Source organism: Mixophyes fleayi, chromosome 1 (assembly GCF_038048845.1).
Source record: "Mixophyes fleayi isolate aMixFle1 chromosome 1, aMixFle1.hap1, whole genome shotgun sequence".
NCBI lineage: Eukaryota > Metazoa > Chordata > Amphibia > Anura > Limnodynastidae > Mixophyes > Mixophyes fleayi.
The window spans coordinates 4,799,481-4,943,659 of record NC_134402.1 but is presented as its reverse complement, the minus strand read 5'-3'; the positions used below and the strand labels follow the sequence as shown (position 1 = coordinate 4,943,659).

The window sequence follows — 144,179 nt, the reverse complement described above, 5'->3', positions numbered from 1 at the left end:
CCCTTATAACCTCCTCCCACGCGCGTATCCAAGACTTCGCCCGCGCTGCCCCCCTCCACTGGAACAAGCTCCCTCCCTCCATCAGAACTTCCCCTAATCTGTCCAGCTTCAAACGGGCCCTAAAAACCCACCTTTTTCTTTAATCCTTTCTGTCTCCCACTTAACTTCCTACCTTATCTTCTGCCTCTGTCCCCCTACTCTCCCTCTCTCCCCTGCGTCTCTCTGTCTGTCCACCCCTCCCCTTAGATTGTACGCTCCTCTGAGCAGGGCCATCTCTCCTCCTCTTTCCACCACTTCTAACTCTGCTCTCCAGCTACTTAGCCCTCCTCCTCGAGGGTCCTCCACCCCACGTCCACTCTCGCTCCCTCCTCCCCCCTGGGGGTCTCCCTGTCTTCCGCGCCCTCCTTCTTGGGCCCCGTCATTTGCGGATCCTCCCTCCCCCTTCCCCGCCCTCTCTAGCTGTGCATTGAGCGTACTGAGTTGCTGTGTTTACTGTACTGTGCTGTCTCCCATTGTATTGTGATTTTGTTTGTCTCTGTACGGCGCTGCGGATGCCTTGTGGCGCCTTATAAATAAATATTAATAATAATAATAATAATAATAATAATAATAATAATACTATAATATACATATATATGTTTGCAAATATAAAAATATATTATATAATATACAGTATGTCTTTAATATCAATTGGAATGTATATAAAAATATTTTTGAATAGCTTGTGAGAGATGTGATTTTGCTGAGCTGACGCCATCTTGTTTCTTGTCAGCCATTTTGCCCTTGTACAGCTTACAGACAGCTTAAATGCAACTAGTTTGTAGAAGTTATTCATTATTATTTTGTTGTTTGCAAGAAGCTGTGCCCATGTCCCTGGACAGGAGATAAACCACCAGCCCCCTTGGGAGGATTCCTGTGAGAATGTAGCAAGGTCGGTGTAACGGAATCATGCACAATGAGTGGTTAAGACGAAGATAAGACAGATAGGGGCGCAGATTGCTGAAGTACGTGATTTGTGTAACCAGAGTGCTATAAGTATGTGAATTTGTAAACAATAAAGTACGAGGAGTTAATATCCAAGGTCTTTATTTCAGCAGGTAGGATGAAGCTGAATTCACACAAAGGGTTAACGATTACAGTCTGTATTACAGCAAACAGGATGAAGTCAAAAGGGTAAATAATTGAAGTCCGTATCACAGCAAGCAGAATGAAGCTGAATGAACACAAAGGTAAATGGTTGGAGTTTGTTGTTGCTTCATCCTGTTTGCTGTTACAAGCAGCAACAGAGATGAACTAGGAAGTGCTGCACTGGCAATTAGCTGAGCGTAGGGGGAAACTTATATAGTCTGCAGAGGGAGCTAATTGGTGGATGAAGTCAGGTGCTCAGAATAAGCAGGATGTAGCAAAATCTCTCACCCAAGATGGCAGCCTCTAGTACTGCAGACACTTGTCTCAGGATAGAATTCTGTATTGAAGCAGGTGGGAGAATACGGTGATATGGTTCCGCTGAGTGGTGTAAATAGGATTAAGAACTCGTGACATGTATAACTCGCATTGATGCAGATTTGGTTGCTTAAACATTTGTCTTGACAAGACAAAACAATTGAATTTGATACACCATGTTGGTACAAGGGTCAGCACTGCAGCAATACAATGGTGAGGGGACAGCAGTGGCATTATCAGAGCTCATTAGACGGACAGCGTCTGCATCAATAGACAATATTTACCGATCATGAGACAATAAGGGCAAAATGTTAAATGGTGCAAGATGGCATTGTACTTTGGGCATACTTACCAACTTTCTGTTGGTGAAATCCGGGAGCCTGCAGAGGAGGTGGGCGTGACAGGGGGGCGGGGCTCCAAGTGACGTCATTTTGGACCTGCCCCCATGACGTGATGACGCAAAATGCGTCATTTGACAGCGGGGGGCGGGGCCAAACGCCGCGATTCACCGGGAATCGCGGCGTTTGGGACTTAATTCTGCCCACTTCACTAGGAAGTGGGCAGAATTATCCAGATGCGGGGGATTGCCACACTCGCCCGGGAGCCCGGGAGACTCTCGCAAAATGCGGGAGTCTCCCGGATATTTCGGGAGAGTTGGCAAGTCTGACTTTGGGCCACCCACCCTGGTGCATACATTTGTTTGACAGCTACAGGATTGACATAATATGGTTGGTGGGCAGCAGAATAGACAGTATAAAGTCGACAATATAATGACATCAACATTATTATTAGGACAACAGTTGAGATGTAGACAGTATTTATTAGGTTGACAATTCACAAGTAGACAGTATAATCCCTGTCCCTAGACCTATCCATAACCATATCCCTAGCACTATCACTATAATACTGTCAACATTTGAAAACTCTACATAATCATACTGTCAAACCAGGTTTATTGGTGACCTAATAATACAGTTGACATCTGAATTGTCTACTGTTAGACCAGCTGATAGACCAAGGCCAAAATGTAAAATAGTGCCAGATGGAATTGTCCTTGGATCCACCCACCAATATGTTCAAAAAGCCATGCACATAGTTTAACAAACCAAGCACTTCAGCGACAGGGGCTGCCAATTTTGTGGCTGAAGTGTTTGACAGTAGCATTTGGAGAAACTAAAGCAGGGAATATGTCACGTGCGACTTGAGCCGATAAATAACCCTGATGAAAGATATTTAACAACATCTCCCTATATGAACTCGCTGAAACTGTAGTATAGGAGTAAAACAGAGTTTAAAGAAAACAATTCATAGAAAGATCTGGGAATAACATAAGCAATCGAGATAATCCAGAGGGCGCTCCCATATGATCAAATGATCCACAAAGAAGTCGATAATGCAAAGAAACTGGCCCATGAACAGTCAAAGGCTTAAACAATACATCATCAAGTTCGTTAGACCAATCGCGTAATGTTAATTGCGCCACAATTGAAGAAACATAATGTTGAGCTTGATAAATAGCAAACCAATGCGTCATAGGTATCCCAAATTTAAATCTGCACTGAGTAACCATCATGGGTTGGGTTTATCCCAATAATGATTGGGAACTATTTAAATTAAGGAAGATTAAGGAAGAGGAAACCATTTCACGTCTGATCTTAGCAGTTTTGTCCTTGAAGTAGGAGGCAAGATCACGGGCACTGATAGCAGTCCAGGGTTTTGGTGAGGGAGTTGAAAAGAGATTTAAAAGTGTTAAGAAGGCGTTTGGGGTTAGACGCCTGAACAGAGATGAGAGATTGGTAATATGTATGTTTGGCAGTGTCTTGAGCATTTTGTCGGCATGGTAGATAGCAGTATTAGTGAGGAAATCAATAGAAGTACAATATTTACACCAATGGCATTTGTATTTGCAATAAAGTTTTTAAAGTTGTGTTACTTTAGTGTGCCACAGCTGAGGTCTAAGTCGACAAGTATTATGAACAGTGGCTGGAGCCACTTTATCAAGGGCTGCTGCTAGGGTGTGCTTGTGGTACTGCCACACCAGGAGAGATATTGTAGAGATTGGGGAGAGAAGGTGTTGCAGAGATGTGGAAAATGGTTGAAAATTAATAGAGTGAAGATTTCTGCAGGTGTGAGGAAGTTTGATTGACTTTGACAGCAGAGGTTAAACTACTAGTGAAGAGCTTGTAGCTGATAAGGTAGTGATCTGAGAGGAGTTTAAGGAACTCAGAAACTAAGCACAGTCTACCGAAAACAAGATCAAGTCAATGGCCATCCCGATGAATAGAGCAGTCTACTGGGAGAGGCCAAGGAAGGAAGTTAGAGAGAGTAATTTGGAGGCACAAGTGGAATATGGATGATCAATGGGGATATTGAAATCATCATCATCAGCAGCAGCAGCATTTATTCATATAGCACCAGTGAGCCTAACACAGTCCAAAGGAACTCCTAGTTAAATAATGGTGCGCTTTACTAAAAGTGTCCACAAGATGGTGCTAAAACATCAGACATTAGTTACATGAACTGCGGCTTGTCAAGAATAGAAAAATGTCTCAACAGTGGGGGGCACTGAGCAATTAAAATATTTAATTCTTTAGTTCAATAAATGTAAAGTTCTTCCAAACTATATATGGCTTCAATGTCTAGCAAATTATGTTAAAAATTATAGCTAAAGATAGTGGAAAAAAAAAAGTAATTGTAAAGTGTATTAAAAATAGAGATGCTCACTGACCCCCGTGTTTTGGTTTTGTTTTTGGATCTGGATTACCTTCGTGTTTTGGTTTTGCAAAACCGCCCTTGCGTGTTTTGGTTTTGGTTTTGTTTGGTTTTGTTTTGCAATTTTGTTTAAAAATCAATGTTTTTGGGCATAAAATAACCTAATTTAGTGCTCCCCCTGTTTCTTTGATAAGTAAGGTAATTCTAAAGATAATAAATTAGAAAGAAAACAGTTTAATCCCTGGTAGGCCGTCCTTAATTCTCCACACAAACCTGGTTGTCTTCCTCTTCATCTTTGCCTATTGGCAATGCAGCCATCATCTTTGGGTGTATATTACACCCTACATTTCTAGTTGAATAGAAAAAAGCAGCCTGCATAGACTGTGGAATTAGAAAGCAAAAATAAATGGACCAAGGTAGTTTGGTATCTGTCTGCATCAGACCCCCTCACCACTAGGAGTAAAATAGAAAACGATTCAGCCGTTATAGAGTCTAGAATATAAATAGAAATTGAGAAAGGCAATTTGGTATCTGTCTGCATCATAATCATCAACATCATCATTAGTGCCCTCGTCGCCTACACAAATCTCTCCCTCATCCTCTTCTAATTCCAAAGTGTCATCCTCACTTGGTGTATCACCGACTACACTCGGGCTGTTCAGGCACACATCAGCAGAACTGCTGAAAGGGCCCTTCTTTATGGGTACACTAACAGAATGCTCACGATTACACATACTACTGGTGGATGGACTCTCCACAGGGATTGGTGTCATTTCTGATTCAGAGCATACATTATCCTCTAATGCCTTACTGTTTTCTTGCACCTCGGCTTTCACGGGTAACAGTAGTTGTGCACCACTTTTAGACTCCAAATTACTTGGTTTTGCTTGGTCACGAGTGACCGTACAAGAAGAAGGCTCAGTAACATTTTTTGATCTGCCACTAATAGAGAAAGGCGAAGGCCTCATTCTTTCTTTGCCACTGCGTGTGTAGAATGGCATGTTGCCAATTTTATTTTTATCGGCAGTTAACTTTTCCTCAGTTACACTTCTTTTGCGCTTCAACATGGTAAAAAAAAAATTGGGGTGTTTTTTTTGACTGATTTCAAAAGACTGTGTAGTTTGACATCGCCTTTCCCAGATGACGTACTGGGAACACTACCATCAGGACTGGTGACAGAACCTGGTTGCTGATTCTGCTCATATGTGGACTGCTTAGAATCCATTATGAGCCCAACGCACTTGTAGTGCTACAAATTGTTTTAGATACTGCTGACAAATATGACTTTTGACAGACAGAAAAATAATGCAAAAGAATGGGGGACACCCCAAAAGCACTTGGGAATGCTAAATATTATTTTTAAGATTGCTGACAAACAGGACTTTTGACAGCCAGAAATATTAATGCAAAAGAATGGGGGACACCCCAAAAGCACTTCTAGTGCCAAATAATGAAAAAAAAAAGACTCCTCTCTTCTCTATTGATTGTTATCAGAATTGGAATCAGAATTGTATTCTCTGTCCCTGCTCTAATCAGCCTGTGACTACACCCTGCTCTCTCCCTCTGTCAAATGGCGATGGATTGCTGTGGAGGCGTGTATTTATCATTTTCAAGAATCGCGAGAACCGAGATCCGACGACGTCACAAAGACGTTCGGCCTCGTTTTGGAATCCGAGCTGGTGGGAGAGTACCGAGCCTGCTCGGCTCGGTACTCGGATAGCCTAAATTCGGGTGGGTTCGGTTCGAGGGGAACCGAGCCCGTCCATCTCTAATTAAAAAGATTGTCAAATCAACAATCTATAGGATTCTGTTAATGGCCTATATCAATCTACTGTGTCTTATATCCATTATGTCACTCGTAACACTTTAAAGTTTTCATCTCATCTTTATCTTTCTTAGTTTATCTGTTTCATGTTACATTAATGTGATTGTATCATGATGACTGTTGCTAGAAATGTGATTTATTCAGTTATTAGTCGTTTCCCCGTCTATTACAAGTTATCCTTTCCCCTTGACACCAGTATGACCGTCCATTAGGGGAATTATTAGCAGCATGTAACAGAGGAGGATCCTGTTATGGTTCACTGATCATCCATAGCAGAGTCTGCAGTTATCTCATTTCAATAATAAATTAATTTGTGCATTTATAGATCAGCCTTCCCAATCTATAATTCACACGCTCTGTGTTATTGTAGAACTGGTTATTACCATTTATATCACATTAATGTATTAATGGTGTCTGCAAATCACACCACTAATATATGATCCGATAACCTTGTCAATCTGCATCTGTCTATCTAGATAATAACTAACATACACAGGCTTCAATTTCATACTAGACTGACAATCCGTTATAGGAGGGATTTGTGTAAGGAGTCAATGTTATTGTGGTTTACTAACCATTTACAATATTAGGATTGTGATTGTTACTTCAGTCCGATAAAATAGTGGTTCCTCTGCATTTATAGATTTCACACTAACATCTGCTGACGTCTGCTTCGCCAATTCAAGTCCTGGGTTCCTTGTAAGCTCACCTGGCTTCAGCTGTATCATTTGCACCAAGTACAACTCAGGTGTAAGTGCTGACTGGCACAATCATCGTCATCACCATCTATTTATATAGAGCCACTGATTCCGCAGCGCTGTACACAGGGCCGGTGCTAGGGTCCACGGCGCCCTAGGCATTTTTAAAAAAGCGGAAAGCAAAAAACCCCCCCACAAAAATCGCCGCCCCCCCCCCAAAAAATCGCCGCCCTCCTCCCTTCTCTCCTTACCTTGTCTCACCACCGCCGCCTCTCTGCTCCGTCTCCTCCCCTCCACTCACTGACACTAGTAAGTGGAGGGGAGGAGACGGAGCAGAGAGGCGGCGGTGGTGACAAAATAGCCTCTTCCCCCCCCCCCCCCCCGTGCATCTGATGCTGTGCGGCGGCCATGACAGGTATGGTCAGCGGTCGCCGCACAGTTTTAAAGTCTTTTAGTATTCTGTGGCGCCCTCCAGAGCCCGGCGCCCTAGGCAAGTGCCTAACCTTGCCTAATGGAAGCGCCGGGCCTGGCTGTACAGAGAACTCACTCACATCACTCCCTGCCCCATTGGAGCTTACAGTCTAAATTCCCCAACATACAGACACCCACACACACACACACACACACACACACACACACACAGACGGACAGACAGAGAGAGACTAGGGTCAATTTTGATAGCAGTCAATCAACCTACCAGTATGTTTTTGGAGTGTGGGAGGAAACCGGAGCACCCGGAGGAAAACCACGCAAACACAAGGAGAACATACAAACTCCACACAGATAAGGCCATGGTTGGGAATTAAACTCATGACCCCAGTGCTGTGAGGCAGAAGTGCTAACCACTTGGCCACCGTGCTGCCCATTAGTCTGTGTTTAAAAACTACATGTATGTGTGCTACTACCCAACACAGAACATCTGTATTCAAGAAAAATATATACTATAAAAACACATTGCATGTAGAGTACACACTGAAACTATGTTTATTTCACGGTTGCCACCTCTCCCAGAATGTCCGGGAGGCTCCCGAAGTTCTAGAGCAGGGCAACCTCCCAGATCCTGGCCTCTATGTTGGTGAAGTGGGGGCTGGGCTAATCACGTAATCCTGGCAACACACCCTCCCCTCCCGGACGGGACATCTCCAAAGTAGACAGTGTGGTTTATGTATGTATTTAATGTATAAGAAAAATATTTTTTTAAAACATACATATTTTTATTAATGATTTTACTGTTAAGAGTTGTTCTTTTATTTTATAATATACGTTTTTTGTTATAATGGGGTTAGCCTGGAATGGAGTAGGACGTGTGGATCCTACTCTCCCACACTATCCTGATCACACTTTATCCCATAGTTTGCAGACTGGATTTCACCGGCAGAGTCATCCAATATTCTCTACGGCTTACCGTTACCTATTTGATTGACTTTGAGAGCCCTGGACTAATATTTCCAACTTGTGAGCCCGCTGGCTGTGAGATCTTAGGACATCGCTGTGACCGGAGGAGAAGCGCAGCAGGGAGCGACTAACTGCTTCTTTCATCACTGTCTGACTTAGTCTCCCAAGGTTCACAGCCTTTCTAAGCTCCATTGGGTCCTGTGGCAGTTGGTTCGGGGGACCCTACCCCTCCGTCAGATCACAGGCGCCATCTGGATACATGGAGCCAGAGGGGACTGACACCCGGCCTGAATATGGAAAATACAGTTTTTCACCTATTTACAGTATAAATAATACTGTAGTCAGTTATTGCTTACAGTAAGTATGACCTCAGTGAAGGGATCGAGCATCTGTAATTCAACCCCTCTAACTTCACAGCAACACGTCAGGCACAGTTGAGGGACGAGCCAGAACAATAGGTGCCCCCTTTGGAAGTAGAGGTGATTCCACCTGCCACTCTAACAGTACTATATACCTGTGAATAAATAACCTGTTCTGGACTGTGGAGATACATTACTGATTATAAAGCATATTTGCCAACTCTCCCGGAATGTCCGGGAGACTCCCGAAATTCGGTTCAGTCTCCCGGGCTCGTTGGCATTTCTCCCGCATCCTGGATTTCACAGAGAATCGCGTCAAATGATGTGATTCTCGGTGATTGACGCCATTTTGGAGGGCGGAAGGGGGCGGGACGAGGCCAATCGCGCCATTTTGGCCCCGCCCCCCGCGACGTAAATTACGTTTTCGCGGGGGGGGGGGGGACCAAAATGACACGTTTGGAATCATCCCGCCCCCTCCCGCCCTCCAGTCACGCCCCCTCTCCCGGAAACTTGTTTCCGAGAGTTGGCAAGTATGATATAAAGGTGCTCGTTTGGTCCATAACATATATCTGACTGGCTGGAAGAAACATTCTCAGTTGCTAAATTAGCACAGGAGTCAGCTAATTGAGAAACACTATATCCTGGAAAATACTTTGTGTTATATTCTCTAATCTGTATGTACAGCACTGGGGGCTGTAACTTGGGGATAGTTCTATATGTACACCACTAGAGGGAGCCTAAAACACAATATTGTGAAAGTGGTGGAGATCACTTCAGAAATATGAGGATATTCTACTTTCCGTATTGAGTGGCCTTGATATCTGGGTGGAGAAGAATGGACAAGTCAAGCCATGCCGTTGCGGCAGCGCCAAGCTGGAAAAATATACCAGGCAACCCACACTGGTGCAACGTTCCCAGACAACCTCTTCTTCATCTGTGATGCCTCAACACCCCCCTCCCTTATCGGGTGTGGATCTGCCAACACAAGAAGATCCCCCCTATCTACAGCAAGTCCTATTGGCCATTACATACTTTGAGAAGAGGGTTATGGACAAGATTGGAGAGGTGCAGGCCGACCTCTCACTAATACGTCATAACAGAAGATGTGTGAGAGAGTAGGAGAGGTGGAACATAGACGTTCCAGTCTTGAAGACTCCACAGCCCCCCTTCCAGGTGAAATTGCAGGTCTGGCTGCTCAGATTGGTCAGTGACGAGCCAAGATGACAGGTATGGAGGACAGGCTCCGACGCAATAACTTGTGTTTTGTGAGACTGCCAGAAAAAGCAGAGGGATCTAATCCCGAATCATTCCTAGAAGATTGACAGGCAAAAGAAGTCGGCAGGGAGGCATTCTCCCCACAACTTGCTGTGGAAAGGGCTCATCAACTGCCACCTAGACCACCACCGCCAGGTGCCTCACCCCGCACCTTTATGGCAAAGCTACTTCACTTTAAAGACAGAGATACGGTTCTTCAAATGACCAGGAAAAAAATGCCCTCTGCGGTTTGGGAACCAAATGATTATGGTATTTCCGGACTTCGCTGTGGAAGTTCAAAGGACCCGCTCACAGTTTGCTATGACAAAGAAGAAGCTGAGGGAACTTCAGCTTCCTTATACTATGCTATTCCCTTCCAGGCTGAGGGTTACAGTCAATAGCCACTTCTTTGCTACCCCACAGGAGGCGGAGAACTGGCTGGAGAGGTGTCCTCCCGCTGGGTGCACAGATCCTTGACATGCATAAGAGCACAGCGGTTGAAGGGTTCATCTCTCTCTACCATCCCGATGTAAGCAGTGAACTGGCTGATCCAACCGAAGTACTTATACCCCCTCCAGCACTCCCCGGTCTATGTACTGTTAAAGGTTTTCCAAAATATTAATAAACGTCTCATTTCCCTGATCTGGAGTGGCAAGAGAGCTAGAGTGTGTGACACATTATGTAGAACCAATAATTCAGGAGGTCTAGTCCTGCCCAATCTTAGAATTTATTATTTTGCTTTCCAGATTACACATTTGGTCTCCTGGTTGAGAGATAATCAGAACATCTCTCTAGGACACTTTTTGGGCGAGCAGACGGACCCCTGCCTTGGAGCTTTGCAGCTTTTATTATCTAAGCACAGACCTAAAGAGGTAGCCCCTATAATACGGCAGGCATCAATAATTTGGGCAATATCACATGCTCTTATAAGAGGTGAAGGGATGGACTCAGACACTCCATTGTGGTTCAATACTGATTTCAAGAAGCTGATGGGATTGGAAGGTTCAGTGCTGTGGAAGGGAGCAGGAATTTACACCATTGGTCAAATATATATATATATGTATATAGACAGTCAATTAACTACATTGAGAGCAGCCTTCCCGCTCCCCAACAACCAATTCTTCCGGTATCTACAGCTGAGACCTGCCCTAAATGTACAGTTTCCTGGGGGTTCACTTCAGATATCAGATTCTCCGGTTAATAATGTATAACGGTCTGTGGGCTCATATAAGATTATTTATGTACCGAATGCCTTATTGTTGCCTCAGGTGTCCCCAGGAGGACTAGATCCGCTCAGAATAAATTGGGAGGCCGATCTGGGGGTTCTCTCTGATGAAGAGTGGAATGTGGTGGTGGCAAGTACTAGACATGACACTTCTTGTCTTAGGTTTCAGCAGATCCATTTTTACATGGTACACAGAGTATACTTAACACCAGCCAGGATGCTTGTGATGGGACTGTGCTCCTCTGCGGAGTGCCCTAAGTGTGGTGACTGCTCATGCCCAGTTGTCCAATCCTTCTGGGGCCAAATATGGACCTGTATCTCTTACCTGTGATCCCTTCTTTATGTCCTAAGATCTGTCTGTTTGGCATCACACTTGAGAATAATTTGAATATTCCACTCTTTAAATATATATTTACGTTAACCTCCCTGGCTAAGGTTATTGTAGCTAGGGGGTGCATGGCGGCTGAGCCACCTAGTGTGTCTCACTGGATCAATCTAGTCACTAAAGTATGGAGGATGAGAGGTTCATGTATGAAAGTAGGAAGGCCGCTCATAAATACCATAAGATATGGCACCACTGGTATGAATCATGTTATCCACCCCCTTACCAGGAAGATTTGGTGGGTTTGGGGAGTCACCAGGTGGGTAGTTCAGTCCTGTGCAGCTTCAATAGGTCTGACATGAAGTGTAATTTATAAAAGTTTGTACTGTTTTATATTATAAAAAATAATGTATAGTAATATAAGATAATATATAATATTGTATAGTGAAAATAAAATATGATGCATAATAATATAAGATGGTATATAATAGGGATGTGCACCGGCCACTTTTGGTGTCTCGTGTTTTGTGTTTTGGATTCGGATTTGCTTGAGGTTTTGGGTTCGGATTTATTTCGCAAAACACCTGACGAAAGGTTTTGGTTCGGATTTAAGGTTTTGGATTCGGATTTATTTTGAAAAAAACATAAAAAGTGTTAAAATCAAGTTTTTTGGTTTATTTTCACTCCTACGCTATTATTAACCTCAATAACATTCAATAACAATCATTTCCACTAATTCCCAGTCTATTCTGAACACCTCACACCTCACAATATTGTTTTTAGTCCAAAACGTTTCACCGAGGTAGCTTTCTGGACTGCATAGTGCAGTGGTCCCGGGGCCACAATACCTCTGCCTTCAAATAGTCTGAATTCCAATGCACAGCTGCCTGCTCCTACATCCTCTGCAGCATATACAGGGTGTAGTTCGAGCGTGTCAATACCTCTTGTTTTTGACGATGACAGGTCATTTTCATTAATTTATGATTTGGCAGCAACAGTCAACGTTGTTTAATATCTGATACGCCTCTATCTGGACTGCATAGTGGAGTGGCCCCGGTACCCAATTTGGTACCGGGGCCACAATACCTCCGCCAACTTTCAAGTGTAGTGTTTATAATTTATAAAAACTACAGTAGTTATAGCACGTCAATAACTCTTGTTTTAGACGACCATGGTACAGAGCATTCATCATTGAGATCCCATCAAGTATGTGAAAGACAGACAGCGTCGAAGTGTTATTTGTTGACTTTGTTAACCAAAAAATTGTCCCTGTTGCAAATATTCGTGCAATGAAGGGTGACTTTTTCATTTAAAGGCTCAAGCTTTCAAGTGTAGTGTTTATAACATAGGCGTACCGCTGCAGGATTCCTCGGATGAATCCCATATAGAAGAGGACTCAGTCTGGCTGGTGACATGGCCTGCAGTACTAAATCTGATGGAGATCGTGGAGGAAGTTGACGAGGAGGGTGTTGGTGGTGTGTATCCAACAGGACCAAGGGATTTAGGTGTCCCTGTACTGATGACGGTCCTAGGCCCAGTTCCTGAACTAACCACTGAACTATGAAGGTTATTCAGGTGACGTATAAGGGAGGATGTCCCTAGGTGGGCAAGATCCTTACCCCTGCTTATTTGAGCTTTACATAAGCTACATATGGCCATATATTGGTTGTCCGGATTTGGATAAAAATAACTCCAGACCGAAGAGGTGCATTTTTTGGTCTTCTGACCAGGCATGATGATGGGCTTTTTCATCCCATGGACATCAGCTGTTTCCCCCCCTGGTGCCTTATTTACAATAACCACATCACCATCCTCATCATCAAGTTCCTCCACAGCGCCAGCTACATCAATAGCCTCCTCCCGGAGTACAACATTGACACCTTGATTATCCAAATCTGGATCTACACTGTGGGTGATCCTTCCAACATATGCAGAGGGTGTGCTGCAAATGCTGGATGGAGTCACCTCTTCCCGTACAGTGATGGGAAGGTCAGGCTTCACAACCACCAACACCCTTGGACTCGCCTTGGGGATTTGTGATGTCATCTGTTTAGAAGGCAGAGTTCTTTGCTGTTTTGTTGTTGTTGCTGACAGCATAACTCTCTTAAATTTTTTGTAGGGGGGGGAGGAGGAGGGCTTAGATCCTTGGGTGAAGCTGGACCACTAGTCATGAACACGGGCCAGGGCCTAAGCCGTTCCTTGCCACAACGTGTCGTAAATGGCATATTGCCAACTTTACGTTTTTCCTCAGATGATTTTAAGTTTCTCTTTTTGCTACTTTTTGAGAACTTGGGCTTTTTGGATTTTACATGCCCTGTACTAGGAGATTGGGCATCGGGCTTGCCAGACGACGTTGATGGCATTTCATCGTCTATGTCATGACTAGTGGCAGCAGCTTCAGCATTAGGAGGAAGTGGGTCTTGATCTTTCCCTACTTTATCCTCCAAATTTTTGTTTTCCATTATATGTAGCACAAGAGAGCGTACCCCTAAGCCACACACACTCGGCAAAGCCTTTAAAAATTATATGCGGCACAGGAGAGTACCACTGGACTTATACTGCTGAATCAGTGAACTTTGTAATATAGCAGTACCACTGGACTTATACTGCTGAATCAGTGAACTTTGTAATATAGCAGTACCACTGGAATTATACTGCTGAATCAGTGAACTTTGTAATATAGCAGTACCAATGGACTTATACTGCAGAATCAGTGAACTTTGTAATATTGCAGTACCACTGGACTTCTACTACAGAATCAGTGAACTTTATAATATTGCAGTACCACTGGACTTATACTGCTGAATCAATGAACTTTGTAATATTGCAGTACCACTGGACTTATACTGCTGAATCAGTGAACTTTGTAATATTGCAGTACCACTGGACTTATACTGCAGAATCAGTGAACTTTGTAATATAGCAGTACCACTGGACTTATACTGCTGAATCAGTGAACTTTGTAATATAGCAGTACCAATGGACTTATACTGCAGAATCAGTGAACTTTGTAATATTGCAGTACCACTGGACTTATACTACAGAATCAGTGAACTTTGTAATATTGCAGTACCACTGGACTTATACTGCTGAATCAATGAACTTTGTAATATTGCAGTACCACTGGACTTATACTGCTGAATCAGTGAACTTTGTAATATTGCAGTACCACTGGACTTATACTGCAGAATCAGTGAACTTTGTAATATAGCAGTACCACTGGACTTATACTGCTGAATCAGTGAACTTTGTAATATAGCAGTACCAATGGACTTATACTGCAGAATCAGTGAACTTTGTAATATAGCAGTACCAATGGACTTATACTGCAGAATCAGTGAACTTTGTAATATTGCAGTACCAACGGACTTATACTGCAGGATTGTTTTTGGATATTTTTTTTTTAATTTCTTTTTTTTATAATTATTTTTTTTAAAAAATTTTTATAACTTTTTTTCAAAAATTTTATAAATTGGGGAAATAACAATGCCCTTAGAAGGACAGAGCACAGGACACAGCACCACTGGACTGAACAGGACACAGCACAGGACCCAGCAGCACCACTGAACTCAGAAGGACAGAGCACAGGACACAGCACCACTGGACTGAGCAGAACACAACACAGCACAGCACAGCACAGTACAGCACGAGATATAGCAGGACAGAGGACCACCTAACACAACCTCCCTCTACCCTGATCAATGCCCGAGTGAAGATGGCGGCGGCTAGCGGGAAATTTATAGGATCCGAGTATCGCGAGATCCGACAGCGGGATTATGACTCAGAGCCTCGGTTTCAGTTTTGCAATTGGCGCCAATACCCGGATCTGTCTCGGATCCGGCTCGGATCGGCAACGTTCGGGTGGGCTCGGATTTCAGATATCCGAGCCCGCTCATCTCTAGTATATAATAGTATAAAAATATCACTGTATAATATTTATAGCGACATAGGTAGAGATAGGTGTTAATTAGATGTTAGATATGTTATTTATATGATGTAACCACAAAAAAAATCTCAATAAAAAATACTTTATATACATTTATTTTATGTGTTTCGATATGTCCTCTAAGTGTACATACAGTTGTGCGTATTCTGCAGTTTTCTGTGTGTCTCCATACGGCAAGTAACATGTAGGAGAGCGAACTTACACCCAGACTCAAATCGAAATATATCTTGAGATCTGTTTGGATTTGAATACAGTCAAGTTACGCGCTCTTTTTTAAAATGCAATTTACATTTGGACTTAGGTACAGTGACTCTATGGGGGGAATTCATTTGGCCACAATATTCCTGAGAGCATTGCGGCTGTGCTCTTTTACAGTTTATACGGTAAAAATATCAGCTCATTTTTGTTCACACTGTTATAAGGGGCGAGAAAAAATTAGGGATATATCTGTTCCCAAAAATCTGCATTATGTGTCTCGCGCCCGTTCCGGAGACACCGCAAATGGATTTTTGTAGAATTGAATTCTCTCTATGGGCTCTCATCCCCCCTCCTTTTAGAGTGTAAACTCTCAGGGCCTGGGCCCTCTGATCTATGTCTCCTCTCTGTCCACTCTCCTTCCCCCTCCCTTTAGAGTGTAAGCTCTCATGACCAGGGCCCTCTGATCAATGCCTCCTCTCGGTCCACTCTCTTTCTTCCCCCTCCCTTTAGAGTGTAAGCTCTCATGACCAGGACCCTCTGATCTATGTTTCCTCTCGGTCCACTCTCCTTCCCCCTCCCTTTAGAGTGTAAGCTCTCATGACCAGGGCCCTCTGATCTATGTCTCCTCTCTGTCCACTCTCCTTCCCCCTCCTTTTAGAGTGTAAGCTCTCATGACCAGGGCCCTCTGATCAATGCCTCCTCTCGGTCCACTCTCTTTCTTCCCCCTCCCTTTAGAGTTTAAGCTCTCAGGACCAGGGCCCTCTGATCTATGTTTCCTCTCTGTCCACTCTCCTTCCCCCACCCTTTAGAGTGTAAGCTCTCATGACCAGGGCCCTCTGATCAATGCCTCCTCTCGGTCCACTCTCTTTCTGCCTCGTTCATCCCTGCCATCCAATAAGCCACATTGTTTCTGTAGCCATGTAATTGTTGTCTTATTTGCATCTATAAATGACTTATTCTCCATATCTGTGCCCATGTATGTGTAACGGGTTGTAAATGCTCCTGAGTGGTGGTGGGTACCCTGCAGAGGGCACACGGGTGGTAAGGGGGTAGGGGTATTAGTACCTGGAGGTTGCTGGACAATCTTGATCCAGAACATAGAAAAGACACACCCGATGGAGACCACAGAATACACACACAAGGAAGAACACACCAAGAGTAAAATGAGTCCCAATGATTAGCTGTTTTATTCACAGCTCCTGAAGGTAAGAATGACGGCTGTTGTTGGTTATCACAATGTAAAACCGGACTTAGTATAAATCAAACATATCATCAGACATATAAATAAACTATTGAATAATAGGTGCAGGTGCGTTTATAGATAGAGGAATATATGATTAAATAATAAGAGTCAGTAAATAAATAGCTAATTCCTTATCATGTACCTGGAGATCGATCGCCCTTCCTGGACCCAACTACTCGGATATCACGGTTACCTCTAACCTGAGATGAACCTGTGTCTGTGCCGCAGTATTGGGACAGATATGAATACTTTGGGGAAATAAATGATTACAACTGTGGATGGCTTATCACATTATAACTATCCATCCACAAACCAGCATTATAACTTCAGTCCCTACAAGTGAAGATAGGAATAAAGAGCTGCCGATTAGAAGTCTAGAGGAGATCCCTAATCCTCTTAGGGAATAAGCAATAACATAGCACTTGAATAACCATCGGGTGCGTGTGGGTGTGAGTGTAGTAAGGGTATATAAATATGGCACAGTGTGGTGGGAAATCTCAAACCTAATGGTAAGCGATGGATAGGGGTGTGAACAGGGGATAATCCCAGTCTTTGCAAATAAGTGAATAAAGGAACCTCTAATTCTATCTGCACAGACATCAGACAGACTACAATGTGAAATGTACACCGAATGTGGAAAGCTGAGTAAACGAGAATCAGAGATGCAAATAGTATAAAATTAGGATAATTTAATTATCATACAATATGCTTGAAAGGTATAGACATGTGCATAAGTGTAAAAGTTATACAATTATGTTCTGGCCAGAGCTCAAAATACAAAACATATACAGAAATGGTTGGGAAAGAAATATAATTCCCTGGTATGCACCATAAAATTATCTGTGATAGGGGCGTGGCCTGACAGCCATAACGCGCGGCTGGATTACTGGAGAGCTCCTCAGCTCCAGAGCAAAAACCCGGGTGTGGTGACGGTGATTCTAGCCCCCAACTGTCTCAGAGGTGCGTGGAAGCACCCAGGAATACATACAGCCTTACCTATATATATCGGCGGGTCCCGCATCTCACTGCGGGCGCATCGTCCTGTCCCTGCCTGGTTTGTGCTGCCGAGACGAGTGCCGGAGGAAGGCTGACTGCTTTTTCACCTGGTGCGCTCCAGGAGAGTGGGCGGCGGTTCGGGGGTGGACCCGATCCAGAGGACGGGGACATTGCGGAGGCGACCTCTGCAAGAGGTCTTCAGCTTTATTGGATCCGGAAAACCGGAAGTGCGGTCCTCCATTGCCCTGCTTCTCTTCCGGTGGTTCCTGTTGATTGGGACGCTGGGAGAGATCTGTGTGTTACACTCCGTTGACAGGGAGTCCCAGAAGTCTCCATATGCTTGAGACAACTGAACTACTGTGAGTTGCAGCTTGTCTGCATTTGATATTAAGCATTCTACAGCCGGGTGATGCCATCTAGCGGCCGTTTGATATTACTACAGGACACCAATATACTAACTCTTTCAACTTGGCCCAACCACTCCCAAGAACTGAGTTAACATCACACAAAAAACAGAAATTAAAGAAATTGTCGCAGATATATCCCACCTGTCCAGATATACCAGCACCCCAGCCTCACAGTAATATTTGTTGGTAGGCCCTCCTGGAGCCATATTAGGGTCACCAGACCATCCAGAGAGAAAACTAACAGCGGGACACTAGAGCATATACTACCCCTCTACTTAACTGTCCCACAACTTACTATGTCCACTTAACCCACACGGGTTTGTCCCCCGCCCGTCTGCCTCACACTCAACATTAGCAAACGGTTTCCCAGAGATTCTGCACTCAACATGAATAAATCTTCGGGTAAAGGCCGCAAAGGCGCACCAGTTGAGATAACTCAGCACTTCTCCCGCCAGGACAAAGCACATACTTCATCTTCTCCTAACTCACCCTCGGAGTCCCAGAGCGACCGAGACCCTCCTACCACTGCTTCTCCCTCAACCAAGGCGGACTTTGCTGAATTACGAAATCTAATAGTGGAGCGCACTAACGCCTTTTCCGTTGATCTTCAGAAGGCTATAGGCGATCTCAAAACAGAAATGGTCGCAATCTCCAAAAGAACCTCGGTTCTGGAAAACAAGATGGAGTCGTCACTTACATTCCAAAATGAAGCCTCAAAAGATATAGACTTCCTGCTAAAGGACAACGATTTCATGAGGGACAAGCTGGAAGATGTTGAGAACAGGGAACGTCGCAATAACCTCAGATTACGCAACATCCCCGAATCAGTGGAACCTACGGATCTGGAGGACTATGTGAGTAGGTTCTTCTCTTCTCTGGACTCTGCCTTATCCAATCACCCAATGCAGATCGAACGGATTCATAGGGCCTTGAGACCACGCCCGAAAGACTCCGAACCCCCTCGTGATGTGATATTGAGACTACTATCCTTTAAGACCAAGGAACTTATTACCAAAGCGGTTCGGAATTCTTCATATACTCTCTTCGAAGGGTCCCGTATCCAAGTTTTTCAAGATCTTGCCCCTTCAACGATAGCCAAGAGACGCGACCTCAGGGAGGTTACCAGCATCCTTAGAGAAAATGGTTACAAATACCGCTGGGGTTTCCCTTTTCGTTTGATTATTGAAGTCGAGGGCCGTCAAGTGTCAATTCGAACACCGAACGAAGGAAAAGACTTACTCCGCAAGCTCCATCTCTTCCGTCTTGACAGGACCGTGGGTGGCGATGCCCAGAGCTCCTCGCAACAACCTCCTTGATTTGTAAATCTGTGTCTCTGTTAGAGGAGACGTGAAGTAATATTGTGCCTTAACTTGCTCTGCCTGTATCTTCTTTTATTCTTCTAACAAATGTCAATATTTTCATGTTGCTCTCATAATTTCCGTAGATATTGTTGTCTCTGGTTACAAGTTTAGCTTCGGTTTAACCTTATTATGTTATTTATGTACGGGCGGGGGACGTGTCCTGTCCTCCTAGCCACGCACCCACATACCTTGGGATTTTCTTAGCAGTCTATCTGATAGTTTATATTTTACACGCACTCCCGTACTCTGTGCCTTGGTTCTGATAATTGAATAGGCAAATTCTGCCTCGTTTTTAAGTTAACATAGCTCTTTTAGGCACTATCCTAGTAGGTCTCTCCTCTGCTATTGAGGCCTGAACCTACACCCTTGCCTTTCTTCTTTCATAACTCCTCCTTCCTTTACTCTTCTTTCCCTTCCCTTCCCACTCCCTGCTCCCCCCCTCCCCCTAAGAATACCGATCATGACTCTCACAACACTCTTCCTCAATGTTAAAGGCTTAAACACACCTCAAAAGCGTTCTATGCTATTCCATACGTTACGAAAACTTAATGGTGATATAATTTTTTTGCAGGAGACTCACTTCAAAGCGGGTGGCCATCCCTCCCTGTCCTCAAGAGGATTTCCTGATGCCTACTATTCCTCTCACTCAACAAAGAGGAATGGTGTTGCCATTCTTCTCCGCAGTTAAGTTCCGTTTGTCGTGTCAGCAGTTAAGGACGACCCTGAAGGCCGGTTTCTCTTCCTATCGGGAAAAATTGGCCATCTAGATATAACCTTTGCCAACGTTTACGCGCCTAATACAGGTCAGACAGCTTTTTTCACACACTTATTCTCGGAACTACACCATTTCCGTAAGGGTCAGCTTTTACTCGGGGGTGACTTTAACACTGTTATGTCCCCCCTCTTAGACAGATCAGCATCTAGGCACACTTCCCCCCCATCTTCACATACAAAACACCTGCAGAAACAAGTGACTGAGGCCGGCCTATTTGATATTTGGCGAGCGTTATATCCCTCTTCAAGGGACTACACATTCTACTCCTTTCCCCACCAAACCTACTCCCGGATCGACATGTTTATGGGCTGCTCAAACATCTTCCAACATATAACTAGGGCTGATATAGTTCCCAATACGTGGTCCGACCACTCTATATTATCGTTAACGGTTGACCTTTTTCAGAACCCTCGGGGCAGAACCTCCTGGAAATTGAACGAGACTCTTCTTAAACTCCCCGGGTTTAAAGATCTCATATCTGATTCTATCACGAAATACTTTGAGATCAATTCAGACCCAGAGATTCAGACCTCCACTATTTGGGAAGCCCACAAGGCAGTCATTCGGGGGGACATCATTCAGTTTGCCTCCCGCAGGAAAAAAGAACGTAACGCAACGCTCGATAAACTTACTCTTCAACTTAAAAATCTAGAAACAACACATAAGGAGTCTAACTCCCATTTAGTTTTGAAAGAAATCCAAAAGACTAGAGGCGAAATTCAGTCAATTCTCGCAGAGAGAACAGAACGCCAGCTTAGATGGCTTAATCAAACATTTTTTGAAAAAAGCAACAAGGCCGATTCTCTTTTGGCTAGGAGACTGAGAGCCAAACGTGGCTCCCAAATAATCAATTCTATTAGAAACAAAAAAGGGGACTTATCTTACGATCCTAGGACCATAAATGAAACATTCCACAAATATTATGAAAATCTGTATAACCTTCAAAAAGACCAAACCTCATTTAAAGCCCCTCCTCAAGCCATCAATACCTACTTAGATAATTGTTCTCTTCCTTCCCTATCCTCCCGCCAGGCTTCTACTCTTAACGAGGTTATCTCCAGTGAAGAAGTAATCCTTGCACTAAAGTCACAAAAGAACTCTAAAGCCCCCGGCCCTGATGGCTTTATGATGCTTTATTATAAAACATTCTCCAAAGAACTAGTCCCCCATTTGACACATTTGTTTAATTCCATTATGTCGGGGGGTAAATTCCATATGGAATCCACGCGCTCCACTATAGTGGTGATTCCTAAACCTAATAAGGACCCGACCTGTTGCCCCAGCTACCGCCCCATCTCACTAATCAACTCTGACGTTAAACTTTTTGCCAAAATTCTGGCAAATCGTTTAAATGCCTATTTACCAACACTGGTCTTCCCAGACCAGGTAGGTTTTATCCCCACCAGGCAGGCTTTAGACAATACTAGGCGTACTATAGACATCATCGCCCACATAAACCAGAATAAGATCCCGTCAGTGGTTGTGGCATTAGACGCCGAAAAGGCCTTTGACAGACTCTCGTGGCCTTTCATGTTTAGCACGTTAAGTCATTTCGGTTTAAATGGGGCCTTTCTTTCAGCCATCCAGGCCCTATATCACCGCCCCACCTCATCGGTATTGACCAATGGGCTCCTATCCCAGGCTTTTTCACTAGGTAATGGCACTAGACAGGGGTGTCCCTTGTCCCCCCTCTTATATGCTCTATGCATAGAACCTTTAGCTGCCGCCATTAGAAGAAACCCGGACATATCAGGGATCCAAATTGGCCCTCGTCATTTCAAAATCTCCCTATTCGCTGATGACGTACTATTAACACTCGCAAACCCCCTCATTTCACTCCCAAATCTTCTTAAAGAACTTAAAGAATATGGATCCTTATCAAACTATAAAATAAATAATTCTAAATCGGAAGCCCTCTCACTCCAAGTCCCTATTGTCACCAAAAATATTCTCGAATCTTCGTTCAATTTTCAATGGCGCCCAAAGGCGCTACGATATTTAGGGGTTCAGATCACGAAAGAATACAAACAGCTATTCCACGCCAACTACACCCCCCTATTTGACTCAATAAAAAGAGACCTGGCCAGATGGGACTCGCTTTTTGTCTCCTGGTTTGGTAGGATTAGTGTGATAAAGATGAACGTTTTGCCTAGAGTCTTGTATCTTTTTCAGACCTTACCCATTCCAATCCCAGGTACCTTTCTAACAAATCTGCAATCTTCATGCGGTACATTTATCTGGCAAGGGAAAAAATCGAGACTCAAAAGGTCCTGCCTAGCCAAGCCCACCCAGTCAGGGGGATATGGACTTCCGCTCTTTGAGCGCTACTATCATGCAGTTAACCTCAGTCATATCATTTCCTGGCAGTCTGCTCCGGGGGTCAAGAGATGGGTCGATCTAGAGAACGCACATACAACAGATCACAATCTGAATTCGCTCCCCTGGCTCCTTAGAGCTCAAAGGCCGGCCCCAGTGTACTCGCACCCCTACATACAGTTCACACTCAACCTATGGGACAAGCTCCATAGAAAGTGGGAGCTCACCTCATTTCCTTCCCCTCTTACCCCACTGTGGCATCACCCGGATTTTCCAGCAGGAAATATGCGGTCGTTCTCGCGCCCCTGGCAAAAGGCTGGTATCACTCAGTTTACTCACATTATGGGAGATTTTGCTCCCCGCACTTTCCCGGATCTAAGAGAAAAAAAGGGCCTTCCTTCGTCCTTACATTTTGCTTACACTCAAATCCGAAGCTTTATTCAATCACTCTGTAGATCATCCAAGCTACGTACCCTTACTCCTTTTGAGAGGAGCTGTGTGTATAGGCCAGGAGATTCAGGATTGATATCCCTGATATATCATAATTTCCTGGAACCAAAATCTGACACTGCGGAATCGTTTGAGATGGCATGGCTTCGGGATACTGGCAGAGATCTGGATCAGAAGGGATGGTCCCGGCTACGGGTGAGAATCTCCATTAATACTTCAATACGAGAAAACACATTTAAAGTATACACAAGATGGTATCTAGTGCATTCAAAGCTCCACATAATATATCCGGGTACTTCTGACTCATGCTGGAGAGGGTGTGGGGAGGTGGGCTCATTCTACCACATCTGGTGGACATGCCCTAGAGTTTCAAATTTGTGGTCCCAGGTGGCCGACCTAATGACAAGAATCCTAGAGGTTGAGGTTTCACCTGACCCAATGGTTATGCTGTTATGCTCCCGGGTCGAAGGCTTAACCAAACAGGCAGATAGACTTGTTCAACACATTTGTGCAGCTACTCGCCTACAGATAGCGAAGGAATGGAAGTCCCTTCATCCACCCAGCCTCCAAAGTATAATCTCTCGTGTGTGGTACATGGCTTCCATGGAATACATCACCAGCCTTCTCCACGACAAAATTATAAATTTCAAAAAGGTATGGAATTTCTGGTATTCTTTTCATCAAGCAAACATGCCCGCTACTTAAAAGGTTGTTTCTTCAGAAGCTCTTACTAGGTCCTTACCCCCCCCACACCACCATCCCTCCCCCCCTTTCCCCTCTTTTTCCCCCTTACTTCTCTCCCTAAAAAATAAAAAAAATAAAAAAAATAAAGCATCGATTCATAGTTCCAAGGCAGCTGATCTTCCATAATCTTTGACTGGGTCAGCCTATTTCCTCTCTATAGGTTAATTTACTGCTTCCCTTTATGTTTAGGAATTTGTTTAATAATATGTCATTTGCCTGACTTTCTTCCCGTTTCTCAATTGTCATGTTCTGGCCCTTATGTTCAAATGCTTTTCTTCCCTGTTATTATCTGCTATATGGAACCTCTGTTTTTTTTTTATGCATAAATAAAGAGTTTAAAAAAAAAAATAAATTATCTGTGATATACGTCCACGAGTGTGCCAAGACGTGGGCACAGTATGGTGCTCAGCATAATGCCACTATGTGACCGTCCAGGAACACTATGTGGTTCCAATTATCACAGAAGGGTGATTAATAGAGTATTATTACATTTATATGCCAGTTTATAATACAATTGGTGCACGTGGTTGGGACCATTATATTCTTATCCTTTAGATTATATCCTGTTTCTTGGATAAAACATTTATCACAATACCTTGGAAATTGCACAGAGTGATCCGGTAGTTGTGTTTATCATTAGTACTGATCGGCCCCTGGACCTCTGTCTCCCCGCTGAGGTTAGAGGACACGTTCTGGCTGATACTGGGATTGTTACAGCACCTTCCTATTAGCTGCAATCAGAATATATCGGAAAAATTACAGAGTGAGCAACAGGCTTAACAGAGATGCTATTACATGGCTGTGTCCATGGAGAATACTCCTTATTCAATATGCAAGTAACTGCTGAGGGAGGGTAGATGGATGTAACTGGAAAGGCCAGACTGGGAAATATTTGAGATGAAGAGATCACATAGGGCACTGTCATACTGTCATACCCCTATTTCCTGTTTTACCGCCACACCCCTATTTCTTGTGTTACCGTCATACCCCTATTTCCTGTTTTATCATCATACCCCTATTTCCTGTTTTATCGTCATACCCCTATTTCCTGTTTTACCGTCATACCCCTATTTCCTGCTTTACCGTCATACCCCTATTTCCTGCTTTACCGTCATACCCCTATTTCCTGTTTTACCGTCATACCCCTATTTCCTGCTTTACGTCATACCCCTATTTCCTGCTTTACCGTCATACCCCTATTTCCTGTTTTACCGTCATACCCCTATTTCCTGCTTTACCGTCATACCCCTATTTCCTGCTTTACCGTCATACCCCTATTTCCTGCTTTACCGTCATACCCCTATTTCCTGTTTTACCGTCATACCCCTATTTCCTGCTTTACCGTCATACCCCTATTTCCTGCTTTACCGTCATACCCCTATTTCCTGCTTTACCGTCATACCCCTATTTCCTGCTTTACCGTCATACCCCTATTTCCTGTTTTACCGTCATACCCCTATTTCCTGTTTTACCGTCATACCCCTATTTCCTGTTTTACCGTCATACCCCTATTTTACCGTCATACCCCTATTTCCTGTTTTACCGTCATACCCCTATTTCCTGTTTTACCGTCATACCCCTATTTCCTGTTTTATCGTCATACCCCTATTTCCTGTTTTACCGTCATACCCCTATTTTACCGTCATACCCCTATTTCCTGTTTTACCGTCATACCCCTATTTCCTGCTTTACCGTCATACCCCTATTTCCTGCTTTACCGTCATACCCCTATTTCCTGTTTTACCGTCATACCCCTATTTCCTGTTTTATCGTCACACCCCTATTTCCTGTTTTACCGTCACACCCCTATTTTACCGTCATACCCCTATTTCCTGTTTTACCGTCATACCCCTATTTCCTGTTTTACCGTCATACCCCTATTTTACCGTCATACCCCTATTTCCTGTTTTACCGTCATATCCCTATTCCTGTTTTACCGTCATACCCCTATTTCCTGTTTTATCGTCATACCCCTATTTCCTGCTTTACCGTCATACCCCTATTTCCTGCTTTACCGTCATACCCCTATTTCCTGTTTTATCGTCATACCCCTATTTCCTGCTTTACCGTCATACCCCTATTTCCTGTTTTACCGTCATACCCCTATTTCCTGTTTTACCGTCATACCCCTATTTCCTGTTTTATCGTCATACCCCTATTTCCTGCTTTACCGTCATACCCCTATTTCCTGTTTTACCGTCATACCCCTATTTCCTGTTTTACCGTCATACCCCTATTTTACCGTCATACCCCTATTTCCTGTTTTACCGTCATACCCCTATTTCCTGTTTTACCGTCATACCCCTATTTCCTGTTTTACCGTCATACCCCTATTTTACCGTCATACCCCTATTTCCTGTTTTACCGTCATACCCCTATTTCCTGTTTTACCGTCATACCCCTATTTCCTGTTTTACCGTCATACCCCTATTTTACCGTCATACCCCTATTTCCTGTTTTACCGTCATACCCCTATTTCCTGTTTTATCGTCATACCCCTATTTCCTGTTTTACCGTCATACCCCTATTTCCTGTTTTACCTTCATATCCCTATTCCTGTGTTACCGTCATACCCCTATTTCCTGTTTTACCGTCATACCCCTATTTCCTGTTTTACCGTCATACCCCTATTTTACCGTCATACCCCTATTTCCTGTTTTACCGTCATACCCCTATTTCCTGTTTTACCGTCATACCCCTATTTCCTGTTTTATCGTCACACCCCTATTTCCTGTTTTATCGTCACACCCCTATTTCCTGTTTTACCGTCACACCCCTATTTCCTGGTACTCGCAGTATAAATAAATTGTCCCAATCCAGTATCTACTTTCTCTCCCTCCTTTCTCCACATTACATTCGCTGCCCAGTGTTTTGTTTCACACTCAGTGTATTCACTACTTACAGAAGGTCACAATCTTTATATATATTTATACTATATTTACACTTTGCTCGGTCTCTTTCCTCTAATAACAATATGTTTCTGTTTCTCCAATAAACAGTTTACATAAATATTATTTGTTACTCATAACATAAAACCATTCTAATGCTATTATTTTAATTTTTTAATGTTAATATTCTAAGAGCTCTAACTGATCTTCATTTACCCAATGTTGAGTTATCAATTAAGTCAACCATTAAAATTAGACATTACCACCTCTGTTGGGAAGCAGAACCATGTATTCACTATACCTTTATGTTTTATCCACTACAGGAGTTTATATTACAATATTATTAAACTACCACTTTTTAAAGTGCTTTTATTACAATTAGTTATCTATCATCTAAAGTACTGGACAAAATATTACTTCCTTCACAGTTAAACTCCATAACCATAAAACAATATCACAAATATTCATTGATCTTCCTATTATAATTCTTTTCTTGTAATTCCTAATAATTAGCAGGGAGTATTCTACACACAGGATTTTCTCTAACCAGGTCGGACGTGTTCATTAGAGTTAAAAGAACATCATATTAATTGTTGAAGATTTCAATTGTTTGTAGTTTTCAAATAATCCTGGCATATATAAATGATGTTTCTTACTCAGGCCATTGTTAATAATCCACGGAGCATTGTTATCCTGCCATAGTACATTGTAATTACACTTACTGCTGTCTACAACTATTAACCCTTTCCTATTATGAACACACCCTGCACTGCAAGTTATCCGCGACATGTGAGTAGTATTGTTAATAAGTGTATTACTGCAGTTGTTTAACCCTTGCCTTTTATACAACTTAAATGCTAATTCTTATTTTGTATCTTATCTATGTCAGCGCCATATGGAGAAGCTATCACAGAAATCCTCCCTCTGTATACATAGATACACATACACACACCCATCATTCTGCTGCTTATCCCTCATAGATCAAATATTGTCACAGCCATATAACCACAATCATCCTCACACCAAACATGGACTCCACCTCCCCCTCTTGTATATTGTATTGTCTGCAGACTCAGGTACACCTTGGCTGATCGGGTCCTCTTCTAGTGACATAGAATGGATGACGGATGGATACAGTACTTTGGATGTATTTCTTGTGGAATTTATTAATAGTGTATATAATGTATCATCTCATGGAACATCCAACCCCAAGGCTGTAAACACCATTATCCATTCTTATCAGTCAGGATTTACACTGATGAATGTCTATAGTTTTATGAAGATTATCTCCTCTGTATCCTATTCACATAGAACAGTCTAATATCATGTTCATAAAGTGAAATATGACTTAATATTTATGACATCTGGAAGTGTTCTTGCCATAACCATAGCACAAAATCCTGTTAATTCCCTACCTACCTCTGTGTACAAACTATTAATCATATCTGCTATCAAAGAGCTCTCGCCTGTAATGTACCACACAAGTCACTTTACAACTTTCAAATGTAGAAAAACTATTTTAACCAAAGACTGGCTGTACTGTGCTGAACACAACACTGCTATCCTGCAGTCCTCATCCTAAACAAGCATTAAGGATTAACCAGCCACAGTCATCGGCAAAGAGGTGCTGCAGCAGCTATACACAACAGGCAGAAGGAAGAGGTTCAAGGTGCCGGAGGAAGGAGCCTGGTGGTGGCAGCCAGTACTGCAACCAATGAGGAGATAGCACTTACGGCTGGTGAGTGTATGGTGGGCCGATAACAGCTGCAGGAATGGTCAGTAATGGAAGGTGACTGATGGAAAGATAATACTGTAAACCACCGCCCCAAACAGGGCGACAGAGTAAGCCCATCCTGTCACAGATATAACCGGTGGCGCAGCAATCCCATCCTGCCACAGATATAACTGGTGGCGCAGTAAGCCCATCCTGTCACAGATATAACTGGTGGTGCAGTAATCCCATCCTGCCACAGATATAACTGGTGGTGCAGTAATCCCATCCTGCCACAGATATAACCGGTGGCGCAGTAAATCCATCCTGCCACAGATATAACTGGTGGTGCAGTAATCCCATCCTGCCACAGATATAACCGGTGGCGCAGAAAGTCCATCCTGCCACAGATATAACTGGTGGCGCAGTAATCCCATCCTGCCACAGATATAACTGGTGGTGCAGTAATCCCATCCTGCCACAGATATAACCGGTGGCGCAGTAAATCCATCCTGCCACAGATATAACTGGTGGTGCAGTAATCCCATCCTGCCACAGATATAACCGGTGGCGCAGAAAGTCCATCCTGCCACAGATATAACTGGTGGCGCAGTAATCCCATCCTGCCACAGATATAACTGTTGGTGCAGTAATCCCATCCTGCCACAGATATAACTGGTGGTGCAGTAATCCCATCCTGCCACAGATATAACTGGTGGTGCAGTAATCCCATCCTGCCACAGATATAACTGGTGGTGCAGTAATCCCATCCTGCCACAGATATAACCGGTGGCGCAGAAAGTCCATCCTGCCACAGATATAACTGGTGGCGCAGTAATCCCATCCTGCCACAGATATAACTGGTGGCGCAGTAATCCCATCCTGCCACAGATATAACTGGTGGTGCAGTAATCCCATCCTGCCACAGATATAACTGGTGGCGCAGTAATCCCATCCTGCCACAGATATAACCGGTGGCGCAGTAAATCCATCCTGCCACAGATATAACTGGTGGTGCAGTAATCCCATCCTGCCACAGATATAACTGGTGGTGCAGTAATCCCATCCTGCCACAGATATAACCGGTGGCGCAGAAAGTCCATCCTGCCACAGATATAACTGGTGGCGCAGTAATCCCATCCTGCCACAGATATAACTGTTGGTGCAGTAATCCCATCCTGCCACAGATATAACTGGTGGCGCAGTAATCCCATTCTGCCACAGATATAACTGGTGGCGCAGTAATCCCATTCTGCCACAGATATAACTGGTGGCGCAGCAATCCCATCCTGCCACAGATATAACCGATGGCGCAGTAAGCCCATCCTGTCACAGATATAACTGGTGGTGCAGTAAGCCCATCCTGCCACAGATATAACTGGTGGCACAGTAATCCCATCCTGCCACAGATATAACTGGTGGCGCAGTAATCCCATCCTGCCACAGATATAACTGGTGGCGCAGTAATCCCATCCTGCCACAGATATAACTGGTGGAGCAGTAATCCCATCCTGTCACAGATATAACCGGTGGTGCAGTAAGCCCATCCTGCCACATATATAACTGGTGGTGCAGTAATCCCATCCTGCCACAGATATAACCGGTGGCGCAGAAAGTCCATCCTGCCACAGATATAACTGGTGGTGCAGTAATCCCATCCTGCCACAGATATAACTGGTGGTGCAGTAATCCCATCCTGCCACAGATATAACTGTTGGTGCAGTAATCCCATCCTGCCACAGATATAACTGGTGGTGCAGTAATCCCATCCTGCCACAGATATAACTGGTGGCGCAGTAATCCCATCCTGCCACAGATATAACTGGTGGCGCAGTAATCCCATCCTGCCACAGATATAACTGTTGGTGCAGTAATCCCATCCTGCCACAGATATAACTGGTGGTGCAGTAATCCCATCCTGCCACAGATATAACTGGTGGCGCAGTAATCCCATCCTGCCATAGATATAACTGGTGGTGCAGTAATCCCATCCTGCCACAGATATAACTGGTGGAGCAGTAATCCCATCCTGCCATAGATATAACTGGTGGTGCAGTAATCCGATCCTGCCACATATATAACCGATGGCGCAGTAAACCTATCCTGCCACAGATATAACCGGTGGCGCAGTAATCCCATCCTGCCACAGATATAACTGGTGGCACAGTAATCCGATCCTGCCACATATATAACCGGTGGTGCAGTAATCCCATCCTGCCACGGATGTAACAGGTGGCGCAGTAATCCCATCCTGCCACAGATATAACTGGTGGCTCAGTAATCCCATCCTGCCACAGATATAACTGGTGGCGCAGTAATCCCATCCTGCCACAGATATAACTGGTGGCGCAGTAATCCCATCCTGCCACAGATGTAGCCGGTGGCGCAGTAATCCCATCCTGCCAGATATAACTGGTGGCACAATAATCCCATCCTGCCAGATATAACTGGTGGTGCAATAAACCCATCCTGCCACAGATATAACTGGTGGCGCAGTATTCCCATCCTGTCACAGATATAACTGGTGGCGCAGTAATCCCATCCTGCCACAGATATAACTGGTGGCGCAGTAATCCCATCCTGCCAGATATAACTGGTGGCGCAGTAATCCCATCCTGCCACAGATATAACCGGTGGCGCAGTAATCCGATCCTGCCACAGATATAACCGGTGGCGCAGTAATCCCATCCTGCCACAGATATAACTGGTGGCGCAGTAATCCGATCCTGCCACATATATAACCGGTGGTGCAGTAATCCCATCCTGCCACGGATGTAACAGGTGGCGCAGTAATCCCATCCTGCCACAGATATAACTGGTGGCTCAGTAATCCCATCCTGCCACAGATATAACTTGTGGCGCAGTAATCCCATCCTGCCACAGATATAACTGGTGGCGCAGTAATCCCATCCTGCCACAGATATAACTGGTGGCGCAGTAATCCCATCCTGCCACAGATGTAGCCGGTGGCGCAGTAATCCCATCCTGCCAGATATAACTGGTGGCACAATAATCCCATCCTGCCAGATATAACTGGTGGTGCAATAAGCCCATCCTGCCAGATATAACTGGTGGCGCAGTATTCCCATCCTGTCACAGATATAACTGGTGGCGCAGTAATCCCATCCTGCCACAGATATAACTGGTGGCGCAGTAATCCCATCCTGCCACAGATATAACTGGTGGCGCAGTAATCCCATCCTGCCAGATATAACTGGTGGCGCAGTAATCCCATCCTGCCACAGATATAACTGGTGGCGCAGTAATCCCATCCTGCCAGATATAACTGGTGGCACAATAATCCCATCCTGTCATAGATATAACTGGTGGCGCAATAAGCCCATCCTGCCACAGATATAACTGGTGGCGCAGTAATCCCATCCTGTCACAGATATAACTGGTGGCGCAGTAATCCCATCCTGCCACAGATGTAGCCGGTGGCGCAGAAATCACATCCTGCCACAGATATAACTGGTGGCGCAGTAATCCCATCCTGCCACAGATATAACTGGTGGCTCAGTAATCCCATCCTTCCACAGATATAACTGATTACACAGTAAGCCCCTCCTCCTCCCGCTGATAATCGCTCTGTGTGATTACAGTGCAGACTTTACTTTAAGTAGTTTATTCATTTCCCAGCACATTTCTTAGTGCAGTGAATAAATTAGTGACATCACGGAACAACGAGAGAGTGAATCTTATCTATGTGCGGTAACACCCCCAAATGGCCAGCACTGGTACTACTATATACTGCTACATGATGTAACTATTCTTAATGCTGTCTTCACTTTAGTAAGTGATATATTTCCTTCTAACTCTGCCCCGTAGTACTTCCTGCTCCTGCGTGCTGGCTGGTGCCACTCTACGCTGAGTACTTTGTAAATGTAACACCAGAACTAGCCAGGACATAAGCTGATGGCATGTAATACACTTCCTGTCTAGGACAAGACCAGCCGCCTTCTCCAAAATGATCGGAGTCTCTTGTAAAGATAAACTAAGATCCTCAGCAGAACGAGTCCATGAAGACAAAGGTCTGATTTATGCACCAGGATAATTACGTCTTTCTTCATAGAACTCTGGAGACATCACAAGTTCAGCAGCGACGTCTCGCTAGACAATAACAGTTGTCGTCTATAAGGCTGCCAGGGGCAGGGGTATAATACAAGTTGCACATTTGCTGCTATTTTAAGTGATGTTGATGACGCTACCTGTGACCACATGATACAGATGAGCCAATAGTCATCTTTCTATATAATCTGACAAAACATTCGTCTTGTATCACGACCACCATAGACTGGGAGCCCCCGGTGCTACACTAATGTAACAAAACGAGAAGTCCGGACCCAGCGTCTAGTACCACCGCTTTGCCCATTACCCAGCAGCTCTGGCCAGTGTGATAGGCCATGCAGAACCATGCCAGCAACCCTGATCTGAAGGCAAGAGGTCAGAGGTACCAGCCCAGGTGCCCAGCGAGGGGGTGCACTAGCAGTGACAGTTACCCAGAAGGAAGCGGTTCTGAATACCAGTGAACGAGTTAGTGGTGGCAGCACAGGCACCTCCTACTATGCTTAGAGGGGCGTAATTTGGGATAAATAAAAGGGAAGGTGGCAAAGCAAGCCCAGGCGGTCCCAAGCAACAACGGACAGGGTGGCATAGGTGGTCCATCCTGTCACAGTTGCCTGATTTATTAACAGATATTTCAATATAATATATGCGTTCAAGCTTTTGCATGACATCTATGTTATTAATGGTTATTTGTTTTATTGGTTTTCGTATTCATACTATTTAGATTTTTTTTATGTATACGAGATCTAGCTTTTAAAGCCATTATTTTATTCACCAATCTTTGAACTCGACTCTTGATTAAATTACATTTAATTGGATTTGTATTGTGATTGGTTAGCAATGATTTAAATACATTTGTTCATCATGTTGCAAGTCACACCTCTGAAGGAACCATATGATATGGAGAAACGCGTAAGTAATTATAGATTCAAAGGAGCTTTACTCTTGTTACTTTGTGTCAACTTATTAACCCTGGATTGACATATATCATTTGTTTTTTTTCACTCCTTTGAGCAGCTGCTGTACAGTTTGTCAGGCTGGTTGATACAAATTTCAACCACCTCATATTTATACTAGGGACTAATTCAAGCGGCTGCCACAAGATGAGCAGACGTTTAATTGGAGCCTGGCTCTTGTGTCTTGCGCTGTCGTGTAACCGCTCAGTCCTTCTGGCTGTCTACATCTGGGAACCCTTCCGTGATCTAGTATTAGAGTTCATCTTGGACGGGCTATTCTGAAGGGAGATGATGTCAGTGTCTACATCAGAGATCTACATGTGTTTGGACCACACATGACAAGTCTGTTTACATACAGATCTATTACATTATATTACAATATTACACTATTCGTCTAATGGTAGCTCTGGCCCTGCCTAGTTTGAAGCTAAGTATTTAACACCTCCAGACATCTTTATTGTGCTACTGATGTACTGATCTATGATGGACTGTGACAGCAGCTTGTGAACTGCAGCATATAAACATATTAATTCAATTTCCCTTAGAATATTTGTGAATTTTTATATCTTCCTAATTTTCTGGGATTATTATTGTATATATGTAATGCCCCCTAGTGGTGTTTTAGTAAACAACGCACCCTAGTACTACAATCAGGGGTCACCGGGGGGGGGGGGGGGTTAGGTGTTTGTGGAAAGCAACTGAGGATTGTTTCTATGGTAAAAATCTGCCAGAGACTGGGCTGGGGGGGTCCTGTAAAAAAGTGGGAAAAGGAGAAGGAAGAGAAGTAAGGAACAGAGAGAGAGAAAGAGACAGAGAGGAGAGGTGATGTGGGAGCCAGGGGACCTGGGACAGTGGAGGTAGAGGTCCTAGGCTCCCCCGGCATTGACCCAGGAGCGGGTGAGTCTCAGACAAGACAAACACTACTGTCCCATAAGTAAGAGTAGGGGAGCCACATAAGGGGGAGGACCCGAAAAGAGAAAGGGTGTGACTGCATATACAGAGGGGAGGGGTCTCTAATCCCAGTGTTTTGGAGAACCCCATATCACGAACCCCAAGAGAGAGAGGGGGACATTTTGCATGGAAGAGACCCATGAGTGAGGGATGCTGCAAGAGGCAGTGTAGTGGCAGTGTCAGAGCCAGGGGCTGAGAGTACGTAGAGAGAAGTGTCAGAGCCCAAAGGAGAAATCATCCACGCAGAGGAGGGGTGAGCTGCAGTTGAGATTTATACTAATGTGTCAGAACTGCATTGAGAAGCTGCCTGCCTGTTAGCATCCATGTGAATGCCCCTGTAGAGAAGGGGGAACGGCAGTGAAGTATGGATTACTGGACTATAAGAGACATGTGAATTGTTATATAACATCTAGATAACATTAAGAACTGTGCAGAAGGAGTAAGGAGCTGTACATGTAACCACATTCATATTGCTCATTAAGAACTGTACGGGAGGAGTAAGGAGCTGTACCTGTAACCACATTCATATTGCTCATTAAGAACTGTGCTGGAGAGAGTAAGGAGCTGTACATATTTCTGTATTGCTGCAACCTTTATGATTATCGTGCTGGAGAAAGAGGAGTATAAATAAAGAGCTCAGTTTGTGATAGAAGTCTGGCGCCCAAATTATTGTGACTTTTATTGCACTGCCCCTCAAAGTGACATCACCTGTGTCCTACTACTTCCAAAGAGACACCTGCATGTGCAGGGACCCCCTGATCATTTACACCCATGCCCATCAGCTAGCCAGGGCTGGAGAAGGAGGTGCACTGTGTAACTTTGCACCCTACACTACACACAGTGACAGGGGGTTACATATATTTATCGCAACGGTTAGATATTAATATATCCATGTACGATTCCAAGAATTTTATATTTATTTAAAATACTTTTATACTTGAGTCATAAATGCTAAGAACTTGTCAATGATTGCTAATTTATTTTAGTTTTGTGTGAATCACAAGAAAATATGATAAATTTGGTATTTTTGGCTTAATTGTGATGCATTTGAACCATTATTCGGTTGGTGCTGCTTTCTTTGTGTTATGTTAGCTGCGAAATGTAAGAATTTTGCACCTACATAAACCGGTGTAAGTTTTGGACGTGATGATGATGATGATGATTGTTGTATCTTTGCTCCGGACATATTTAACATTAGATTTAAGATTAAATGTATGTTAAGATGCACAAATGGCGCACTTGTACTTTCATCGCTATATCAGGCGGTATTAGTCACTTTAACGGTGCTGATAACACCGGCAGTGACTATATCAGGCCTATAGTGTATTAGTCATAATTCAGTTCTATTAGCAGATCAGTCCATGAGGTCTATACAGTTTTCCATTTTTATGAATAAAAAATCTTCAGGTGAGAAAACATGATACATTTTTTGCTTATGTTATTCAGTTGCCTAAACTATCCATTCTATCACAACCAAAATAAAGACCCCGGTAATAGGGCATTTCGTCCCTCTGACAAATATACCCCTTCTTTCTGTAAACCGGTGCAATGATCTGAGCTGCCGGCTACAAACATAGATAACACGTTTCTTATCCTCGCAGTGTAGTATTATCATACACAGCACATACATGCAATACATACATGTATGTGACAGAGACGCAGGAACTGTGGTTGTAGAATGAGAAGGAAAGTGATGTCGCAGAACATCTGTATGTATGTACATGTGTCATGTATGTATCTATGAACTGTATGTATCTACATGTGTCATGTATGTCTCTATGGACTGTATGTATCTACATGTGTCATGTATGTCTCTATGGACTGTATGTATGCACATGTGTCATGTATCTATCTATGGACTGTATGTATGCACATGTGTCATGTATGTATCTATGGACTGCATGTATGCACATGTGTCATGTATGTATCTAGGGACTGCATGTATGCACATGTGTCATGTATGTATCTATGGACTGCATGTATGCACATGTGTCATGTATCTATGGACTGCATGTATGCACATGTGTCATGTATGTATCTATGGACTGCATGTATGCACATGTGTCATGTATGTATCTATGGACTGCATGTATGCACATGTGCCATGTATGTATCTATGGACTGTATGTATGCACATGTGCCATGTATGTATCTGTGGACTGTATGTATGCACATGTGTCATGTATGTATCTGTGGACTGTATGTATGCACATGTGTCATGTATGTATCTGTGGACTGTATGTATGCACATGTGTCATGTATGTATCTGTGGACTGTATGTATGCACATGTGTCATGTATGTATCTGTGGACTGTATGTATGCACATGTGTCATGTATGTATCTATGGACTGTATGTATGCAAATGTGTCATGTATGTATCTATGGACTGTATGTATGTACATGCGTCATGTATGTATCTATGGACTGTATGTATGCACATGTGCCATGTATGTATCTATGGACTGTATGTATGTACATGTGCCATGTGTGTATCTATGGACTGTATGTATGTACATATGTCATGCGTGTATCTATGGACTGTATGTATGCACATATGTCATGCATGTATCTATGGACTGTATGTATGTACATATGTCATACATGTATCTATGGAATGTATGTATGTACATATGTCATGCATGTATCTATGGACTGTATGTATGTATATATGTCATGCATGTATCTATGGACTGTATGCATGTACATATGTCATGCATGTATCTATGGACTGTATGTATGTACATATGTCATGCATGCATATATGGACTGTATGTATGTATGTACATATGCCATGCATGTATCTATGGACTGTATGTATGTATGCATGTGCCATGTATGTATCTACAGGCTGTATGTACACGTACAATGTATGTGTCTTTGGACTGTTTGTATGTACATATGCCATGCATGTATCTATGGACTGTATGTATGAACATATGCCATATATGTATCTATGGACTGTATGTATGTATGTATGCATGTGTATATGCCATGTATGTGACGGTCTATGGACTGTATGTATGCACATGTGCAGCAATGTTTTGTTCCATGTTACACATTGATAAAAGCAGGGAAAAGTGTCTTGAATAATCTTGAAAGCTTGCAACACAATTCTGTGTGTGGATAGATAGATAGATATGAGATAGATAGATAGATAGATTAGATATATCTCAAACTAAACATAAAACTATTACACTATGTGTCACTATTATAAAGCATCTTGTATACATTGGTTTGGGATTGGCACACAAACGGACATCACAGAAGCCTTATTTAGATGACAATGCCCTCTGGATGCTGAGGACCAGCAGTGTAATTGGTTTAGCACTAGGACCCAGATGAGCTCCCTGCCCTGAGATTGTGCTGCACTAGGAGGATAGAGATGTCAGTTCTGAGCAGCATCAGCAGAGAATGCCGGAGCTCACTATACATAACCAGCCCTAAGATACAGCATCTGTCTGCATGAACACAGCCCATCCCAGAGGGCTGACTCCTGCTGCAGCCATGCTGCCACCATCACTGCTGGATATAAAACCATACTGGGCATAAAGGAGGAGAAGGACATCAGCATGGCCCAGAGCAAGAGGCACACTTACAGCCGGGTAGGTGGTGGCACCAGGATGTAGGCTTTGCATGGTGTAAGCTATATGAGCTATATGTGCATAGTGTAAGGTGGGACACATGAGCTATATGTGCATAGTGTAAGGGGGGACACATGAGCTATATGTGCATAGTGTAAGGAGAGACACATGAGCTATATGTGCATAGTGTAAGGGGGGGACACATGAGATATATGTGCATAGTGTAAGGGGAGACACATGAGCTATATGTGCATAGTGTGAGGGGGACACATGAGCTATATGTGCATAGTGTAAGGGGAGACACATGAGCTATATGTGCATAGTGTAAGGGGGGACACATGAGCTATATGTGCATAGTGTAAGGGGGACACACATGAGCTATATGTGCATAGTGTAAGGGGGGGACACATGAGCTATATGTGCATAGTGTAAGGGGGGGACACATGAGCTATATGTGCATAGTGTAAGGGGGGACACATGAGCTATATGTGCATAGTGTGAGGGGGACACATGAGCTATATGTGCATAGTGTAAGGGGGGACACATGAGCTATATGTGCATAGTGTGAGGGGGACACATGAGCTATATGTGCATAGTGTAAGGGGAGACACATGAGCTATATGTGCATAGTGTAAGGGGAGACACATGAGCTATATGTGCATAGTGTAAGGGGAGATACATGAGCTATATGTGCATAGTGTAAGGGGAGACACATGAGCTATATGTGCATATTGTAAGGGGGGACACATGAGCTATATGTGCATAGTGTGAGGGGGACACATGAGCTATATGTGCATAATGTAAGGGGGGACACATGAACTATATGTGCATACTGTAAGGGGGGGGGGACACATGAGCTATATGTGCATAGTGTAAAGGGGGGCACATGAGCTATATGCATAGTGTAAGGGGGACACATGAGCTATATGTGCAACTGTAAGGGGGGACACATGAGCTATATGTGCATAGTGTAAAGGGGGACTCATGAGCTATATGTGCATAGTTTAAGGTGGACACATGAGCTATATGTGCATAGTGTAAGGTAGTGGAGGGGACACATGAGCTATATGTGCAACTGTAAGGGGGGGACACATGAGCTATATGTGTATACTGTAAGGTGGGACACATGAGCTATATGTGCATAGTGTAAGGGGGACACATGAGCTATATGTGCATAGTGTACAGTGGTGGAGGGGACATATGATCCATATGTGCATAGTGTAAGGGGGGACACATGAGCTATATGTGCATAGTGTAAGGTGGTGGACAGGACACCAGCTATATGTGACAGGAGCACTGGGCAAGTGGTGAGTGGCAAAGGTATATGTCACAGGCATTCTGCCTTGTATGTCCTCAAACCCCAGGGAGATTATTTTGTCAGTCCGGGTCTTCTGATCTCCCAGACTCACAGCAGACTAATCAGGAGTTGCACCTGCAACTGACAAAAAGCTGCTGGCAGTTTTCTCTGTCTCTCACTGTCTGGGGAGGAGGTTTTATTCCTCCTGAGAGACACTGCAAACAGTAACCAGTAAGTCTTGCATTTTGTATGTGTGTGGGACACAAGGTCTGTGAACATGTCCGTATTAGGGTTGTAGTGCACTATGGTTCAATATGTGCTTCTGGTGCCAACAATCACTGTTTTCCTGCACATAATGTATGACCTCACTGCTGCCTGAGCGTCTGCCTTGGCTCTTAGTGCACCAGAAAACTTTCAGTCTTATCAATGCTATAATATCAAGAGAAGCGACACTTACAGGTGGCAGGCGCTGTACCTCCACCTCTGCTCTGTGCCAGGGACGGACGCCTTCCTATCTCACTGCCCCGTCGCTTAGCAACGGGATGAATCTCTTCTTCTGGCCTGGGGCGCATGCGCAGTAGGCGTGTGTCCCCATTGCTAGGCAGCGGGACGTTTGTTGTCCAGCGGTCAGCTGTTCTGTCACCCTATTCACTGCCACTAATGAGAATACACCTTCTTCTATTTAAAAGAGGCTCTGACGCCATACTGGTGCCAGAGTACCAAGGTTTCCTTATGCTCCAGCGTTCCCGTTTGCCTCCTTGCAACATTATTGACCCTTTGGTTCCAGACTTGGCTTCTCAAGACCTCCCTTTTGGATCTCCCTTTGGCATTTATAGATTTCATGACTTGACCCTTGGCTTCATGGCTACGCTACTGTTTGACCATTTTATACCATTCTCCTCGCACGGCCTGACCTCGGATAGCACGACCATGCTTGTTTATCTACTACTTAGCTGGCAGCTAACTAGGAGGGCCGCAAGGGCGAAGACTAGAGGCGCATTTAGGCTCTGCACCTCCTTGTTTATCAGCGCAAATACCAGCAAGTAGACCTCAGTTTCTATTAATCCGTGACAGTATACTCTGGCCATTACCACTGAAGGCACAGGTGAACCATCAGCTTGTGATCTGTTACTCCATCTTGCCTTCAGTGTTGATCAGCAGGCCCAACTTCTTCAATGCTTTCAGGGAGTAGTTTCCCAGCTGGATACCCTGCAGGCTTCGCTAACGACGGTCAGGGACTGTTACCACCTCAGAAGTGATGCAGTCTTTTTCTACCTCCTCTGCAGCTTCCGCTACTGCATTACGGATTCCACTGCCTGAAAATTTTGATGGGGATGGGAAAGTGTCGTGGATTTCTGAATTAATGTTCAATTCGCTTCAAAATCAACTCAGCATTGTTTCCTTCAGAGCGTACCAAGGTGGCATTTATAATTCCATACTTTCCGGACAAGCCTTGGCCTGGGCTTCCCCTCTCTGGGAACAAGATGATCCCCTGTTGCGGAACTCCTCTTCCTTTAATGAAGCCTTTCGGAATGTATTCGATGAGCCTGGACAAGTCTTCTCCGCCACTTTCAGTACTCAGACCATAGGTCAATATGCAGTTCTCTTTTGCTTCCTAATTAATGTGGAACAACGAGGCACTCGGGACAACCTTCTGGCAAGGGTTAACAGACTGTATTACAGATGAGTTGGTCTCCTGTGAAAACCTTTGTTTGTGCTGTGGAGAGTCCAGCCATCTAATATCCAAGTGTTTCAAGAGGCCGGGAAACACCTTCTCCTAGGCGGTATCAGGGAGGCCAATCTAGGAGTCAGATTTATCACTTCCACCAGAACAGACTTTTCTATGGATATATCTTTGGAGTCTCCTAGCGGGCCTTTTGTGACTTATGCCTTTGCGGATTCCGGCTCCGCCGGAAATTTCATCTCTGTGACGTTGGCATCGCAACTCCATATATCCACCCAGACCTTTCCTCAGTGGATGGCAATCGCAATTCTAACGTTATCATATCCCAGGTTACCGCCCCTCTTCGACTAACGGTTGGTGTATTACATTCAGAATGGATCGAATTCTTGGTCCTTCCGGAAGCTGTGAATTCTGTCATCTTGGGACTCCCCTGGCTCAGGATTCATGCACCACAGTTCTATTGGGAGGTTGCTCAAGTCACTTTGTGGAGCCCACAATGTCACAAAGGATGCCTTTCTTCTTTGAAACCTGTCCCTACAGCCGTTCCCTTCCATATGGTCTCCTCTCAGCAGTCTCTTCTGGCACCCTATGCAACCTTTTAAGGTGTTTTTTGTAAAGCCGCATCCGAGGTCCTCCCTTCTCATCGGCCCTGGGATTGTACCATCAATTTAATTCTGGGTAAGCCTATCCCTAAAGGCAGGATTTATCCTCTCTCTCTTCCTGAGAACCGCAACATGTCTCAATATATTACAGAAAACCTGCAACGAGGGTTTATAAGGAAGTTGCGTTCTCCAGCAGGGGCTGGATTTCTCTTCGTAAAAAAGAAAGATGGATTGATCTGCCGCTGCATCGAATACCATCACTTAAATGAAATTACCATCAAAAACAGGTATCTGCTTCCCCTCATTTCTGAGTTGTTCAACTGGATCAACAAAATTTTGTAAAACTGGATATGAGGGGCTTATAATCTGATCCATATCAGGTAAGGAGACATATGGAGGACCTCCTTCAGTATTCGTGATGGTCACTATGAATACTTTGTGATGCCCTTTGTGCTCTGTAATGCACCGGCGCTATTGCAAACCTCTTTCGAGACCTTCTATACAAATCAGTGGTAATTTATTTGGATGATATCCTAATTTTCACCACTGATCTTTCATCTCATCTGTCTTATGTTATGGAGGTACTCTCTCGTCTTTGGTAAAACCAACTTTTCTGCAAATTGGAGAAGAGCATTTTCGAAGTCTTGCAGATCCCATTCTTAGGATCAGTGGTAGTCAGTTTAACGATGCTGTAAACACCAACTTCACCGTAGAAGGGTTAGGGTTAGGATTAAAGTTCATACTTACATTACACAATTTTAAGCCGGGTCCGTTGCATTGCCACTTTAAATATACAAGTGGTGGTTCAGAGTGACGTAATTTTAAAGTGTCGGGTTCTCCTCACATTGGAACTATGCTGTGTCTGTATATACGCAAATCTGTGTTTTTCACATGCTGGTGCGTAATGATTCTGAATATTTATGTTGCTGTAAACACTGTCAGTATTTACAGCATCGGTAACACATACTACACCCCTTAGGATACCTTGGTGTAAATGTATCAAGCTCCGATATTTTTAATAAAAAAAAATTGTGGCAAATCATAGGTGATAACCCGCGAGTTTAGTCCCCAAATCGCCAGATGTATTAAGCTGCCATTTTAACTCTGATCTTCAAAATCGCTGCTCATCTCTAGGGATTTGCTGGTATTTCAAAAACGTCAGTGTTTAGCAAACTCTCCCGTGTGTAGCTATGCCATAGACAACAATCTGCATCCTAGCTGGGAGATTAGTAAAGACATCACTGTTACACTGCCTGTCTATAGAGCCGCAGGTCCCAGCACCTGTCAAAACTTAAAAAAAAAGTTAAAAAAATAGATAAATGTTGAAAAAAAAAAATGCATGGGGTCCCCCCCCCCTATTAACCCTAGTCCTGCCAGCCTACGGCTGGTTGCCTGAAATCGGGGAAAAATTTGCGTGGGTTCCCCCGATTTTCAAGCAACCAGCACTAGGCAAACCAGCTAGGGTGGTTGGCACTATGGCAGGGGGACACGCGGCAGGGCTCCCCCTGCCATAATGACTAACCAACCCCAGGCTGTTCAGCACTCGGCTGGATTCCATAGGGAGTGGGGTCCGCAAAATAAACGCGCACACCCCCCCACTAGGATTAACCAGCCCAGTGCTGAAAGCACTAGGGCTCTTCCTACACCACTGGGCAGTGGGTGTAGGGTAATAACGGCGATTATAGAGTTAAAAAAAAAACGGACGCCATTTTGCATTGAAACTACAAGCCGGCTGGCTGAGACTACCTTTAGTCCCACAAAAAAAAGTTAAAAAAATACCACACCCTGATTAAAACCACACAATTTTAATAAAAATAAATAAAAAAAAACCAATAAAAACATAAAACACAACTTATTTTTTACCACATAAATTTAATAAAAATAATAAAACCCAAAATACTCACCAATCTTCTTCTTTTGTCAACAGCTTTTAATCCAAATATACTTGGAAGCCATGTCCTTAAATATTTATAGATCCAAATGTCCGTGCTTGAAAATGTCTTTGGTTCTTTTGGTCATCAAGACCCCCTAGTTGCTTGCAGTCTTCTTTTTTCAGTCCACAAGGACCCCTAAATTTGTACATCCAAATCCGGAACATGCTTGAATAAAAAAAACAAAAAAAAAAAACAAGTACACAAACGACAGTACTTCTGTTTGTATAGTGTACAAGCAGACTGATGCTAATGAATAGAATACAGACGCGAGGTCTATTTATACTCTATGGGGCAAGACAGCGTGCATCTGCTGGATTTCTCATACCCCTCCCTGTCCCAGAACGTCCTTGACTTAGTGTCTCGATGGACTTTATCATGGATCTACCTCCCAGTAATGAATTTAGTACCATCTGGGTGGTTGTGGACAGATTCTCGAAGATGGCCCACTTTGTCCCATTAAAAGGACCTTCCCTTGGCACTGAAGGTGGCTCAAGTCTTTATTAAGGAGATTTTTCGTCTTGATGGATGCCCTCGAGAAATTATTTTGGATCGTGGTTTCCAATTTCTCACGCTTTTGGAAAACCTTCTGTACAGAGCTGGGAATCGGCCTAAAATTCTCCTCTGGATACCATCCTCAGACCAGTGGCCAAACGGAACGTTTTGCATCAAGATCTGGAACTATTCCTTTGTTGCTTCTCTTCTGGGAATCACTCGGACTGGTGCAATTTACTACCTTGGGCTGAGTTTGCCCATAATAACCATGTCCATTACTCCTCGGGTTCCTCCCCTTTCTTTACAGTGTTTGGTACCCATCCCATTGTGGCTGATTTTGATTCCTCCCCAGCTACTTCGGTTCCGGCTTACAATTCTCTGGTTCATATCTGGGCTTCTACCACAGACTAATTGTTAAAATCTACTCAACAATACAAACATTCTGCTGACCGCCACCGTAGGGCTGTTCCTATTCTTCAACCTGGAGACAAAGTATGGCTTTCCACCAGGAATCTCAGGCTCAGAGTAACCTCCATGAAACTATCTGAGCTTTATTGTTCCTTTTCCTATTACTCAAGTCATCATCTCTGTGACCTACAGGCTCTGCCTTCCTCCTTCTCTTAAGATTCATAATACCTTTCATATATTGCTACTCAAACCTCTGGTACTCGTGTGTGCCACCATTCATCCATCTGCTGCTGTATCCACCTTAGACAATGTGTTTGAGATCACTCACATCCTGGACATTCGTCATTTTCATGGTCACAGCCAATATCTTGTTCATTGGAAAGGATATGGTCCTGAAGAGAGATCATGGGTTTATAAGGAAGATATCCATGCCCCTCGACTACTAGCCAACTTTCTTAAGGAGCGATCATCTAAAGATCTTCTTCCGGAAGAGGGGGACTACTGTCAGGCGCCATCCCCGCATGTCTGCTCTGTGCCAGGGACAGACGCCTTTCTGTCTCGCTGCCCCTTTGGCATTTATAGATTTCCTGGCTTGACCCTCAGCTTCATGACTACGCGTCTGTTTGACCCTTTTGTACCATTCTGCTCGCACGACCTGACCTCGGATAGCATGACCATGATTGTTCATCTACTACTTCGCTGGTGGCTAACTAGGAGGGTCGCGACCTGCTAGTCTAAAACAGTTAACTCCAAACTCCCTTGCGGGGGTCACTGGTGAAGACCAGAGGCACGTTAAACTCTGCACCTCCTTGCTTAGCATCACAGACACCAGTAAGTAGGCCTCAGTTTCTATTATTCCGTGACAACAGGTACCTGACTAGGTCAAGAGCCATGAGAAGACCAAATATCAAACCAGTCCCCAAATATACTTTTGTGTTGGAGATTTCAGGTAGCCTGAATCTAGTGAGTGAAGAGACATTATCTGGACCCGTGTAATCCCAGGAATAGTTGTCTGCTCCCACACTTGGCTCTGATTTTTTTCTGTAGTTCATTACATGATAGAAAACAAAAGTAAGTTCTGGACAGATAGCTATCTTCAGGATGGAATGGATCAGATAGACTCTGTATTTAAGGACATTACAGAAATTAAGGATACAATTTATAGAATATTGTAATAGAAGATACTATCTTACAGTTGATACAATGTTGCTGCTGAAGCTGCAGGTGAGTTATATACAGGCTGATATCAGTGTGTGTAGCTCTGAGATACAGAGGTCTGACTGTTCCCTGTGTGATATTATAGAATAGTTACATGTGATGTGTAATGAAAGATACTATCTTACAGCTGATACAATGTAACTGCTGAGGCTGCAGGTGAGTTAGTGTCTATATGATATCAGTATGTGTGGACCCTCAGAGGTCTGACTGCTCCCTATGTGATATTATAGAATACTGTAACAGGTGGTGTGTAGCGGAAGATACTTACAGCTGATACAATGTAACTGCTGAGGCTGCAGGTCAGCTAGTGTCTATATACAAGGTAATATCAGGTTGTGGACCTGAGATACAGAGGTCTGACTGTTCCCTGTGTGATGAAGGAATCTCTCACAGGGGAATTATCACTACAATTGGGTTTTGTGTAACATTCTATAAATGGGCCCTAGTGTTTCCCTGGTAACAGCCAGAGTGTGGACAGAAGGGGGAGATATTATCTGCTGGTTATCAGGATCTGGATACATCCCATAAAGGTTTGAGCCCATCAAGTCCCTTTACAAGGGGCAACCAAAACGTAGTTATTTTCCCTTTGTACGTCTGATTGCCACAGACAATGCGGCGTGCTAATGATTTGTTACAGAGAGTTTCTCAATTAACCAGTATTGGCCAAATACACAATACAATTCCATTTATCCCATTAATGATATTAGATATAATTCTTTGTCATTCACAAACACCTGCAGAGCTATTCATGTTTACAAATGATAATACTGAATTATGTGTGAATGGGATGACATCTTTATATTGAAAGCTGTTTGTGCATTAGTGTAAATCAAATAATGGTTCATCCCCAAAACCTAGCTTTACAATGTCAGTGCTGACATCACATTGTATCTACAGGAGTCCATTACATTTGTACCCGTCATAACATGCAAATGTTTTACAGTGCACTTATTTGTATGTTATATATACTGTATATAATATGTATCATGTGAAGGTGAAAAAAGGGCTCTTATTTACTGCTCTTCATGAGAGAATATTGATTGTAGAGGAGTATTTAAAATGAAATGCAAATATTGACATCATAACCAAGTTCAGTAAATATGTTAAGATGGGTTTTGTGGTGTACCAAGTTCCAAGGCGCTGCTGGGCGTGATATGCGGAGATACATCATTAGTTATGGGGATGTAACTATTAAGGGGTGACGATATAATCATATCCTCATTATAGGATTTTACCGAGTGTTGCTGGATCACTTATACATAACTTGTGGCTGGTGCACCTTTGGATATCATTGCAAATTTACTTATCTTTTTATTTTGGTATGTATGGAAATGTATTGACTTCTGAGACAGGATGTCATGTTTGGGTTTTGAAACGGATTCTTGATACTGTGAATTAGCAATGTACTTATTTTAATATTGTGTGTATTTTGGTATAGGAAATGTATTTATTGCTGAGACAGGGCCAGGAGAGGAAATTTGGTTTTGTTTCTGCAACTGTCTAGAGACAGGTAATCTCATGTTAATTAGACCTTTTAATCTCAGCAGACAACAGGTCTTTTCAGCCTGAAAGCCCAGGAAGGGAGTCGTGTCCTGTCTGGTTAAAGTGAAAGGAATCTCTGATCAATGTGATTTAGGAAATCAAAGATTAGTGTATATTTTGTTAAGTATAAATTGCATTGATGTTAATCATTGAACAAAATATTTCAGTCTTTGTGGAGCCATCCCAGATGTGGGAGCTGGCTTACCCCCTGCTGACATGTGTTTCAGAATGTGCATATAAAGAGCACTGGTTTGTACTGAAATGTTTCATTATTGTTTCATCTGACCTTCCGATCAGTGGTACCTTAAACCAGTGTGAACTTTCCTTGTTAGGACACTTGAGCTAATAAACATCATTTTGCTTCAAGATCCTGTGACTGCTTCCCTGTTGTAATTCCTGTGACCTGCAGATTAGACCCAAATCTAATCCGTTATCCGGCTGTTCCGAGATTGGAACCCAGCATCTAGCATCAACACTCTGCCTGCTACCCAGCAGCTCTGGCCAGTGAGGAACTATTCACAGCACCCTGATCTACTGGAAGAGTTCAGGGGTACCAGCCCAGATGCCCAGTGACAGGGTAAACTAGCAGCGACAGTTACCCAGAAGCAAGCGGTTCTAGGTACCTGTGTAGGAGCCTAGTGGTGGCAGCATCGTAAGCCCCTCCTACTGCGGTTAGAGGGCACAATTTAGGAGAAAGAAAGGGAACGGTGGCAAAGTAAGCACAGCCGGTTCCCAGCAAAACCAGATAGGGTGACATAGGCGGTCCACCCTGTTACAGTTTGACCATGCAATGTATCATCATACAATCTGAACTTTCTGTATATCACTAGTACCTCAATGTAGTGTGTAACTGTCCTTTTTAAGACTTCCTGAGCTAATAAAGATCACTGCTTAAGGAATCTGCTTTGATGCCTACTTACTTGCTCTAGTACCAATGCTCTGCCCGCTATCTGCAGCTCTGGCCAGTGTGATAGGCCAGGGAAAACAATCCACAGCAGCCCTGGTCTGAATGCAAGAGGTCAGAGGTACCAGGGGTACAATAGCAGCGAGAGTTACCGAGAAGTAAGCGGTTCTAGGTGTCGGTGTAGGAGCCTAGTGGTGGCAGCAGGCCCCTTCCACTGTGACAGGAGGGGTGTCTTTGGGCTAAAGAAAGGGGACGCTGGCAAGGCAAGCCTATCTGATCCCCAGCAACACGACAGACAGGGTGGCATAGGCGGTCCATCCTGTCACAGATTTCTGGAGGCAAGCAGTGAAATAACCCCAGGTGGCTATTCGTGCACCAGTCAGGAAAGCCAAATAATTCAGGAGAGGAATAACTGCAGCCAGGAGAACACACAGGATGTCTGATTAATGTGTGATTACACAAACGTGTCTAGGGCAGACCTTGAGACTCTGTGCAGTGCCAAGGGCATTGATATCCGGCATTCACCAATCAGGGAGGAGATGAGAGCGACGGCGGGAGAATGGCACCTACAGCATGGTACCCTGGCAGAGAAAACTGATGGCGGCCCAGCTGAAAAGCGGGAATAAGGTAAACCAGACCCCCAGACAGCAGTGCCCTCTTCTCAACAAACGTTATCAGCAGTATCAGTCACTCTATACTATAATGAGTGCAGAGCCGCTGGGCTAAGGATCCAGCTGGCGGCCTTAGGCGACTGCAGCTGAGCAGGCACAAGTCATAGCGGCATGGCGCCAAGAGGGAAGTGAGCCAGCCATGCACCCAGGGGGGTAGGAGCCCCCTAGGGGATCAGGACTTCCATCTTTACTTTGCCTGAATTTAAGGACACTATTGGAAATATTGACGAGCACCTGCGGGTATTTGAAAGGACCTGCAGACTACACGCTGTATGCAGATTGGAATGGGTTACGAATTTAGTGCCCACATTGCAAGGACGTGCAATGGAGGCCTACCGTGGTATGGTCACACAGAGGACTGTGTGGACTATGTTATTGTAAAAAGGGCACTCCTTAGACGGTACACTATTACCCCAGAAAGCTATCGTCAGAAGTTCCGGAACCAAGAATCTCCACGCCACTAAGTTTGCAAAACTGCTGTGGGAATCTGCCAGGAAGTGGGTGCACGGAGCAGGTGCCCAGAGCGTAGAGGAGGTAATAGACTTGATGTGCCGAGATCAGTTATACAGCTAGTGCGCACTGAAGGTGAAAGAATGAGTGCTGGACAGGAAGCCAGTCACCTTGAAAGCAGCTGCCCAGTTGGCGGATCAGTATATGGCAGTGAGGCCACACTGGCAGAAACGCCAGATTAACAGCCAATACCAAAGGACTGTACAATCAGGGGGACACCGCTCTTCTACTCACCCCCATAAGCAAGTATCCAACCCTTCAGGTACCTTTTGCCAGCCACCACCCTGCCCTGTGCCTGGGAGTTATCAAAGAGCATCGGAGCCCAGGCTGGAGAAGAAGTGCTGCAGCTGCGGGAACACCGGTCACCTAAGGATAAATTGTCCCACAGCACTAGCACCCCAGACACGAGCCCCTAATCCAAGACCTGGAGCCAGGGTGACTTGCTTAACTAACGAAGGTGAGCCCGTAGAGACTGTTTCCACCCATGCCAGCATAATGGAGAGTGGCGTGTCTGAAGGTGACTCAGCGGAGAGTGTCACTTGCTTGTCCAAAAGGCCCCTCAAAAACATGTGGAGTAACCTGCAACCGGTCCAAGTGGGACCCCAGCAGAGTGAAGGACTGAGAGATTCATGGGCCTCAATAACTGTAATGAGCCCCATATTACTGAACCTGCTGCAGTATTGCAGGGTCGCAATGCCAAAGTTACTGTGGCAGATGGACTGGAGAAGGAAGTGCCTGTAGCAAGGGTGTATGTGGACTGGGCAGATGGCCAGGTGTTGCGAGATGTTGCCATTATGGAAGTCCTCCCAACTGATGTGATCTTGGGCAACGATGTTGGGGATGGTATTGTGACTGCATTTCTCAACTCTATTACCCAAATCCAAGCTGCTAAACTACACTCTTCATGATCTACACCTGCACAACCTAGCTCAGAGGAACAGACTACAGCTGCTAGACATCAGCCATCACCAGCAACACAGGATCAGCCAGCCCAGAGGAAGTGTCTCAAGCGGTTACTTCTTCAGCCAGCTTTTTGCTCCTGGAAAGACTACGTCACCTAACAATGCAGAGGATGTTGTTTCCGGCCTTCTTGTGGGGGTGCCAGGTGATGCTCCTGCCTCTAGCCGTATGCCAGCTCCAGCAGTGAGTATAGCGGACCACAGTGACCTCCCTTTGACTGACCCCAATTTGACTGGCCCTAGTAACTGCAACGTAGACCCCCCTGAATTAGACAATAGTGAGGGCCGCAGGAAAGAGTTCAGGTCAGCTCAGCTCTCTGATCCCTCGCTGAAAGTGTTAGGAACTCCCAAGTCAGTACAGTGAAACTCGGGAACTACTCTGAAGGCCCGGTGTTCGCTGGAGCCCCTAGTGGTGGGGACAGACTGGGCTGCGGGCCGACCGAGGGTCGAGTAACGTATACTGACTTAAAGGAGTAACCAGGAGTGGAGTGATTGGCGGACTGTAGTTAAGAAGGATCCTAGGTCAAAGGGTCACAGGCACAGATGCAATATCCAAAGACAAACGAAGGGTCAAACACACAGGCAGAGAAGCAAAATCCGAAGTCCAGGCAAAAGGTCGAGGTCAGAAGAGAAGGGTCACAGGTCCAAAAACAAGCAGGGGTCAAAACACGGGTAGTCAAATCCAAGGTAGCAGGAACCAAAACAGATAGCACAAGCAGGCAGCAGGACTGAGGACAGAACGCTATAACCGGCAGTGAGGCTGCAGACCTCACTGCCTTAAATACACAGAGGGACCAATCAGGGTTTGCCCCTGAAGTATACCCACTTGCAGGCTAATGCCTGCTAATTCAGCCCACAGGCTGAATTCAATCATAATTTACAAAATGCGCGTGCGCGCCCGGCTCTCTATACCGCCGGGACGCCGCACTGAAGGAGCGTCTGGCCGTTGCCTTAGCAACGGTAGGGTGCCGGGCGGAAGTGACGTCCCGGTCGTCAAGGTGGCGGCCGGGACGCTAGAGGAACCAGGAAGCGAGCCGCGGCGGCTCGTAACAGAAAGGCATGAGGTGCCAAGCTGTCAGTGGCCTTCCAGGGATAGAGGTGGGGGTGTGACCAGGTGTAAAGGGTTGTTGTACTGTGTAGCTAGGAAGGTAGATGGGGAACAAGTTCAACTGGTGGTACTATGGAGCTTTCGCGTGCAACCGATGTTAGTTACCCCTAAAATCCCTATGGCTGGACACCAGGGAAGAGATCAAACACTGAAGCACCTGAATTTTGTCTGCCTGGGAGTGTTTGATCACGTCCGGGCCTACTGTAAATCCTGTGATGTGCGTCAGCGGCTTAGGTGTGTCTGGTTCTCATGCTCCCCTCAGGTGCTTGCCAATAGTTGGGGAACATTTTCAGCGAGTGGTGTGGATATAGTAGGTCCCCTGCCTGTGCCCATCCTCAACGTGGTGGACTATGCTACCCGGTATCCAGAGGCTGTGGCTCTGTCCGCCATCACTGTGGAAAAGATAGCAGCGCGCTGCTAGGAGTATTTAGTAAAGTAGGCTTCCTTAGTGAGATCCTTAACGATCAAGTGACACAGTTCATGAGTGAACTGGTCCAGTGTCTCTGGGCAAAGTGCGGCAACTTCGGACTGCCCCCTACCATCCCCAGACTAAGTGACTGTGTGAGCAGTTCAATGGCACTCTGAAGCACATGCTACGGGCATTTGTAATTTCGGAGGGAGGGGCTGCTACCTGCCGCACCTCCTGTTTGCTTATCGGGAAGTGCCACAGGAGTCTACCGGTTTCTTCCCCTTTGAACTACTATATGGTCGCAGAGTCTCTGGACCTCTTGACCTGCTCCGGGAATTTTGCGAAGGGGAGCTACCCACTAAGAATGTCTATCTGGTGGAGTATGTGTTAAAGCTCAGAGATCAGTTAGAGCAGGGTTGTCCAACCCGCGGCCCGCATGCGGCCCAGCACGCCTGTAAATGTGGCCCAGAAGGAGTTTTGGTTGTGGCAAGGGGGCAGCACTGTTAATGGAAGAAAAAAATCCTGCAAAAAAAAGAAAAGAAAATACTTACCTTGCGGTCACGTCAGCTGGTACTCCTGCTCCCTGCCTTGTCTCCTCCTCCGTGCGGTGCTTGCAGTGAATGTCGGGCGCCCAACATCCATTGCGGAGTGCAGCACAGAGGAGTCACCCGCGCGAGAAGAACAATCAGCAGCTGAGAATTGGAGAAAAGAAGAGAAGAGGACAGGAGAACAAGCCGATTAAAAGGTAAGTTAAGGGGGATTTTTTTTATTATTTCAAGGGACGCTGACCAGTGAATAAAAGTCATCTGGTCCTGGAGCATCATGGACCTTATCTCCCTGCTACATACTTCTACTTGTAATACTAATGGGGCATTCTATATTATTCTCTGTGGCCCATGATAAGTTGTTATCCCTTAACTAACATAGTGGTGTAATTAGCAAAACAGGTCACAATTTGGGGTCACAGTGATGTATATGTCAGGTACCGCAGGCCTGGTCAGGGCACCCTGATATACAATGCCTGGCTTAAATGCACTTTATTGATATTGCATCGAAACAATACAAAAAGTGATTATAGTATAATAACTAGAGAGGATTTTTTGAACAGGGCGATTGAAAGGTAAGTATAGTGGGATTTGAAAAAAAAGTGATATATATATATATATATATAGATCACTTTCTTTCTCATATATATATATATGTTAACTATGTTTTCTATGGTTTTTTGGATGATCAGCTATCGTTATTGTTAGTGTATCTTATGTGCGGCCCAAACCAACTCGTCGTCTTTCAATGTGGCCCAAGGAAGCTAAAAGGTTGGACACCCCTGAGTTAGAGAATCTCATGTGGTTCACACAAGCTAATGTAGCGGAAGCACAGATCAAGCTGAAGACTTGGTATGATCAGGGCGTGCGTGTCAGAATTTTTGAGGCCAGGCAGAAGGTCCTTGTTCTGATGCCCACATGCCAGAACAAGCTCCAGGCTGCCTGGGCTGGACCATACAAGGTCTCAAAATGCCTGAGTGACTTCACTTACGTGGTGTCGTTTGATAGCGACGGTAGCAGACCTACCACGTGAATATGTTGAAGGCATACCACGAGCATGTGGAGTCGGTAGCAGCGGTTTGCTGTTTGCCACCTGAGGAACCAGGAAGTGACCCCACTACCTGACCTCCTCGCGGAAGGCAGAGGTGAAGGTGGTGTAGCGTAAGTTGTCTGAGATGAGCACAAAGTTTAAACACATAGGTCACTATAATGATATTTCACAGCACACTTTGGCTTTTAAAGTTTATTAGGATTTTCATAAATACTTGTTTTATGGTGACTACATCCCTGACGTTCCCATTCTTAAGCTGTCTCTCCCTATACTTTCTTTTACCTATGCCCCTATACCATCTTCTACCCTGTCTCGCTCACATATCCCCCTGCACCTTCATCTACCCTGTCTCTCTCACATATTCCCCTGCACCATCTTCTACCCTATCTCTCACACATATCCCCCTGCACCATCATCTCCGCTGACCCTCTCACATAACCACCTGCACCATCTTCTCCTGTCGCTCGGACATATCCCTGTGCACAATCTTCTCCTGTCCCTCAGACATATCCCCCTGTACCATCTTCTTGTCTCTCTCACATATCCCCTGCACCATCTTCTCCGCTGTCCCTCTCACATAACCACCTGCACCATCTTCTCCTGCCCTCAGACATATCCCTGTGCACCATCTTCTCCTGTCCCTCAGACATATCCCCCTGTACCATCTTCTTCTGTCTCTCTCACATATCCCCTGCACCATCTTCTCCGCTGTCCCTCTCACATAACCACCTGCACCATCTTCTCCTGTCCCTCAGACATATCCCTGTGCACCATCTTCTCCTGTCCCTCAGACATATCCCCCTGTACCATCTTCTTCTGACTCTCTCACATAACCACCTGCTCCATCTTCTCCCTCAGATATATCCCCCTGCACCATCTTCTACCCTGTTTCTATCACATATCCCTCTGCACTATCTTCTCTGCTGTCCCTCTCACATATCCCCCAGCACCATCTTCTCCTGTCTCTCACACACTCGTGGCAATCCAACCCCGTGCCCCCCTCCGTGCACAACTTGCATTAATCACACACACACACATGGATTATAGATTTGTAAGGAACAGCAGTAATAAAGCTGTACTAGGGTTGGCTTCTGTACCAACGCTGGACCAAATGTGTTAGAGAAGCAGAAGAAAAAAAAAGAACCATTTTTAGGGAAGATTCTGATCACGATATACAGCAATTTGAATAAACAGATCAGCTCTGAGTAAAAGTACCTTTTATCTATCAGGCCCACTGACCAGTCTGATGTCTCTAGCCAGTAATTAGCTGGTGACACAGGACTGCCACCCACATCTCAGGTGATGCCTCTGGTTATAGACAAACGTTTACTACGACGTATTTTATTGGCCCATCACATACAGACATTTACTTGGAAGTTGGGATCACAGTAAAGACCGTGTATTATACACAGCAGCCCTCACACATCAGTCTGTGGCCCCAGGAGCTGCTCACCCGCTATACACAGCCCACATAACAGGAGCGGTGACACGTTGTACACGGTTATTCCAGTCACAGCGCCGCTCGGGGCTGCCCGGTCCCGGTCCCGGTCCCGGTGCTCTACTCCCCGGCACTATATATATTATATCTCACTCTCTCAGCGACCTCAGTCACGTGCATTGTCTCACCCAATCACAGACAGAGTAGCAGAGGGCGGGACCTCTCCAATCCTCGCGAGCTAAACAAAGAGAAAAGAAGCCGATAAACAGAACCCAAATCCCGCGACCATCATTAAGATCCACAACTGGACAAACCGGCCCCAATCCCGCTTGTTATAGGCGGAGGTGGCGACTATGGACTCTTACCTTGTGCGTGCCAGGCCTCGGTATCGAATCAGATCGCTGATTGGTCAGCCGGGTGTCAGACGCTTGGGTTCCTACCTGGTGATTGGCTGTTGTTAGAGAGTTTTGTGATTGTCGCACGCTGATTGGCTCAGGGTGGGTAAGGCCTGGCTGCTGATTGGCTGAGAGTGATATGTCAGAACGAGGTTTGGATTTGCTGTCACCGGTCTGTGTGTTCGGGGCCACAGCCCGTGATCGGAACTGACCCGCGGGTAACGGCCTGGTGCTTCCCTGGTGCTGGTGAGTGACCGAGGCTCCGTGTGCCGATGTGTATATCCCTGATTATATACTGTTATTCTCCATCTCCCCTCATATAATGTCTCCATATCCCCCTATTCTCCATATCCCCTCATATAATGTCTACATCACTCTCTATCCCATCATATAATGTCTACATCACCCTCTATTCTCCATATCCCCTCATATAATGTCTCCATCACCCCCTATTCTCCATATCCCCTCATATAATGTCTCCATCTCCCCCTATTCTCCATATCCCCTCATATAATGTCTACATCACCCTCTATCCCATCATATAATGTCTACCTCACCCTCTATTCTCCATATCCCCTCATGTAATGTCTATGTCCCTCTATTCTCCATATCCCCTCATATAATGTCTATGTCCCTCTATTCTCCATATCCCCTCATATAATGTCTACATCACCCTCTATTCTCCATATCCCCTCATATAATGTCTCCATCTCCCCCTATTCTTCATATCCCCTCATATAATGTCTACATCACCCTCTATTCTCCATATCCCCTCATATAATGTCTCCATCACCCTCTATTCTCCATATCCCCTCATGTAATGTCTACATCACCCTCTATCCCATCATATAATGTCTACATCACCCCCTATTCTCCATATCTCCTCATATAATGTCTCCATCACCCCCTATTCTCCATATCCCCTCATATAATGTCTCCATCACCCCCTATTCTTCATATCCCCTCATATAATGTCTACATCACCCTCTATTCTCCATATCCCCTCATATAATGTCTACATCACCCCCTATTCTCCATATCTCCTCATATAATGTCTACATCACCCTCTATCCCATCATATAATGTCTACATCACCCTCTATTCTCCATATCCCCTCATATAATGTCTATGTCCCTCTATTCTCCATATCCCCTCATATAATGTCTACATCACCCTCTATTCTCCATATCCCCTCATATAATGTCTATGTCCCTCTATTCTCCATATCCCCTCATATAATGTCTTCATCACCCCCTATTCTCCATATCCCCTCATATAATGTCTCCATCACCCCCTATTCTTCATATCCACTCATATAATGTCTCCATCACCCCCTATTCTCCATATCCACTCATATAATGTCTATGTCCCTCTATTCTCCATATCCCCTCATATAATGTCTATGTCCCTCTATTCTCCATATCCCCTCATATAATGTCTACATCACCCTCTATTCTCGATATCCCCTCATATAATGTCACCATCACCCCCTATTCTCCATATCCACTCATATAATGTCTCCATCACCCCCTATTCTCCATATCCACTCATATAATGTCTATGTCCCTCTATTCTCCATATCCCCTCATATAATGTCTATGTCCCCCTATTCTCCATATTCCCTCATATAATGTCTACATCACCCTCTATTCTCCATATCCCCTCATATAATGTCTACATCACCCTCTATTCTCGATATCCCCTCATATAATGTCTCCATCACCCCCTATTCTCCATATCCCCTCATATGTCTCCATTACCCCCTATTCTTCATATCCCCTCATATAATGTCTATGTCCCTCTAGTTTCTATATTCGCCTCATATAATGTCTACATCACCCTCTATTCCCTCATATAATGTCTACATCACACCTATTCTCCATATTACCTCATATAATGTCTATGTCCCTCTATTCTCCATATCCCCTCATATAATGTCTATGTCCCTCTATTCTCCATATCTCCTCATATAATGTCTACATCACCCTCTATCCCATCATATAATGTCTACATCACCCTCTATTCTCCATATCCCCTCATATAATGTCTATGTCCCTCTATTCTCCATATCCCCTCATATAATGTCTACATCACCCTCTATTCTCCATATCCCCTCATATAATGTCTATGTCCCTCTATTCTCCATATCCCCTCATATAATGTCTTCATCACCCCCTATTCTCCATATCCCCTCATATAATGTCTCCATCACCCCCTATTCTTCATATCCACTCATATAATGTCTCCATCACCCCCTATTCTCCATATCCACTCATATAATGTCTATGTCCCTCTATTCTCCATATCCCCTCATATAATGTCTATGTCCCTCTATTCTCCATATCCCCTCATATAATGTCTACATCACCCTCTATTCTCGATATCCCCTCATATAATGTCTCCATCACCCCCTATTCTCCATATCCACTCATATAATGTCTCCATCACCCCCTATTCTCCATATCCACTCATATAATGTCTATGTCCCTCTATTCTCCATATCCCCTCATATAATGTCTATGTCCCCCTATTCTCCATATTCCCTCATATAATGTCTACATCACCCTCTATTCTCCATATCCCCTCATATAATGTCTACATCACCCTCTATTCTCGATATCCCCTCATATAATGTCTCCATCACCCCCTATTCTCCATATCCCCTCATATGTCTCCATTACCCCCTATTCTTCATATCCCCTCATATAATGTCTATGTCCCTCTAGTTTCTATATTCGCCTCATATAATGTCTACATCACCCTCTATTCCCTCATATAATGTCTACATCACACCTATTCTCCATATTACCTCATATAATGTCTATGTCCCTCTATTCTCCATATCCCCTCATATAATGTCTATGTCCCTCTATTCTCCATATCTCCTCATATAATGTCTACATCACCCTCTATCCCATCATATAATGTCTACATCACCCTCTATTCTCCATATCCCCTCATATAATGTCTACATCACCCTCTATCCCATCATATAATGTCTACATCACCCCCTATTCTCCATGTCCCCTCATATAATGTGTATGTCCCTCTAGTTTCTATATTCACCTCATATAATGTCTATGTCCCTCTATTCTCTATATCCCCTCATATAATGTCTACATCACCCTCTATTCTCCATATCCCCTCATATAATGTCTATGTCCCTCTATTCTCCATATCCCCTCATATAATGTCTATGTCCCTCTATTCTCCATATCCCCTCATATAATGTCTATGTCCCTCTATTCTCCATATCCCCTCATATAATGTCTATGTCCCTCTATTCTCCATATCCCCTCATATAATGTCTATGTCCCTCTATTCTCCATATCCCCTTATATAATGTATATGTCCCTCTATTCTCCATATCCCCTTATATAATGTCTATGTCCCTCTATTCTCCATATCAACTTATATAATGTCTACATCACCCCCTATTCTCCATATCCCCTCATATAATGTCTCCATCACCCCCTATTCTCCATATCCCCTCATATAATGTCTCCATCACCCCCTATTCTCCATATCCCCTCATATAATGTCTACATCACCCTCTATTCTCCATATCCCCTCATATAATGTCTGTCCCTCTATTCTCCATATCCCCTCATATAATGTCTATGTCCCTCTATTCTCCATATCCCCTCATATAATGTCTACATCACCCTCTATTCTCCATATCCCCTCATATAATGTCTCCATCACCCCCTATTCTCCATATCCACTCATATAATGTCTCCATCACCCCCTATTTTCCATATCCACTCATATAATGTCTATGTCCCTCTATTCTCCATATCCCCTCATATAATGTCTCCATCACCCCCTATTCTCCATATCCCCTCATATAATGTCTCCATCACCCCCTATTCTTCATATCCCCTCATATTATGTCTATGTCCCTCTAGTTTCTATATTCGCCTCATATAATGTCTACATCACCCTCTATTCCCTCATATAATGTCTCCATCACCCCCTATTCTCCATATTACCTCATATAATGTCTATGTACCTCTATTCTCCATATCCCCTCATATAATGTCTACATCACCCTCTATTCTCCATATCCCCTCATATAATGTCTCCATCACCCCCTATTCTCCATATCCCCTCATATGTCTCCATTACCCCCTATTCTTCATATCCCCTCATATAATTATGTCCCTCTAGTTTCTATATTCGCCTCATATAATGTCTACATCACCCTCTATTCCCTCATATAATGTCTACATCACCCCCTATTCTCCATATACCCTCATATAATGTCTATGTCCCTCTATTCTCCATATACCCTCATATAATGTCTATGTCCCTCTATTCTCCATATCCCCTCATATAATGTCTATGTCCCTCTATTCTCCATATCTCCTCATATAATGTCTACATCACCCTCTGTTCTCCATATCCCCTCATATAATGTCTCCATCTTCCTCTATTCACCTAATCTAATGTCTCCATCACCCGCCGTTCACCCCATATAATGTCTGCATCGCCCACTATCCCCTCGTGCAATGTCTCCATCACCCACTATCCCCTCGTGCAATGTCTCCATCACCCACTATCCCCTCGTGTAATGTCTCCATCGCCCACTATCCCCTCATATGTCTATTTCCCTCTAGTCTCCATATCCCTTCTCCATATCCCCTCATCTAATGTATTCATCTCCCTCTATTCCTCTCATGTAGTGTCTCCATCTCCCTCTATTCACCTCATGCAGTGTCTCCATCTCCCTCTATTCACCTCATGCAGTGTCTCCATCTCCCTCTATTCACCTCGTGTAGTGTCTCTATCTCCCTTTATTCACCTCGTGTAGTGTCTCCATCTCCCTCTATTCACTTCGTGTAGTGTCTCCATCTTCCTCTATTCACCTCATGTAGTGTCTCCATCTTCCTCTATTCACCTCATGTAGTGTCTCCATCTTCCTCTATTCACCTCATGTAGTGTCTCCATCTCCCTCTATTCACCTCATGTAGTGTCTCCATCTCCCTCTATTCACCTCGTGTAGTGTCTCCATCTCCCTCTATTCACCTCATGTAGTGTCTCCATCTCCCTCTATTCACCTCATGTAGTGTCTCCATCTCCCTCTATTCACCTCATGTAGTGTCTCCATCTCCCTCTATTCACCTCATGGAGTGTCTCCATCTCCCTCTATTCACCTCATGGAGTGTCTCCATCTCCCTCTATTCACCTCATGCAGTGTCTCCATCTCCCTCTATTCACCTCATGGAGTGTCTCCATCTCCCTCTATTCACCTCATGCAGTGTCTCCATCTCCCTCTATTCACCTCATGCAGTGTCTCCATCTCCCTCTATTCACCTCATGTAGTGTCTCCATCTCCCTCTATTCATCTCATGTGGTGTCTCCATCTCCCTCTATTCATCTCATGCGGTGTCTCCATCTCCCTCTATTCATCTCATGCGGTGTCTCCATCTCCCTCTATTCACCTCATGCGGTGTCTCCATCTCCCTCTATTCACCTCATGCGGTGTCTCCATCTGCCTCTATTCACCTCATGCGGTGTCTCCATCTGCCTCTATTCACCTCATGCGGTGTCTCCATCTGCCTCTATTCACCTCATGCGGTGTCTCCATCTGCCTCTATTCACCTCATGCGGTGTCTCCATCTGCCTCTATTCACCTCATGCGGTGTCTCCATCTGCCTCTATTCACCTCATGCGGTGTCTCCATCTGCCTCTATTCACCTCATGCGGTGTCTCCATCTGCCTCTATTCACCTCATGCGGTGTCTCCATCTGCCTCTATTCACCTCATGCAGTGTCTCCATCTGCCTCTATTCACCTCATGCAGTGTCTCCATCTGCCTCTATTCACCTCATGCAGTGTCTCCATCTGCCTCTATTCACCTCATGCAGTGTCTCCATCTGCCTCTATTCACCTCATGCAGTGTCTCCATCTGCCTCTATTCACCTCATGCAGTGTCTCCATCTGCCTCTATTCACCTCATGCAGTGTCTCCATCTCCCTCTATTCACCTCATGCAGTGTCTCCATCTGCCTCTATTCACCTCATGCAGTGTCTCCATCTGCCTCTATTCACCTCATGCAGTGTCTCCATCTGCCTCTATTCACCTCATGCAGTGTCTCCATCTGCCTCTATTCACCTCATGCAGTGTCTCCATCTGCCTCTATTCACCTCATGCAGTGTCTCCATCTGCCTCTATTCACCTCATGCAGTGTCTCCATCTGCCTCTATTCATCTCATGCGGTGTCTCCATCTCCCTCTATTCACCTCATGCAGTGTCTCCATCTGCCTCTATTCACCTCATGCAGTGTCTCCATCTGCCTCTATTTACCTCATGCAGTGTCTCCATCTGCCTCTATTCACCTCATGCAGTGTCTCCATCTGCCTCTATTCACCTCATGCAGTGTCTCCATCTCCCTCTATTCACCTCATGCAGTGTCTCCATCTGCCTCTATTCACCTCATGCAGTGTCTCCATCTGCCTCTATTCATCTCATGCAGTGTCTCCATCTCCCTCTATTCACCTCATGCAGTGTCTCCATCTGCCTCTATTCACCTCATGCAGTGTCTCCATCTCCCTCTATTCACCTCATGCAGTGTCTCCATCTCCCTCTATTCACCTCATGCAGTGTCTCCATCTGCCTCTATTCACCTCATGCAGTGTCTCCATCTGCCTCTATTCACCTCATGCAGTGTCTCCATCTGCCTCTATTCACCTCATGCAGTGTCTCCATCTGCCTCTATTCACCTCATGCAGTGTCTCCATCTGCCTCTATTCACCTCATGCAGTGTCTCCATCTCCCTCTATTCACCTCATGCAGTGTCTCCATCTGCCTCTAATCACCTCATGCAGTGTCTCCATCTGCCTCTATTCACCTCATGCGGTGTCTCCATCTGCCTCTATTCACCTCATGCGGTGTCTCCATCTGCCTCTATTCACCTCATGCAGTGTCTCCATCTCCCTCTATTCATCTCATGCAGTGTCTCCATCTGCCTCTATTCACCTCATGCAGTGTCTCCATCTGCCTCTATTCACCTCATGCAGTGTCTCCATCTGCCTCTATTCACCTCATGCAGTGTCTCCATCTCCCTCTATTCACCTCATGCAGTGTCTCCATCTGCCTCTATTCACCTCATGCAGTGTCTCCATCTGCCTCTATTCACCTCATGTAGTGTCTCCATCTCCCTCTATTCACCTCATGCAGTGTCTCCATCTCCCTCTATTCATCTCATGCAGTGTCTCCATCTGCCTCTATTCACCTCATGCGGTGTCTCCATCTCCCTCTATTCATCTCATGTAGTGTCTCCATCTGCCTCTATTCACCTCATGCGGTGTCTCCATCTGCCTCTATTCACCTCATGCAGTGTCTCCATCTGCCTCTATTCACCTCATGCAGTGTCTCCATCTGCCTCTATTCACCTCATGCGGTGTCTCCATCTGCCTCTATTCACCTCATGCAGTGTCTCCATCTGCCTCTATTCACCTCATGCAGTGTCTCCATCTGCCTCTATTCACATCATGCAGTGTCTCCATCTGCCTCTATTCACCTCATGCGGTGTCTCCATCTGCCTCTATTCACCTCATGCAGTGTCTCCATCTCCCTCTATTCATCTCATGTAGTGTCTCCATCTGCCTCTATTCACCTCATGCGGTGTCTCCATCTGCCTCTATTCACCTCATGCGGTGTCTCCATCTGCCTCTATTCACCTCATGCAGTGTCTCCATCTGCCTCTATTCACCTCATGTAGTGTCTCCATCTGCCTCTAATCACCTCATGCAGTGTCTCCATCTGCCTCTATTCACCTCATGCAGTGTCTCCATCTCCCTCTATTCACCTCATGCAGTGTCTCCATCTGCCTCTAATCACCTCATGCAGTGTCTCCATCTGCCTCTATTCACCTCATGCAGTGTCTCCATCTCCCTCTATTCATCTCATGTAGTGTCTCCATCTCCCTCTATTCACCTCATGCAGTGTCTCCATCTCCCTCTATTCATCTCATGTAGTGTCTCCATCTGCCTCTATTCACCTCATGCGGTGTCTCCATCTCCCTCTATTCATCTCATGCAGTGTCTCCATCTGCCTCTATTCACCTCATGCAGTGTCTCCATCTGCCTCTATTCACCTCATGCGGTGTCTCCATCTGCCTCTATTCACCTCATGCAGTGTCTCCATCTGCCTCTATTCACCTCATGCGGTGTCTCCATCTGCCTCTATTCACCTCATGCAGTGTCTCCATCTGCCTCTATTCACCTCATGCAGTGTCTCCATCTGCCTCTATTCACCTCATGGAGTGTCTCCATCTCCCTCTATTCATCTCATGTAGTGTCTCCATCTGCCTCTATTCACCTCATGCAGTGTCTCCATCTCCCTCTATTCACCTCATGTAGTGTCTCCATTACCCTCGCGCGGTGTCTCCGTTGCCCCGCGTTCCCCTCGCGCGGTGTCTCCGTTGCCCCCCGTTCCCCTCGCGCGGTGTCTCCGTTGCCCCCCGTTCCCCTCGCGCGGTGTCTCCGTTGCCCCCCGTTCCCCTCGCGCGGTGTCTCCGTTGCCCCCCGTTCCCCTCGCGCGGTGTCTCCGTTGCCCCCCGTTCCCCTCGCGCGGTGTCTCCGTTGCCCCGCGTTCCCCTCGCGCGTTGTCTCCGTTGCCCCGCGTTCCCCTCGCGCGGTGTCTCCGTTGCCCCCCGTTCCCCTCGCGCGGTGTCTCCGTTGCCCCCCGTTCCCCTCGCGCGGTGTCTCCGTTGCCCCGCGTTCCCCTCGCGCGGTGTCTCCGTTGCCCCGCGTTCCCCTCGCGCGGTGTCTCCGTTGCCCCCCGTTCCCCTCGCGCGGTGTCTCCGTTGCCCCCCGTTCCCCTCGCGCGGTGTCTCCGTTGCCCCGCGTTCCCCTCGCGCGGTGTCTCCGTTGCCCCGCGTTCCCCTCGCGCGGTGTCTCCGTTGCCCCGCGTTCCCCTCGCGCGGTGTCTCCGTTGCCCCGCGTTCCCCTCGCGCGGTGTCTCCGTTGCCCCGCGTTCCCCTCGCGCGGTGTCTCCGTTGCCCCGCGTTCCCCTCGCGCGGTGTCTCCGTTGCCCCGCGTTCCCCTCGCGCGGTGTCTCCGTTGCCCCGCGTTCCCCTCGCGCGGTGTCTCCGTTGCCCCGCGTTCCCCTCGCGCGGTGTCTCCGTTGCCCCGCGTTCCCCTCGCGCGGTGTCTCCGTTGCCCCCCGTTCCCCTCGCGCGGTGTCTCCGTTGCCCCCCGTTCCCCTCGCGCGGTGTCTCCGTTGCCCCCCGTTCCCCTCGCGCGGTGTCTCCGTTGCCCCCCGTTCCCCTCGCGCGGTGTCTCCGTTGCCCCGCGTTCCCCTCGCGCGGTGTCTCCGTTGCTCCGCGTTCCCCTCGCGCAGTGTTTTTTTTATAATAGTGATGAAGGAGAGTTTTGGAGTGTTTTAGATAAACTTTATTTGAATTGTGTTTTCTTTTTTTTTTTTTTTTTTTCATGTAGGTTCACATATAACCTATGTGGGCGTTGTACAGACACTACGGGATCCCCTAAGCTATGCTCTATTGTGCATCATATTGATAGTTTGGTGTAGCCGTCTCCTGGCATGATTAGTAATCCACTCACTGGACGCTCCCTGTTATATTGGCTGCATCATCTTATTGCTGGAGTGTACTACGGAGATGTCTACACCTCATGCCATATGAGGAAGTCACTCGTATCTTATTCCACCGGATAGACACCACCATAGCCTACTTTCTGTATGTGACATAAAATAGACACTTCTCCATAAGTGAGGTGTTTGTCAGAGCCCATATTGTATACATACATAAATGAGGGCACTAATTAGGCAACAAGTGACAGGTTACACACATCTCAGTGTCGGAGATGGGTGATCACAGTTCTTCACCTGGCAGATGCACACACTGCCCGGCTCTAGTCTCCGTATGACAGTAATACCTGTACTGTAGTATTATTTTGTCCTTGTGATTGCAGTATGTGGTGACGGCTGTGTCGTGCAGCATGTTGCTGGTTTTGTGGATCTGGGAAGCATTGATAATGTGGGTCACAGGTTTCCGTAATACAAGGTGGTGGGTGGATTGCAAGTTTTATATTTGCAGTGCTGTATACATGGAAACACTGAAGAAAGCAGAGTAGAGAGGTGGGATACTTGTGGTGCTTACATTATGTGTCCTCTTATCTTGTCCATAGCTGGCGCTGCCCACACACACAGTATGTAGGAATATTCCATCAGACAATGTCATTATTATTGCAATGTGTGGGCAGCATGACGCATAGACACAGTTCCTAATCCAGATCTTTCTCTTGTCACATCTTATCATCTGCATCCTGCAGACCCCCAGCTCTAACGCCAGGATGAGTGTGGAGGCCACAGGAAAGCCGCTGAAGGTGGGCTCCCGCGTGGAGGTGATCGGGAAGGGACACAGAGGAACTGTGGCTTTCGTAGGAGCGACACTCTTTGCCACAGGAAAATGGGTGGGTGTTATTCTGGATGATGCCAGGGGCAAGAATGATGGCACGGTGCAGGGCAGGAAATACTTCACCTGCGACGAGAACCATGGGATATTCGTGCGTCAGTCACAGGTAAGACGAATAAAGTTACTGCAGAATGTATCGCATGTCATGATGCCTCCGAGGTATCTACAAGTCCTTCTTGTGTGTTAGAGTATAACTATAATTGTGTGTCTAGGCTTCATCTATTTGTCATTATATCGTCCTACATTGTCATGGGAGCTGATTCTTTTCCTATGTCCTTTCATTTACCCGGAGTTATGTGTCCATCCTACATTACCCAGAACCCTCAGCTTCTCTGTATTAGTCAGTCATTACTGTTGTTACATAGAAGATACATTGTTGTCTGGTTTATATATCTCAATGAGCCACTAGTCTATCTCTGACTACACGTCCCTCGGCTGCTAGTGATACTGGTGTATAAGGTGTCACTGGCTACTCGGTAGACATCTGTGAATAGACTAATATACATTGTACAGGAGCAATGTCTTAGGTTGGCCTCACATTGTGATCCTTACAGGTAGATTAGGAGTCTGTGTATGTTCAATGGAACGTTTTTGAGTAATGAATAAAAACAAGTTTTTTTGTTTTTAATCCATTATTATATCGTCTTTATCCTCATGTAAGCCGTTCTCAGGGTCTTTAGAAAATGGTAAATATAACACATATAATCCGTGAGACCGGCTCACATCCTCAGTGGGTTTTGCTGATACTTTTATTGATAGATGAATCTATGATATGAAAATAAAGTTGTGCAAAAACTTTTTTGGGTGTAGGTACAAACCTAATGGTTACAGGATCCTTTTGTTGATGCAAACTGCCAGAAAGACACAATTTCTGAGTAACTAACATTTATCACACTGGAAGCTCAAAACAACAGAACAAATATTTGGTGGATTGTGGTGAACAATGGGAGGCCTCAGGCATGGTTCACTGCCCTTGTATCTGGATATTGTCCCAGTGAGGAACTAGGGACAGGACTGCAGTTGATATAACAGATAGCATTAACACACTACGGGGGAATTCAGTCTACAGCGTTACTCATGAGAATAGCACGCCCCGTGCTCTATTACTGTTAGTACAGTAATTACTTCACTGATTTTTGCTTGCAGCTCTGAGAGCAATAATCCATGTTAAAATTACCAATTACTAGCAGTAATAGTCAGCGGATCGTGTTATTCTCATGAGTAACGCTGTCAATTGAATTCCCCCCTAAGGGAGGAATACAATTTCCCCCGAAGTAGCGCAGCGTTAAACTTATTAACATTATTACGGTAAATTTTACCCGGCTTTCGCAGGGAGCTGCGAGCATAAAGCCGGCGTTGAAATTACCTTAATAACGGTATTTAAGTGCACTATTACCGTAAAAATGGTAATAGTGCGCAGGCAACACAGCCAATTGAATTCCCCACTAAATGTAAGCAAACATCTAATTAAAATTAGCACTGCAACACAGTTGGGCTCGGTACACACTACAGATAATGTCTCATGTTGTGACATTTTTAACGATCTTACCAACGACCAGCAGTGTCCATAGAGATCTGAGTGCATACACATTGCAGAATTGGAACAACATGGTTCCATTGTAGATTGAGATTTTTAGTTCAGTTTAAAAATCAAATGAAAGGAGAGGATGTGCCGTGGAATGATTATTCATCGTTGTAGCGTACACACTAATGTGATATTGGGCTGAACGGTCGTTTATCGTGTGATTGGTCCGATAATCGGCTGAAAACTATATTGTGTACCCAGCCTTACAATGTACCCACATTTAGATTATAACGAATACAGTCTCAGTAATCTTTATCTATTAGCCCAAGGCCATTAACAGACCTGTGATTACAGAGTGTTGCAGTCTCTGACGCAGTGGACTCGTAGGACCCAGGACTCCCAGTTACTGTCATTTTGTCAGTGAGGAGCGTTCCTGATAGTTATCATTGACTACAAGAGGGACTTCTCGATTCACCTGGCCGAGACTATTAGAGTTGTGTGTTGACGCTACAGCGTGTTTGTACTTTCATAGCCTTGGTTCTCCTGGTTGAGCAGATGTTATTTGGGGGTTTCCTGGTGCAGAAGCTTGTGTCACTCGGTGGTCCTGAAGAATCATGGTAACTTCCAGCTGCTCTGCGCGGTCTCTGCTCTACTTCTCTTACTACCTCGTCGCTTCCTAACGTCCCCTGTAATTCTCCCACCTCCTCCAATCAGTGACTAATGCCTCCTCCACTCCTCTTATCTGTCTCTTCTCAGAATAGAGAGCAAATCTGTGAAAGCTGAGCCCAGGAGGATGGTGCAGCACCCAGGAACAGACACAAATGTGCTGGTGGCATAGGTGATATGTGGAAAGGGGGCCCTACTAATGAGGGCTTACAACATCTACGGGGGGGGGTCACAACGGATGGAGGTGACAAGAAGGTATGGGTGAGTGTGATGAGTTAGGAAGAGAGCTGGTAAGCTTTAATATTGGGCAAAGGGGTGAGTTTCACAAGTTGTGAGAGGTCCTGGAGGTGGGAGTGAGAGTAGGTAATGAGTGAGGAGGCTGTTATTAGCAGAATGGAGAGGACGGGAGGGAGGGTGAAGGGAGAGGATTGGCTGTGGGTAAGGAGCTTGAACTGGTCTCTGCAGGGTGAAGGGAATCCGTGTAGGGACTGGCGGAGGGGAGAGACGGGTGCGGAGCAGCAGGGAATGTAAAATCATACTAGCAGCGGAGGGACTGTGGGAGGGAAACTGGAGCAGCCGGAGGTAGTCCACCCTTTATTCTTCCCTTCTATACACTTCCATTTTCTTAGTTTCCTCCTCTACTTCCACTCTTCTCTTTAATGTACTGCACCCATCTGTTCTGTCCCCAATTTCTCTCTTGCCAGTGAATCGGGCTGCAGCTCCTTCCCTTGCAGCCTCTGCAGTTGTCTGTCTGCGCCGAATCGGTTGATTTTCAGCATCTCGGCTGCAGGTGTCGCTTTGATTGGTCCAGTTGTGGCAGCGCCGGGAGGCTTCTACATGTCAGCATGTCCTTGCGACAGTCTCTTATGCTGCTTAGGCCATACCGTCAGTCCGAACACACACAGTACCCCAATCTGCTTACTCGGTAGTAACTCTACTTCAGTACAATAACACCTAATAATAAATACATTTACAATCACAGATTTTATAGGCAGAGTGAAACTGTTGATTATGAACTTGGGACTGTATGACATAAAGAGAAACAGTACAGAAATTGATTTGGGGTTACTAAGTTCTTCTTAGAAAAACATCTGGTTGTGTGATAACCAGACAACCTCACCGCCACCTCCCGGGACATTAAGTGATACAGAAGGCTGCAGACTGAATTGGGAGCTCTACATCTTGTTCAGCTTTGGTTTTTTCGGTGTTCCGCTTTGATGTGTTACTCTGAGCACAGACGCTCTCTGAGGACACAGGCTGAAGCGTTTTGGATCCTATCAGACATGTCTATCTCCCCGGGACTTGCTGGACGGATGGTGGGATCTTTATCTGATCTGGTCACAAAGGGTTATTTTAGTTGGTACAGTTTATGGACACACTCCCTGACTTACACTATTGTGTATTACAGAACAGGTCCAGGCGTCCTGACCTCCATATCCTGATTATATCATTATGTCGGTGTGGACATTGTATTATGTAGATACTACTGTTTGTATTGTTAAACCTTTGTCAGCAGAGCTGAACATTCCCGTATCCACCCTTTATGCATGAAAGTGTTCGCTTTATATATCCTTAGATCTAGCACATGGCATTTGCTGACCCAAATCACTAGGTATTACCAACGTCGTCTTATTATCCATTATTTAGTGTCTGTGTAATCAGTAACACTGTACAGGGGGAGGCACTAAACTTACCACAGCAATAAGAAGATTCTGCTCACTAGAGCTTATAGTGTAAAGAAAATGTGGGAATGAAAGCCAAAACAATTCTATGTAGATTGTATAACACAATTCACTTCAGTTATACCGCTAGTTTCCAGGCTGAAGCATCACATACGTGTTTCTAAGTTACCCCTGGGGCAGACGAGCTCCCCCCTAGTGACATTGTCCAAGAAAATGTGGTTGTTTTTTTGTTTATTTTGCAAATATGGATCTGGTGGACCCGGAGCAGACCGGAAACTGGTGGTAGAGCAGCGTCTGACGGCCACCACCTCCCTGACTGGAATATGCAGTGTCCAGAAACAATATTAACTCTACCCTTATCCAGCAGAAAGTCTAGAACCTTGCCATTCAATGCAGTCAGCAGGACTGCTCCTTGTAGGATGACTCCACAGCTCCCGAGGGCCGCGCACCTCTCAGATCACAGGTCAGTGCAGTCAGCAGGACTGCTCCTTGTAGGACGACTCCACAGCTCCCGAGGGCCGCGCACCTCTCAGATCACAGGTCAGTGCAGTCAGCAGGACTGCTCCTTGTAGGACGACTCCACAGCTCCCCAGGGACCACGCACCTCTCAGATCACAGGTCAGCAGCAGGACTGCTCCTTGTAGGACGACTCTACAGCTCCCGAGGGCCGCGCACCTCTCAGATTACAGGTCAGTGCAGTCAGCAGGACTGCTCCTTGTAGGACGACTCCACAGCTCCCGAGGACCGTGCACCTCTCAGATTACAGGTCAGCAGCAGGACTGCTCCTTGTAGGACGACTCCACAGCTCCCGAGGGCCGTGCACCTCTCAGATCACAGGTCAGCAGCAGGACTGCTCCTTGTAGGACGACTCCACAGCTCCCGAGGACCGAGCACCTCTCAGATCACAGGTCAGTGCAGTCAGCAGGACTGCTCCTTGTAGGACGACTCCACAGCTCCCGAGGGCCGCGCACCTCTCAGATCACAGGTCAGTGCAGTCAGCAGGACTGCTCCTTGTAGGACGACTCCACAGCTCCCGAGGACCGTGCACCTCTCAGATCACAGGTCAGCAGCAGGACTGCTCCTTGTAGGACGACTCTACAGCTCCCGAGGGCTGCGCACCTCTCAGATTACAGGTCAGCAGCAGGACTGCTCCTTGTAGGACGACTCCACAGCTCCCGAGGTCCCCGCATCTCTCAGATCACAGGTCAGTGCAGTCAGCAGGACTGCTCCTTGTAGGACGACTCCACAGCTCCCGAGGTCCCCGCACCTCTCAGATCACAGGTCAGTGCAGTCAGCAGGACTGCTCCTTGTAGGACGACTCCACAGCTTCCGAGGGCCACGCACTTCTCAGATCACAGGTCAGTGCAGTCAGCAGGACTGCTCCTTGTAGGATGACCCCACAGCTCCCGAGGTCCCCGCATCTCTCAGATCACAGGTCAGCAGCAGGACTGCTCCTTGTAGGACGACTCCACAGCTCCCGAGGGCCGCGCACCTCTCAGATCACAGGTCAGTGCAGTCAGCAGGACTGCTCCTTGTAGGATGACCCCACAGCTTCCGAGGGCCGCGCACCTCTCAGATCACAGGTCAGTGCAGTCAGCAGGACTGCTCCTTGTAGGACGACTCCACAGCTCCCCAGGGACCACGCACCTCTCAGATCACAGGTCAGCAGCAGGACTGCTCCTTGTAGGACGACTCTACAGCTCCCGAGGGCTGCGCACCTCTCAGATTACAGGTCAGCAGCAGGACTGCTCCTTGTAGGACGACTCCACAGCTCCCGAGGTCCCCGCATCTCTCAGATCACAGGTCAGTGCAGTCAGCAGGACTGCTCCTTGTAGGACGACTCCACAGCTCCCGAGGTCCCCGCACCTCTCAGATCACAGGTCAGTGCAGTCAGCAGGACTGCTCCTTGTAGGACGACTCCACAGCTCCCCAGGGACCACGCACCTCTCAGATCACAGGTCAGCAGCAGGACTGCTCCTTGTAGGATGACCCCACAGCTCCCGAGGTCCCCGCATCTCTCAGATCACAGGTCAGCAGCAGGACTGCTCCTTGTAGGATGACTCCACAGCTCCCGAGGGCCGCGCACCTCTCAGATCACAGGTCAGTGCAGTCAGCAGGACTGCTCCTTGTAGGATGACCCCACAGCTCCCGAGGGCCGCGCACCTCTCAGATCACAGGTCAGTGCAGTCAGCAGGACTGCTCCTTGTAGGATGACCCCACAGCTTCCGAGGGCCGCGCACCTCTCAGATCACAGGTCAGTGCAGTCAGCAGGACTGCTCCTTGTAGGACGACTCCACAGCTTCCGAGGGCCGAGCACCTCTCAGATCACAGGTCAGTGCAGTCAGCAGGACTGCTCCTTGTAAGATGACACACTGACTACAAACTATGGATTTTTTTTTTTCCTGTAACCAGTGGTAGCTTCATATTGAAATAACCTTTGCTTCGTGGCTTTGCTGAGAGTCAGAGTCCAGAGAACCGTTTGTACTAATTGATTTTCTCCTGCTATTGTGGCAGTCACTACCACCAGCTGCCATTATATCTACAAAGGTACGACTGAGCTAGGCTTATGTGTGGGTTTAAACAAACAATTTCTATTATACTTGTATAAAAATAAAAAGTCTGTCCTTGTTAGACCTTGACAAAGCTAAATTAGATAAATCGCCTACATTTATTTCTGCAGCTGTTGATATAGCAAAGGTAATAAATAGTCTTCCCGTCCAGAAATCTTTGTTATACAACGTGATGCATTTCAAAGGAATTTTTTCTAAAATCACCTGCTGAAAACACAGAAACACACAGTTGCTGCAATTTGACCAGTTGTGAATAACTGACCTTTAGCAGCTGCTATAACCGTGGATGCAAAGTGTGGACTACACTAATTGTTTCCATAGTTACAGATTTTACCAGGGAAGGTCTGCAAACATGTGCAATGGCAACAATTCACTGTTTCTGAGTTTTGAACAGGTAATTTCAGACAGAAGGAGATATTTCAGTAAATTGTAATATACAGTGTAATGATTTCAAATGTTTACTACAGTATATTCAGAAGTGTTGAAATAGAAGAATTGTTTCTTCACACACTCACTACCCTCTTCGTCATGGGAGCTGGAGGCGAAAATGGCCTTGAGTGAAGAACACATATTTGGTAATCTGTAGTCAAGAGATTTAGACAAATGCATTTCATAGTTATTCCCTGAGATGTGCTCTTGTGTGTGTAACTGTGGCCATGGGGAGACTTATGGAAAAGTATTTCTGTGATTTTATTTGCTATTGTTTATTTTATCTGCATTAGCTAAGGGAAAAGAAAGTAATTTATTTACGCTGCTAAAAGAATCACCTACATACTAATGTGTTGTAGACCCGATGTCCTTACTCTTTGCCCACCTGTCCTGAGTGTGATCTCTCGTGTTTCAGCTTGTAGTATATTTGTTTTCATTCATAAATGTGCTCACATAGCCCAGTCAATTTATGACCCAGTGGCCATAAATTGCTTAAGTTATAGACCCAAAGGTGTGCCTCTCCTGATCGACATTCAGTCAGTATTGTTCAGATGTCGACCATCCGACCTCAGGCTCGTATTATGGTCCCTTGTAGGAAGCAGCTGTTTGGTGGAAACGCGGAACGGCCTGAACCTTCATATTCATACATAGAGATCCAGTGACATAGGGCCTTAGCTCTGCAGCAAACTGAACCTTCATAGTCATACATAGAGATCAAGTGACATAGGGCCTTAGCTCTGCAGCAGACTGAACCTTCATATTCATACATAGAGATCCAGTGACATAGGGCCTTGGCTCTGCAGCAGCCTGAACCTTCATAGTCATACATAGAGATCCAGTGACATAGGGCCTTGGCTCTGCAGCAGCCTGAACCTGTATATCATTCTGATGACACCTAGTGAGGCACCAAATGACTAGTTACATGGTAGAATAATGGCTTGTATAAGAGGTATTGGCATAATGGCTGTGGATAATACACGACCCTGTTGTGGTAGTGAGAGGTTATACAAGTGTAGTCACACATTGTAAGACTGTTCTGTATATCTGAGATGAGTCCTGTACACCTAAAGGTTTAGGGAAGGTCCCTGAATCACCTTGTGTTCTGCTGTTGTAGATCCAGGTTGTGGAGGACGGAGCAGACACCACATCCCCGGAAACCCCAGAACCGGCAGCTACAAAGATCCTCAAGAGAGGTAAGAGCTGGAGTCATCTCTTCCTTGTACAGTCCCATATCCCTCATTGTGTGATTAGCAGGACTCTCATGATCCATGTCTCACAGTCTGCACTGACCTTCCACAGGAAATAAAGCTTTGTGATCTATTCTCAGAGTCTGTGAGTTTTTATTATACGGGGTTAGAATAGCACACACTGGTCTGTTTCATTAATAATGTCCCAATTCCTCTGTATGCCACTAATTCCCTAATATAGTGTCTTGTTTCTTGCAGAGATTGGCGACACTCCGAAAACCAGTAAATTGGTGAGTCTGTTCTCCGCACTGGTAATTCATTGCTTTGTGCTGGTTCTCTGATTTATATAGAGATAATAGGAATATTATTACTGACTGATCCCCCGTCTGCCTGTTTTATTTCGGTGGGAGCACTACTTGCACCTGCTCATGTTAATGACCATTCAGTTCCTGCTGAAGAGAATACTGAATAAGAAGCCTTTATATCTGTTACATGTACTAATAACGTGTACTGAGGCCCGTGTGTCACGCAGAGCCCCGCCACTTGTCATGTTCTGCCTGCTATTTCCTCTCCTGATGTTGCTCCTACTCTCAGCGCTTGAGGACCAGTCCTCCTATAGGGTAATGTGCTGGTATATATTGGAAATCTGCACTTTATTTACAGATAACTAATGTTTCCACTCCAATGTTATTGCTGCTTTTCAAAACTTTTAGCACTACAGAGTATGCACAGAAGTCCCATCATTACTGGAAACGTCTAGAACATGAATAATGAATTCATTGTAGACTAATCCTGTGAACTGTTTTGGTATTAGAATAAACTCCATTATCAAGAGCGCCACATAGTGGCCATTTCTCCAACTACAAAAGTCGGTCACACGTTAGGGGTTGCTTTTTTTTGTCTTTTTCAAACTATATTATTAAGAGCTGATTTTCCAAGTGAATTTTCTGCTTTTCAGTCTTTTTTTCATCCTGTCTCAACCGAACGGTACAGGTACATTTTACTATTTATCCACCTCCAAAGAACATTTCACATCTGTTTAATTCCAGCAAAATTCAAATTCTGTCCCTCAGACTGGCAGCAAAACATTATTACCTTACAGGTCCACTGCTTTCAGTTATTATTATTCTTGTGTGACGTCCCCTCTGTCCTGGGCATCAGTTACTCATCTCTCCTGGTCCCATTGTCCTCCCAGTTCCCGGTGCTGCGTGTAGAGCGTGTTTCTACAATTGTATGTTATAGGTACAGCTAATAGTAAACGGTTGTTCTCCATATATTGTGCTGAAGCAATGTCTTATAGTAAGTACTGATGGATCGTCTATAAAGTTAAGAGTACAGAGTACAGATGATATAATCTCATGATCATGCGGAAGTCAGCGTTTTCCCTTGGTGTTCCTTGCAGGACACCTTTGCCTTGTCTGACTATATGAAGTACATTGCAGAGAGAGCTCAGATGCAGTTCCTTATCAGAGATAAGATCCCAGGGAGACGAGGACAGCTGGACGAGGTCTGTCTAACCTCCCAGTCATACAAGGTAGATTATTTAGTATAGCCACCACCTCCGCAGCTGGAATTACTGATCTCATAACGGACAGTAAGTATGTAACACGTCTCCTTAGTATGTACCGTTATGTCCTGTATATTAGGAGGTCATCCGATGGACAGTAGATTATTTATTTTTTGTACTAGCACAATAAATCAAATTAAAAACAGGGCAGTGTATCCCCCTCCCCAAATCTTTAGCCTGGTTTGTACTCCAACAAGGAGACTGTGTGTGGGCCCCCTGCTATAGGGAAGACCAGTCCTGGTGCCTCAGTGGGGCGCGGATATGTATAAAACTATGTGCCTCGTCCTCCCCGCAGTGGTCATCACTTTATCGGTGCTGAAAAGGACGATAACGTCAATACCTACAGAAGAATTCTGATTACATGGATGCCGATAACAAGTAAAAGCAGACTTACCATAATACACACAGTACATGACTGACACGCGTCCTATACAGTACGATTACAGTAAATACCAGCAATTCACGTCACTTATAAAGGCGACACTAACCTTTCCGGATTTAAAGCGGCGATTGCAGGACCCACCTCCTCCATAATCTAATTTAAGGGTTTGAATTAGGAATAGACATTTACAATTCAGATATAGGTTTATACATTATGCACGCGACGCCTCTTGCTATTAAAAACTGAAATCACAGCGTCTCCTTCATAAGTGGCGTCGACTCAGAACTGCCGGTATTTACTGTAATCGGACTCTATAGGTGTGTTTATTATAATAAGTCTGTCTTTACTTTAAATCGGCATCATAGTAACATAGTAACATAGTTGATGAGGTTGAAAAAAGACACCAGTCCATCAAGTTCAACCTATTTTGGATCTCCTGCGATCCTGCACTTATATTTGAAATTAATCCAGAGTAGGCAACCGCCCATCTGTTTCAATTTTGAATACCCCCCAGACTCAATATTGCAATCCAATTTTTACCCTATATCCTCTACTATCCTTTATTTTAAATTAACGGTCGTATCCCTGGATACACCTTTCCGCTAAAAATTTGTCTAACCCTTTCTTAAACATATCTATTGAATCTGCCATCACAACCTTCCCTGGCAATGAATTCCATATCTTGACTGCCCTTACTGTAAAGAACCCCTTCCTTTGCTGGTTGTGAAATTTCCTCTCCTCTAACCTTAGGGGATGACCACGTGTCCTGTGTATGGTCCTTGGGGTAAAAAGTTCCCATGAAAGTTCTCTGTATTGACCCTTAATGTATTTGTACATAGTAATCATATCTCCCCTTAGACGCCTCTTTTCTAAAGTAAACATGCCTAAACTGGCTAACCTTTCCTCATAACCTAATGACTCCATACCCTTTATCATTTTTGTCGCCCTTCTCTGAACCCTTTCTAGTTCCAAATTATCTTTTTTATAGAGTGGTGCCCAGAACTGTACTGCATATTCAAGATGAGGTCTTACCAATGATTTATACAGTGGCAAAATTACACTGTCTTCCCTTGCATCTATGCCCCTTTTTATGCATGCCAATACTTTGTTTGCCCTTGCAGCTGCTCCTTGACATTGAGCACTATTGCTAAGTCTACTGTCTACGAGCACTCCCAAATCCTTTTCCATTATAGATTCTCCCAAATTAATTCCATTTAATTTATAGATTGCGGTCTTGTTTTTGATCCCTGAATGCATAACCTTACATTTATCTGTGTTAAACCTCATATTCCATTTAGCCGCCCAATCCTCCAGTTTATTTAAGTCCCTCTGTAGAGAAGCTACATCTTGCTCTGATTTATTACCTTACAGAGTTTAGTGTCATCTGCAAAAATAGAAACTTTACTCTCTAAACCATCACCAAGGTCATTAATAAATATATTAAAAAGGAGTGGTCCCAGCACGGAACCTTGAGGAACTCCACTTAAGACCTTTGACCAATTAGAAAATGTTCCATTTATCACAACTCTCTGTTCCCTATTCTCTAACCAGTTTTCGATCCAAGTACAAATTTTGATTTCTAGACCCAGTTCCCTTATTTTGTAAACCAACCTCTTGTGTGGCACTGTATCAAAGGCCTTTGCAAAATCTAAGTAGACCACATCTACTGTCCTGCCCTGGTCTAAGTTCCCACTAACTTCCTCGTAGAAACTAATTAGATTAGTTTGACATGACCTATCCCTCACAAATCCATGTTGATTCCCACTAATAATTTTATTGCGTACCAAGTAATCCTGAATACTGTCCCTTAAAATACCTTCCAGTAGTTTTCCCACTATTGATGTCAGGCTTACAGGTCTATAATTCTCTGGTTGTGATCTCGTCCCCTTTTTAAACAACGGCACCACATCTGCTATTCGCCAATCCCTTGGTACTGAGCCTGATGAGATTGAATCTCTGAAAATTAAGAATAGCGGTCTAGCTATTTCCGAGTTTAATTCCATAAGGACCCTTGGGTGTATGCCATCTGGACCTGGAGCTTTATTTATCTTAATATTCTTCAGTCGCCTTTGGACTTCTTCCTCTGACAACCAAGTATTAATTAATGGCATGGTTTCATTTCCATTTTTATGTATTACTCCTGCCATTTGTTACTCTCTGGTAAATACTGAAGAAAAGAACGTGTTTAATATCTCTGCTTTTTCCTTAGTATCATTTATCAATTCACCCATCTCACTTCTTAGTGGTCCTATATTATATTTTTTAATCCTTTTGCCATTTATATACTTAAAAAACTTTTTGGGGTTTGTCTTACTTTCTTTTGCAACGTGCCTTTCATTTTCTAATTTAGCCAATCTAATTTCCTTTTTGCATGTTTTATTACATTCCTTGTACCTATGGAAGGACTCCTCTGACCCTTCAGACTTAAACAATTTAAATACACGCTTCTTCCTTTGCATTTCTTCCCTTACCTTTTTATTTAGCCACATTGGTTTAGACTTAATTCTTTTACATTTATTTCCCATAGGAATGAACTTATAAGTGTATGTTTCCTACAACATTTTAAAGACAGCCCACATTTCTTCCGTATTTTTACCTTCAAAGGCTTTGTCCCAGTCTATGCTCTTTATAGACTCCTTTAGCATATTAAAATTTGCTTTTTTAAAGTTTAAAGTCCTAGTTGATCCCTTATACTGTTGTTTCTGGAAACTAATTTCAAATGAGACCATATTATGATCACTGTTTCCCAAGTGCTCCTTTACTTGAATATTTGATATTACGTCTACATTGTTTGTTATTACTAGGTCCAGTATAGTCCGGTTCCTAGTTGGTTCCTCTACTAATTGGGACATGTAATGGTCTTTTAGCGTGCTCAGAAACCTATTTCCCCTAGCTGTACCGCAGGTCTCAGTACTCCAATCAATGTCCGGATAATTAAAATCCCCCATAATTAAAATTTGACCTAGTTGTGTAGCCTTTTCAATTTGCTGTAGAAGTTGGGCTTCCTCAATCGTACTAATATCTGGCAGTTTATAGCATATACCTATCAGAAACTTCTCTGAACTTTTTCCTCCGCTGGATATTTCCACCCACAATGCCTCTATATTATCACCAATATTCTCGTATATAACTTCCTGAATACTTGGTTTTAATTCTGGCATAATATAAGGACATACTCCTCCTCCCCTTTTATTTACCCTATCCCTCCTGAAGAGAGAATAGCCTTCCAAGTTGACTGCCCAGTCATGTGTATCATCCCACCAGGTCTCCGTAATACCTATAATATCATACTGCTCATTCATTGCTACTAGTTCTAACTCCCCCATTTTACCTGTCAGGCTTCTTGCATTTGCAAGCATACACTTAAGTCTATTGCCTCCCTTAGGTATTTCTTTTTGCTTTAAAAAGGGCCGCTCCTTATCGGCTATGCTTCCCTTTCCCCCCTCTCCACCCCCTTGACTCTTGTTAAATTCCTCCTTACTACTCTCAATGTCTATCCCATAAATACTTGCTTGCCCCTCCCCCCCGGAGCCTAGTTTAAAATCTCCTCCAACCTTCTAACCATCCTCTCCCCTAGCACTGCAGCCCCCTCCTCATTCAGGTGCAATCCATCTCGACAATAAAGATGGCAACTGACCGAGAAATCAGCCCAGTGCTCTAAGAATCCAAAACCCTCCTTCCTACACCAATCTTTTAGCCACGCATTAACCTCCCTAATCTCCCGCTGCCTCCCTGGACTAGCGCGTGGCACAGGTAGTATTTCTGAAAATACTACCTTGGATGTCCTTGCCTTAAGTTTGCGACCTATGTCCCTGAAATCATTCTTTAGGACACCCCTTCTTCCTCTAACTCGGTCATTGGTGCCAACATGCACCAAAACCGCTGGGTCATTCCCAGCCCCTCCCAACAATCTGTCCACCCGATCCGCAATATGCCGAGCCCGAGCACCCGGGAGACAACACACTGTTCGGCATGCACGGTCCCGGTAACAGATTGCCCTATCTACCTTCCTAATAATTGAATCCCCTACCACCACAATCTGCCTGGGTCCCTGAGTAACTTTGGTCCCCTCTGTGCTGGAGAGACCATTCCCCTGTTTGCTAGAGGAAGCAGTGTCATCCAACTCTACCAATTCTGAACTGCCTTCCACAGTATCTTCATCCAATCTGGCAAATCTGCTGGGATTGCCTAGCTCAGAACTGGCCTGCCTCTTCCTCCCTCTGCTACCCCTAGTAACTGCATCCATGTAATCGAAATTCTTTTGTAGACAACATGGGCTACAATGCCTGTAGGTGGGGTTTTTTCTTTTTAAAAGATTTATTTATATTTTTAATAAAGATAAAATATTTTCTTTCTTGAACCTGTGTAGTCCATGTTTTTAGATGACGACATAAGCTGTATGCTCACAATGGCTGCCGTGTAGAAGGCCCATATGCTCAGGGTTACAGAAGCTCTACCTGCTGTAAAAATCAATATTGTGTCCCCAACAAATAACTTGTGTATCCGACTCTATCACAGTTACGTGTATTATTTATTTATATGGATTCATGCAGTGTGATGTCCGTATTACTGTGTGCTCAGTAACATCTTTATAAATTGTGCACAAGAGGAAGCAAATCAGTACAAAGACTCATTTAGCTTAAAGTAAACAGTGTTGTAATGATTCTACCTCTAGAGGGTGCTAGTGGTGTAGAGAAATCTATATCTCTTCCCCTGACCTCTCTCCTTCTGCACTATCTCGTGTAACCAAGCATCTCTCTGCATGAATGTCCCAACACTACCTAAAGCTCAACGTGTCCAAAACAGAGCTTACTATCTTCCCTCCTGCCAGTCATCACGTGTCCTCAAATCTCCCTCACTGTCAGTAACGCCACAGTATCCTCAGTCTCCCAAACCCGCTGCCTTGGTGTCACACTTTACTGCGCCCTCTGCTGTATGCCTCACATCCAGACTCTCTCCTGGTCCTGTCAACTCCACCTTAAAAACATTGCCAGAATACACCCTTTTCTTACTCGCTATGCTACCATTCGCTCATCATCTCCCATCTTAGAAATGCCAGACAGCAGGAGGTTGCAATAGTTGACACCCATGTATCCACACTTCAATCCATCCTAAATGCTGCTGATCTTCCTCTCTCACCGCTCCACATCTGCTGCACCACTTTGCAAATCCCTACACTGGCTCCGTGTGTCTTCCAGAAACCAATTCAAATTACTCACCCTTACCTACAAAGCCCCCAACAACACTACACCTGCATACATCTCGTATCAAATTACTCTCCCTCCCGCCCACTGACCTGCACCTTGTCTCGTCTCTGGTAACCACCTCTCACTCCCGCCTACAAGACTTCTCCTGTGCTTGCTCCCAACTTATGAAATTCACTACCAAGCTCAACCAGACTTTCCCACAACCTTCAAATCTTTAGACCGTCTCTGAAAACCCTTCTCTTTATTAGAATCACCTTGTCCCTGATGATATTACTCACACTAATGCACTCTTGCAACTATCCCAATCTCCACTCTGAGAAACATTTACTCCTCTTGTTTCAGCTGTGCCCTCGTCCACTTAGAATGTAAGCTCTCTAATGAGCAGAGTCCTCTATACCCTTTGTTCTCATGTCTGCATTTATTTTGTCTATCTTATAACTATTTTATGTTTGTGCTGTTTTCACTATTCTACGGCGCTGTGAAGCACTGTGGTGCTTTACTAATCTACAATAATAATAGAGAATTTCTATCAGATATCTGTAAATAGCTTGTAATTAGACATAGGAGCTGGTTAGTAGTATGTTACTCCTTAATATTACACTGAAGTGTGATTTTTTTTGTTAAATATCAGTAATGCTATACATAGCTCAGAGCACAATTAATTTGTTATTGGCTGTAGTAATGCTGTACTTTGCTACTGGTACAGTAATTGAGGTGTAGTAAGGCTGTACTCTGACAAAGGGTCAGTGATTGGAGCGTAGGAAAATTGACCATAGTGTGCGTCTGTGTTAGAAAATTTAGACTGTAAGCTCCAATAGAGCAGTAACTGTTGTGAGTGTGTTCTCTGTACAGCACTGTGGAATTAGTGGCACTTGGGGTGTAGTAAGGCTGTACTCTGCTACTAGGACAGTGATCGGGGTGTAGTAAGGCTGTACTCTGCTACTAGGACAGTGATCGGGGTGTAGTAAGGCTGTACTCTGCTACTAGGACAGTGATCGGGGTGTAGTAAGGCTGTACTCTGCTACTAGGACAGTGATCGGGGTGTAGTAAGGCTGTACTCTGCTACTAGGACAGTGATCGGGGTATAGTAAGGCTGTACTCTGCTACTGGGAAAGTGATCAAGGTGTAGAAAGGCTGTACTCTTCCTCTGGATCAGTGATTGTGGAAGTAGTAAGGCTGGCCTCGGCCTCTGGCTCAGTGATCGGGGTGTAGTAAGGATGTACTCTGCTACTGGCTCAGTTAGCGGGGTGTAGTAAGGCTGTACTCTGCTACTGCGTCAGTGAACGGGGTGTAGTAAGGCTGTACTCTGCTACTGCGTCAGTGAACGGGGTGTAGTAAGGCTGGCCTCGGCCTCTGGCTCAGTGATCGGGGTGTAGTAAGGATGTACTCTGCTACTGGCTCAGTGAGCGGGGTGTAGTAAGGCTGGCCTCGGCCTCTGGCTCAGTGATCGGGGTGTAGTAAGGATGTACTCTGCTACTGCGACAGTGAGCGGGGTGTAGTAAGGCTGTACTCTGCTACTGGCTCAGTGAGTGGGGTGTAGTAAGGATGTACTCTGCTACTGGCTCAGTGAGTGGGGTGTAGTAAGGCTGTACTCTGCTACTGCGACAGTGAGCGGGGTGTAGTAAGGCTGTACTCTGCTACTGCGTCAGTGAACGGGGTGTAGTAAGGATGTACTCTGCTACTGGCTCAGTGAGTGGGGTGTAGTAAGGATGTACTCTGCTACTGGCTCAGTGAGTGGGGTGTAGTAAGGCTGTACTCTGCTACTGCGACAGTGAGCGGGGTGTAGTAAGGCTGGCCTCGGCCTCTGGCTCAGTGATCGGGGTGTAGTAAGGATGTACTCTGCTACTGGCTCAGTGAGCGGGGTGTAGTAAGGATGTACTCTGCTACTGCGACAGTGAGCGGGGTGTAGTAAGGCTGTACTCTGCTACTGGGTCAGTGATTGGGGTGTAGTAAGGATGTACTCTTCTACTGGCTCAGTGAGCGGGGTGTAGTAAGGATGTACTCTGCTACTGGCTCAGTGAGTGGGGTGTAGTAAGGATGTACTCTGCTACTGGCTCAGTGAGTGGGGTGTAGTAAGGATGTACTCTGCTACTGGCTCAGTGAGTGGGGTGTAGTAAGGATGTACTCTGCTACTGCGACAGTGAGCGGGGTGTAGTAAGGCTGTACTCTGCTACTGGGTCAGTGAGTGGGGTGTAGTAAGGATGTACTCTGCTACTGCGACAGTGAGCGGGGTGTAGTAAGGATGTACTCTGCTACTGCGACAGTGAGCGGGGTGTAGTAAGGCTGGCCTCGGCCTCTGGCTCAGTGGTTGGGGTGTAGTAAGGATGTACTCTGCTACTGGGTCAGTGATTGGGGTGTAGTAAGGATGTACTCTGCTACTGGGTCAGTGATTGGGGTGTAGTAAGGATGTACTCTTCTACTGGCTCAGTGAGCGGGGTGTAGTAAGGATGTACTCTGCTACTGGCTCAGTGAGCGGGGTGTAGTAAGGATTTACTCTGCTACTGGCTCAGTGAGCGGGGTGTTGACATTGCATTGTTCTGTTGTAAAAAATGTTGATCTACTGATAAGAGATTTATTATAATTTAATGCTACACAATGTGGTGTTTCTCCCCCTCATTCTCATATGTCCCGAGAGCACTGTTCCCTGACTAACCTCTAACTTGTCTCTCCATGCAGCGTGGAATGAAGCCCAAGAAGGTGGTGTGTCTGTTTCTTGTACCTCCCATTGACCCCCCCCTAGTATTTGTGTGGCTGAGCCTCTACCACCACCATGAGCATGCTGTGCCCCTCTCCATATACCTACACATCACCATGCATGTCCGCCTCCCCGCACGGCCACGTCACATCTGCTGGGTACGGCAGTCTTATTCCTCCATTAGCTTTATTTTTTAAATGTGTCGTGTTTTCAAGCATTGAGTATTAAGAATGAAGTCTAGCACAGCGGGGGGTAAATGTATCAAGCTGAGAGTTTTCCGGCGGGTTTGAAAAACCAATTGGATTCTAGCTATCATTTATTTGGTACATTTTACAAAATGAGAACCAGAGTCTGATTGGTTGCTATAGGCAACATCTCCACTTTTCAAACCCGCTGCAAAATTCTCAGCTTGATACATTTACCCCCAGGTGTCTTATATACAAGTACTTTTTCTTTTTTGCATTTGTTTGATAAAGACAACTCGCCAGTCCTCAAAATATCAAACTTAAAGCTATGAATAACGCATATCTCACACAACATTGCAGGCAAGTATTCGTTTCCCCAGTAAGAACTCCACTCACAACTAATAAAACTGTAGGAGGTATTCACACTGCCAGCCTGGAGATAGAAACACTTTGGTCCTGTGTGTGAGACACCTGCAACTAGCTTGAGGTAAAGGAATTAAGCTGGGTACACACCTATGCTCTCTTACTTCACCCCTAACTTCTGTAATGATTTTACCAACAACCGAAATTCCCGCTGAGCATTTCGATTCCTGTGTACACACCTACACGATATACCGTCACATCTGTGATCTTCATCTGTCATAACCATCTGCTGATAGGATGGTGACTCTGCACACTGTACAGATATCTGCCTACGCTGCTGGTCGTGTGAGTACACACTGCCACATTTGCTCAGCATTGTTGATTGTGATTTTTACAAAATTTATAAAACCAACTCAACAGATGCGATGTGTTTTGTTACAATAAAACATGATGGTGGCAGCGTAATGCTCGTAAATCATGAGCTATGCATGATAATTACATGGGTGTGTACCCAGCTTTACTTCAAGCTTCCGTACACCGTGCATGCTGCTGATCAGAGTATGCTAGGTGTGTAACTTCTTTTATCCATCAAATGCAGCTGTAATTCATGTGTGGGATGTGACAATCACTGGGAGCAGAAGAATGGCACAGTTGTTAGCATTGCTGCCTCACAGAGCTCAGGTTCCAAATTAGTATGTGCTTGTGGATTGCCTCCCACACTCCAAAAACACAATGCAAGGTTCATTGGCTTCTAACAGTAAATGTGTGTGTACAGTTAACCTGTGTATGACAGACTTTACACAGCAAGCTTCACTGGGGCAGGGACTGTACTGTCATATCATCATCATCATTTACTTATATAGCGCCAACATATCCCATAGCACTTTACAATGTTGGCGCTATGGAAGTAAAGGATGATGATAATCATGTGAGAAGAACCAAGTCACACACCAAGATTCTCTCTGAATAATCCTTATGTGAAAACATACTGCACCCTATCTCATGTATATTCTCTGAGGTGACTGGGTGCTTACATTGTAGTAAGAACACATTTACCAGCATGCCCCCCACGGCCTCCTAACTGTAAGCTGGTATCCCATACATACCCATTACAGTCTATATAATAATAATCCTGTACACAGTAATACACCTAGCCCCACAGGATCAGACCCAGCTACAGTCTATATAATAATAATCCTGTACACAGTAATACACCTAGACCCACAGGGTCAGACCCAGCCACAGTCTATATAATAATAATCCTGTACACAGTAATACACCTAGACCCAGAGGTTTCTCCCCCATACTGCACATACTGCACCCTATCTCATGTATATTCTCTGAGGTGACTGGGTGCTTACATTGTAGTAAGAACACATTTACCAGCATGCTACCCCAGCCTCCTAACTGTAAGCTGGTATCCCATACATACCCATTACAGTCTATATAATAATAATCCTGTACACAGTAATACACCTAGACCCAGAGGATCAGACCCAGCTACAGTCTATATAATAATCCTGTACACAGTAATACACCTAGACCCAGAGGATCAGACCCAGCTACAGTCTATATAATAATAATCCTGTACACAGTAATACACCTAGACCCACAGGGTCAGACCCAGCCACAGTCTATATAATAATCCTGTACACAGTAATACACCTAGTCCCAGAGGATCAGACCTAGCTACAGTCTATATAATAATAATCCTGTACACAGTAATAAACCTAGAGCCAGAGGATCAGACCCAGCCACAGTCTATATAATAATAATCCTGTACACAGTAATACACCTAGACCCACAGGGTCAGACCCAGCCACAGTCTATATAATAATCCTGTACACAGTAATACACCTAGACCCCCAGGGTCAGACCCAGCCACAGTCTATATAATAATCCTGTACACAGTAATACACCTAGACCCCCAGGGTCAGACCCGGCTACAGTCTGTATAATAATAATCCTGTACACAGTAATACACCTAGACCCAGAGGATCAGACCTGGCTACAGTCTGTATAATAATAATCCTGTACACAGTAATACACCTAGACCCAGAGGATCAGAACTAGCTACAGTCTATATAATAATAATCCTGTACACAGTAATACACCTAGACCCAGAGGATCAGACCTAGCTACAGTCTATATAATGATAATCCTGTACACAGTAATACACCTAGACCCAGAGGATCAGACCCAGCTACAGTCTATATAATAATCCTGTACACAGTAATACACCTAGACCCCCAGGGTCAGACCCGGCTACAGTCTGTATAATAATAATCCTGTACACAGTAATACACCTAGACCCAGAGGATCAGACCCAGTCACAGTCTGTATAATAATAATCCTGTACACAGTAATACACCTAGACCCAGAGGATCAGAACTAGCTACAGTCTATATAATAATAATCCTGTACACAGTAATACACCTAGACCCAGAGGATCAGACCCAGCTACAGTCTATATAATAATAATCCTGTACACAGTAATACACCTAGACCCAGAGGATCAGACCTGGCTACAGTCTGTATAATAATAATCCTGTACATAGTAATACACCTAGACCCAGAGGATCAGACCTAGCTACAGTCTATATAATAATAATCCTGTACACAGTAATACACCTAGACCCAGAGGATCAGACCCAGCCACAGTCTATATAATAATCCTGTACACAGTAATACACCTAGACCCAGAGGATCAGACCCAGCCACAGTCTATATAATAATCCTGTACACAGTAATACACCTAGACCCAGAGGATCAGACCTGGCTACAGTCTGTATAATAATAATCCTGTACACAGTAATACACCTAGACCCAGAGGATCAGACCTAGCTACAGTCTATATAATAATAATCCTGTACACAGTAATACACCTAGACCCAGAGGATCAGACCCAGCTAAAGTCTATATAATAATAATCCTGTACACAGTAATACACCTAGTCCCAGAGGATCAGACCCAGCTACAGTCTATATAATAATCCTGTACACAGTAATACACCTAGAGCCAGAGGATCAGACCCAGCCACAGTCTATATAATAATAATCCTGTACACAGTAATACACCTAGACCCACAGGGTCAGACCCAGCCACAGTCTATATAATAATCCTGTACACAGTAATACACCTAGACCCCCAGGGTCAGACCCGGCTACAGTCTGTATAATAATAATCCTGTACACAGTAATACACCTAGACCCACAGGATCAGACCCAGCTACAGTCTCTATAATAATCCTGTACACAGTAATACACCTAGACCCAGAGGATCAGACCTAGCTACAGTCTATATAATAATCCTGTACACAGTAATACACCTAGACCCACAGGATCAGACCCAGCTACAGTCTCTATAATAATCCTGTACACAGTAATACACCTAGACCCAGAGGATCAGACCCAGCCACAGTCTATATAATAATCCTGTACACAGTAATACACCTAGACCCAGAGGATCAGACCTGGCTACAGTCTGTATAATAATAATAATCCTGTACACAGTAATACACCTAGACCCAGAGGATCAGACCTAGCTACAGTCTATATAATAATAATCCTGTACACAGTAATACACCTAGACCCAGAGGATCAGACCCAGCTAAAGTCTATATAATAATAATCCTGTACACAGTAATACACATAGACCCAGAGGATCAGACCTAGCTACAGTCTATATAATAATCCTGTACACAGTAATACACCTAGTCCCAGAGGATCAGACCCAGCCACAGTCTATATAATAATAATAATAATAATCCTGTACACAGTAATACACCTAGACCCACAGGGTCAGACCCAGCCACAGTCTATATAATAATCCTGTACACAGTAATACACCTAGACCCCCAGGGTCAGACCCGGCTACAGTCTGTATAATAATAATCCTGTACACAGTAATACATCTAGACCCAGAGGATCAGACCTAGCTAAAGTCTGTATAATAATAATCCTGTACACAGTAATACACCTAGACCCAGAGGGTCAGACCCAGCTACAGTCTATATAATAATAATCCTGTACACAGTAATACACCTAGACCCAGAGGATCAGACCTGGCTACAGTCTGTATAATAATAATCCTGTACATAGTAATACACCTAGACCCAGAGGATCAGAACTAGCTACAGTCTATATAATAATAATCCTGTACACAGTAATACACCTAGACCCAGAGGATCAGACCCAGCTACAGTCTATATAATAATAATCCTGTACACAGTAATACACCTAGACCCAGAGGATCAGACCTGGCTACAGTCTGTATAATAATAATCCTGTACATAGTAATACACCTAGACCCAGAGGATCAGACCTAGCTACAGTCTATATAATAATAATCCTGTACACAGTAATACACCTAGACCCACAGGGTCAGACCCAGCCACAGTCTATATAATATTAATCCTGTACACAGTAATACACCTAGACCCACAGGGTCAGACCCAGCTACAGTCTGTATAATAATCCTGTACACAGTAATACACCTAGACCCAGAGGATCAGACCCGGCTACAGTCTATATAATAATAATCCTGTACACAGTAATACACCTAGACCCAGAGGATCAGACCTAGCTACAGTCTATATAATAATATCCTGTACACAGTAATACACCTAGACCCAGAGGGTCAGACCCAGCCACAGTCTATATAATAATAATCCTGTACACAGTAATACACCTAGACCCACAGGATCAGACCCAGCTACAGTCTATATAATAATATCCTGTACACAGTAATACACCTAGACCCAGAGGGTCAGACCCAGCCACAGTCTATATAATAATAATAATCCTGTACACAGTAATACACCTAGACCCAGAGGATCAGACCCAGCTACAGTGTATATAATAATCCTGTACACAGTAATACACCTAGACCCAGAGGATCAGACCCAGCTACAGTCTATATAATAATAATCCTGTACACAGTAATACACCTAGACCCACAGGATCAGACCCAGCTACAGTCTATATAATAATAATCCTGTACACAGTAATACACCTAGACCCACAGGATCAGACCTGGCTACAGTCTATATAATAATAATCCTGTTCACAGTAATACACCTAGACCCAGAGGATCAGACCCAGCTACAGTCTATATAATAATAATCCTGTACACAGTAATACACCTAGACCCACAGGATCAAACCCAGCTACAGTCTATATAATAATAATCCTGTACACAGTAATACACCTAGACCCACAGGATCAGACCCAGCTACAGTCTATATAATAATAGTCCTGTACACAGTAATACACCTAGACCCACAGGATCAGACCTGGCTACAGTCTATATAATAATAATCCTGTTCACAGTAATACACCTAGACCCAGAGGATCAGACCCGGCTACAGTCTATATAATAATAATCCTGTTCACGGTAATACACCTAGACCCACAGGATCAGACCTGGCTACAGTCTATATAATAATAATCCTGTACACAGTAATACACCCAGACCCAGAGGATCAGACCTAGCTACAGTCTGTATAATAATAATCCTGTACACAGTAATACACCCAGACCCAGAAAATCAGACCTAGCTACAGTCTGTATAATAATAATCCTGTACACAGTAATACACCCAGACCCAGAGGATCAGACCTAGCTACAGTCTATATAATAATATCCTGTACATAGTAATACACCTAGACCCAGAGGATCAGACCTAGCTACAGTCTGTATAATAATAATCCTGTACACAGTAATACACCCAGACCCAGAGGATCAGACCCGGCTACAGTCTGTATAATAATAATAATCCTGTACACAGTAATACACCTAGACCCAGAGGGTCAGACCCAGCCACAGTCTATATAATAATCCTGTACACAGTAATACACCTAGACCCACAGGATCAGACCCGGCTACAGTCTGTATAATAATAATCCTGTACACAGTAATACACCTAGACCCAGAGGATCAGACCCAGCTACAGTCTGTATAATAATAATCCTGTACACAGTAATACCCCTAGACCCAGAGGATCAGACCCGGCTACAGTCTATATAATAATAATTCTGTACACAGTAATACACCTAGACCCAGAGGATCAGACCTAGCTACAGTCTATATAATAATAATTCTGTACACAGTAATACACCTAGACCCAGAGGATCAGACCCAGCTACAGTCTATATAATAATCCTGTACACAGTAATACACCTAGACCCAGAGGATCAGACCTAGCTACAGTCTATATAATAATAATTCTGTACACAGTAATACACCTAGACCCAGAGGATCAGACCCAGCTACAGTCTATATAATAATCCTGTACACAGTAATACACCTAGACCCACAGGATCAGACCCGGCTACAGTCTGTATAATAATAATCCTGTACACAGTAATACACCTAGACCCAGAGGATCAGACCCAGCTACAGTCTGTATAATAATAATCCTGTACACAGTAATACCCCTAGACCCAGAGGATCAGACCCGGCTACAGTCTGTATAATAATAATCCTGTACACAGTAATACACCTAGACCCAGAGGATCAGACCCAGCTACAGTCTATATAATAATCCTGTACACAGTAATACACCTAGACCCAGAGGATCAGACCCAGCTACAGTCTGTATAATAATAATCCTGTTCACAGTAATACACCTAGACCCAGAGGATCAGACCTAGCTACAGTCTATATAATAATCCTGTACACAGTAATACACCTAGACCCAGAGGATCAGACCCAGCTACAGTCTGTATAATAATAATCCTGTTCACAGTAATACACCTAGACCCAGAGGATCAGACCTAGCTACAGTCTATATAATAATCCTGTACACAGTAATACACCTAGACCCAGAGGATCAGACCTAGCTACAGTCTATATAATAATAATTCTGTACACAGTAATACACCTAGACCCAGAGGATCAGACCCAGCTACAGTCTATATAATAATCCTGTACACAGTAATACACCTAGACCCACAGGATCAGACCCGGCTACAGTCTGTATAATAATAATCCTGTACACAGTAATACACCTAGACCCAGAGGATCAGACCCAGCTACAGTCTATATAATAATCCTGTACACAGTAATACACCTAGACCCACAGGATCAGACCCAGCTACAGTCTGTATAATAATAATCCTGTACACAGTAATACACCTAGACCCAGAGGATCAGACCCAGCTACAGTCTATATAATAATCCTGTACACAGTAATACCCCTAGACCCACAGGATCAGACCCAGCTACAGTCTATATAATCATCCTGTACACAGTAATACACCTAGACCCACAGGATCAGACCCAGCTACAGTCTATAATAATAATTCTGTACACAGTAATACACCTAGAACAAGCCGGCCAGACCTGGCTGTAATGATGTGATCAGGGTCGGACAAATCTGGGGAACCAGGTAAATCATGCACTTTAAAACTGTCTGCAAGCATCTAAGATTGTGGACAATGTGATGTTGTGTTGATGGTAATGGATATACATCTTTTTATAGCTCTTGAAATGTTCCTTCCGCCACTTGCAGACTGACCGTCTCCTGCTATTTCTTTTTTTATTATTATATTTTTATATTGTTTTATGCAATTACTCTCTACAATAAAATATAATGTACCCAGGAAATGGCTTAGAACCACAATATCCTTTCCAGTTTCGGTCTGTGTGGGGTGGTCGCGCAGCCCTCCGCAGAGTGGTCGCGCAGCCCTCCGCAGGGTGGTCGCGCAGCCCTCCGCCGGGTGGGTCGCTCAGCCCTCCGCAGGGTGGGTCGCTCAGCCCTCCGCAGGGTGGTCGCGCAGCCCTCCGCCGGGTGGGTCGCGCAGCCCTCCGCAGGGTGGGTCGCTCAGCCCTCCGCAGGGTGGTGGCGCGGCCCTCCGCAGGGTGGTGGCGCGGCCCTCCGCAGGGTGGTGGCGCGGCCCTCCGCAGGGTGGTGGCGCGGCCCTCCGCAGGGTGGTGGCGCGGCCCTCCGCAGGGTGGTCGCGCGGCCCTCCGCAGGTTGGTGGGTGGCCTACATGTAATTATATGCGGCCTGTAGGATTGTGTGCTTGTCTGGTATCACAGTGACAAGCAGGGAATTCTTCCTCCCGTCCCCCTGTGTTATCAGCCATATCACTCTGTGGGTTATCCTCTCAGTCTCTCCAGCCCGGATTATCCCGCTGCTTACATTGTGCTGGCAGATGGAGCAGGGTGCTGAATACCTAATTGACCTTTGCTAGTAGCTGACTGCCAGCTGGAAGATTTCTCTCTGCGTGCCGCCATCTGTCCTCACCCGCTGTATACAGTATAGCCATTCACATCCATGGGGGCACCTTTATACCTTGCACATTGATGTAATATAATGATGGTTTATTACATGTTGTTATCATTCTTTACTTCTCCTGCATTAGCCTTAAGCAGTGTCCACTCCTATAGGCTGTTACCCCTCTGTAGGTGGAGACCTCTCTGGTGCTCAGGAACAAGGTGCTGTAACTCCGGCCTGGAGCCAGCGAGTGTGTAAGTGAGATACATTAGCAGGTACATGGCAGCATATAATTAGGTTACTGATTACACTGCCAGCACCCTACCAGTAATAGTGGTTTCTTCTTGTGATTCCCGGGGTCTCCCCTAGTGACAGCTGTCTGGTGGTCTCCGGTTACAGATAATGCTGTCATTCCCTCTGATGGGAGGGGTACAGAGACTCCCCCAGGGCTGTCACTGAGGTGGATGTAGTAACCTAAACTGTGTTCCCTAATGGAAGTAACATAAGCCCCAGTCTATAGGGCTGTATTGATATACTGTGTATTATATCCTTCAGAATGGGGGCTGTTGCATGCATCGGAGGATTTGTATAGTACATATAACCCCTTATGACAGGTAATCATACTATGAAACATTGCAAGGATCATGCTCTTGAGCAAATGTCAGTAGTGGTCAACTTACAAACGAGGTTACTATAATGACTGCGGCTTTATTCCATAAAATAAAAATGCAACAAGCTGCTTCCGAGGTCTATCTGGGGTAAATACGCTGTAAGTGTGTTACAGCTGATGGCTGAAAGTGTAACAATATATATAACGATCTATCTGCTGCCACCTCTGTGTTATCCTGATATACAGCGCTGTACACTACCATGTACCATGTCACTGCTGACTGTCTCAGTACTCTGCTAGATTACTATCTCCTGCTCTCCTCAGGTGTTATCCTGATACACAGCGCTGTACACTACCATGTACCATGTCACTGCTGACTGTCTCAGTACACTGCTAGATTACTATCTCCTGCTCTTCTCCGGTGTTATCCTGATATACAGCACTGTACACTACCGTGTACCATGTCACTGCTGACTGTCTCAGTACACTGCTAGATTACTATCTCCTGCTCTCCTCCGGTGTTATCCTGATATACAGCGCTGTACACTACCGTGTACCATGTCACTGCTGACTGTCTCAGTACACTGCTAGATTACTATCTCCTCACCTCAGGTGTTATCCTGATATACAGCACTGTACACTACCATGTCACTGCTGACTGTCTCAGTACACTGCTAGATTACTATCTCCTCACCTCCGGTGTTATCCTGATACACAGCGCTGTACACTACCGTGTACCATGTCACTGCTGACTGTCTCAGTACACTGCTAGATTACTATCTCCTCACCTCAGGTGTTATCCTGATATACAGCGCTGTACACTACCGTGTACCATGTCACTGCTGACTGTCTCAGTACACTGCTAGATTACTATCTCCTGCTCTCCTCAGGTGTTATCCTGATATACAGCGCTGTACACTACCATGTACCATGTCACTGCTGACTGTCTCAGTACACTGCTAGATTACTATCTCCTCACCTCAGGTGTTATCCTGATATACAGCACTGTACACTACCATGTCACTGCTGACTGTCTCAGTACACTGCTAGATTACTATCTCCTCACCTCAGGTGTTATCCTGATATACAGCGCTGTACACTACCATGTACCATGTCACTGCTGACTGTCTCAGTACACTGCTAGATTACTATCTCCTCACCTCAGGTGTTATCCTGATATACAGCGCTGTACACTACCATGTACCATGTCACTGCTGACTGTCTCAGTACACTGCTAGATTACTATCTCCTCACCTCAGGTGTTATCCTGATATACAGCACTGTACACTACCATGTCACTGCTGACTGTCTCAGTACACTGCTAGATTACTATCTCCTCACCTCAGGTGTTATCCTGATATACAGCGCTGTACACTACCATGTACCATGTCACTGCTGACTGTCTCAGTACAATGCTAGATTACTATCTCCTCACCTCAGGTGTTATCCTGATATACAGCGCTGTACACTACCATGTACCATGTCACTGCTGACTGTCTCAGTACAATGCTAGATTACTATCTCCTGCTCTCCTCAGGTGTTATCCTGATATACAGCGCTGTACACTACCGTGTCACTGCTGACTGTCTCAGTACACTGCTAGATTACGATCTCCTCACCTCAGGTGTTATCCTGATATACAGCACTGTACACTACCATGTCACTGCTGACTGTCTCAGTACACTGCTAGATTACGATCTCCTCACCTCAGGTGTTATCCTGATATACAGCGCTGTACACTACCATGTACCATGTCACTGCTGACTGTCTCAGTACACTGCTAGATTACTATCTCCTCACCTCAGGTGTTATCCTGATATACAGCGCTGTACACTACCATGTACCATGTCACTGCTGACTGTCTCAGTACACTGCTAGATTACTATCTCCTGCTCTCCTCAGGTGTTATCCTGATATACAGCGCTGTACACTACCATGTACCATGTCACTGCTGACTGTCTCAGTACACTGCTAGATTACTATCTCCTGCTCTCCTCCGGTGTTATCCTGATATACAGCGCTGTACACTACCATGTACCATGTCACTGCTGACTGTCTCAGTACACTGCTAGATTACTATCTCCTGCTCTCCTCAGGTGTTATCCTGATATACAGCGCTGTACACTACCATGTACCATGTCACTGCTGACTGTCTCAGTACACTGCTAGATTACGATCTCCTCACCTCAGGTGTTATCCTGATATACAGCGCTGTACACTACCATGTACCATGTCACTGCTGACTGTCTCAGTACACTGCTAGATTACTATCTCCTCACCTCAGGTGTTATCCTGATATACAGCGCTGTACACTACCATGTACCATGTCACTGCTGACTGTCTCAGTACACAGCTAGATTACTATCTCCTCACCTCAGGTGTTATCCTGATATACAGCGCTGTACACTACCATGTACCATGTCACTGCTGACTGTCTCAGTACACTGCTAGATTACTATCTCCTCACCTCAGGTGTTATCCTGATATACAGCGCTGTACACTACCATGTACCATGTCACTGCTGACTGTCTCAGTACACTGCTAGATTACTATCTCCTGCTCTCCTCCGGTGTTATCCTGATATACAGCGCTGTACACTACCATGTACCATGTCACTGCTGACTGTCTCAGTACACTGCTAGATTACTATCTCCTGCTCTCCTCAGGTGTTATCCTGATATACAGCACTGTACACTACCATGTACCATGTCACTGCTGACTGTCTCAGTACACTGCTAGATTACTATCTCCTGCTCTCCTCCGGTGTTATCCTGATATACAGCGCTGTACACTACCATGTACCATGTCACTGCTGACTGTCTCAGTACACTGCTAGATTACTATCTCCTCTCCTCAGGTGTTATCCTGATATACAGCGCTGTACACTACCATGTACCATGTCACTGCTGACTGTCTCAGTACACTGCTAGATTACTATCTCCTCACCTCAGGTGTTATCCTGATATACAGCGCTGTACACTACCGTGTACCATGTCACTGCTGACTGTCTCAGTACACTGCTAGATTACTATCTCCTCACCTCAGGTGTTATCCTGATATACAGCGCTGTACACTACCATGTACCATGTCACTGCTGACTGTCTCAGTACACTGCTAGATTACTATCTCCTGCTCTCCTCAGGTGTTATCCTGATATACAGCGCTGTACACTACCATGTACCATGTCACTGCTGACTGTCTCTGTACACTGCTAGATTACTATCTCCTCACCTCAGGTGTTATCCTGATATACAGCGCTGTACACTACCATGTACCATGTCACTGCTGACTGTCTCTGTACACTGCTAGATTACTATCTCCTCACCTCAGGTGTTATCCTGATATACAGCGCTGTACACTACCATGTACCATGTCACTGCTGACTGTCTCAGTACAATGCTAGATTACTATCTCCTGCTCTCCTCCGGTGTTATCCTGATATACAGCGCTGTACACTACCATGTACCATGTCACTGCTGACTGTCTCAGTACACTGCTAGATTACTATCTCCTGCTCTCCTCAGGTGTTATCCTGATATACAGCACTGTACACTACCATGTACCATGTCACTGCTGACTGTCTCAGTACACTGCTAGATTACTATCTCCTGCTCTCCTCAGGTGTTATCCTGATATACAGCGCTGTACACTACCATGTACCATGTCACTGCTGACTGTCTCAGTACACTGCTAGATTACTATCTCCTCACCTCAGCTGTTATCCTGATATACAGCGCTGTACACTACCATGTACCATGTCACTGCTGACTGTCTCAGTACACTGCTAGATTACTATCTCCTGCTCTCCTCCGGTGTTATCCTGATATACAGCGCTGTACACTACCATGTACCATGTCACTGCTGACTGTCTCAGTACACTGCTAGATTACTATCTCCTCACCTCAGGTGTTATCCTGATATACAGCGCTGTACACTACCGTGTACCATGTCACTGCTGACTGTCTCAGTACACTGCTAGATTACTATCTCCTCACCTCAGGTGTTATCCTGATATACAGCGCTGTACACTACCGTGTACCATGTCACTGCTGACTGTCTCAGTACACTGCTAGATTACTATCTCCTGCTCTCCTCAGGTGTTATCCTGATACACAGCGCTGTACACTACCGTGTACCATGTCACTGCTGACTGTCTCAGTACACTGCTAGATTACTATCTCCTCTCCTCAGGTGTTATCCTGATATACAGCACTGTACACTACCATGTACCATGTCACTGCTGACTGTCTCAGTACACTGCTAGATTACTATCTCCTGCTCTCCTCAGGTGTTATCCTGATATACAGCACTGTACACTACCATGTACCATGTCACTGCTGACTGTCTCAGTACACTGCTAGATTACTATCTCCTCACCTCAGGTGTTATCCTGATATACAGCGCTGTACACTACCGTGTACCATGTCACTGCTGACTGTCTCAGTACACTGCTAGATTACTATCTCCTGCTCTCCTCAGGTGTTATCCTGATACACAGCGCTGTACACTACCGTGTACCATGTCACTGCTGACTGTCTCAGTACACTGCTAGATTACTATCTCCTGCTCTCCTCAGGTGTTATCCTGATACACAGCGCTGTACACTACCATGTACCATATCACTGCTGACTGTCTCAGTACACTGCTAGATTACTATCTCCTCACCTCAGGTGTTATCCTGATATACAGCGCTGTACACTACCATGTACCATGTCACTGCTGACTGTCTCAGTACAATGCTAGATTACTATCTCCTGCTCTCCTCCGGTGTTATCCTGATATACAGCGCTGTACACTACCATGTACCATGTCACTGCTGACTGTCTCAGTACACTGCTAGATTACTATCTCCTGCTCACCTCAGGTGTTATCCTGATATACAGCGCTGTACACTACCATGTACCATGTCACTGCTGACTGTCTCAGTACACTGCTAGATTACTATCTCCTCACCTCAGGTGTTATCCTGATATACAGCGCTGTACACTACCGTGTACCATGTCACTGCTGACTGTCTCAGTACACTGCTAGATTACTATCTCCTCACCTCAGGTGTTATCCTGATATACAGCGCTGTACACTACCGTGTACCATGTCACTGCTGACTGTCTCAGTACACTGCTAGATTACTATCTCCTCACCTCAGGTGTTATCCTGATATACAGCGCTGTACACTACCATGTACCATGTCACTGCTGACTGTCTCAGTACACTGCTAGATTACTATCTCCTGCTCTCCTCAGGTGTTATCCTGATATACAGCGCTGTACACTACCGTGTACCATGTCACTGCTGACTGTCTCAGTACACTGCTAGATTACTATCTCCTCACCTCCGGTGTTATCCTGATATACAGCACTGTACACTACCATGTACCATGTCACTGCTGACTGTCTCAGTACACTGCTAGATTACTATCTCCTGCTCTCCTCAGGTGTTATCCTGATACACAGTGCTGTACACTACCGTGTACCATGTCACTGCTGACTGTCTCAGTACACTGCTAGATTACTATCTCCTCACCTCAGGTGTTATCCTGATATACAGCGCTGTACACTACCGTGTACCATGTCACTGCTGACTGTCTCAGTACACTGCTAGATTACTATCTCCTGCTCTCCTCAGGTGTTATCCTGATATACAGCACTGTACACTACCGTGTACCATGTCACTGCTGACTGTCTCAGTACACTGCTAGATTACTATCTCCTGCTCTCCTCCGGTGTTATCCTGATATACAGCGCTGTACACTACCATGTACCATGTCACTGCTGACTGTCTCAGTACACTGCTAGATTACTATCTCCTGCTCTCCTCCGGTGTTATCCTGATATACAGCGCTGTACACTACCGTGTACCATGTCACTGCTGACTGTCTCAGTACACTGCTAGATTACTATCTCCTCACCTCCGGTGTTATCCTGATATACAGCGCTGTACACTACCATGTACCATGTCACTGCTGACTGTCTCAGTACACTGCTAGATTACTATCTCCTGCTCTCCTCAGGTGTTATCCTGATATACAGCGCTGTACACTACCATGTACCATGTCACTGCTGACTGTCTCAGTACACTGCTAGATTACTATCTCCTCACCTCAGGTGTTATCCTGATATACAGCGCTGTACACTACCATGTACCATGTCACTGCTGACTGTCTCAGTACACTGCTAGATTACTATCTCCTGCTCTCCTCCGGTGTTATCCTGATATACAGCGCTGTACACTACCATGTACCATGTCACTGCTGACTGTCTCAGTACACTGCTAGATTACTATCTCCTGCTCTCCTCCGGTGTTATCCTGATATACAGCGCTGTACACTACCATGTACCATGTCACTGCTGACTGTCTCAGTACACTGCTAGATTACTATCTCCTGCTCTCCTCAGGTGTTATCCTGATATACAGCACTGTACACTACCGTGTACCATATCACTGCTGACTGTCTCAGTACACTGCTAGATTACTATCTCCTCACCTCAGGTGTTATCCTGATATACAGCGCTGTACACTACCATGTACCATGTCACTGCTGACTGTCTCAGTACACTGCTAAATTACTATCTCCTCACCTCAGGTGTTATCCTGATATACAGCACTGTACACTACCATGTACCATGTCACTGCTGACTGTCTCAGTACACTGCTAGATTACTATCTCCTGCTCTCCTCCGGTGTTATCCTGATATACAGCGCTGTACACTACCATGTACCATGTCACTGCTGACTGTCTCAGTACACTGCTAGATTACTATCTCCTCACCTCAGGTGTTATCCTGATATACAGCGCTGTACACTACCATGTACCATGTCACTGCTGACTGTCTCAGTACACTGCTAGATTACTATCTCCTCACCTCAGGTGTTATCCTGATATACAGCGCTGTACACTACCATGTACCATGTCACTGCTGACTGTCTCAGTACACTGCTAGATTACTATCTCCTGCTCTCCTCAGGTGTTCTCCTGATATACAGCACTGTACACTACCATGTACCATGTCACTGCTGACTGTCTCAGTACACTGCTAGATTACTATCTCCTGCTCTCCTCAGGTGTTATCCTGATATACAGCGCTGTACACTACCATGTACCATGTCACTGCTGACTGTCTCAGTACACTGCTAGATTACTATCTCCTCACCTCAGGTGTTATCCTGATATACAGCGCTGTACACTACCATGTACCATGTCACTGCTGACTGTCTCAGTACACTGCTAGATTACTATCTCCTGCTCTCCTCAGGTGTTATCCTGATATACAGCGCTGTACACTACCATGTACCATGTCACTGCTGACTGTCTCAGTACACTGCTAGATTACTATCTCCTGCTCTCCTCAGGTGTTATCCTGATATACAGCGCTGTACACTACCATGTACCATGTCACTGCTGACTGTCTCAGTACACTGCTAGATTACTATCTCCTGCTCTCCTCAGGTGTTATCCTGATATACAGCGCTGTACACTACCATGTACCATGTCACTGCTGACTGTCTCAGTACACTGCTAGATTACTATCTCCTCACCTCAGGTGTTATCCTGATATACATGATTATATTATTATACTTTCCCTCAGTAGACATAGAATGAGAACATTAGCTCTATTATCTCTGATATACTGTGATAAGTGTCTGTAGAATAAAGTATAGTTGTATGTTTGTAACGCTGTGACCTTTAGTGGATCTGGCCTGGCTGTCTCCCCACACATGCAGTATTACCAGTCCCTGACTTACATGTATGGCAGTGTGGTCTGTACCTGACGTGTATATGGCAGTGTGGTCTGTACCCGACGTGTCTGTGTGGCAGTGTGGTCTGTACCTGATGTGTGTGTGTGTGTAGCAGTGTGGTCTGTACCCGACGTGTGTGTGTGTATATGGCAGTGTGGTCTGTATCCGACGTGTGTGTGTGTGTGTGGCAGTGTGGTCTGTATCCGACATGTGTGTGTGGCAGTGTGGTCTGTACCCGACGTGTGTGTGTGTGTGGCAGTGTGGTCTGTACCCGATGTGTGTGTGTGTGTGTTTGGCAGTGTGGTCTGTACCCGATGTGTGTGTGTTTGGCAGTGTGGTCTGTACCCGATGTGTGTGTGTGTGGCAGTGTGGTCTGTATCCGATGTGTGTGTGTGTGGCAGTGTGGTCTGTATCCAACGTGTGTGTGGCAGTGTGGTCTGTACCCAACGTGTGTGTGTGGCAGTGTGGTCTGTACCCGACGTGTGTGTGTGTATATGGCAGTGTGGTTTGTATCCGACGTGTGTGTGTGTGTGTGTGTGTGTGGCAGTGTGGTCTGTACCCGACGTGTGTGTGTGTGTGTGGCAGTGTGGTCTGTACCCGACGTGTGTGTGTGGCAGTGTGGTCTGTACCCGACGTGTGTGTGTGGCAGTGTGGTCTGTACCCGACGTGTGTGTGTGTGGCAGTGTGGTCTGTACCCGATGTGTGTGTGTGTGGCAGTGTGGTCTGTATCCAACGTGTGTGTGTGGCAGTGTGGTCTGTACCCGACGTGTGTGTGTGGCAGTGTGGTCTGTACCCGATGTGTGTGTGTGTGTGTGTGTGTGTGGCAGTGTGGTCTGTATCCAACGTGTGTGTGGCAGTGTGGTCTGTATCCAACGTGTGTGTGTGTGTGTGTGTGTGTGGCAGTGTGGTCTGTATCCGACGTGTGTGTGGCAGTGTGGTCTGTACCCAACGTGTGTGTGTGGCAGTGCGGTCTGTACCTGACGTGTGTGTGGCAGTGTGGTCTGTATCCGACGTGTGTGTGGCAGTGTGGTCTGTACCCAACGTGTGTGTGTGGCAGTGCGGTCTGTACCTGACGTGTGCGGTCTGTACCTGACGTGTGTGTGTGTGTGGCAGTGCGGTCTGTACCCGACGTGTGTGTGTGGCAGTGTGGTCTGTACCCGATGTGTGTGTGTGTGGCAGTGTGGTCTGTACCCAACGTGTGTGTGTGGCAGTGTTGTCTGTACCCGACGTGTGTGTGTGTGTATATAACAGTGTGGTCTGTATCCGACGTGTGTGTGTGGCAGTGTGGTCTGTATCTGACATGTGTGTGTGTGTGTGTGGCAGTGTGGTCTGTACCCGACGTGTGTGTGTGGCAGTGTGGTCTGTACCCGACGTGTGTGTGTGTGGCAGTGTGGTCTGTACCCGATGTGTGTGTGTGTGTGGCAGTGTGGTCTGTATCCGACGTGTGTGTGGCAGTGTGGTCTGTACCCGACGTGTGTGTGTGGCAGTGCGGTCTGTACCTGACGTGTGTGTGTGGCAGTGCGGTCTGTACCTGACGTGTGTGTGGCAGTGTGGTCTGTACCTGACGTGTGTGTGGCAGTGTGGTCTGTACCTGACGTGTGTGTGTGGCAGTGTGGTCTGTACCTGACGTGTGTGTGTGGCAGTGCGGTCTGTACCTGACGTGTGTGTGTGTGGCAGTGTGTTCTGTACCTGACGTGTGTGTGTGGCAGTGCGGTCTGTACCTGACGTGTGTGTGTGGCAGTGCGGTCTGTACCTGACGTGTGTGTGTGGCAGTGCGGTCTGTACCTGACGTGTGTGTGTGTGGCAGTGCGGTCTGTACCTGACGTGTGTGTGGCAGTGTGGTCTGTACCTGACGTGTCTGTGTGGCAGTGTGGTCTGTACCTGACGTGTGTGTGTGGCAGTGTGGTCTGTACCCGACGTGTGTGTGTGGCAGTGTGGTCTGTACCTGACGTGTGTGTGTGGCAGTGTGGTCTGTACCTGACGTGTGTGTGTGGCAGTGCGGTCTGTACCTGACGTGTGTGTGTGTGGCAGTGTGTTCTGTACCTGACGTGTGTGTGTGGCAGTGCGGTCTGTACCTGACGTGTGTGTGTGGCAGTGTGGTCTGTACCTGACGTGTGTGTGTGGCAGTGCGGTCTGTACCTGACGTGTGTGTGGCAGTGTGGTCTGTACCTGACGTGTGTGGTCTGTACCTGACGTGTGTGTGTGTGTGGCAGTGCGGTCTGTACCTGACGTGTGCGGTCTGTACCTGACGTGTGTGTGGCAGTGCGGTCTGTACCTGACGTGTGTGGTCTGTACCTGACGTGTGTGTGTGTGTGGCAGTGCGGTCTGTACCTGACGTGTGCGGTCTGTACCTGACGTGTGTGTGTGTGGCAGTGTGGTCTGTACTTGACGTGTGTGTGTGGCAGTGCGGTCTGTACCCGACGTGTGTGTGTGTGGCAGTGCGGTCTGTACCCGACGTGTGTGTGTGGCAGTGTGGTCTGTACCTGACGTGTGTGTGTGGCCGTGTGGTCTGTACCTGACGTGTGTGTGTGGCAGTGTGGTCTGTACCTGACGTGTGTGTGTGTGGCAGTGCGGTCTGTACCCGATGTGTGTGTGTGTGTGTTTGGCAGTGTTGTCTGTACCCGACGTGTGTGTGTGGCAGTGTGGTCTGTACCTGACGTGTGTGTGTGTGGCAGTGTGGTCTGTACTTGACGTGTGTGTGTGGCAGTGTTGTCTGTACCCGACGTGTGTGTGTGGCAGTGTTGTCTGTACCCGACGTGTGTGTGTGGCAGTGTGGTCTGTACCTGACGTGTGTGTGTGTGGCAGTGTGGTCTGTACTTGACGTGTGTGTGTGGCAGTGTTGTCTGTACCCGACGTGTGTGTGTGGCAGTGCGGTCTGTACCCGACGTGTGTGTGTGGCAGTGTGGTCTGTACCTGACGTGTGTGTGGCAGTGCGGTCTGTACCTGTATGTCCCGCTATCCGTTCTCCGTCCTCACTCTTGGCTGGGCTCAGCTTTATGGCGTGTAATCTGGAGCTGATCCACAGGGGCCATCAGTAGCCATCTGCTCCCTTGTTTGCAGCATTAATCCCCAGTGGTATGACTGTGTGTTAACCCTTCCTCTCCCTGGACCCGTTCTCAGGAGCCTGTGACCTGTGAACTTGATGTTTCCAGAATCTCATCCTTCTCCAATACTTTACAGATTATTATTATTACTAACACTTAGAGATTCACTGTCCTACCTGCTGGAGCTTCCTATTGACGGATACATAATTATTCATATTTCTATACAGGAAGAGAGGTTACAGATGGTCTCACAGTGCCCAGGTCCTGCAGTAGTGTGCTGCCTGGCACAGATTGGTGAGCTCTGTAGTAACACTCAGTGCCCGGGTCCTGCTGTAGTGTGCTGCCTTTCAGTGATTGGTGATCTCGGTAGTAACCCTCAGTGCCCGGGTCCTGCTGTAGTGTGCTGCCTGGCACTGATTGATGAGCTCTGTAGTAACACTCAGTGCCCGGGTCCTGCTGTAGTGTACTGCCTGGCACTGATTGATGAGCTCTGTAGTAACACTCAGTGCCCGGGTCCTGCTGTAGTGTACTGCCTGGCACTGATTGGTGATCTCGGTAGTAACCCTCAGTGACCGGGTCCTGCTGTAGTGTACTGCCTGGCACTGATTGGTGAGCTCTGTAGTAACCCTCAGTGCCCGGCTCCTGCTGTAGTGTGCTGCCAGTCACTGATTGGTGATCAGTGCCCGGGTCTTGCAGTAGTGTGCTGCCTAGCAGTGATTGGTGACCTCGGTAGTAACCCTCAGTGCCCGGGTCCTGCAGTAGTGTGCTGCCTGGCATTGATTGGTGATCTCGGTAGTAACCCTCAGTGCCCCGGTCCTGCTGTAGTGTGCTGCCTGGCAGTGATTGGTGACCTCGGTAGTAACCCTCAGTGCCCGGGTCCTGCAGTAGTGTGCTGCCTGGCACTGATTGGTGACCTCGGTAGTAACCCTCAGTGCCCGGGTCTTGCTGTAGTGTGCTGCCTGGCAGTGATTGGTGACCTCGGTAGTAACCCTCAGTGCCCGGGTCCTGCAGTAGTGTGCTGCCTGGCAGTGATTGGTGACCTCGGTAGTAACCCTCAGTGCCCGGGTCCTGCAGTAGTGTGCTGCCTGGCAGTGATTGGTGACCTCGGTAGTAACCCTCAGTGCCCGGGTCCTGCAGTAGTGTGCTGCCTGGCAGTGATTGGTGACCTCGGTAGTAACCCTCAGTGCCCGGGTCCTGCTGTAGTGTGCTGCCTGGCACTGATTGGTGATCTCTGTAGTAACCCTCAGTGCCCGGGTCCTGCAGTATTGTGCTGCCTGGCAGTGATTGGTGACCTCGGTAGTAACCCTCAGTGCCCGGGTCCTGCAGTAGTGTGCTGCCTTTCAGTGATTGGTGATCTCGGTAGTAACCCTCAGTGCCCGGGTCCTGCAGTAGTGTGCTGCCTGGCAGTGATTGGTGAGCTCTGTAGTAACCCTCAGTGCCCGGGTCCTGCAGTAGTGTGCTGCCTGGCAGTGATTGGTGAGCTCTGTAGTAACCCTCAGTGCCCGGGTCCTGCAGTAGTGTGCTGCCTGGCAGTGATTGGTGACCTCGGTAGTAACCCTCAGTGCCCGGGTCCTGCAGTAGTGTGCTGCCTGGCACTGATTGGTGAGCTCGGTAGTAACCCTCAGTGCCCGGGTCTTGCAGTAGTGTGCTGCCTGGCACTGATTGGTGATCAGTGCCCGGGTCCTGCAGTAGTGTGCTGCCTGGCACTGATTGGTGAGCTCTGTAGTAACCCTCAGTGCCCGGGTCCTGCAGTAGTGTGCTGCCTGGCACTGATTGGTGATCTCTGTAGTAACCCTCAGTGCCCGGGTCCTGCAGTAGTGTGCTGCCTGGCACTGATTGGTGAGCTCGGTAGTAACCCTCAGTGCCCGGGTCTTGCAGTAGTGTGCTGCCTGGCACTGATTGGTGAGCTCGGTAGTAACCCTCAGTGCCCGGGTCTTGCAGTATTGTGCTGCCTGGCACTGATTGGTGAGCTCTGTAGTAACCCTCAGTGCCCGGGTCCTGCTGTAGTGTGCTGCCTGGCACTGATTGGTGACCTCGGTAGAAACCCTCAGTGCCCGGGTCCTGCAGTAGTGTGCTGCCTGGCACTGATTGGTGACCTCGGTAGTAACACTCAGTGCCCGGGTCCTGCTGTAGTGTGCTGCCTGGCAGTGATTGGTGATCTCGGTAGTAACCCTCAGTGCCCGGGTCCTGCTGTATTGTGCTGCCTGGCACTGATTGGTGATCTCGGTAGTAACCCTCAGTGCCCGGGTCCTGCTGTAGTGTGCTGCCTGGCAGTGATTGGTGATCTCGGTAGTAACCCTCAGTGCCCGGGTCTTGCTGTAGTGTGCTGCCTGGCACTGATTGGTGACCTCGGTAGTAACCCTCAGTGCCCGGGTCCTGCAGTAGTGTGCTGCCTGGCAGTGATTGGTGACCTCGGTAGTAACCCTCAGTGCCCGGGTCCTGCAGTAGTGTGCTGCCTGGCACTGATTGGTGAGCTCGGTAGTAACCCTCAGTGCCCGGGTCTTGCAGTATTGTGCTGCCTGGCACTGATTGGTGACCTCGGTAGAAACCCTCAGTGCCCGGGTCCTGCAGTAGTGTGCTGCCTGGCAGTGATTGGTGACCTCGGTAGTAACCCTCAGTGCCCGGGTCCTGCTGTAGTGTGCTGCCTGGCAGTGATTGGTGATCTCGGTAGTAACCCTCAGTGCCCGGGTCCTGCTGTAGTGTGCTGCCTGGCACTGATTGGTGAGCTCGGTAGTAACCCTCAGTGCCCGGGTCCTGCAGTAGTGTGCTGCCTGGCACTGATTGGTGAGCTCGGTAGTAACCCTCAGTGCCCGGGTCTTGCAGTATTGTGCTGCCTGGCACTGATTGGTGACCTCGGTAGAAACCCTCAGTGCCCGGGTCCTGCAGTAGTGTGCTGCCTGGCAGTGATTGGTGACCTCGGTAGTAACCCTCAGTGCCCGGGTCCTGCAGTAGTGTGCTGCCTGGCAGTGATTGGTGATCTCGGTAGTAACCCTCAGTGCCCGGGTCCTGCTGTAGTGTGCTGCCTGGCAGTGATTGGTGATCTCGGTAGTAACCCTCAGTGCCCGGGTCCTGCAGTAGTGTGCTGCCTGGCAGTGATTGGTGATCTCGGTAGTAACCCTCAGTGCCCGGTTCTTGCTGTAGTGTGCTGCCTGGCAGTGATTGGTGACCTCGGTAGTAACCCTCAGTGCCCGGGTCCTGCTGTAGTGTGCTGCCTGGCAGTGATTGGTGACCTCGGTAGTAACCCTCAGTGCCCGGGTCCTGCAGTAGTGTGCTGCCTGGCACTGATTGGTGAGCTCGGTAGTAACCCTCAGTGCCCGGGTCTTGCAGTATTGTGCTGCCTGGCACTGATTGGTGACCTCGGTAGAAACCCTCAGTGCCCGGGTCCTGCAGTAGTGTGCTGCCTGGCAGTGATTGGTGACCTCGGTAGTAACCCTCAGTGCCCGGGTCCTGCAGTAGTGTGCTGCCTGGCAGTGATTGGTGATCTCTGTAGTAACACTCAGTGCCCGGGTCCTGCTGTAGTGTGCTGCCTGGCAGTGATTGGTGACCTCGGTAGTAACCCTCAGTGCCCGGGTCCTGCAGTAGTGTGCTGCCTGGCACTGATTGGTGATCTCGGTAGTAACCCTCAGTGCCCGGGTCCTGCAGTAGTGTGCTGCCTGGCACAGATTGGTGATCTCGGTAGTAACCCTCAGTGCCCGGGTCCTGCAGTAGTGTGCTGCCTGGCAGTGATTGGTGATCTCGGTAGTAACCCTCAGTGCCCGGGTCTTGCTGTAGTGTGCTGCCTGGCACTGATTGGTGATCAGTGCCTGGGTCTTGCAGTATTGTGCTGCCTGGCACTGATTGGTGACCTCGGTAGTAACCCTCAGTGCCCGGGTCCTGCAGTAGTGTGCTGCCTGGCAGTGATTGGTGATCTCTGTAGTAACCCTCAGTGCCCGGGTCCTGCAGTAGTGTGCTGCCTGGCACTGATTGGTGAGCTCTGTAGTAACCCTCAGTGCCCGGGTCCTGCAGTATTGTGCTGCCTGGCAGTGAAGCAGTGTAGAGATTATTCAGGAGGACCCATGATGCTGCTGGGTTGCCAGGCAACAAGCTGCTCCTCCTCCTCCCATTAGAATGGGGCAGCATCTGAGCCATGAAGCAGACGGAGAAGGGCCTTCTGATGACTGATGATGTAATCTGTGAATGGGGCGGTGGTTATACAGAGCAGTAGGGAGCGGCAGAGCAGGCTGGGACTGTATCATTTCACATCCCTGGAGGAAGGGACATGGAGAATCCTAGCAGGCACTGGCTGGGGGGAGTGTAGCCCCCAATGGACTTATAACATTCTGCTCGATGCTGAAAACAGAAGCGCTGCGGCCATTTGCAAGTGATTGTGGGAACGCTCCAGCTGCAGTCTTGTGATTTCATGTCCTAACACTCTCTCTCCTTCTCTCCTTTTCCTCACCTTGTCTGAAAATGAGGCAGGCACCGACAGCCAGGAAGGTACCCGCTCCCATGCCCCATTATTCCTGCTCATCCATGGTCACATTGCATGTTACGTCTGTGTATTTATAATGTACTGCTAATGCCTTAAGATGTAGGTCATGTATGTTTGATGTACAGAGGACTGCTGCGTGTATCCTGTGTGTACACTCTTATGTAATGCTTCGTACACAGGCCAGATCTCTGTGTACCGGCTACATACATGGATAGAACACGCTTTAATCATACATCTCTGCAGCTCTTACACCTGCATGCCTCCTGTTCTGTTTCATACATGTATTTCCATCATTTTATATCCCTGTGTAATAGTCCATGAAGATAAGTGGTGAAAGTTTTGGTAGATCTGATAGTAATTTGTGTAAACCAGGACTCTCACGGTCCGCTCTTCGCAGGACAACAGGTCACAGCCAGACAACAGACCTCAGTGCCCATGTAATCATTGGTGTAATACATCAGCAGATTAGCTGCTGTCAGTCATACTTACCACATACTGTTATCTCAGAGAGGCCCCCTGTGTGACTCCCATGTGTGACTCCATGCCACATCTGTAGTGTGATTTACACTCATGGACAGCCAGTCACATGCTCCATATGTACTCATATACTGTTATCTTTCAGTCTTCCCTGAGGCCACCTATACTAACTGTATACTCAGCAGTCATACTAGTAGTGTTATAAGAAGTGTAGCACCTCCTATTGTGGCTTGGGGGTAATAGATTATTAAACACACCACTGTGGTTTTCTGGATGCCAGATCCACTGTAATTCGTACAGTTTTTGTGACATTAGTGATTACTGATAATATAAATATGCAGTCTGCATTGTGAAATAACAGAGATGACTTCTGTAATGGTGATGTACAATACATTCTGTAGCTGTCTTCTGTCCGGTACAGAGCTCTGCATGTTGTATATAGATGCATATAATACTGAATACCGGATGCCCTTATATACCCTAAATACAGGGGCCACTGTCTCCACGGTGGACTCATGACGCCATATTTCACATATAGTAATTAAAACTTCTTCAATTAACTGTATGCTGCCCCCACCCAGAACCCAGAAGTCTTTTCCTGCATCCCCTGCACAAATTCTACATTAGCCAGCACCAGCTGGTTAATGTCAGGATGAACCAGTATGGGAGGAATATATATAGTTGGTTGTGATTACTGTGGGGAATAAATAGTTTGACTGTAGAATAATAGTCCTGCATCCGAGGTCAGTTATCAGCTGCTCCTCTCAAACCATCAGTAATCCTCTATTGTTAGGTGCATGCCTGGGGGTATAACTCGCAGGCTAGATGGATAATTGATACATAAGTGTTTGTTTGCTCTCTTTCTGGAAATGACGGGGTTAAAGTGCCAAGTCCTACATCAGAGACCAGTAGAGGAATTAGACAATTGCAGTAATTGTTTCCCACGTTCCCGTCACCCTGTAACAATGCAGCTGTCAGAGGGCTCTCTGCAGCCCCTGCTTTGTATGCCGGCTGAGTGTAAGAGGAACGGAGACATCCCTGCTGCCCGTACGTTGGTACAACCTGTGGTACACATACATGATGTAGCAGATTCACTCCTCACCCCACGTCCCTGCTGCCCGTACGTTGTACAACCTGTGGTACACATACATGATGTAGCAGATTGAATTACACTCCTCACCCCACGTCCCTGCTGCCCGTACGTTGTACAACCTGTGGTACACATACATGATGTAGCAGATTGAATTACACTCCTCACCCCACGTCCCTGCTGCCCGTACGTTGGTACAACCTGTGGTACACATACATGATGTAGCAGATTCACTCCTCACCCCACGTCCCTGCTGCCCGTACGTTGTACAACCTGTGGTACACATACATGATGTAGCAGATTGAATTACACTCCTCACCCCACGTCCCTGCTGCCCGTACGTTGTACAACCTGTGGTACACATACATGATGTAGCAGATTGAATTACACTCCTCACCCCACGTCCCTGCTGCCCGTACGTTGGTACAACCTGTGGTACACATACATGATGTAGCAGATTCACTCCTCACCCCACGTCCCTGCTGCCCGTACGTTGGTACAACCTGTGGTACACATACATGATGTAGCAGATTCACTCCTCACCCCACGTCCCTGCTGCCCGTACGTTGGTACAACCTGTGGTACACATACATGATGTAGCAGATTCACTCCTCACCCCACATCCCTGCTGCCCGTACGTTGTACAACCTGTGGTACACATACATGATGTAGCAGATTCACTCCTCACCCCACGTCCCTGCTGCCCGTACGTTGTACAACCTGTGGTACACATACATGATGTAGCAGATTCACTCCTCACCCCACGTCCCTGCTGTCCATACGTTGGTACAACCTGTGGTACACATACATGATGTAGCAGATTCACTCCTCACCCCACGTCCCTGCTGCCCGTACGTTGGTACAACCTGTGGTACACATACATGATGTAGCAGATTGAATTACACTCCTCACCCCACGTCCCTGCTGCCCATACGTTGTACAACCTGTGGTACACATACATGATGTAGCAGATTGAATTACACTCCTCACCCCACGTCCCTGCTGCCCATACGTTGTACAACCTGTGGTACACATACATGATGTAGCAGATTGAATTACACTCCTCACACCACATCCCTGCTGCCCGTACGTTGGTACAACCTGTGGTACACATACATGATGTAGCAGATTGAATTACACTCCTCACCCCACATCCCTGCTGCCCGTACGTTGGTACAACCTGTGGTACACATACATGATTGAATGACACTTCTTCACCCCACGCGTACTCTCCTCTGTTTCCACTAACCTTCTTGCTGTCTTTTCTTCCCTTGTGATGCTGCCGATGCTTCTGCTGTGTGTGTGTCTGTCTCTTCCTGCGGCTGCTCCACAGATCACCACCCGCCGTACCAAGGTGAGCGCGCATTACCCATCGTAACCGCAAATAGTGCTCCGACATTTGTGTCTTATCTAGGGATGACTGGTATCTGTCACTGCATATTAACCCCATCTGCCATGTGTGTGGAGGTGGAGGGGTTAATACTGAGCTAACACTTAACGTGCCAGGTGTCTTCCTTGCAGGACGTGGTGAGTGAAATACAGAGATTCTGTGCTCCCAGGGATCTAACCTAAGAAGGAGAAACTGGTTTCATAGTAGATGTCATCTGTTTTCTTATGTCATCTAGTGCTAATTGCCCACGATACAAGCAGTATACTGTATACATAAAGGTACAGCTGGGAAATAATGCAGATCCTGTACCACCATGTAGTGGTACAGGATGCTGATTATTTGGGTGCTCCCTGTAAGCAGGTAAATAGATTTGGACATCCATGTCCTGGAAAACTAGATGAATGAATTCACATTGACATATTTATAATCCGTGACTGAGCGGGGCATTACCTGCAGTGCTCTCACCAGAACATTTTGCCAGCCGGGGGGCATTAAGAAGCAGCCGGGTGAGGGCAGAGTAATACTTAGTAATGATAATAGATAATGTTGGAGGTTATGGCCTACACATGCCACGACTGGTCAGACTGGTGGTCACTTCTGGCTGTAGTGCTCACATAGTGCCTGTTCTAATAGGAGAATCATTGGTTCATTCTACTATAATAGAACTCCGTTAGGCCCCAAGAGGCAGGTGGCAAGTAATAGCCAGATGGCGAACCCGGGAGGTAGGTGATGGGGAGAACACTGCTCTTGGTATATGGGGCAGGGCTGATTCCAGTTATATACTATGAGCAGTGCAGCTGCTTGTACAGATGCCTGGTGCTGTCCTTACATCATTCTGTTAATGTATTACACTGACACATTTATTTCAGATCGACCTGTATTTTATTTATTATTATTATATCTGATTTATTGGTTCACATTGAAATATGTAACCTTATGTGCGTCCTTCTGTACAGTCTTTTTTTTTATTTTTTTATTCCGTTCATTTATACATAACATGAATGTTAGCCAAACTCCCTTATAGTATATATAATATATGACAATATAGCGCTCTCCGTAACTATGACTATACTACGAAGTACCGGGATGTGGCTGAGACGGTAACACGTTAGAGCCGTCATCGTCTAAGCTAAGTACAGGGAGCCCAGCACAGTCCTCCCATTCTGCTCTATGGGTTTGGGTGACCAGCCTGGAGGGCCTGAGGCATATAGCATGTTACAGACTGGAGTACATGTATGTGTAAGGAAGCTGACCGGTCCTCTCTCCTTCTCAGATGCTGCTCTCCTCTTACTCAGCTAATGCCCCCTCAAGGCTGTCTACAAGCTGTACCAGTCCCCCACGGGATCCTGACTGCTTTTATCTTCCTCTTATATAATCCGCCATAGACTACATTTATTTATATGTAACATTCACATACGCAGGAAGAAATACACATCTTTTACTGTTTAGAGACAATGTGAGTGTGCTGCTATACATTTCTTTATTGTATGTATAATATTACCCCACTGACTGTACTGTGCACACAGCGAGCTAATATCCTGATCCATTTATTGCGATAATCCAGAACGGTGTCTGCATCCATGTACCTCTTGTTGTAGGAGAGTATCGGTTATATGAGCCCTGCTCAGTATAGGACTGTCCATTGGTAGAATCAGATGTGACCTCATGAGACACACAGCATATAGCCAGGAAGGACGTGTCATGTTACCTATTGCTTATATGTCTTCTATGTAAAAGCTATAAGGAAATTCAACTAATGAGCACAATCCTTATTTTATATAAAATGATAATATAACCATTAAATATACTCGCACACTGCAGTTTCTAATGGTCTCATTATTATGTGATAGAGCCAGAGCTGAGGTTTACTGTACATGTCTGGACTTCTTACTTTCCCTCTATATTGTAATGTAGAGTTTAGACGTTTCCAGGTGTAACCCTGTGTACAATGCAGACAGCAGAGGATTATGGGTATACGTATTGTACTAATGACTCTCCTGCTTGCAGCCCACTCGCCCGTCCAGCTCCGCTGCCTCCAGTGGCACAGCCGGGGCCTCCGGATCAGCATCGGCATCATGCGGAGAGATCAGCAGCAGCGAGCCCAGTACTCCTGCCCAGACCCCTCTGGCAGCTCCCATAATTCCTTCACCCTCATTGACCTCTCCAGTGGCCCCACTGCCCGCCCCTGGGCCCACCAAGGTAAGAAGCAGGTTTTTGTTTTCATTGGGCTCCCGCCACAGACTGGAACGTATTCCAGATTAGCGTTAGAAGGCGTTTATTACTATTCTCTTTCCATTTTATCACCTACTTGTATCCTCGTTTTCTTCCATGTTCTGTTGCAGGCCAGACACAGAGTCCCTACATTATCTCTAAATTAATCCCTGTGCTTGTTCTGCAGGAGGAGGAGAACCTACGGGCTCAGGTCAAAGACCTGGAGGAGAAGCTGGAGACGTTGAAAATGAAGAGGGCGGAGGACAAGACAAAACTGAAGGAACTGGAGAAGTCCAAGCTCCAGCTAGAGCAGTTACAGGAATGGAAGAGCAAGATCCAGGAGCAGCAGACTGACCTCCAGCGCCAGCTCAAGGAGGCCAAGAAGGTGGGTGTCTTTCTGTGGGGCTGATAACAGAGATGGACCATGCCATGGGCAGAAGTATTGTATGACCAGAGACAACGTGTCAGGAGTCACTCTGTGGAGTGTGTATGTTCTCGGTGGGCTTCAGAACCTCTCAACAAATTACTAGAAATCATAAATAGAAATGATTACATTTAAAAAAGTATCCGTACCCCTTGTAATTAGTGTTCAGATTACCTCACAAATAACACTATGTTCATAAACCCCACCTGTGTAGGAAGCTAGTGGAGCCCCTGGTGTCAGCTCCTTTTAAATATAAACACCCCTCTCTCTGAGGTTTGACACCATGGTAGAGACTTTATGGAAACAAACAAACAACATTATACAAAGTAAAGCAGAAAGCACCTTCAAACTAGTCAAGATATAAGGATATATGGTTCCAGAGAGGGTGAAAGGCATTCACCTCAGAGCTCAGTACGGTCCAGTGTACAGAAGAGATAGAATGTAAGGTGACCATACTGACTAGACGGGAAGAGAGGAGCTACTGCAGTCATCATCATTGGCCTTCCATGAATATCTTCGGTCCATCGCTGCTGACCAGCAGCAGAAACGCACAGATAGACTTTTCAATAAAGATTACTAGCTGTAATGGGAGCCAGGGGTGGGAATTACTCTGTGATTTATGATTGTTACTTCTGTAAGTGAGACTCTTCATTTGTTTAGCATGAAGATAAACGTGTGACTTACAGATAGAGATCCACAAGTTCCATGTTGGCTGAATAGTTATCCTAGACACTGTTGCTTGGTGGTCTATATGTATGCTGTATGCGTCCTCTAATAATCGGTGTTCCTGCTTGTTGGATGTCACATAGAGACCTTCTATTCCCTATTCAGGAGGCCAAGGAAGCCCTGGAAGCTCAGGAGCGTTACATGGAGGAGATGGCTGACACGGCTGATGCTATTGAGATGGCCACCTTGGACAAAGAGATGGCTGAAGAGAGAGCAGAATCCTTGCAACAAGAAGTGGAAACACTGAAAGAAAAGGTGGAGGAGCTGACTATGGATCTGGAGATCCTTAAACATGAGATTGAAGAGAAAGGTGAGAGTAAGCTGTTTGGTAGCACTCAATAACTTACAGGTAGAAGATGAACTATGTGGCAGGAAGTGGTGGAGAATGTAGAGACGGGAGGACTGTGCAGCTGGACATGGAGGAATGTAGAGACGGGAGGACTGTACAGCTGGACATAGGGGAGGAATGTAGAGATGGGAGGACTGTGCAGCAGGAAGTGTTGGAGGAATGTAGAGACGGGAGGACTGTGCAGCAGAAAGTGTTGGAGGAATGTAGAGACGGGAGGACTGTGCAGCAGAAAGTGCTGGAGGAATGTAGAGACGGGAGGACTGTGCAGCAGAAAGTGCTGGAGGAATGTAGAGACGGGAGGACTGTGCAGCAGAAAGTGCTGGAGGAATGTAGAGACGGGAGGACTGTGCAGCAGGAAGTGGTGGAGGAATGTAGAGACGGGAGGACTGTGCAGCAGGACATAGGGGAGGAATGTAGAGACGGGAGGACTGTGCAGCAGGAGATGGGGAAGGAATGTAGAGACGAGAGGACTGTGCAGCAGGAAGTGGTGGAGGAATGTAGATACAGGAGGACTGTGCAGTAGGACATAGGGGAGGAATGTAGCGACGGGAGGACTGTGCAGCAGGAAGTGGTGGAGGAATGTAGAGACGGGAGGACTGTGCAGCAGAAAGTGTTGGAGGAATGTAGAGACGGGAGGACTGTGCAGCAGAAAGTGTTGGAGAAATGTAGAGACGGGAGGACTGTACAGCTGGACATAGGGGAGGAATGTAGAGACGGGAGGACTGTACAGCTGGACATAGGGAAGGAATGTAGAGATGGGAGGACTGTGCAGCAGGAAGTGTTGGAGGAATGTAGAGACGGGAGGACTGTGCAGCAGAAAGTGTTGGAGGAATGTAGAGACGGGAGGACTGTGCAGCAGAAAGTGTTGGAGGAATGTAGAGACGGGAGGACTGTGCAGCAGAAAGTGCTGGAGGAATGTAGAGACGGGAGGACTGTGCAGCAGGAAGTGGTGGAGGAATGTAGAGACGGGAGGACTGTGCAGCAGGACATAGGGGAGGAATGTAGAGACGGGAGGACTGTGCAGCAGGAGATAGGGAAGGAATGTAGAGACGAGAGGACTGTGCAGCAGGAAGTGGTGGAGGAATGTAGATACAGGAGGACTGTGCAGTAGGACATAGGGGAGGAATGTAGCGACGGGAGGACTGTGCAGCAGGAAGTGGTGGAGGAATGTAGAGACAGGAGGACTGGGCAGCAGGAAGTTGTGGAGGAATGTAGAGACGGGAGGACTGTGCAGCAGGACATAGGGGAGGAATGTAGAGACAGGAGGACTGTGCTGCAGGAAGTGGTGGAGGACTGTAGAGACAGGAGGACTGTGCAGCAGGACATAGGGGAGGAATACAATAAGGTTAGAGCACATTTCATATGAATTTCGCTACTCTTCATTTATATTTGTGCAGTCATCTGTCCTCATGCCTGGCTGCTTTCTGTTCCCTAAATGCAGGATCAGATGGAGCAGCTTCCAGCTACCAGGTCAAGCAGCTGGAGGAACAGAATGCCAGATTGAAGGAGGCTCTGGTCAGGTAAATGTCATACTATGTACAGTCGAAGTCCTCTAATCTTCAGTGCAGTAATGTCATACTGTATAATCTCCCAGAATGCGGGACCTGTCGGCCTCGGAGAAGCAGGAACATGTCAGGGTGCAGAAGCAGCTGGAAAAGAAGAACACTGAGCTGGACACCCTGCGGCAGCAGAAGGAGAAGCTGCAGGAGGAGGCATCACTGATTGAGAAGACCGTCGATGAGCTGAAGGACCAGGTGACATTCATGTCTATGGTTCATGGAGTGATTATCAGCTCTTGTTCTGTCTGATCTATACTACTACCGTGAGAGCAATCATTCCCTTATATAGTCATAGTGACTGGAGCGGGATGATATGGTTGAGGGTCTTTATGTATTGCAATAATCTACTTTAGTTGAACCATTTCTTAAAATTTTCAATTAGATATACCTAACCTAATTGTGTTTACTGTGTACAGGTTGATGCCGCTCTAGGTGCTGAAGAAATGGTAGAAACACTGACCGAAAGGAACCTGGACCTAGAGGAGAAAGTCCGAGAACTGCGCGAGACCGTCAGTGACCTGGTATGAGTGCAATGGATCACTGCCTGGTGGAGCCGTGTGTCATTTACTCATAATCTGTGGCTGAACATAGAGAGCGTGCTACCCATTCATTTACTGGTAGCTGAGTGTTTAACTCTGATAGGACCATTCATTCCCTGGTCTCTGAGTATAGAGCTCTGCTGTGTCCATTCATTCCCTGGTCGCTGAGTGTAAAGCTCTGCTGTGTCCATGCATTCCCTGGTCGCTGAGAGTAGAGCTCTGCTGTGTCCATGCATTCCCTGGTCGCTGAGTGTAAAGCTCTGCTGTGTCCATTAATTTCCTTGTCGTGGAGTGTAGAGTTTTGCTACATCCATTTATTGTCTGGTAGCGAGGAACATTTTAGTTTCTGGTGGGTGTAGAGTGCTGAGATTGTATATGCCTTATGTTTGTAAATGCAGTCTGGACTTCCATGCTGGGTGAATGACTAAATTTTATTCAAATTCTTTCAAAAACTCACTTGAACATATTGCTTATACATACACATCGCCACCTCACTTTACCAACCTAGCAACTGTGCACTACTATCAATCAATACAAGAAGTAGGTCTGCAACTAGTATGTCGACTACTAGTAGTATATTGTCTAGTACATCCAAAGGAAGTGTGGACTAGTGGGTGGATGCAAATTGATTTATTTGAGTATTGAACAGGATATTGGTAAGTACATAGCTACAGCTCAGAGTGACTTGCCTCAAGGTCCCCATCCAAATAAAAATGACCCTTTCACAGTGTTCAAAAGAACGTGCAGTCCTATTCCATCTCCCTTAGTGCGACAAGCAATGCTAGTTTTACATCAATCTAGATGGTCCTTCCCAAACTAAAGTGACCACCTATTTGTAGGTCTGTATGCGAGTTACTCCTCAACTGACATAACCCACAAAGGAAGAGGGTTGGTTGCGTTCCTGCTCTCTGTCCCTGACAAGCTGACCTTCTTGTTTTATAGTGAGGCCCATGGTCTCACGCTTGGCATTGGGGTGCCCCTTACTGTGCTCTCAACCATTGGCACTATGATAGGAAGAGACAGCCCAGGAGCTCGCTCTTTGTCCCCTACATTTTCCCACCTTTCACGTCCCCATGCCACCATTAATCCTTTCTTACACCTCCATGAAAGTGATGTTAAACCTTTTAAGATTTCTGAGACCCTTATGGCTTAAACCAATTCTATCTGTACTGGCAGCACGGCACAGTATGGGAGTACCCAGCTAAAACGTGCTCTTACAAGGAAAGCTTGTAGGGTATAAATGAACCTCCGCACAGTGTGCTGCTCCTCTTAATTTTACCTTCCTGTTCCCCATCCGACTCCAGGAAGCCATCAATGAAATGAATGACGAGCTGCAGGAGAATTCCCGCGAGACCGAGCTCGAGTTACGCGAGCAGCTGGACATGGCGGGTGCCCGGGTACGAGAGGCAGAGAAACGCGTGGAAGCCGCTCAGGAGACGGTGGCAGATTATCAGCAGACCATCAAGAAGTACCGAGATCTGACTGCTCACATTCAGGTGATGTAACTGGCCATGCACTTGTCATACAGACACGGAGTGTACACAGATACAACTGTATGTCTATGTAAGAGTCACAGGAGCACATATGTTTGTATTGTCTATTGTAGGAAGTGAACCGAGAGCTCCGGAACCAGCAGGAGGCCACGGTGGAGAAGGAGCAGCAGCCATCACCAGAGATTTTTGACTTCAAGATCAAGTTTGCTGAGACTAAGGCCCATGCAAAGGTAATAATTACTGTAGAAAGTGTGCGCCAGTGTTGTGTCTTTGTTGTTGCACAGTGATGCGTTGTGGTCTGACCACAGAATTTAATCTTCTTTTCCTTCAGGCCATCGAGATGGAGCTGCGTAAGATGGAGGTGATCCAAGCCAATCGCCATGTGTCCCTCCTAACGTCCTTCATGCCTGACAGCTTCCTGCGTCACGGAGGAGATCACGACTGCATCCTGGTGTTACTTCTCATCCCCAGACTTATCTGCAAGGTCAGACATTGTATCTTGTATCCCAGGGATGTCGCCGTCACACTAGTTACCAGGCTCCCTGTCTCCTCCTGAACCTCACTTTCTATCAGATATTTATTATAAACACTTACCTGTCCTTACCACGGCCTGAGGACTTACAGCTAAGTGCTGGGGTTTCCCTATTACAACAAGGTCTAGCAGGTGTGTCTGTGCCACACAAACACACCTCTGCCTACTCCTGCTGTGCTCTGGTATTCTGTTTGTTGTACATGTTTATTACAAAATCTGTTAGGGTCTGCTCAGAAAAATGAAGTTGGTATTTCCATGTTAAGGTCTTTAAATTGCAATACCAATAGCATGTTTCAGTTCAAAAAATGATCAGCATGGAGCATGTGTGAGTGTTATTTTGTTAATGAAGGATGACTAAAAAACGTATGCAGTTTCCTACTGGATTGGTGATTTTATGCTTATAGAGCAACTAATTCAGTCTACAGGCCCTCAACTTTATTCCAAAGGTCTGCAAAACACATCCTCGTTCCCTGCTCGATAGGCTCCTGGAGAATGTTTTGAAATCCTCATACCCCTCTCCACCTGTGCAAGGTAATGCAGAAGGTGAACAGACCTTCAGATTTCTTTGTAAAAGAACTGTTTTATTGCACAGACAAGAAAGAGTGCGCAGTGTTTCTGGGCAACTCCAGCCCAATGCTAGCTCTAAGAGGCTTCTGCAAACAAACATGAAATTAGTGCCTGTTTGTCTTCTGCATTTGCTTGTTGAAGAAGAAAGACGGCAATTATGGGGCCCCAGACAATGCAACAACTTTCAAGGAATCTCTTTACGAATCTCAATAGTGCTGTGCTCGTAGCCCTACCCATTCAAGACTTCACTGTTATTTCCTTTCACCAAGACTGTATAGAGACACAGGTCTACCCACCCAGGAATGTGATGTCTCTTTTCTCTGCTTGCTGGGCTTGTTGTAAGCAGAGAGGGACAGGAGATTAGGGAGGTTATAGGGTTAAGTGCCTTCTGAGGGTGTTATATAGCCCAGTTCAGTGTATCCAGGCAGCCTTAGCGAGGGTTTGAGTGATTAGTACAAAAATCCCTTCAAGACGTAGAGACCACTCTTCATACACGTAAACGTGGTACCTTTATATTGTATACTGTCATCACCTATAGTAAAGTTGAGAGAAGACCTAGTATGTAGACTCTGGATGAAACACTTCATTTATTCAGTGCTGATTATAAACAAAATTAGAAGCACATTCACAGGATAATTTATATTGTAACAGTAGTGTGACTGCTAGACACTGATGAACCTTACAGAGGGCCGGAGAGTTTACCTGTAAGTGGACATTCTGTCTGAGTACAGCCCTGTCGTGACCTCATATCCTAGTGGGTAAAACAGTGACTCCAAGGATCACAGAGCTGAATGTGTGGCCCAGGAATGTCGTCTTCTGTAGAGCGGTAGTTATATATATTATACTCTTCTCATTGTTTCAGTCAGGGGTTTGGCCCTTTATTATCCACCTCAGACCTATATCCAAGTGATGACTTATTGTGACATCTCTAAGAGACAAGGATTCTCTGCCATATTGCTGTATTAATACTAGGTTCCTGTTGTGTTTGTCAGGCGGAGCTGATCAGTAAGCAGGCCCAGGAGAAGTTTGAGCTGTCTGAGGCCAGTGAAGAGAAGAACGGTATGAGAGGGGCCGTGGGGGAACAGATGAGCTTCGCTGGTGGTCTGGTGTATTCTCTGAGTCTCCTACAGGCGACACTACATAAATATGAACAGTAAGTGACTCATTGTACACATGTGAGCGCACACACATAGTGTGTTGTATCTGGTCCCATTTATGTACAGGTAAAGGACAGTCATTATGGTTGTGCTTAGAAGGTGAAAGCTAAAGTGTGATATATGTCTCACAGAACCTTGTGTGCTAGTTCTCATAAACCGTCTGTTTAATCTTTCTTGTAGCTGTAAGACGCAGCAGTATTTATGTACAAATCTGGATGTTTTTCCTTGTAATAACCATTACTTCGATGACCATATGTTCGAGTTTTTGTTTTTTAACCAGTGATCCCGGTTCTGATCCCCTCTATTGCCAGCTGTGTTCAATAGCAGCTGACAATGTTGGATCCAGGTTAGACTGGATCTTTCAGTGCTGACAGACAGGGGGAATCACATTCGGCCAGCTTCTGGCTTCACTGCAGTTTGTAGTGTGATTGGACGATTACTGCACACACAGGTTAATGGTGTTCATATTACGATCTTAGTTTTCACCAGGTCTGATAGTGATCCTTTTAAATTTTGAGAGGAATGTTACCAAGGATCGCAGTAGTTTTCAGCCCACGCACACAGCGATATTTGGCCATTTACAGCATTGTGGGCTCTATAAAACAAATCTCCCCTGTGGCTCCCTGTGCTCCATACACTCGGGGATATCCCTAATGGTGTTCTCTGATGGTGTCCCTATTAGGAGATCTTACAATTTCTTTCCCCAGGATGGGAACCAAGACCCAAATTTCTATTCAGATGGCAAATGGGAATTTTCTGTTTAGCCCTCCAGGGCAGACAAATTATATTATAATGATATTTTTCTGACGATTTATACAGAATTGTAACAGTACCCACTATCTGAGCCTTCTGGTGTTTGTAGAATGTCTTTCTGTTTTGTAACAATACAGGGCAGGAAAAAAGGGGGATTTTTCTCAGTCCATTGGGGGACACTGGATCTATGGGGTTATAGAGGTGTGTGCAGGAGTTTGGGTATTTTTTTTAGAAAACCTCACTGAAGTCTGAGCTTCTCTCCCTCTATACTCCAGAGCCGGGAGCAAGTCAGACGCAGTACAAGAGAGTAAGTGAGAAAGAAATAGAAAAAGAGCAATGACTATCAACAACAGACACCTTAAGTGAAACAAAAGATAAAAATAGAGCCTAGAATGGGTGGGAATCCAGTGCCCACAAATGGACAAGAAAATGGATTGACAACAAGGTGGCTGCCCACCATGGCTGCTCCTCCCAGGGCCCATGCTGTGGTGCCCAAGGGGCACTCACCAAACTTGTGGATTCTGCTCTCTTCTAGCAATAATCTGTTTGGATGAAGGTCAACCTCTCTTTTCTCAATAATAGAGGAACACTCGTTAAATTGTTAGAGCCTTGAAAATATCTAAAAGTAAAAAATAATTGTCTACATCTGACTCCCTTTTGGAATGACTCTATCCTGATATAAGTGGAATTTTGATACTACCCTTTGTTGAAATGAGGATTTCGTACCTAAGACAGCCCTGTCTTCATGAAAAAGTTATATAAGGAGATCTGCAAGAGAGAGAGAGAGCCCATACATAGCTCAGAGACTCTTCTCACCATGGATAGCGCCAAAAGAAAAACTATTTTCCTAGTTACGAAACTTAAGTGTCACAGAATCCAAAGGTTCAAATTGAGGATGTTTTAAATCTGTTCTGAACTAGGTTACATCGCACAGAGCAATGTGAGAAATATATGGAAGTTGGACCTGCAGTTCTCCTTGCAGAAAAAGATTGTACACTTGGGACCCGTGCCAGTTCTCTCTGGGTACAAGACTGAATGAGCTGAAACCTGCACATTTAAGGAACTGCCTCAAACCAAACCTTCCAGTAAAAATTTAAGTAACCGAGATAGTTTAAAGGAAGACGTGGAAATTCCCTTCTGTTCACACCAAGATATTTAAATGGTAGCTCTTCTCCAAAGAGGGGTTTCCAAACACTGTCAGAAAAACCTCTAGACTTCAAAATCATGGTTTCAACAGCAGCCAGTCATTAAAGCCAATCAAGATAAATATGATGAACGAACAGTCCTTGCCTTAATATCTTATCGGAAGACACCATGACAGGCCTTTTGCCATTCCACATACCACAACTTTCTTGGGCAATTCGGAGTTGCCAGAATCTCCTTAGCACCTTCCCTTTTTATCTTCTTCTTTAGTAACATAGCTACCAGAGGGAATAAATAAACCAGGTGGAAATTCCAAGGAACCGACACAGTGACTACTAGAAGCTCTTTTGGATCTCTTGTCCTTGAACAATAGTGGTCTACATTGTGGTTCAACCAAGATGCCGCCATGTTGATCATGGTTCACCCCACTTGACAACTGTCTGTGGAAATACCTCTGAATGAAGGGGCCATTCTCCTGGATGTGGAGTATTCCTGCTGAGAAAATATGCTTCGAAGTTCTCTACACCCAAATGAATACTGTCGAGATCACTTGAGTTCCAACCAGCTAATGATTTCTTTAATTGCCAGGGAGCTCTTGGTTGATGTATGCCATGTATGTGGCATTGTCGGATTGAACTTTTATTGGTTTTCCTCTTAGCAATCATTACAATTGTCCAGTCCCAAATAGCGAATGGGCGACATCTGTTGAGAGTTGGTCCTCTTGATCCGTCAAAGGAGTGACAGCTACGTCGTAGGGACAACCTAATGAGTTTACTGGAGAGGCGATAGTGTGATTTGTTTAATTTCAATAGTGATTATATCTGGATCTCCCTCAAGTGGAACTGAGTGAACTAAGCCGACTTACACAAACCTAGATGCACAAAAAACCGCCTGAGAGCCATTAGCGACCTTATTATTCCATCTTGAACCTCAAAGATGGCAGGAAAACACCATCTGGGTTTCTGGACTAGAAGAAAGTATGAATAAAATCCCAAACTTTTCTGCTGTTAAGGGACTGGAATGACCACCACAGAGGAGACTAAAGATGGAATGGCTTCTAACAATGCCCGTCTCTGTTTCTTGCATATGGAAAGACCTGTGGTGAAAAAACGTCTGGGGTGCTTCAGCAGATCTAGCAGGTAACGCTTATCTATGATCCTCTCACTCAGGTATCTGGATTGGAATTGAACCATGGGCCCGTAAAGAGAAGAAGATTGACTGACATCCTGCCTTCTCTTTTGCTGCCCTCCACAGGAAGCAGAGAATTGTCCCCCAGAATAAGCACTGCTCACTTCTCCTGAGGTTCGAAAGAATGGAAACCTAGGACCTTTGGGTCTAGGAGCTTTAACAGGGAGAGAAGAACTCATACCCTGTGGCCTGATTGATAATTCTATCCAGCTCATGATCTGCAGAGATAAGGGACTCCAGAGTTTATATTCTGGGTCAGCCTCCCTTGTCACGAGACAGCAATTCCATTCGACTCCAACAATTGAGGCCAAAAAAAATAATAAGCTGCATCACCTTACAACAGGGATACATCAACATCATCATCAATATTTATTTATATAGCGCCAGCAAATTCCGTAGTGCTTTACAATTGGGGATGACCTTGGTCTGCTGAGTGTAGGCCTTCAGAAAGCTTATTTTGGCTCTCACCTCTGAGTGCAATAAAACAATTACTGATGTCTTGGTACACTCTCCTTACACAAGGCACCAACTGGACTTCACGCTGAACTGAATTGACCCCTTGGAAAGGGATAAAATGATAGGAGTCTGAGGGAGATCCCAAAACTTTTATCAGGTTAGGTCAATACCCTCACTAAGTCATCAATTACTTGTCCTTTAGAGGAATCCTTATCCAAATACGTAAAATCATCTATATTGAATTCTTCTGCTGTCTCACCATTGCCTTCCCATGACTAGATTAGAGCAGAGCTATGGGGCTTGTCTGGTTTAGCAGAAGAGAAGGTTCCTAAAATCCTCCAAAGATGAGGAACCAAACCATGGAATGGCTTAGCCAGACTCTGGGACCAAAGCAGGTTCTTCTGTGGGGATACGGTGGAAGCCTTGCTAAGGGTCCCCACCGTCCCGGGTTCTGTACTAGAAGGAGGGGGGGGGGGGGGTGGAGGTTATACCCTCACAGTCCCCTCGGGCGATTTTACATGCTGAGCAATGATTCACAAGGAAAACACACCCCATTACTCCCCTTTGTATGAGAGATATGGAGGGATTGATGCTGTGGTTCTGGGTCCTGTAACCTCGAGGTGTATTCCTGAGATAGGAAAAGCCCACCAAGGAGCTGATTCAAGTTTTGTAGTCAAAGCTCCCACCCCCTTATCGCATCCAGCACCTAAACTTACAATCTCTGATTTAAGAATAATTGTAAGCACACATAGTGAGGGGGCTGATTGTACACCCCCTCCCTCACCTGACAAATAGTACCGTGGCCTCCTTCCACCTGCACCTATTATAGGGTCTGGAAGTCCTACCTGGCCTGGTGCAAGGAATGGAATCTACTGCTCAAGGTGTTTTATCTCTTCTTGTTCATGCTATTGGGGGACACTCATCAGTGACCTGCTTCCTAGAGGAATCATCTTCAAAACACACGGAATTGTCAGTGTCCAAATCCTCAGCCACCTTAACTTGTTCTCGGGAGGAACATTCGGAAGCCGATACCCCCAGGTATGAAAGCAAAGCAGGACTTCCGGAACCTCTCTCTGAAAAGGAGAAGCCTTCATGAGCCCCTGCATTGACATTGCCTGGCTTCATGCCTATGCAGTTTGGTTATGTACAACTATTACAGAGCTCAAGGGCCCCTGACCATGTGTTCTCAGATGAACGAGGTCATTCCCTGAGGATTCCGCCAAGGAAGCAGAAAGGAGCTGACCGTTGCTCATCTCTCTAACTATGAGTCTATGCAATAGACTGGTCTGAATAATTACCCAGGCTGGTTCTGCCAGATTGTGAGTGCCACCCACAGGCGTGCTCAGCAGTGGGTGGCACCTACAAATTTCACTAATGTGCATAAGTCGACCACTCTTGACCATCCCTTTGGCAATTTGGAGTGACAGTTTGACAGCTGATTGATGATTTGTGTGCTTTATTTATCACACATTCATTCTGTAATTCTGTCCTTTTACCACTAGGTGGCAGAGTGTAGTCTTAGTTGGTATTTAGTTGTGTATATATAAACCTGCCATTTCCATTCTATGCACAGCTCTCTTGTGTGGCAGCTGTAGTAGTAAAATGCTTGTGTCCGTCTTTTATATTCTCTCTCTTATTTTCTTTATCTTGCCAAACAAACTATCACAAAGTATTAATGTTTAGTATGTGTCCAGGAGGTGATGGGTTAAGGGGCTGTTTTCTTCCACCGTGTCTGTCATATTTGGAGCCTCCAGACACCTTTAATCTAAACGAGAAATTTATAAGTATTGTGTCTTGTCAATGCCGAATAAATCTCCAGCTGGTCTATCTCGTCCCTCCTCCTGTAAACGTTACCAACAGAGCAGGCTGAGGTGTACGGTGACAGACAGGCTGAGTATATTTAATATATGCACCAGTTGTCCTATGGTCATCGGTAATGAGGCTGCGCTCTCCAGTCTGTATTGAGTAAATGAATGTGTATTAGATGTACATTGCTGTAGTAGTTTGTATAATGACATTAAGGGGGGTATTCAATTGTTAGCGTTAACGCTCTCAAACGAGCGCTCAAAAAATATTACCGTTTATACGGTAATATTGCGCTCGAAAAGCGTTAATACGGTAATTACTCGCGGAATTTCAGCTTGCAGCTCCCTGAGCGGCGAGCTGAAATTCCGCGAGTAAACTACCGTATTAACGCTTTTCGAGCGCAATATTACCGTATAAACGGTAATATTTTTTGAGCGCTCATTTTTTAGCGTTAACGCTAACAATTGAATACCCCCCTAATTACCATCTGATACATGCATGTTCAGTTTATACTTTATATTGTTATAATAGACATTGTCTCGTCCCCTCCTTCCCCCACGTAGAGATGTACAATATGTCAGTAATGTTTGGTCCTGTTTGTGTGATACAGGGCACTTAATAAATGTGGCGTGGAGGTGTATAAGAAGGTGGGGATGTTATACCCAGAGATGAGCGTGCACGAGCGATCTCTGGACTTTCTTATTGAGTTACTGCACAAAGACCAGCTGGATGAGACCGTGAACGTGGAACCTCTTACCAAGGCCATCAAGTACTATCAGGTACTGATCGTTATACTCATGGATCTTTAATCCTGCGTGTGACCTGCAAATTGAGACAGATAACACATCGCACTGTTTAGCCCCTACCCCCCTCAGTACAGTGTATGACACCGTTTGTCTCCGATAAACCAGCTCCACTTGTATCAGGGTCTGTGTTGTAACACTGGTTTCCAGACCTAATATAATATTACATTACTATCATTCTATGTTGTGGACTAGCCTCTTAATCTTTTCTTGTTTTTATTAGCACTTATACAGCATCCACCTGTCTGACCAGCCCGAGGACTGCACCATGCAGCTGTTTGACCACATCAAGGTGAATGCTTCATCCTTTGTCTCTGCGGGATGTCTAAGTGTTAGTTCTACAGAGTAAGAAGACGGTCGGAGACTAGTGATTCTATGAATGTGACTGGGATAAGTAACACATCTGGGATGTGGAAGCTTCATAGAATTCGGAGGACACGAGGGGTTCCTCTTATCTAGAACCAGGGAGGATATAACTGTCACTGTTCTCTGTTAGTTGAATCTTACAGTGTGTGTATCTGATTCTATGTACATCCCGCTAACTTCCCCCCTCTCCTGCAGTTTACACAGAGCGCCCTGGACTGTATGGGGGTGGAAGTGAGCAGACTCCGCGCTTTCCTACATGTAAGTAGCCGTGTGTCCCCCCCGACTACCAGGACATGTGTGGTACATCCTCCCAAAACAGGGCCGTCCACACTTATCAGCCAGTGCAGAGGCTGCATCTGCCAATATATATTACATAACAATATCCACTTGCACAGAAATGACCAATTCAGGTCGTATTCTTTCTTTTTTATTTTTCTTTCCCCATTGATCCCAGCCTACCCCTGTAGTGTGCTGTTCCCCAGACGAGGTCTCACGTATTTCTCCTTCTCCCATTCAGGCTGGACAGGAGGCATCAGACTTGGCCATCTTACTGAAGGATCTGGAGACCTCGTGCAGTGACATCCGTCAGTTCTGTAAGAAGATCAGACGCCGAATGCCTGGCACCGAGGCGGCCGGGATACCAGCGGCGCTCAGCTTTGAACAGCAGGTGAGCACATGTGAACATCAGTCGTCATAATACACGTTACATATTTTTTTTATAGTTCTCTGGTAGTGCCGAAAGGTCATTGGAATATGTTATGTCTGTGCATGTAGAGGACTGAAGATAAGGCCTTTTATATACACTTAATGTGAGTGTGGATTTCTTCTGATGACCCAGGTTTCTGAGATGCTCTTAGACTGCCGGAAGCATCTGAAGTGGGTGGTGGCGGTCTTCCAGGAGGTGGCAGCTGCCGGGGCCCAGATGATCGCTCCACTTGGGGAACACGAAGGTCTGCAGGCTTTGAAACTGGAGGATGTGGCCTTCAAGGCTACTGAACAGGTGAATACAGGAGGCCTTTATCTTCCACAACTAATACTGATCACGCCAGTATTTATTGGGCAGCTTGTACTGCACCTCGGACTGTATTGATGGCAATAGCTTGGTGTTTGTCTACCCGCTTTCTAGATTTATGGCTCACAAGGCAGTAACCCTTATGAGTGCCTCAGACAGTCATGCAGCATCCTTATTTCCACCATGAATAAGATGGCCACCGCCATGCAGGAAGGAGAGTATGATGCAGAGAAGCCTCCAAGCAAGGTTCGTGTGTCCTCAATGTCCTCACTGAGCTGTTCCTGTTTTAAAATGTTTTGATAATCCAACTGTCTTCACAAGTCTCCTCCTCACCCTCAGAATCCACCTCCAGTAGAACAGAGAGCGGCAGCTTTGCGAGCGGAGATCACAGACGCTGAGGGATTAGGTTTGAAGTTGGAAGACAGAGAGACGGTGATCAAGGAGCTGAAGAAATCACTGAAAATCAAGGTGAAGCAGAGTCAGGCAGTAATGTGTTATCTGTACAGGAGAGACATAGAGCCAGGCAGCAATATGTTATCTGTACAGGAGAGACATAGAGCCAGGCAGTAATGTGTTATCTGTACAGGAGAGACATAGAGCCAGGCAGTAATGTGTTATCTGTACAGGAGAGACATAGAGCCAGGCAGTAATATATTATCTGTACAGGAGAGACATAGAGCCAGGCAGTAATGTGCTCTCCTGTGTACGGCAGCGGCAGAGAACCAGGCAGTATTGTGCTCTCCTCTGTACGGGAGCGGCAGAGAACCAGGCAGTAATGTGCTCTCCTCTGTATGGGAGCGGCAGAGAACCAGGCAGTAATGTGTTCTCCTGTGTACAGGAGCGGCAGAAAACCAGGCAGTGCTGTGCTCTCCTGTGTACGGGAGCGGCAGAGAACCAGGCAGTAATGTGCTCTCCTGTGTACAGGAGCGGCAGAGAACCAGGCAGTAATGTGCTCTCCTCTGTACGGGAGTGGCAGAGAACCAGGCAGTATTGTGCTCTCTGTACGGGAGTGGCAGAGAACCAGGCAGTATTGTGCTCTCCTCTGTACGGGAGCGGCAGAGAACCAGGCAGTAATGTGTTCTCCTGTGTACGGGAGCGGCAGAGAACCAGGCAGTAATGTGCTCTCCTGTGTACAGGAGCGGCAGAGAACCAGGCAGTAATGTGCTCTCCTGTGTACGGGAGCGGCAGAGAACCAGGCAGTAATGTGCTCTCCTGTGTACAGGAGCGGCAGAGAACCAGGCAGTAATGTGCTCTCCTGTGTACGGGAGCGGCAGAGAACCAGGCAGTAATGTGCTCTCCTGTGTACAGGAGCGGCAGAGAACCAGGCAGTAATGTGCTCTCCTGTGTACAGGAGCGGCAGAAAACCAGGCAGTGCTGTGCTCTCCTGTGTACGGGAGCGGCAGAGAACCAGGCAGTAATGTGCTCTCCTGTGTACAGGAGCGGCAGAGAACCAGGCAGTAATGTGCTCTCCTGTGTACGATAGCGGCAGAGAACCAGGCAGTAATGTGCTCTCCTCTGTACGGGAGTGGCAGAGAACCAGGCAGTATTGTGCTCTCTGTACGGGAGTGGCAAAGAACCAGGCAGTATTGTGCTCTCCTCTGTACGGGAGCGGCAGAGAACCAGGCAGTAATGTGCTCTCCTCTGTACGGGAGCGGCAGAGAACCGGCAGTATTGTGCTCTCTGTACGGGAGTGGCAGAGAACCAGGCAGTATTGTGCTCTCCTGTGTACGGGAGCGGCAGAGAACCAGGCAGTATTGTGCTCTCTGTACGGGAGCGGCAGAGAACCAGGCAGTATTGTGCTCTCTGTACGGGAGTGGCAGAGAACCAGGCAGTATTGTGCTCTCCTCTGTACGGGAGCGGCAGAGAACCAGGCAGTAATGTGCTCTCCTCTGTACGGGAGCGGCAGAGAACCGGCAGTATTGTGCTCTCTGTACGGGAGTGGCAGAGAACCAGGCAGTATTGTGCTCTCCTCTGTACGGGAGCGGCAGAGAACCAGGCAGTAATGTGCTCTCCTCTGTACGGGAGCGGCAGAGAACCAGGCAGTATTGTGCTCTCCTGTGTACGGGAGCGGCAGTGAACCAGGCAGTATTGTGCTCTCCTGTGTACGGGAGCGGCAGAGAACCAGGCAGTATTGTGCTCTCCTGTGTACGGGAGCGGCAGAGAACCAGGCAGTACTGTGCTCTCCTGTGTACGGCAGCGGCAGAGAACCAGGCAGTAATGTGCTCTCCTGTGTACGGTAGCGGCAGAGAACCAGGCAGTAATGTGCTCTCCTCTGTACGGGAGTGGCAGAGAACCAGGCAGTATTGTGCTCTCTGTACGGGAGTGGCAGAGAACCAGGCAGTATTGTGCTCTCCTCTGTACGGGAGCGGCAAAGAACCAGGCAGTATTGTGCTCTCCTGTGTACGGGAGCAGCAGAGAACCAGGCAGTATTGTGCTCTCATGTGTACGGCAGCGGCAGAGAACCAGGCAGTATTGTGCTCTCCTGTGTACGGCAGCGGCAGAGAACCAGGCAGTATTGTGCTCTCCTGTGTACGGGAGCGGCAGAGAACCAGGCAGTAATGTGCTCTCCTCTGTACGGGAGCGGCAGAGAACCAGGCAGTATTGTGCTCTCCTGTGTACGGCAGCGGCAGAGAACCAGGCAGTATTGTGCTCTCCTGTGTACGGGAGCGGCAGAGAACCAGGCAGTAATGTGCTCTCCTGTGTACGGCAGCGGCAGAGAACCAGGCAGTATTGTGCTCTCCTGTGTACGGGAGCGGCAGAGAACCAGGCAGTATTGTGCTCTCCTGTGTACGGCAGCGGCAGAGAACCAGGCAGTATTGTGCTCTCCTGTGTACGGGAGCGGCAGAGAACCAGGCAGTAATGTGCTCTCCTGTGTACGGGAGCGGCAGAGAACCAGGCAGTAATGTGCTCTCCTGTGTACGGGAGCGGCAGAGAACCAGGCAGTAATGTGCTCTCCTGTGTACGGGAGCGGCAGAGAACCAGGCAGTAATGTGCTCTTCTGTGTACGGGAGCGGCAGAGAACCAGGCAGTAATGTGCTCTCCTGTGTACGGGAGCGGCAGAGAACCAGGCAGTAATGTGCTCTCCTGTGTACGGGAGCGGCAGAGAACCAGGCAGTAATGTGCTCTCCTGTGTACGGGAGCGGCAGAGAACCAGGCAGTAATGTGCTCTCCTGTGTACGGGAGCGGCAGAGAACCAGGCAGTAATGTGCTCTCCTGTGTACGGGAGCGGCAGAGAACCAGGCAGTAATGTGCTCTCCTGTGTACGGGAGCGGCAGAGAACCAGGCAGTAATGTGCTCTCCTGTGTACGGGAGCGGCAGAGAACCAGGCAGTAATGTGCTCTTCTGTGTACGGGAGCGGCAGAGAACCAGGCAGTAATGTGCTCTCCTCTGTATGGGAGCAGCAGAGAACCAGGCAGTAATGTGCTCTCCTCTGTACGGGAGCGGCAGAGAACCAGGCAGTATTGTGCTCTCCTCTGTATGGGAGCAGCAGAGAACCAGGCAGTATTGTGCTCTCCTCTGTATGGGAGCGGCAGAGAACCAGGCAGTAATGTGCTCTCCTGTGTACGGGAGCGGCAGAGAACCAGGCAGTATTGTGCTCTCCTGTGTACGGCAGCGGCAGCGAACCGGGCAGTATTGTGCTCTCCTCTGTACGGGAGCGGCAGAGAACCGGGCAGTAATGTGCTCTCCTCTGTACGGGAGTGGCAGAGAACCAGGCAGTATTGTGCTCTCTGTACGGGAGCAGCAGAGAACCAGGCAGTATTGTGCTCTCTGTACAGGAGCAGCAGAGAACCAGGCAGTATTGTGCTCTCCTCTGTACGGGAGCAGCACAGAACTAGGCAGTATTGTGCTCTCCTCTGTATGGGAGCAGCAGAGAGCCAGGCAGTATTGTGCTCTCCTGTGTACGGGAGCAGCAGAGAACCAGGCAGTATTGTGCTCTCCTGTGTACGGGAGCAGCAGAGAGCCAGGCAGTATTGTGCTCTCCTCTGTACGGGAGCAGCAGAGAACCAGGCAGTATTGTGCTCTCCTGTGTACGGGAGCAGCAGAGAGCCAGGCAGTATTGTGCTCTCCTCTGTATGGGAGCAGCAGAGAGCCAGGCAGTAATGTGCTCTCCTCTGTACGGGAGCAGCAGAGAGCCAGGCAGTATTGCGCTCTCCTGTGTACGGGAGCAGCAGAGAACCAGGCAGTATTATGCTCTCCTGTGTACGGGAGCAGCAGAGAACCAGGCAGTATTGTGCTCTCCTCTGTACGGGAGCGGCAGAGAACCAGGCAGTAATGTGCTCTCCTGTGTACGGCAGCGGCAGAGAACCAGGCAGTATTGTGCTCTCCTCTCTACGGGAGCAGCAGAGAACCAGGCAGTATTGTGCTCTCCTCTGTACGGGAGCAGCAGAGAACCAGGCAGTATTGTGCTCTCCTCTGTATGGGAGCAGAGAGCCAGGCAGTATTGTGCTCTCCTCTGTATGGGAGCAGAGAACCAGGCAGTATTGTGCTCTCCTCTGTATGGGAGCAGCAGAGAACCAGGCAGTATTGTGCTCTCTGTACGGGAGCAGCAGAGAACCAGGCAGTAAGGTGCTCTCCTGTGTACGGCAGCGGCAGAGAACCAGGCAGTATTGTGCTCTCCTGTGTACGGGAGCAGCAGAGAACCAGGCAGTATTGTGCTCTCCTGTGTACGGGAGCAGCAGAGAACCAGGCAGTATTGTGCTCTCCTGTGTACGGGAGCGGCAGAGAACCAGGCAGTACTGTGCTCTCCTCTGTATGGGAGCAGCAGAGAACCAGGCAGTATTGCGCTCTCCTGTGTACGGGAGTGGCAGAGAACCAGGCAGTATTGTGCTCTCCTGTGTACGGGAGCGGCAGAGAACCAGGCAGTATTGTGCTCTCCTCTGTATGGGAGCAGCAGAGAGCCAGGCAGTATTGTGCTCTCCTGTGTACGGGAGCAGCAGAGAACCAGGCAGTAATGTGCTCTCCTCTGTATGGGAGCAGCAGAGAGCCAGGCAGTATTGTGCTCTCCTGTGTACGGGAGCAGCAGAGAACCAGGCAGTATTGTGCTCTCCTCTGTATGGGAGCAGCAGAGAGCCAGGCAGTATTGTGCTCTCCTGTGTACGGGAGCGGCAGAGAACCAGGCAGTATTGTGCTCTCCTCTGTATGGGAGCAGCAGAGAGCCAGGCAGTACTGTGCTCTCCTATGTATGGGAGCAGCAGAGAACCAGGCAGTAATGTGCTCTCCTCTGTATGGGAGCAGCAGAGAGCCAGGCAGTATTGTGTAGAATCGAGAAGTATTGTGTAGAGTTGGGTAGTAATGTGTCTTCTGTATTGTTCTAAGGGAGAGGAGCTGAGTGAAGCCAATGTGCGCCTTAGTCTGTTGGAGAAAAAATTAGACAGTGCTTCCAAAGAAGCAGATGAGCGAGTGGAGAAGATCCAGACGAAGCTGGAGGAGACTCAGACCCTGCTGAAGAAGAAGGAGAAGTAAGTTCATGGACATTTATTATGTGCTCTTACATGTCCCTTCTTATATCCGCACACATGTGGGAAGTAGTTATATGACCACTTAGAGGTCAGGTGACTCCAGTCATATTACATCAGTCATACGGTGTGGCCTGAGGTAGCTTTATGTATGTTTGTAATATGTACTGTGATAAGACCAGTGATGTGTAACAGTCACCTGCACCTTATGTATTGAGTCCACATCTCCTCCTGGATCCTGATGTCTGTATGAAGTTTGTGCAGCGTTACGGTATGCTGGTGCGATACAATTAATAAGCGGTACCTTGTGTGCAGGGAGTTCGAGGAGACCATGGACGCCCTCCAGGCGGACATTGACCAGCTTGAGTCAGAAAAGGCCGAGCTCCGACAGAGGCTAAACAACCAATCGAAGCGCACTATAGAGGGTCTGCGCGGGGCCCCATCCTCCGGCGTGGCCTCTATCGTGTCCGGCATTGCAGGAGGTAAGCGTGTCCTTAGCGTGTGGCGCTAAAGAGAATGAATGGAATAAGGAGTATTTTACAATGTTAAAGCATCAAGCTTAGCTTATCGTAGTCTACTGTTCCATGGCTGACATATATATATTTATAATTATTATTATTATACCTGATCTATTACAGTGGACCCTGGTAATCCTGCCCCTACCTGACACTTACAGGGGAGGGATATTGCCAGTAGCAGAATATAAATAAAGCTAAATGGCTGAAGCAGCCCCTGATATATGGTACTGAATGAGAGATGTGCCCTCACCCACTAACTAATGTCACCTGGTCGCTCGGCTCATGTGTGTTGTACTTACTACATGTCTGTGTTTTCCTGCCCCGTGCACATGTCAGAGGAGGAGCAGATAGGTACAGTACTACACGCCATGCCCACACCAATACTCCTACTTGTGGCATGTACCAGTAATATCTCCACCACATACAGATGGCATGATCCCACGTGTATGCTGCATGATTCTGTGTGCTGGTACCTGCACGTGACCTTACATTGCCAGCAGTGGTCCCCGTGTGTGCATGTCATTTCCCTCCGGAGTAAGCCAATTATCAGTACCCCCCTGACATGTCCCCGTCATGTTCCCAGGGGTGTCATCCAACCAGTCCATGCTGAATGGATCCGGCCCCGTGCAAATCAGAGATTCCCCGTTACTCCTCCAGCAGATCGATGCCCTGCGCCTCTCCGTCAAGCACCTGAAACAGGAGAACAACCGGCTGAAGGTGAGACCGCTCCGTCTGTGTCCTGTATGTCCTATATGATTCCAGTGGTCACCTCAGTATCTGACTAGTATGTCAGCCCCTGGAATACCACTAATCTGCTACGCTGCACTTTGAATTTGGGATTAATTTACCCCATTATAGCAATTTTAGGAAACGTCCATCATCAAAACGGAATTGTTTACTTAATTTTTTCCTGATCAGAGGAGGGAAGAGGAGGTAATTCATGTATTTTAGGCATAATACAGAATAAGTCACAAAATGCAAAAAAAGATCAACCAAATTTCCAGTAAAATCTTTTTTTAATGCAAATTTTTGAGAAGGAAAAGGTTTAAATACACACTTTCAGTTTCATTTACTATGTACTGCGATGATATTTCTGTATAAAATGTCATCTGTAACTTATTTGTATTCAAATTGGAATTTAATTATAGACGGGAAGGACAGAGTGACTGATTATATTGTGCATGTGATCATGGATGTCAGTCTCACAGTAAGTTAGTGGGTGGGGCCAGGTTAATGGGTGCGTACAGACAGATAGATTGGTCGGGCTTCGCAGATCTCTTACCTTTTGTACCTCCTGTACCTGCTTAGGCCCTTCAAATGAAGGAGGAACTGTCCGCGCTCCCCCTGCTGAACATCCCTAAACTGACCCTCACTAAAGACAGACAGGAGGTCCTGTCCGGCACTCTGTACCGCAAGACCAGTCAGCTGCTGGACACGCTGCAGCAAATGAGCGCCAACGCCAAGGTGGTGGACATCACACACAAGAAGGGCAGTGGTACGTTCCTGGGGTCAGAGGGGGGGTCCGTGTGCGCTTTGTGTGCCCTGCGCGTGCGCTCAGTGTGCGCTCCGTCACAGCTGTCTCAGTGTGTCCTTGTCCCCATATACAGGTAGCCCAGCAGGTCAGCTTCTGGAGCAGACGGCTCGACTCAAGTCTCTGAGCGACACGATCGACAAGCTTAAGGTAAATGTGATTCTCCAGTAGGACGGTGTGTAGATGGCCCATGGTGTCACGGTATCCACAGCTTAGATTAACTGAGTTGTGGTTATGGCAGTACTGCATGTATAATCTCCGGCTGTCAGGTAATCTGTGTAGTGTAATGCAGGGCTCGGCAAAATCCGGTTTGTTTGGCAAATAGAAAATAAACCCTGAGCCGGAATAACGCAGCTTCTCCCGCAGCGGGTCACCTAAGTAGTATTAATCCTACTGCTTCTGTCATTCCTAGGATGAAGTCCTGAAGGAGACCGTCTCCCAGTGCCCCGGTGCAAATGTCCCAACAGACTTTGCCACCTTCCCATCGTCAGAGTTTATAAGGGTGAGTATCACTGTCTTTTATGCGCTGAGACTGCCGACGGTCAGGAAACAGCGTGAGTGGCCCCTCTCTGACCTCCAGACATATAACGCTCTGATCTTTATCTCCAACAGGCCAATGAGGAAAAGAGAGAAGATACCGTTTACATCGGCAAAGTGACCCTTCCCTGCCAGCCGGGCCAGGGACAGATCCACCGGCTTGTGTTATCCCCGGATCAGCTGTATGAGCTGCATGGCCGACTCATAGGCTGAGAGACATTAACTGCCCAGCAGAGGGCAGCAGTGTGCGGCTGGCTTCTCATCACCCAATATCCCGGGTCTCACAGTATACGTTTTTATACCTTCCAAGCTCTGGGACAGTCCTATATAAGTCCTATTTATTAAGTCCCTGATGATGGCTCCTCCATTAGCATCCCACGTTCTCAGCCGATACAACGTATTGATCGTTTGATAAAGAGGAGTGTAACAGGAACATACTGAGTAACAATTATACTGAATCCCCCTCCACACTGCAGCTAATGGCAGCCTACAACAAGGATGTTCCAGGCTTCTCAATATATCATTGCGTTGGGTCCTGCGTGGTAGACAGTTATCTATTCATTCTTTGTTACCTATATACATCTTTTCCTGTCTCATTCCTAGCTTAGAAGGTTTCCATGTCCTTGAATGCAGAGCTATGGTTATAAACATAAATCAATGTTAGCTTTGTGTGTGCTGTAAGTGAATTGAGAGCTTTCAGCATGTCGGATGTAGGATTTCCCGTGTCTGACATTCCTGTAAGTCGACGGGTGGTCTAGAAATGAAATATTAACAGTTTCTTATAGAGCATTATACAGGCTGCACCGTGTGGAACTCGCAAATATCCCAGCATGCAATAAGAACCGCCCGCCATCTTTACTGAACGTTAGTCCATGTTCCCATCTCCTACGCACGTTGCTTCTTCTCATATCTTCTTTTTGTGTTACTTTCCTCTGTCTTCGGCACATCGTTCTCCAAAGAACCATCTTGAACATTACTTAAAGGACGTTCTGCATTTTGGGTTCTTCTTTTAAAGTGCCTTTACATTTTTCTGGTATCACACGTAACAACTGTTGGGAATCTCGCTTATTGATCAGTATAACCCGTGACCACCAGAATCGAAACCTTGAGATGGGCTCAGTCCATTGCAAAACGAGGCCACCAAAGCCTGCCCTCCTTCTTCTGAGTGTCCTCTTAGGTTAGTTCTATTCTCTGGGTCCTGTAGACTGGTCAAATGTCCTATTACTCTGACACTTATGTGATTACTCAACCGCTTCCAGTCCCCAGAGGAAACATCTACTTAAATGTGTTGTATTATCAGTAACTGGGAATAAATGGTGAGCTCACACTGTTCTCTGTGTGGTGTTTCCTTGTCACAGAAACCCAAGGTTTATCTGAGAGGTGTTCTGGGGAAAGTCGCAGCATTCTGGAGAAAATTGAAAGATCAGGTGTCTGGCCATTACTGCCTTTAACCAAAACCATCTGTTGGGTTGTACCGTAATCTATTGGGTGCACAGAGAACCACAGAGCGACCATTAGGGTCAGTCTGGATCTGTTCCAAAACAAAGTGCAAATGTCTCTTAATTAATACAGACACTCTGTGCGAGTCAGAGGAGTGAACAACCGGGTAAGATCACCCCACCCAGGGTATTTTAAGAGCTAGAAGTCGGCTGCCTGTCCACTTCGTTGGCGAAGTGGGTGGAGACGGGGACAATCGTGTCATCCTGGCCCACGCCCCCTGCTATAATAGGCTGAAATTGGTATTGTATAGCAGGGGGTGGGGCCTAAAGACACAATTAGCGTGGCCACGCCCCCCAAGCCATGGGCAACTTTGGAGATCTCCTGGAGGGGTGATCTCCAAGTCTCATCCAACGGATTATTATAAAGTATAATGTACAGGAGAGCCTAGTATCTGCTCATCCAGTCCAAGCCCCCGTTGAGGTTTATGTTATCATGGACCTTGCAGTGATTCACTTGGCCATGGGTGGCCATAGAAACACATTCAGCAGCAGATCTGCATTAATTACAATGATAAGGGCATAAAATGTTCTGCGAGAGACGATGATTTATAATGGACAAAACTAAACCAAAAGTAGTATTGTTTGTAGATGTGACCAGATCTGACATCTTACCAATGATATGGTTCATCTGACATGATGACATTATTATTTATTTATCCGCTCAGTACACTGTCTGTATATAACACTTCTATGGGGTAAGTGATAACAGTGTTCGTTACAGATGAATTCTGCTGTCTTTATAGCACACGGCACCATTAGGAGACCTGACCAAGCTGTGGCTCTCCAGGTGTTGAGGAACTACAAGTCCCAGCATGCTCTGCCATATACTGGTAAAAGACGCTGGGACTTGTACTTTCACAACACCTCGAGAGCCACAGTTTGGCCGGGTCTGACCTATACGATACATCAATGTTTTATACATTATTCCTGGCTGGCATAGAATTTGTCACTGACCTCATTAAGCTTAAGACCTTTTGTTACCTTACTTGTGTACATTATTATTAGCGCAGGAGTGCAGAGAGATTGTATACTTTGCATGAGTGCCGTGAAAGAGGATTTTTGTACTTACGTTACATCCATTTCTCTGACTCCATCTGAGGGAAACGCAGATGACATTGTCCAGTTGGGTTCGGACTGGTCTGCACTGAGAACTGATTGAACTCTTGTCAGAGCGTTCAATACAGCCCTGTCCTCACTAACACATCACTCATCTCCTGATATACTCTGTGCTGCTGGGGACCCTGCTCCTTCCAATATATAACTCAGTCTGTGGCTTCCTGCTACCTCCATTCCCCTCCTCACATCATGTCACTGCCCCTGTCACATGCAGCCCTGTCCTCACTAACACATCACCTATCTCCCGATATACTCTGTGCTGCTGGGGACCCTGCTCCTTCCACTATATAACTCTCAGTCTGTGGCTTCCTGCTGCCCCCATTCCCCTCCTCACATCATGTCACTGCCCCTGTCACATACAGCCCTGTCCTCACTAACACATCACTAGTCTCCTGATATACTCTGTGCTGCTGTGAGCATTTTGATAATATCTGAGTACAGCTTGTTCTATCCCCACCCACTTGAAAACTGGACCTCAGAACACTAAACTGCACTATGTAGTTATTTCTGAACAACACATACTTGTTTCTCACACAGTAAGTAATGTGGATTTTGTTGGTGTCAGCAGGAACGGCCAGTAAACATCTCTGGGCTCACACCTACAATGAGAGGACTGTCTGAGGAGAAGCAGATGGTGGAAAGATTCCAGGACCCAGCTCCTCACATAAACATTTACACAGCAACTTTACCTGTGAGCAGGAATAAACTTCCTCGGAAAGAGAGGAAAATAATTTAGCAGATTTGGCTTCCAGCACTTCCGAGAGCGGAGACTTCAGCGTAATAACAGCAAATGTACCATATTTATCCAGTGCTGTGTATATCACAGTGCTGGCTACTTGTACAGCCGCATGCAGAAGCCGGATCTCATGTTCTGGGATGTGATTAAATAAAGAAAACATGGGCTGTAGAAGCACCTTCAGAGAGGGGTTCCTTGGTCAGCACAAGACCTGAGCCCATTGGTCTCCCCGGGAAAGGGACTTGTATTCCCCCATATCTGGGGGTGGCAGTCATTGGGTCTATGTGTTTAATAGGGCACTTTGCACCTTTGGTTTATTATCATCATCATCATTTATATAGCGCCACTAATTCCGCAGCGCTGTACAGAGAATCACTCACATCAGACCCTGCCCCATTGGAGCTCGTCATCCCATCGCTCAGACTGATATTCTAGGGGTTAGTTCCAAACCCGGAATATGGCCGTGCACCTTTTTTAGAACTGCGGCTTCCCATCCACCCTGCTCTTTCCATCGGTAGATGTTACGTTGTGCGCTGTGCACACTTATGTTCAGAATTGCGCACATATAACGCCTGCGTCTGCTCACAACTGGAGAGGGAACGTGTTGTGTACATCTGTAAAACATTTGCAGAAATCGCACATAACTCACGCAAGACACTGCAAAAACCTTAATTCATGCACTTATCATCTCCCGCATTGACTTGTAATTCCCTCCTTACTGGTCTTCCCCAAAACAGACTCAAACCCCTACAATTTATTTTGCATGCAGCGACCAGATTGATTTTCCTTGCAAACCGTTATTCCTCTGCTGAATCACTCTGTATGTCTCTACACTGGTTGCTTGTTTTCTACCGAATCCAATATAAAATACTTTTACTAACCTACAAGGCCATCAACAAAGCTGCACCAACATACATCTCCTCTCTTGTCTCAAAATATCTCCCAACTCGGCAACTCCGTTCTACACAAGATCTGCGTCTCTCATCCACCCTCATTACATCCTCCCATTCCCAGTTACAGGACTTTTTTCGGGCTGCACCCACTCTATGGAAATTTCTCCCTCAAACAATAGACTCTCCTATGGTCTACAAACTTTCAAGCCTTCTCTGAAAACCTACCTCTTCAGAGAAGCTTATAATATTCATCAACCACCCTCTTAACCTCACTACATTACCCTATTACCACCCGTTACACAATTTCACACAAGACAACTACCCCCTGCCCAACATTGTTGTGTGACAGGATCATTTAGGTTATGAGTCACTTTTACCTTTGCAGTCTGGCTGGGCCGAAATGCAAAATGTAGACTTAACCTCATGTATCAAACTCCCATTGTCCCATAGATTGTAAGCTTGCGAGCAGGGCCTTCTCACCTCTTTGTCTGTTTTACACAGTTTGTTTATTTACTGTGTTTGTCCCCAATTGTAAAGCTCTACGGAATATGTTGGCACTATGTAAATAAATGATGATGATGATGATAATATAGGAACCTGCAGACCAGCCCGGGGACACATGTCTGTCAGGGGGGCAGTTGCTGGTAATGATCCTGTTGTCAGCGCTAACTAGCTGCTCCTGATTGGCTGATTGAGAATTCACTTCTAAAGCTGATAGCTGCATTGATCTTACAGATTTTTGTGAGTGTATTTTAAAATAACATTTTATATCCGGCCTACTAGCCAATACGTTCACTATCAAAACCAATGTTGACGGCCTTTCCTTGTGCTTGTGAGCTGGTTGTGCGTGTATGTATGTACACTGGATGAAATCCTGGCACATATGCTTCAGGTGCGGAGCTGGATACATCTTGAGATATGTGCGACACGGCCTACGCTATTTTTTAAGTTTAAATAAATTGTTATAAATTATTTAGAAATTAATAAACCTTTGAATTTAACTCAACACCAGTATTGGTTATAATAAAGGGAAAAGTCAGTTTTATATTGGCTGTGTGGAAGAGAGTATTAATGTGTTCAGACCACCACCCCGGATCACCAGGAAAGTATAACGCATTGGATAGATGACAGATATTTAAAGTGCTGCTTGGAGAATCATGTGACCTAAAGTGGATTTTGCTGAGCTGTGAGCTTCCATCTTTTGTGTGGGCGTATTGCCCTAACTGGAAGCTTTTTGGTAACTTGTCACAATGTTCATAGTACATTGTACAATCTGTTTTCTGGATGTTTTGCAACGTATTGTTTTTCTGTGTATTTCCGGCAGAGTGATGTAACCGGTCATGAAGACACGGTGAGAGATCAACAGATCTGTCATCCTTACATGTGAATCATCAGTAGATATAACATCCTAATCACCGTACACTCTGAAGGGTTTGTAAACCTGCTCAACAATGTGTCTGTCCCTCTTTTATCAGAGATGTAGGGAGTGTGGATAATGTGCACAGGGACCCCCATATTGTATACAATTAGGAGAACTATATCCCAAAAATAGTTTATCAATATTTACCAAGTGAGAAGCAGGAAAATATAAAATTGTTGTTTCCATTGGATCTAACATTGGGTGTGAGGAAAATCGGAGATCAGCAAAGAAACTTGACCCAAGTTGAAATATAGAACCGTTTAGAATATAAGTAAAGGAGGGGAGGGGTGATCTTTAAAATTAGGGGTCGCTCGTCTTTCTAGGACTCCAGATGACTGGTAGAAAAGCCCTGGTACAGCCTCACCTAGCCACGCTCCAGTACTTGAGTCTTATGGTAGAACCTGGGTGCTAGTGGCCCAAGGCAAACGCTCTTCTTGCCTCTTTGTGAATATGGACCCTAAATTTTAATCTGAAAAAAACATTTTATTTTTACTCAATAGATATTTGAGGCCAATCGTGCAAACTAAACATAAATGAGACATGATAAGTAACAATATCCGTCAGACTTCTCCTCATCCATGGATGGAATCTGTAGTGCTTCTGTGAGACACTGGGCAGCGGGTTCAAGATCTTCTCTACAACCTATGTCTGAGTCACTGGGGTCTGTGTAAGCTGCTCCCTATTATTAGGCATTTCATCCATTATCTTTCTGTGAATCTAAAGACTGGACGTCCTACTGATAAGATGCCATAGTGCTGGTTGGTGGGGTCACTCAGGGTAATTTATTATATTATTTTGTATTTTTAAAATACCAAATATATCTAATACCACAAAACGTTGTCAGGCAGAGTGAAGCAAGAATGAAGTGTCAGGAGAGATGAAAGATCATACGGCCAGGGGATTAAATTAATACATGAATATATTTTTTAAACTCCATCAGACACAGGGACAATACGTTCAGTACAGGTCAAGTCCCCTTAAAAGGATATTAAATCCCAAAACTGACACTAAAAAGTATTTACTCCTCGTTTCATTATAAAGAGCTGAATCTCCTCCCACATTTTTAGGACTTTTCCTCTGACCGGTCAAAAAAAATGGAGACTACAGTTGTGACAAAATTGGTCCTCACAGATAATTTTTGCTAAGCAAGAATGCCAATCTGTCAGTCACTCTCTGCCTGCTGAAACAGCGAAGCTCCTCCCTCTTCCCATGGTAACCTCCTGTAGAGGAGTGATAGTGAGTATAGTGGGCATACAGTATAAGCATGCCCACTGTATGTGTATCGGCTCTAAAACTTGTGATAAATTCTTGAACTTGTTTGAACTTAAATTTCTTCATTACATACAATTTTTAACTAGGGATGTGCACCGGCGACTTTTGAGGTCTCGTGTTTTGTGTTTTGGATCCGGATTTTCGTTATTTTTGAGGTTCGGATTTGTCTCGCAAAACACTTGACGAAAGGTCTCGGTTCGGATTTAAGGTTTTGGATTCGGATTTTTTTGCAAAAAAACATAAAAAGTTTAAAAATCAAGTTTTTGGGCTTATTTTCACTCCTAGGCTATTATTAACCTCAATAACATTCAATAACAAGCATTTCCACTAATTTACAGTGTATTCTGAACACCTCACAATATAGTTATTAGTCCAAAACGTTGCAACAAGGTATCTTTCTGGACTGCGTAGAGGAGTGGGTCACCACAATATATATTAAAAATGCTGAACTTTTATGAATCGCACCAATAAATGTACCTGGACTGCGTAGAGGAGTGGGTCACCACAATATATATTAAAAACCCTGAACTTTTATGAATCGCACCAATAAATGTACCTGGACTGCGTAGAGGAGTGGGTCACCACAATATCTTAAAAACCCAGAACTTTTATGAATCGCACCAATAAATGTACCTGGACTGCGTAGAGGAGTGGGTCACCACAATATCTTAAAAACCCTGAACTTTTATGAATCGCACCAATAAATGTACCTGGACTGCGTAGAGGAGTGGGTCACCACAATATATATTAAAAACCCTGAACTTTTATGAATCGCACCAATAAATGTACCTGGACTGCGTAGAGGAGTGGGTCACCACAATATATATTAAAAACCCTGAACTTTTATGAATCGCACCAATAAATGTACCTGGACTGCGTAGAGGAGTGGGTCACCACAATATATATTAAAAACCCTGAACTTTTATGAATCGCACCAATAAATGTACCTGGACTGCGTAGAGGAGTGGGTCACCACAATATATATTAAAAACCCTGAACTTTTATGATTCGCACCAATAAATGTACCTGGACTGCGTAGAGGAGTGGGTCACCACAATATCTTAAAAACCCAGAACTTTTATGAATCGCACCAATAAATGTAACTGGACTGCGTAGAGGAGTGGGTCACCACAATATATATTAAAAACCCTGAACTTTTATGATTCGCACCAATAAATGTACCTGGACTGC

The 144,179-nt window shown here is 46.0% G+C and overlaps 1 protein-coding gene across 12 annotated transcripts; it reads left to right on the top strand.

Annotated features, from left to right (window-relative positions):
* Positions 1–37,607: 37,607 nt before the first annotated feature.
* Positions 37,608–137,379, top strand: DCTN1 (dynactin subunit 1). 12 transcript variants are annotated; one of them, XM_075183558.1, is made up of 32 exons: positions 37,609–37,843; positions 65,287–65,535; positions 73,416–73,494; positions 73,747–73,778; positions 83,321–83,341; positions 107,957–107,974; positions 110,870–110,890; positions 112,934–113,125; positions 113,325–113,522; positions 114,393–114,597; positions 116,078–116,156; positions 116,231–116,390; positions 116,612–116,716; positions 118,039–118,230; positions 118,341–118,457; positions 118,559–118,711; positions 120,319–120,479; positions 126,440–126,608; positions 126,856–126,924; positions 127,194–127,256; positions 127,516–127,665; positions 127,837–127,998; positions 128,125–128,256; positions 128,350–128,478; positions 133,327–133,469; positions 133,782–133,948; positions 134,321–134,335; positions 134,568–134,701; positions 135,293–135,479; positions 135,592–135,665; positions 135,928–136,017; positions 136,128–137,379. In XM_075183558.1, the coding sequence occupies exons 1-32, from the start codon at positions 37,811–37,813 to the stop codon at positions 136,263–136,265; spliced, it is 3,837 nt and encodes a 1,278-aa protein (XP_075039659.1). In that variant the 5' UTR covers positions 37,609–37,810; the 3' UTR covers positions 136,266–137,379. The 12 variants fall into 12 exon arrangements, with proteins under 12 accessions (XP_075039209.1, XP_075039659.1, XP_075039568.1 ...); XM_075183467.1 differs by having other exon boundaries at positions 83,321–83,344; XM_075183638.1 differs by lacking the exon at positions 107,957–107,974.
* Positions 137,380–144,179: the final 6,800 nt, after the last annotated feature.

Coding starts and splice junctions, on each gene's coding strand:
- DCTN1 (XM_075183108.1), top strand. CDS start 37,811: ATGGCCCAGAGCAAGAGGCACACTTACAGCCGG. Junction 65,536..73,415: donor TATTCGTGCGTCAGTCACAG/GTAAGACGAATA, acceptor CTGCTGTTGTAG/ATCCAGGTTGTGGAGGACGG. Junction 133,470..133,781: donor CTGCTGAAGAAGAAGGAGAA/GTAAGTTCATGG, acceptor CCTTGTGTGCAG/GGAGTTCGAGGAGACCATGG.